Raw genomic sequence first — 126753 nt, forward strand, 5'->3', positions numbered from 1 at the left:
TCTGGTTACCTGGGGTGCAGGGACCGACCTCGCAGGAGGCCTAGCTGTGAACTAAGTCATGCCTGTTCTTCGTCATGCAGGGTCCCGAGTGTCTTTGGCTGGCCGTGACAGTGCTACATCTCCAGGTGTCATTCTAGCCATTGTGTTTGAGAAGGCAATCCAGGGGTACCTTTGCAACAGGATGAAATACAAATGTAACTATTGAGGGAGGGATGTCAGTTGGTGGAGGAGCATAGCAGGGTGGAGAATGTGGTCTGACCTTAGTTCCAGGGGCAGTTTTTGCATAGAACTGTTATGCCTTGGTCTGTTCTTGGCACTCCTGCTTCAGAGTAGAAGTCAATCTAGTGAACATCCAGAAAACAAAGATTAAAAAATGGCAGCTGCAGTTTTAAAGAGGGTTTTCCTTTTTTGTTCCTGAAAACTTTTATTTGAAAAGTTTCAGTGCTACCTTCAGTACTACTGAAAAGGTTCAGTACTACCTTCTAAGTAACCTACCTAGAATTAGGGATCTTTCTTGGGAGCAGGCATTGCTGTTTCCTTCCTCTGCCATTCTGAGCATTTATATTTACCAGGTTCTGTGCCTTGACATTCACACAGCTGCTAGCAATAGATTTTCACTTCTGTTTTAAAAGAACTTGAAACATATTTTTATGCAAATCACTCTTCGTTGAACAAGATTTTCATCTTTGGTGTTGGGAGTTGCTGGGGACTGCACTGCACAAAGTCTGTCTTGCATTACCCTTTGGTTTGAAGAATGCAGGGGTTTTGGTTAATCTAAATGCAGTGACAAAGCTGACAAAGGAAGAGTGGAGCAGAAAAATAACATGGTTTTTAAAATTGCCTACAATAACCTGAGTTAGGTTTAAGCAGAGTGTTTCAGTGAATAAAATTAGTAAATTGGGATTCACTGGGTATTTGCTTGCTATGTGTCACCACTAATGGATGACTTGGATTAATAGTGGTCTTAAATACTATATAATACTGTATTCTGGTTTTGTTTGCTTGTGAATTCTCTATTAGCATGCCTAAGAACATGCTAGCAGGAAATCTTTGAGCCAATATAATGTGAACAAATAAAGAACGATACTGTGATTAATGCATGTATCTGTATGGTTCTGTTGTTAGTGTGCCATAGGTAAGTAATAGATCTGACTACTTTATTCATTTTGTATTTTTAGTTCTAGCTGAATGCTACCAAGCTGCTCACTACTGAAATATGGTGGCAGGAGTCCCCTTTGTTAGTGTTTCATTGTAGCAAGAATGGACTTCAACAATAAAGTTAAATAAAGTCACCTGGAGAAGCCTCCAGAAGTTGGAAAAGCTCTGCACAGGTAAAGCATTTCGCTAGAATGTGGAGTATGTGTTCAATGGTGGTGAAAGTGATGGTGTGGCCTCCATAGGGCCAAAGTTCGTTAGAGGGTGGCAGCAGACACATCTGTGTTGCAAAATAATGCTAAGTGGTGTCTGCAAAATGAGGATGACGGAAGGGGCAGAGGGGGGAGGCAAGGAACTAACTCAAAATGAGGTGAAAAAGATGTAAAATTCCTAAGACAGTTGTTTAGCACCTGTGAATTCACAGAGCACATTCCTGCTGTGATATAGCTACTTCCATTTTGTGTCCCATTCACTGGCCAGCCTGTGTCCGGGGTGGACTGCCAGCAAGTCAAATGCAGCTCCTACTCTGGGGCCATACTGCAGCAGCGAGTCTGTTATGGGGTAGGGGTTACTGGCTCAGGCAGGGACAGGGGTGCCAGATTGCCCTAAGTCATGGTGATGTGTCCAAGCCTGCACCAGCTTGATGGAAAAGTGGGACCCTGAGGACCCGCTCACATCACCTGCTGGTAAACTAGTCCCATTTCACCCCTCTGCCCAGTTCCCAAAGGTAAGTGTCTGGTAGCCCTCTGTATGAGCACTGTATGGTTTGGAAGGTTGGCTTCCTCCTGGCTACTTCATAGCCCTCAGTTCCACCTGGATCTCACGCATATTCAAATAATTTTCTGTCTGGTTCACCCACTTTCTCACAGAAAGTTGATGGTTGGACTTCTTTCACAGGAGGCCTGACAGGTTTCAGAGCTGTTTCAGTGTATTGTTGGGTCCTGCAGGTTGTGCCCCTTTTCTTCAGCATGTTAATGTTCCAGGAGACTGCTAATAAGATAACTGTGGTGAATGGAACTTGTGTTGTTTTTATCTAGTGTTTTTATCATAGCTTGAAACAGAATGGTGATCATGAGACAATCTCTTTCCTCACAGCTAAGGGGTGGGAATTTTTCTTAAAGACTTAACACTAACATCACAAACCCAAGGGTAAACTGGCTCCTGAACCAGTAGTATAGTGCAAGTGAGCTCAGGGGTACGTTGTTCAGATACGGACAAAACTTAGTCACCTTCAGGTACACTGCCTTAGTTCTGCTTTTGAATGCCACGTTCACTACCCTGCAGGGGTTGTTCAAACTGTAACAAAGAGCATTTCTCAACACCTGGTTCAAAGCGAGCAGGGCAAGTGCTTACTTGGCACAGCAGCCCCGAGCTGCATGGATTCTTAGCAGTGCTTCGAGGCAGCAAGTTTTGCGTCACCAGGAGAATTACACACTGGGACCCGAGGTTCCTGGGGCATCAGCAGCAAACCAGCCTAGAGGTCCTGCCCCAGGGGAGGGGAGGAGAGGTGAAGGCTGGAGGTGAGAATAAGTCCAGGGCCCAGGTGTGTCTGCTGTAAAAGTCGGCACCTTGCATAAGCTCCATCTGTGGAGATACTCCTCACCTAAATCCTGAGACCTCTAGGGGTCATACAAGTGCTGTTCTAGTTGCTGGGGTGCTTGTAGGAAGTTTTTTTAATGAAAATCAAAAAAGCTGCTCTTAACCCTGTATGTTCTGTTTTCTCCAAGATACAAGTGATGTAGCCTTGGTGCCCTAACAGGACATGATTGCTCTTTTATTAAGGTCTAAGTAAATGAAGACTTGTATCACACAGGCAAGTGCAAAGGTTTCTGTTCTGAAAGGCCATTTCATAGCTTCCTCAGAAGCCGTGGTTTAATTTTTATAGTTTGATCTGGGGACTAATAGTCTTATGACAGAACTGATTTGAGGTAGTCTCTTAGTCCTCAGGGTTCTGCAGATTGAAGGCTTCATGAGCAGTGGAGACTGGTCAGGAGAGTTTAGCATATTGCTGAGACCAAGAGAAAATGCCTGCTGAAGGCACTGGGTGCTATGGCAGGAGGAACTTGGACCCTCAGCCAGGTCAGCAGAGATGTGGCTATTTAGGTTTTCTGACCAAATTAAAGTAGCTTGGAAAAAGAGAGGCTTTGTGCAAATGGCTTTCTTCCATTGATCTTGCTCTTCTGAGTTGCTTCTGAGTTCTTCAGTCCTTTTACCCCTCTAGTCCTTGTATTCTCTTCTGAGAACGGAAAGAATCCTTTTATGTCCTAGATCATGACTATACTTGCTATAAGAAACAACTTTAGCGTCATGGTATGGTTCCCTGTGCCCTGCAGACAGGAGCTCCCTGAGTTCAGTAGCCACAGACGTTGACTGGATAGGGCAATATCCCTGACATGGAGAAAAGACGATTTGTTTGCTCTCGTTATGACTTTACAACTAATCTTATGCCTTGCTCACTGTAAACACACAATGTTAGTGTGAAAGAGGGTCCTCTGTCTGTATAAGACTCTAAATAGGAGGAAGAAATCACTGAGGCAGTTCCATAGACTGCATTCACTTAAAAAGATGGACAATGCAACTTGTAAGACTTCTGAAGAAGGCAGAAAAAAGTGTTCTGGCTAGTTCATTGTTGTAATCCAAGCCTGCACTTGTTCCTGGAGATGATGATTCTTCTCAAAATGCCAGTTGTATGGGTTCTAGCTGAGATGGTGGTAATTTTCCCCACGGCAGCCCTCGCAGTGCTGTGCTCTGTATTGGCAGCTAGAAGGGTGCTGGTAACACACAGTGGTTTGGCTACCGCTGAGCCGTGCTCCACAGGTCCAAGGCTGGCTCTCCAGCATCCCCCCTCACCAGTGGGCTGGGGGCGGGCAAGATCTTGTGGGGGGACATAGCCAGGACAGCTGACCTGAAGTGACCAAATGGATATTCCGTGTCATATGACATCTGCTCAGCAACAAAAGCTAAGAGAATGGAGGAGGAGAAGGGTATTCGTTTTCCTTTCCTTTCACATGTAGCATTTGCTTTATTAAACTGCTTTTATCTTGACCCACGAGTTTGGGGTTTTTTTCCCATTTCCATCTTATTTTCCTCCCCCAATCCTGATGAGGAGGGGAGTGATAAAGCAGCTTGGTGGGCACCTGGTATCCAGACAGCCAAGGTCAACCCACCACAGTCCTTTTTTGTGCCCGGTGTGGGGGCCTGAGGCAATGCCAGTTTTGTATTAAGCGTTGTATAGCTGTAATAGTTATTAAGTGGCAACCTCCAGTCTGGGTCATGGAGTTTGTTGGCTGCACTTCTTATCTCTTTATTTTGCTGAGTTTGGGAACATGCTAGTACAAACAATGACTATGTGCTTTGCCCTTGCCCTGGCATTGATGGACTTGCTGTGCTGGGGGAGCTATCTTGTGGAGAGCATGAGGGAATACATCTTCCTCTTCCTACATGGGATTGATGTGGATGGTTTTATTATGCAGGTTCCTGAGGTACTTGGTCACCCTTACATGAACTGTTTAATGGTACTAATTAACACTTCTAGCATATTATGACATTTGTGGAATCTGGTGTTGTCCTGGTGTAAGAGAAGACAACTTTTGCGTGATACTGAAACGTGCCCTGAAGCAGCAGGTCTGTGGGTGGCAGGGTGTGAAGGAGCATTTGGGCAGGTTCCTAGGGCGCTTATCGCTTCCCATAACCTGGGACTTTACACCTGAACAGGCAAGCAACCCTGGCAAACTGACATGCCACCTGATAGAAGGGTGCCTTGCCCACCCCAATGAAATCCAGCAGCTTCTGGCACTGTACTGGGGCCTGGCCTGTGCCTATCGAGCCCCAGTTCAGTACCCTTAGAGGACTGTGCGTTGAGGCAGGGACCCAGACAGCAACAAACTATAGTAATCACCCCAGTAGTGAAAAAGAAACAGTGGACAAAGAAAACAACAGGTCCATGTCATTGCTTAGAAAGGGAGGAGGAATTAGAGGAAAGGTCTGATCATGAAGGTGGTCCTTTTGATAAAAAAATTGGAGGAAGGAGTGAGGGAATTCAGACTGGAAGTGGAAACCACCAGGTCCCTGACCTTATCAGGACTTTGAGACATGCAGAAAGTTGACAGCTGCCAACCAGGTGAGCAGATTGCTACCTGGCTGCTCCGATGCTGGGATAGTGGGGCCACCAGTCAGCAGCTGGAAGGCAAGGAAGCCCAACAGCTGGGATCCCTTGCTAGTAATGGGGAAACGAGGAAAGTAACTGGAGAAGAGGCAGCAATCTGCAGTCTCTGGAGGTGGCTCCTCTCAAGTGAGAGTGCAAGATATCCATTCAAGAAAGATTTTGTGAACTCCCTAGGAGTGCAGATGAAGGCATCCAGTATCTGAGAGAACTAGCAGTGCTGGGAGCCATCTACAATGATCTAGACAATGATGAGGTCTCCAAAGATCCAGAGGATGTCCTGTGCACATGAGCCATGTGGAGGAAGGTGATTCAAAGTGCCGCACTGTCATATTCTAACAGATTGGCAGTGATGCGTTGCCCAGGTATGGATACATCAACAGTGGAGAGCATGTCTTCTTGATTCCAAAACTTGGAAGGAAATCTCTGTACCTCCTCATCCCTACGGGCCAGTGCCTTGGCTGTCAGGGTTGCCCCAAGAAATCGGTCCTCTCCTGCTCACATCAGAAGGAAAAGGAGCCCCAGGTGCATTCTGCGTGGTACACTGGTTCTTCCTGCATGACTGGGGAGAGAACATGAGGAAGCAGGATGGTGAACCCACAATTAAGCTGGAAGCCTGTGTACGTGAACTGAGAAGGAAAACAGCTGTTAAGAAGGGGCCATCTGAGAGGGCTGTCAGTGCAGTTGCTGTAGGGACACAAGACAGCAATCAGCAATCTGCCAGACATAGAAGAACTGAGATCACCTCCCTTGATGCTGGTGAGAGCACTTTTGGTCTGGCACTGCAAGGGTCAGACAGTGAATACTCTGACCAGTAACAGGAATAGAAGATCTCTGCCTACAGCCAGGAGGAGGAAAGGGATGATGAGAAGGTGTACAGGACTCTATGGATTCGATGGCCTGGCACATCACACTCACAGAATTATAAGGGTTTGGTAAACACTGATGCCATCAGAGTACAGGGACACAGGACCTATCTGGATCTCTGCAGTGACAGGGGAATGCTAAGAATTGCCTGTATTGGAGGCTGATGTGAGCTTGACAGGGGACAAGTGGGAATAGCACTCTGTTGTGACCGGCCCAAAGGCCCCGTTGTATCTTTGGCATAGACTGTGCCAGGAGAGGGTGCTTCAAGGACCCAAAGGGGATGATGGGCTTTTAGTGTAGCCATTGTGAACAGAGAGATCAAACAGCTGTCTACCCTGCCTGGCCCCTCTGAAAATCCCTTCATTATGGGATTGCTGTGATTTGAACAGCAGGTGACAATTGCTACCAGGATGGTGCACTGGCAGCAATATTGCACAAACCAAGGCTCCCTGGCTCCCGTCCGTGAGCTGGTTCATCAACTGGAGAGCCAAGGAATCATCAGAAAGACTCATTCACCTGTTAATAGTCCCATATGTCTAGTGCAAAAGTCTGACAGAGGATGGAGGTTAACAGTAGACTATCATGGCCTGAAAGAAGTGATGACACCACTGTGTGCTGTACTAGACATGTTAGAGCTCCAATATGAACTGGAGTCAAAGCCAGCCAAAGTGGTACGCTGCAATTGACATTGCCAATGCATTTTGTTTAGTTGTTTTTTTCTTTCAGTTCCTTTGGCAGCAGAGTGCAGGAGACAGTTTGCTTTCACATGGAGGGTATTTGATACACCTGGAATCAGCTGCCCCAGGGATGGAAGCACAGCCCTACCATTTGTCATGGACTGATCCAAACTGCTCTGGAGAAGGGTGATACCCCTGAACATGTACAATACATTGATGATGACATCATGTGGGGCAACAAGGCAGAAGAAGTGTTTGGGAAAGGAAAAAGAGTAATTCAGATTCTTCTGAAAGTTGGTTTTTCCATTAAAAAAAAAAAAAAAAAGGTGAAGGGACCAGCACAGGAGATTCTGGTTTTGGCAATACAATGGCAGGACAGACACTGTCACCTACCTATGGGTTTGATTGACAAGGTAGACACTGTGTCTCCACCAGCTAACAAGAAGGAAACACCAGCTTTCCTAGGCCTTGTGGGATTCTGGAGAATGCATATTCCAGGTTATAGACAGCTTGTGAGTCCTCTTTATCCAGTAACCTGAAAGAAGTAGTATTTTGATGGAGCCTGGAGCAGCAACAGGCCTTTGAGCATATCAAACAGGAAACAGCTCATGCAGTAGCCCTTGGGCCTGTCTGGACAGGACCAGCTGTGCAAAATGTACTCTACACTGCAGCTGGGGAGCATGGTCTCACCTGGAGCCTGACAGAAAACATCAGGAGAAACCTGAGGTCAACCATTAGGGTTTGGAGCCAGGGGTACCAAGGATCAGAAGCCCACTACACTCTGAATAAAGAGATACTAGCAGCATATGAGGGGGTACAAGCTACCTCAGAAGCTGTTGTTACAGAGGCATATCTCCTCTTGGCACCACGATTGCCTGTGCTACACTGGATGTTAAAAGGAAACATCTCCTCTACACCTTGCGCAATGAGTACTACATGGAGTAAGTGGGTAGTGTTGATCACGCAATGAGCTTGACTATGGAAACCCAACCACCTAGGAATCTTGGAAGAGATCATGGACTGGCCAGAAGGTAGAGATTTTGGAGCATTGCCTGAGGAAGTGGCTTGTGCCCAAGAGGCATGAGTTATCAGAGGATGAAACGCGTTATGCTTTGTTTACTGATGGATTCTGTCATTTAGTAGGAAACCACTGGAAGTAGAAAGCTGCGATGCAGAGTCCCACACAAGAAGTCGTTGAAACCACTGAAGGAGGAGGTGAGTCAAGTCAGTTTGCAGAAGTGAAAGCCATCCAGCTAGCCTTAGAGATTGCTGAGTAAGGAAAGTGGCTAGTACTCTATACTGACTCCTGGTTGGTGGCTAATGCCCTGTGGGGGTGGCTACAGCAGTGGAAGAAGACCGATTGGCAGTGCAGGGGTAAACCTACCTGAGCTGCTGCATTGTGGCAGGACATCACTACCAAGGTAGAAAACAGTTCTAAAGGTATGCCATGCAGATGCTTACATGCCCAAAAGCCACACCACTGAAGAACATCGGAACAATAAACAGGTGGACAAGGCTGTCAAAATTGAAGTAGCACAGGTGGAGCTGGACTGGGAGTGTAAGGATGAGTTATTCACAGCTCAATGGGCCCACAAAACACTGGGACATCTAGAGAGAGATGCAACATACAGATGGGCTCATGATCCAGGGGTTGCACTTGACCACAGAGGCCAGCATACAGGTCATTCATGAATGTGAAACATGTGCTGCAATCAAGCGAGCCACATGAGTAAAATCTCCCTGGAACAGGGAGAGGGCAGTGGCTGGGTTTTCGGTATGGTGAGGCCTGGCAAGTGGACTATATTGGATCACTGCCATGAATACGCCAAGGCAAGTGCAACAGACTCACCGTGGTGGGACTACTGGTTGGCTAGAGACTCACCCTGTAAAAAATGCCACTGCCCAAAACACCATCTTAGGCCTTGAAAGGCAAATTTTGTGGCAACATGGTAAACGAGAAAGAATTGAATCAGACAATGGGACTAATTTCTGAAATAAGCTCATAAACTCCTGGGAAAAGACGTATGGCACTGGAGTGGGCGCATCACATCCTCTGTTACCCACAAGCCTCTGGAAAGACTGAGACATGTATGTAATAGGCTGCTAAAGACTACGTTGAGGGTGTTGGCCAATGGGGCATGGAAACATGGCTTATAAATTTAGCAGAAGCCATCTGCCTGGTTAACACCAGAGGATCTGCTAACTGTCCTGGTCCTGCTCAGACAAAACCTCTGCATACTGTGGGAGGATATAAGGTCTCTGTAGTGTGCATGGTGAAGTGGCTGGGGAAGGTGGTGTGGATTGCCCCTCCCATGGGACAAGGCAAACCCATTTGTGGGACTGTCTTCACTCAAGGACCTGTGTGTACTTGGTGGAAATGTGGAAGGGTGGGGAGACCCAGTGTATGCCTCAAGGAGATTTAGCCCTGGAGGAAAAATGATCTGTGATGTGAGTTGTCTGTTTTAGGAAGTAATGCAGCAGGAATGACCTGAACTGACAAAGAGTGAGTTTCACAAAGAACCACACAAGTGCAATGGTGACCCAAATCAAACCAGTATTGGTGCCCAACAGTCAAATATACTGCTTCTCCTGTCCTGAGCACCAATCTAGACAGATGGGGCCCAAGTCATAGCATGTCCTTATGAACCATCTGGAGGAGTGGAGGAAACCCATGGAATGGGAGAGTAATAGCTATTTGTTCAAGGCCAGGGGATAGTAGTTAATGAGAATGTATAAATCTATACGTTCGGTATAAAGATGGTCTAGGTATGTAGTTTAAGTTGTAAGTGTTGGCAAGAAGGGACTGCAGTAATGAGAACTAAATACAATGGGATGGTTAGAAGATATATGTATATGTATTAAATTATGTGGGATCTGAGCAGGATGCAAATGGTAGGGAATAAGGGGTGGAGATTTTATGGGTTCTAGCTGAGGTGTGTTTAATTTTCCCCACGACAGCCCTCGCAGTGTTGTGCTCTGTATTGGCAGCTAGAAGGTGCTGGTAACACACAGTGGTTTGGCTACCGCTGAGCCGTGCTCCACAGCACCAAGGCTGGCTCTCCAGCATCCCCCCTCACCAGTGGGCTGGGGGTGGGCAAGATCTTGTGGGGGGGCATAGCCAGGACAGCTGACCTGAAGTGACCAAAGGGATATTCTGTGTCATATGACATCTGCTCAGCAACAAAAGCGAAGAGAATGGAGGAGGAGGGGCATTTGTTATTACAATGTTTGTCTTCCAGAGCAACTGCTACATGTACTGAAGCCCTGCTTCCCAGGAAGTGGCTGGACATGGCCTGCTGATGGCAAGTAGAGAATAAATCTTTTGTTTTCCTTTGTTTCCGCTTTATTAAACTGCCTTTTTCTTCACCCACAAGTTGGGAGGTTTTTTCCATCTTATTCCCCACCCCCCTGCCCTTCCTGCTGAGGAGGGGAGAGCGATAGAGCAGCTTGGTGGGCACCAAACCACCACACCGACTTAAACTTCCACTGTTGCATCAGATTGCAGTCCTCTGGAGGATTCCTGGAGTGTGGAGACTGTGCAACTTATATATGAGGTAACATGTAATAAGGCTAAGCTGGAGGTAACTTGGTCCTGTTCAAGTGACCCACAGCATTTAAACAGCAGCCTGGTCCTTGCCTATGCTCTAACGTTCCCCCAGGATGGTTGTTTCCATTGCACCCGCTCCTGCTCTTGGAGGTGCTCCTCTTGAGCCCAGCTAGGCAAGTGACTCCTTCCTCTTCTCTCTCCATCCCAGAAGGACTCACACCTGAAGATTTCCTTGCATGTGGCAGAGCGGAGGAGGCAGAATGGCTGCAGACACTGCTAGAGACTGTCATCAGTCTAGGTGTATTTGCTTGACTAGTTATATATGGTCAGCTGGGGGAGCAGGATTTCAACTTTGTGCAGCAGCAAAAGATGATTTGTTCATTTCCATTGCACTGCAGCAGTTACTGTCACATTGCTGTTTTGCAGCATGTATTTCTTTAAAGAAACAACAAATGCAAAACCCAGCCAGAACAAGATGGTAATTATTAACCAGATCTGTATGAGTATTGGCTTAAATCCATGAACTACATCAAGCCTTGCCTGTAGTGAAGGGGGATGGGAAAATTACTGATTTCAGAAATTCCTGTCTATACAGGACATCTGAAAAGTTACAAGGGGATAACTCAGAAGGAAGAAGTCTTGCAAGCATGCAGTGGGACCTAAAATTGCAGGTTTTGGACATGGGTGCTGGGGCGTTATTGTGGACTGGAGAGAGCCAATGGGCAGATTTGCAGTGTTTTGGCATCCAGTCTTGATGTCGTGCAGATGTTAAATGTTAAAAATGAGGCACCAAAATATGTTTATAGCTCTGGGCCATGGTCCTGCTGCTGATGGTCTTGCTGGGACTGAGATCTACTGTTGTAGCTTGCCTAGCAGCAAGCACCCCATGGTTTTCTTGCAGTGTGAATAAATTGTTCTGGATGGGGGTGAATACAAGACAGAACACAGAATGATACTAGTTTTTTTCATTGTCTGATATGTTTAGAGGGGATGTTTAGTTAGGACAGTGTGTATTGTTAGTGATTTCTCTATTCCTTCTACTTAATGACTAGCTTATTTTTTATTTTGCTCCCAAATTAAGCATTTCTTCACAAGTTTAGAGATGGCACTTGTAGAAATAGAACATAGTGCTGGAATAGTTGCTTTGGCTAAACTCTTGATCCTGCCTAGGCTGCTGGCACCTGTGGGTGCTTGGTGCCCTGGGAGCAGGACCACAGGACCACCTCTTTGGAGGTGTTCCAAAGATGTGTTGGGCTTACCTGCAGCTTTGCAATTATCAGGTATTGACCCTTAAGATGCACCCAGGCGTTACTGCTGAATAAACAAACACAGCGAAATTGTATTGCAGAGATAATTAATTTCAAAAGAAATCTTTAAATCTGTGGGGAAAAGGAATGGAGAATTACTTTAATCCAGGAAGAGCTCTATGTGTGTGCCCAACAAAACACAGCTTTGTGAGAATTTTATTGCTCTTTAGCTGGTACGTGAGCCTCCCCTCTTTTTCACTCCATGCTGCCTCATTGTAAGTAATATTTCACCGAAGAACAACTTTATCTATACCAAGTAATTCACCTAATGACATGCTATTGAGGGAAAAGGATTTCACTCTGCTACCGAACTAGAAGTTCCAACGTTCACTGCAAAACTGGGTGAAAAAGTATCTTATCAGGGATCTATGCAGTCACTTGTAGTTTGCCCTTGCTCCCTTAAATACTGTCCAACAGTTCTAGATCCTGCATGAAGTGGGTTTACTTTTATGACCTTGATATATAACAACTATGTGATGTTTTGCAAACTTCCTCTGGTGAGAAGATCAATGCTAGTTCCTTTTGCGGCTGTAGCACAGCCCTAGCTTCTGTCTTGGCTTTTCTCCTTCAAACTCAATGAGTTAAATGCCAGAGGTTTATTACATGCTTTCTATCTGGGTTAATTTTTTCAGCCTCTGAATCTACTAATTGCTGTTTGTAAATTTTCCTGGTGGTAAAGGTCACAAAGATAACTTGGCCCCTGTAGCTCAACCTCTTGGTACATCTCAGGTTATGAAAAGCAGTGTTGAAGTCTGATGATTAATTTAATTACTCTTCTGAGGTTTCATCATGAAGAAAGACTATTTTTCCTTTGTAGTTAACTTTCATCCAATATTTGCATGACATCTCAGTGTTGGGTTAGGATTCTCTATTTTAGTGGGGTGCAGTCAGATGGTAGGAACAGTTTTGTCAGACATAAATGTGATCCTGAACTGTCACACAGGTGCCTTCCACTACTTCATGAGACTGGAAACCATGCTGTTGCTTTTGTTTTCCCTCTAAACTTTCCACCTTTTCTAGGAACCTGAAATTGGGGCAAAGCCTGAGAGTAAGACAATGGTGCTTTGGTGCCTAAAGCTGCACCAGCCAGCACTTGGTGTTTGCTCTAGCCCCTGCAGAAAACTTGTTCATGGAAGTGCTGTTTGGGAGGGTCAGATCTGCTTTCCAAAGCCACACCTGTGTACAAATAGGGGATCAGGTGTTCCAAAATAACCTGTTCCTGTTTGAGAAAATCGGGAGCAAGCTGGCATCAGGGTGTCTTCGTAGAAACCGGGGGTCACCCTGCTCCTTCCATTTGGCACTCCTGGTTAGCCTTTGCTCCCTCACACTGAAATGCCCAGGGCCACCTCTACTGCTCTTCCTGGAAGTCCACTGGCAGGGTCCAGCAGGGCAGGTAGAGATGAGTTCATCCCAAATCCTGCAGAACAGCCCTTTATGTGAGTCATTGGGAGCGCATGTGTGTGGGAGCATGTGCAGAAGCAGATGCCCCTGTCCTTTCTACATGCTGTCCCCTTCAGCTCATCTCTGCTGAGGTTGTCCTACTGTGTGTTATCACAGGAACAGTATCACAAAGGTGGCATTGCAGCTTTTCTGGAGTTCTTGACAGGATAGCTGGTCGTGGTGGTGCGCTAGAGACTTACCAAAGTTTAAAAAGCTCTCCTAGCACCTGTAGCAGAGAAGACCACTACCTGCAGAGGCAGTCAGCCCAGGGATGTGCATGTCTCAGCTATCTCCTCTTTATGCTCCAGGGTCCCTATGGACTAGCATTTGCAGCCTTGCCTTTCCTGTCAAGAGTGTCTGCAAGGCAGCTGCAGCAAAGCCACCGTTCTACCTGTGAAATGTAGCTTATGAGGTTAAAACTAGGCAGTAAAGTACACTTATAGCTGTATGAATCACGAGCCAAGATGCAATCCGTTACACTAAATGGGAGAGTCCTAAAATGCTTGTGAGAGTTCATTGAAAAGAAGTAACAAAATGAAAATTTTCACCCTTAGAACACTTTGTAGGTACTTAACGTACTTGCACTAGTGAATCAACTAGATGCTGATGTGTATCCCAGTGCCATACCCCAGCTCAGGCAGTGGGGCCAGGGCCTCCGGCTGCGCTAGGTGTGCTCAGCCAGGGTGCTGTGGCTGCAGCGCGGGGCTGGAGCACCCCAGCCACCCTGTCTCTGCAGGTCCAGCCTGTGGGGGTTATGTAGAGAATATGGAGGAGGAATGTACGCTGTAACATCTGTGTCCTGCTGTACTGGGGAAAAGCTGATTTCAGCTGTCTCCAGCTCCTTTGCTGTTTTATGTTTTAGCGCAGAATATGAATGCAGTGGTCAAATGTACTTTAAAGAGCTTTTTCAGGCAGCGTGTGGTAGAAGATAGGGCAGATTTAGAAAAAGAGGGTGTCCAAATAAGATCCAAACACAACATTCAAAATTATTCTTAAAAAAAAAATGCCTACCTTCCCTTTCCAGAACATCTAGTCCTCATGTCGTCTTTTTCTTCCTCACTCACTACAAGTCATTTTTCCAAAGCCCAGCTTCTCTGCTCCACCGTTTCCCAACTTGGAAATCATTTGTAGCATGTGCTCGATACTTGATCTTGGATAGATGGGATTCCCAGCTGAAACCAGCCTTTTTTTCACCTTGTGCACAGGACATACTGGACTCACGAGAAGTACTATGCCCAGTACGCTCCATTTCTGCCAGCTGTCAGGCTATAATCCTAACTAGTACAGTGTTCAGGCATGATCTGAGTAACCTGAACACCTATGGCAACCCCTGGCACTGAAGATGCCATCTACCTGCCAATACAAATCTCTTTCTGCAATATTGGGTATGTTGTGAGCTTTAATTGTTCCTGTGGGCAGATGTGGCTGCTATTTGTCTATATGCTGATCTTGAATTGCCTTGTGGAAAGTAGCTCTTTCATCCGTAATTCCTTCCTTAAAATCAATGACAACAAATACCAACATTTTCAAAAGTCATCAAGATGAGATTTTCAAGGGCACATCACTATAAACTGAGGTTAATGTCTCAAAAAAAATGTTTTTGCTTAACGGGATGAATAACAAGAATGAGGGCTAAATCTTCAGACTTGTGGAGCAGTCACTGCTTGATGAGTCAGTGTGTCACGGTGGAAAAGCGATGGCTTGCCACACTGTCCCCAAAGATGAATGCTCCTTCCCACCTTCTCCACAATGGGACATCATTCTCCTCCTACATTTCAGACCCAGGAAAGTCATGTATAGGTTAAATGGAAGCATCTGTGTGACAGAAAGTAAGGACAACATACAAAGTACCTATGCAAAATAAAAAGGAAGGATGGCTGATTGACCTTCCTTCAGTTTGATTTGAGAGAGAGTACTTGGTACAGATGTCTCTTGACAGTTACTAAATAAACAGAAAATGTGTTCACCTGCAGAAATCTGAGGTGGAAGTGCCTGGAGGCTGGAGGAGCGCTTGGGCACAGTAGATAACCTTCTCTTGTTTTTTTTCTTCCCTGACTATTGACTTCTGGCATGCTGGAGACTAAATCTTGGGCTAAATGGATCCTGCATCAGACTCAGCACAAGTGCCCTTAAGTTCTGACTGTGCAGCTGCTAAAGAGATGGAAATACCTTCCTGGGGGATTCATGAATTCTCTGTTAGGCTGTAAATGGTGTGGAAGCAAATAGATACGATCACTCTGCTGCTTCTACACCATTCATCTTGGGCTACTTTGAAACGCCATCTTCTCTCCTAGCATTCCTTGTACTGTAGCAAGCAAGTTAGGTAAATTCAAGCTACTTTGCAGTTTGGGCTGTGCCAGCATTGAAATGAAAGGTTTTAAAGCAGACACAGTTGTCTCTCTTCTGGCAAACTGGCAAACTGCATTGGACCAGAACAGCCATCGCATGAGGCTCCTTACAGTAGGAATGTCCCATAAAAAATCAAAATTTCACATAAGCAGTTGCTTTGGCAACAGACTGCCAGCAAGCTGTCAGCCAGCAAGCTGCCAGAGTTAGTCTTCCTACTAAGTGGAGGAATTTTGGCAGCTGGAACTTGAAAGACCCATCCTGCAGGAGCAGAAGTGAGGGGCCAGGGCTGCAGTATGGGGGCTGACGCTACAGGTGCCCGATGCTGTGCTACTTGCTCAACACATGTGTGTTCGTCCTGCTTGGGATGCAGGTCAAGCAGATGCTTCTGAACAGCTTTTTGGCAGAAATCTTATAATGGTTTGCCCAGCTTTATCATTTGCTAGTTCCTGTATCAGTTCACCCTCGACACTGATCCTTTTATGTCTGTTTAAACTTACCTATTTTTAGCTTTCATCAGTTTGAGCTTCACGTTTCTGAAAAAAATGTGCCTTCTTATACCAGTCACTAGTTGTCCAAAAGTTGCTTTCTTATTAGAAAATTATAATCTGTTTTATTTACCCTTCAATTAGACATATTAGCTCTCATTTTTGATCAGTAGATCCCATAACAGTCATCAAAAGCTTTTGTTCCATGTGATCAAAGCAGAAAAGTAAAATGTAGAGTAAAAGTAAAACCTGTTTTCCTTAGCAGTCTTTTGCTTTTTGAGGACAGCCCTGTTCCTTGTCTGTTCTCTCATCTCCATCCTCCCAAGCCTCATCTACTATTAAATCTTGTCTTTTAGGTTGCCGTTATCTTCTTGATACAAGCAAAGCCTTAATTACACTGAATTGCTGTATTAAAAACATCAGGCAGTAGTGCCTTAGCCAGCCCTGCCATTTCTGGAATGAAATAGCTGCTGGCATAAAGCTGCCCTTTGTTTCCCTAGTTGACCTCTTGCAGGTTTTTCCACTCTACCTTCACTTTTTTTCTTCCCCCTTCTGGTTTCATTAAAAAAGGAGCTTTCATCTTCTGCTTTGGGAGGTGTATGTTCCCATGCACACTCATGTGCTGGCCCTTTTGCACTGCTTTCACATCAGACTGAAGAGAAGTGGAAAACTTGCAGAGAACAAGACCTGTCCAACCCTGTGACATTGTCCTGCCCATCGCACTGGGGCTGTAAGTGTCAGTCTCCAAGGAAGAACATTCTGGAAGTGCACATAGGTACAGTTTTGTCAGACAATGAGTATATTCCCACCCCTTCTACTCAGTATGGGATTTAAACTTTTTGGGGTCTTGTGGATTGACCCAATTAATAAATAGACAGCTAACAACTAATAAAAAAAAAAAAAGGAAAAAAGCTGTTCTGAAGAAAAAGTAATCAATAGTAGGAAAATGCAGAGGGGCTCTAGGAAAGCTTGCCAAGCATAGTTTATAATAATGCTTTTAAGTTTTTAATGAACTATCAGAAGGCTATTGTGAAATATGTTTCTGGCAGGCATGTTTTCTTTTTTCCCCAGCAAGTGTGGTGTCAGGATGTTTTAGTAGTAGTGTCTTCTTAAAGACTTGTATTGAAATATCCAAAGTAATCTAGCTCTGAGTATCTCAGATTATTATACACCATCGATCATCTGATACAGGCCATTTCAGGGTGTTCCTAGGTTTTGTCAAAGTCAGATTTTAAAATGCTTCTTGGCAAGATTTTCTGTGGTCATGGTAAGGTAAGAAGAAAATACTTCAGCGGAGGTGCAGTCTGATTTACACCAGTCAAATCAGACACACAGAGGAGTGATGCCACAGGAAACTTGTTCACCTTTTAGTTTCATTAATTCATTTGTCCCTTCCTTATTCAAAGGCAATGTAGGCTCTGCAGATCACAATGCCCAGATCAGCTCTGTCCGCTACTTTTTCCTTCTTTGCAGGCGTGAAAATCCATTTCTCAAGTGAACTGAAGCCAGACCTCTTATAGGTGAGGGGGCAATTGTGGTGTCTGTGGGAGCACTGCCGTCGGCAGGATCCCCAGACAGCAGCAGGGGGAAGCTGGGGGGAGCAGCAGCAGGGACAGCATTGACATGTGAAAGAGCTACCAGCTAGTGCTTGATCTTCCTTTCACTGATGGCACTTGCTGCCAGCCCTGCAGCCCCTCCTAAGCCTTGAGAAGATGTGTGACACCATTACACAAGCAGCAGGAGAGCAGATGAGCAGAGGCTGGTGGAGCAGGCCCTAGGGGAAACACAGCTGGGCTGCTGGCAAGGGAGCATGGAGCCATGCTCCACCCAGGAATTACCTTTGGAAAAAAACTACTCATGAGAGTGGGAGCAGGACAGATGCCGGTTAATAACAATGGCTTGTAGCAGGAAATATTGGGGCTGAGCGTCAGCAGCCTCATGGGAAGAGCCACAGTGCAGTTATAAGAAGGTGCCTTGCCCAATGTCATCTACAAGATGTTTTCTGTGCTGCAGGTGAGGCTTTCACTTTGCTCGGCCATGCTCACCTGCCCAGAGCATCCCTGGGCTGCATGGGCTCTCCCCTCTGCCTCCTGCCTGTGCCAGTGTGCTGTGGTGCATGTGGGGACGTGGCAGACTGCATCAGGAAGCTGAGCCTGGTTAAACACAAGCCCTCGCTCCTCCCCTTCAGCCTGTCCTGGCCCTCGGGTGCCAGCACCAGGGCTGGCAGCAGTGGTTCTCCGAGGATGGTCGCGGGTGCTTGGGGTGCATGGCTTGCCTGCTCTTGCTCTGGTCTGGAAAACTGGATGGCATGCTGTCATAGGACCTGAGATGAAAAACCCTGCTAAGCCTGTGCAGATGCACTGCTGACATGTCCCAGGGAATAGCAGCAGTGCCTTTGCAAAGGTACTTTTCAACTTTAACTGTTATCTTGCTTAGCCCGGTGTTTCCATGGATTGAGCAGACTGTAGCAAAAAGCCTGTTTAAATAGTCAGACTTATGTTGCCCTAAGGAAGATACTGGTACACGTTAGCACGTGGGAGTGCAGCCAAACAGAAAAAAGCAAAAAGCCACAGTTCTCAGAAATCAGTGAGCATGCCACCCTCAGTGCTGGAGAAGACCATTTCCAGCTATTGCCACTCTGACAAGGGCTATCACACCCGTCAGTCGTTTGTGGGGTGGTTCTCTGTGCTAACAGGAAAATCTCTGTGTACCCTGGTGGGCAGGACAGACCACACCAGGGGTGACTCATGGGCAACGTCTGCAGAGTTTCTTGCACCTCTTCTCTTTCCGTTAACATTTTCCCGGCCTGTGTTGTCATCTCAGATGACAATGCTGATTAACCATTGCCTCAACAAGGATGCTCCCCTACTCATAACCTAGCTTAAAGTATCTCAGAGGCATGGGCTGATCTTGCCCACTGCGGGGGCTGCACGCTGGTCCCCAGGGATGCTCTGGCAGGAGGGAGGCACAGGATGCGATTCATGCTGCCTGTAAAATGGTAAGAGCATGTTCCTGGTCGGGGGTGGTGGCAGCCCTGTGCCGCCGGTTGGGTTGAACTGGCTTTCCCTGTCCTGGTACACTGGAGTGCATGGCTCACCGGGCACCCAGCTTTCATTTCAGAAATTGGTAGTATTCTGGAGGTGAAGCAAAAGTTGTAAAGCTTGCTGCTCTCGAGAGTGACATGGTGTTAAACAACTTCCTAATGACTTACAGGTGGGTAATTGCTGCCTATTTAGCTCAAAAAGCAGTTGGCTTTTGAAAAGTTGTTATTCATGCTCTGGTTATGAAAGCAAATGGTGGGCAATCCTCACCTACAATGAGTTCATGTGTCCCTAAATGCCACAGCCAGGGAGAAACAGAGAAGCTCACTGAGAGTTTTCAAGCTAGGGAAGGGTATTTGGTCACACACAGCTGCCCTGCCTGTCCCAGTCCTTCCCTATGTTAAATCACTCTTGTTTTATTTTTTTCTTTTGTGGGCAAATCATTTACTGTAATTTAATGATCACAACCACGTAAATTCACTTCCTTGTGGTAAAAAAAAAAAAAAAAAAGGATTAAATGTCTCAGTTTATCTTTCCACATAGGTCACATGGCCAGAGTTGGTTGTAAAATGTTGAAAAACTAGTTTGAGGTGTACCCTGTGCCAAGGGCTGTACGTTTCCTTATTCTCCTCTCCTATTGCTCACAAAGATGCCACAGAAAGACAACGAAGTTTGTTTTCTCAGGGAGTGGATTTTTTTTTTTTTAATTAAAGCAGCATTTATTATTATTAAATCTAATCCTTTAAGATCTTGGTGCTGTCCTAGTCCCAACACCAAAAGGAACAGGCTGAGAAGCCAAAAATGTGGAAAGCCAAAATGTGGAACAAAGTCATTTAAAGCAATTGGGGAGTGTCTCAAAACCCCATACATGCTGCAGGGTGGTGGCCCAAGTCTCAGTCACCCTGGTGGGATTAAGAAATGCTAGGTGAGTTTAGAAGGAGACCCTTGTGCAGCATGTAGCCTCTTGTGCAAATAGCAGTGCAGTTCCCTGCAGCTTTGGGGTATTTACACACACCTTTGAGCCGGGCTGGGGGCTCAGGCAAAGGTGAGGTGGCTGAACCTGGTGAAAACGTGCCTGCCAGGGTGGTGAGGAGGGAGGCTGGTAGGTTGGATCAGCATTTGGGTATTTGGCCTCTGAGCAAGGGGTGAGGGGTGTAAAGGAATCTGGGACTCAGCACAGTGCCAAACAGGATTTGACTTTTCTTACCAACTACAAATTATAGCAGATTTCCGTGACTTCTTTTTCTGCAAGCAGCAGGCTTGTGTCAGCTGTACTCGAAGTAGGTCCTGGGGTTTTGCTGCTTCAGAGCTCTGGCTGGAGCTAACCCTGGCAGCTGGTGGGTCCTCATCCACTGCAGCTGGGCAGTGGCAGTGCCTGTGAGTGCTGAAGGCATGCTGACTCCTTGCTCAGCTGAAGTCTTTGTTACTGGTAAAGCTTCAGCTGAAGCACTTATTCGTGGGTAAAACTTAATCCTGTTGTGGAACCCAGCCCAAGGTCTGTGCTGTGCTGAAACCCTCTTCTGCTTTGTGTAGAGAAAAAGAGTGTAACCACAGGGAAAAGACATTGCTAATTAGAGTGTAACTGCGATTGACAACATCTTTGTCAGACAGAGTATGGATGCTGTCTGGTTTTAGGGGAAAGCAAGTGACAGGTTCTCAATGAACTTCCAGGAGTGCCTATGGGGAAGAAGGAAACTTTCCTAAACTGAAATGCACTTATACGGCACTTTTGGTGCCTGCCCTAATGATGTTCGTAATCTTACTGGTGTTGATGATAGTGGTCACCTTGCTGGTACAGGACTGCTCAGCATCAGAGCCATTTAAAAACCATCCCTCTTACTTTAATATCGAATACAAAACCATAATTTGGTTTTCAGTCACTTTGCATATGTGTATTTGACTATTCCCGTCTCTTGGAGAAAATCAGTTTTTTCTTTGCTTGATGTCATTGTCATTATATTCCCTGGTAAAAGAGAAATAAGCTGCCAGACCCAAACAGGCTGACAGAATTATATCTTCCATTTAGTTCTGTTTTGCAGGACCATGAGAAAATAATCCTGATTGGGACGGAGTGGGAGGTCTCAGCCAGGTCAGCTCTGCTTACTGTCCTCACAGTCTTTATGAGCAGTCAAAGGGCTGGGGGGTCAGTTCTGGTTGTTCCTATTTCCAGCCCACTCTCTTGCCCTGTGTGTACTCTGGGGAGGGCTGGCTTGAAGCTGAATGCAGTATCTGTCAGCAGAAGCAAGACCAGCCTCTCCCTTCAGAGGAGCTAGGAGGAGAGAGGGGTACATGGTCAGTGAAATCATGTCACTGCCCTTCTTGGAGCACAAAAGAGAAAAGCAGATAAGACAGATATCAGTATTTTTCTGCTTTTTGTGGGTGTTGCCTAATTTACCCAGCTGATGCCTTCAGTTTGACAAGCCAATAGTGGGGAAAAACCCTGAACACAGCTGGATACATCAGTGAGGGAGACCTGCCCTGCACACCTCCACAGGTGGAATTCCGGTGGGGAGGGATGTGCGTCCAACTGAAGGACACAAAACAATTTCTTCCCTGCCACAGGCAGACACCTATCCTCTCTGACCAGCCTTCCCACAAGCCAGGGCCTCAGGATGCCACCCCATCATTGTAGTTTCCCAGTCTGTCTGGATGATGTCTGCAGTGCTTTCTCCAGGGTCAATCTGTCAGACAAATCACCGCATCTCCACCTGTACATCATCAAACACCTCATGACTCAGGCTGCCAGCCCGAGTCAGACATACTGCTCCTTCCCAGCTTTCATTTTTTACATGTATGCCAAGCCTGATGTGCTTCACCTCATGCTTCTTGGGGCTCACTTGCAACATGAGAGCCTTTGGGTGTGCTCCAGGGTCTGCTACAGCACTGTGGGGTCAGGGGATAGACAACAGCGTTGCCAGGACATCACAGGAGGACATCTGTCTGCATGGAGCGTGGGGCATGCTACAGCCCTTTCAGGCTGTCACACTCCACTGTGTGGGTACAGGGGTGGACAGTCTTCCTTTTGGAAGACTTTACCGCAACACTTTGGGTGGTAGTAAGAAATTGCCCAGCGGGTGGTAGGGGGGGATTAGTGGAGAGGAAGCCTGGACTGCTTATGTAGTGCTAAAGGGCAAGGGTATTGGGTGTTTTTATTGCTTGGAAATGTCCTTGGTGACCTGATCATTGATAAGATGCTGGTGGTCCCCCACATTTTACCTACCAGACCCCTCCTGAGTGCTCTGCCAAGCTCTTGGCAGCTGCAGCATTGCTGCTTGGAGGGACTGCAGGACAAGAAGTGCCTCCATGAAGCTGCTTGGGTGCCAGCATTGCAGCTGCTGACTAGGATTGTGTCCCTCTGCATCCTGCACAAAGGCTGGTGAGCCAAGGGATCTGAGAGAAGCTAAGCCTTGAGGGAATCCTTAGCTTATCCACATGGCCAGGAAGCCTCCTGCAAGGGCAGTAGCCAAAAAGCCAAAGACTAGAGAAACTAAGGATGCCCTGTGTTCAGCCAGTGCAGGCATAACAAGTTTAATAAGTAATCCCTTGTCATTGCATGCCCTATTGAGTCACTGCAAGACACCCTGGTCTGTATCCTACAGATTTGTTACAGGACCAAGAATTGCTCATTGTAGCTACTGCTTCAAAGCTTTGGAACAAAGGAACTGCTCTAAGTGTAGGCTGGTTTGCCTCTGACCGATTTAAATGCATCTCTCTCTGCTGGTTAGCTTGAGGTCATTCCTGTGACTTGTGTAGGCTGTTTGCGGGAGGGGGTGGCGGGGGTGGAGAGGTTCATGCTTCAGGAAGAGCTTCTGGCTTATCTGTGGCTTTGCACTTCATACCAGTGCATGGATCGCAGGCAGCGGTTGAGCTGAAGCCAAACTTCAGTGACATTGCAAAAAATGTGCAAGGACAGCTCAAAGTGCAGCCTGACTGGCAAAAATTACATGTGTGTGTTTGGAAAGTGGTAAAAAACCCCAACAAAACCCCCAACAATCCCCCCCCAACAATACCATATCTTGGTTCAAAGTAAAACTACAACTGTGGGCAACCAGACCACGAAGAGTGACACAGCTTCCTTCAGCACGGCGACCACCCTACAAACTAGCTGAAGCTGAAACCTACATGCAGAAATGCAGGAACAGTCAGCGTGGGCACAAACCCATAACCCAAGTTTGTGATCCTGCCTCTCCAAATGCCCTAGGGAAAGGCAGCTGTGGGGGAGCCCCAGCTGGGGCCCACGGTGGGGCAGAGCACCAACTGGTACAGCCTGTTTAGATGGAGATGTCTGTCACCATGTGTGGTGTGCTTGGGACAAACTTGAGCACATCTGAGCATTTTTCCCCATAGGGTCTTCTGGTCAAGACACAGCCCTTGAGTGCCCACCTCCCACATGCAGGATCTGCAGTTTTGCCTGAGTGAGGGCTGTGAGGCAGAGCTGCTGTCTTTTTTTATTAGGAAACTAGTGAACTCCAGTTCTGTTTTTCTGGCTGGAGGAAAAAATACCTGATCTAATTCATCAGCTTGTCAGGAAATACTTCATATGGAAGTACTTCTAAAGTACCAAATTCCTAAAAATTTCCATAGCCTCTTTGCTCTATGGCATCTTGAATGATCATAATTGCATGGCACAGCCTGCCTTTGCACCAGGAAGAAAGGACTTGCAACCACAGAACTGCCTTTTTATATTCCCTAACTTGCAGGTTCTCCCTGCAACACCCCTCCAACCATTTTGTCACCAGGCAGGACTTGGTCCTGAAACTCAGGCAAGTGTGATTCAGCATTGAATTGACACACCAGAGCATAAAACCTGACTTTGCTGGCTTTTAGATGCCCAGTAGAGGTAGTTTCTCTTGTTACGAGGTAGATCTGGGGTTTATTTGTTTTACAGGTCAGCATGCTGGGCCAGTTTTGTGGCTGATAGGCATACAGGGAGCAGAGAGCTCAGCAGGTGCTCAGGACCCAGCCAGACAAGAGACATTAGGGAAGTAACACTAGCTACAGAGAAGGAGATGGGGTACTGTATATACCTTTTCAGACGTATCAAAAATCTATTTTGCATGTACTTTGCACTCTAGTGCTTATATAAATAAGGTGTTGCAATACCAGAGTGGTGCTAATCCACTTGAATTTCTTGTTAGTCTGTATATATAGTAGCTGTGTCACAGTTGTGTTAACAGGTGGCATTTCCTGAAGAAAGTCAAAGCTGGTGTTTAGTGACTTAGGTGGATACCAGCCAGGGAAGTGCATGTCTGCTCTTCGAGATCATCAAGACAGACGTTTAGAAAGGGAATGGGATCAGCTTGGCAGTGTGCTGAGTTGTCACGGTGCCCAAGGCCTCAGCAGAGCTCCTGACATTCCCAAGGCAGCAAGGTCATCTTGAAAGCACAGTTGCATTTCTCTGGTGGTGTTTATGTTAATGTCCTGAGAATGACCTGCATATTTCAACCTTACGATGGGTTAATCATTAATTAAGACCTCACAAAAGTGAAGTCAGAAACTAGCAGTCTAGGAAAATAATAAAATTATCTTGTAAAGTGACTGTTTAGAGAAAGCTGCGTAGACTCATTTTAATCTTGGGAGGCTGGGATAAAGGGAAACAGCCAGAAACATTTTGGTATGGCACAGTTCTTCACCTCACTTGGAAAATGTTGCTTCTTGTGAAGGCCATGCCTCGCATCTGAACACCTGTAAAGGGCCATGGTTTGCTGGTGGTTTCTTTCTCATCCAAGTGAATGCGGGTGGACCTCTACTAAGTGGAAAGGTCAGCAACAAATTGTGAGGAAGACTTTGGTCTTCTTGTGTGACTTGGTGATTTGTCTGATAGGTGAAGTCCTTACATGGCAGTATCTCCTTGAAAGCTGTTTTTAGCATCATGTTGATGACCTATTACCCTGAGCAAAGTAGATTGACTTGGTAGTGGTAATGATTCCAGGGATGCACAGACTTCTGAACCAAACCTGCGATGTTTATACAGGGAAAAGAAACAAAATCAGGTGACTGTATTCCTACCTGCAAATCCTACAAAAAATGTTTTAAAAAGTATTTTCTTTCCAGTTTCTTGCACAAAAAAAGACTAGGGAAACCTCTCATGATTAGTATCCTTCAGGAAGCCCAAGGCATGTTGGCATGAAGTTCCTTGTCCTAATTGCATTAAGAAACCATGCTAGCGGTAGGAAGTTGCAGACACTCTTGCTTTCGTATGAGGACATAGAAGCTCATGCAGTATTTATTCTGGTCTCCTTCTCTTTTGAATTATTCACTAGCACTAGTCACTGACTTGGTGGCCAACACCTCTCCCATCTCTCTGCTCTGCCTCAGTTTACCTCTGCTCCCTCACACTGCTCTTCTCACCACTTTCAGGATTTGCAGTGAATTTTTGCTGGGTGGACTTACACCAAGGAGACAGCCAGGGATTTGGGAAGACTGTAAATACTGCTCAGAGATGCAGCTTAGCTTTCTGTGCATTTGAAAGGTGAACCATACCAAGATGAAAACAACGTTTCAGCCCAGGGTGCTTCTGCCCTGTGGTGAGGACGTGCAGCAGAGCTACAGGGGTTCTGTGTGCCAGGTGAGCGGAAACCACAGAGGGATGCCAGCTTCAGCTCCATCCACAACCAGGCACTGACTCTAAATGGAATGTGAAAAGAGATTCAGGCTGATCAGAGGCTCCTGGAAGAATGGGGAGATGCCCAGTCTGCCTTCTAGGAAGGTCACAGTCCTCTGCAGTGGGACAGGGGAGCCAGCCGGACAGTGTGCCTCCCCCCCTGCAGGAGCCTGTGGGGATGCTGGCTGTGGTGCCCTGCTCCCCCCTGCCCCGAACACTGTCTCCCCGGCTTGGAGGGGAGCACAGGCTCAGCAGAGTGGCTAAACCTGGCAGCAGGATGTTGCAATGAAAAAACAGTCTCCATTTTTAAAGAATGCTTTATTCACTACATCCTAGAAATGTACCGTAAATGGAGCAAGAACTAAATAAACTCAGAGGCTTCTGACAGTAGAGAATAGAGATACAATAAAACACCTAAAATATCAGCTCTTTTGAGAATAAGGCACACTAGGTTTGGGTTTTGGGGTTTTTTTTCTGGTTTTTTTTTTCTTTGAATAGTTTGTTCTTAACCTAAAGATGTTCACATTTCAAGTTATCAGACTTACCTCAGTAGTAGTGTATATGAAATGGTTTAGAAGCAAGTGTAAAAGGCAGGGGTGGGAGGCTCAGTATGACACGCCTGCCTGTGTCCCCATGTCCTGCCTGTGTCCCTGCGTCCTGCCTGCTCCTGGCCCAGCATAGGCAGCACTCATCATTGCCCTGGGGTGCCCTGGCATTCGCCCTCACTGGCTCCTTTCTCTCCCTGCCACCTCTACAAGTGGCATGACCCTCATCCTGCTGGTGGGGAGAGGATGAGTGGGAAGGGAGCCATCATCCTTCATGCCTACTGTGTGGGTCGGCCACCGCATGGGACTGGCAAGGGGTCGGCAGGGACCTAAACCACTAGACTTCCTTTTTCTGACGCTGGGGGTGTTTGTGCAGAGCCCATGGCCCCACGGTGGCACTTAGTGTTGAACTGTGCAAGGTCTTGGCCGGAGGAGATGGCACCATCCTTCCCTCTGGGGGCTTCTCCCTCGGGGCTGTGCCCCGATCCCCTCCTCACCGGGCAAGGGGCAGGCTCAGGGGGATCGTGCACTTTTGGAAGCACAGGAACAGACAATAAAAGTCTCCCAGGAAGGGCACAGAGGGGCAGAGTCCGACCTGATGGCTAACCTCACAGTGCTTTCGCTAGCGGGTTGACGGGGTTAAGGAGAGCTCAGCTTGGCTGAGCCAGAGCACCTAAAAACAACCACTCAATTTTGAGGCAAGGAAAAAAAGTGTATTAAAAGGCCATTAGCTGAGTGGGATGTGATCTGGAAGTGGTTCAGTTGTCAAAATATGCTCAATACGAAACTCTTTTGGTTGGTACTTTTACCACAAAAAGTAAAAGAACATTGTTTACTTGTTCTCTGCTTTGCACCTCGTGTCACCAGAGCTGTGTTTGCAGGGCTGAGGCACTTCATACAATGGGTAAGATATTTCTTTACCGTTTTACTACTTTTTACATTCACCACGCTACTAAATAAAAGCCTTTAAACAGGCCACAAAACACTGCAATAATATATTTACTTCTTAATAAAACAAACTTTTTTATAACATTGCAATAAAAGGTTTTTGGTTTGTGGCAAACCACATACCATGTAAATTTGCAACATAAAATGACTTTAAAAATGTATATTAAAAGATATTTACAAGCTCTATGTCTTAAAATCATCAGGTCTAATCACTCCCACCCCTGATGTGCATGTACAACTCCAGTTGCAGAGAAGGGGAGTTAAGCATGGAAGGGAGGCTGGGAGGGAGGCTAGCCCTGTTTCACTATTCCAGTATCACTACTGCCTCTAGTACCTCGGAAATTTCTCACAGAACATGATGGAGCGATGGGTAAGTAATGCTGTGCATCCTCTTGGCAAGAGCACGCCTACTCTTGCTGACAGCAGCATACATTCTCAGTCACTACAACATATACTTCAAAGGATAAAGACTGTTGAAAAAGAGCCTAGCCTTTATACTGGATTAAGATCTCAGTCAAGACACCTCGCGTGAAATATTGGCTGCTCATTTCTGCATATGCTTCAACTACGAATAGCTTCAATAAATAGAAAATCCAGTTGTTAAGGAAAACTCAGAACCCTTTCTTTACTTAACACAAGCCTGCAAATCACACTGTGAAGAGGTTTGTGTGAGGAGGATGGGCTTTTTTCTCTGTCTCCCAAACGGGCAATATTAGTTACTTCTGATTTCAAATAAGAACAGGCAGATCGTATTAATGCCAGCACAAAAATGCAGAGGTCTTGTACATTTTTCAAATTGCACTTTCCAGTATATTTTTTAAATAAGATACTTGTTGTTTTCTTCTTTAAAAAAAAAAATCTAAGGTATGTATTCTTTAAATATTGAATATATTCTTCAAAATATATTGTTAAAACTTTCCCTAGCTGCTCAGGTGTGCTTTTTAATATATAGCTGATATATTATTAAAGGCACTACAAAATAGACATCTCTGGAGTGCAGAAGTTACTAAAAAATAACCTTCATACCACAAATACATTGGAAATATAACTGCTAAAAAAAAAAAAAGACCCTATGCAACCCCACTATGATGCGTATAAATGCACGTCAGCGGTGGGCTGGATGCATCGAGTTCCTTTAGAAATGTATGAATACAGGCATGTTAAATTTTAAAAATAGCCTAAAAAAGTTAGTGAAAACTTCAAGCGTAGAAAATATTTCAAACACGTTTTTCTATGACATTCTTCACTTTCTGCATCAGTTTACTGAGCCCAAACATTTACTCTTTTGCAGCCAGTTCTTTCTTCATAAATAGTAAAGTGTTCCTTCAGTGTGTGTTTCTCCGCTGCCCTCCTCTGCCAACAGTCTCAGTACGTCTGGTAGACATCATGGATAGGGACCTGAATGGTCGTGGCTGGGAACGCCGGGGGGATGTAGCCAGCATATCCCCCATAGGCAGCAGCGGCAGCGGCAGCAGCCGCGTTCTTCTGTAGCGTGGCTATCGTTGCTGTTGCTGCAGCGGGTGCTGCGAATGGCACGTAACTTGTCCCATAAATCCCAGCGGCGGGGATCCGCTGCACATTGGGAGCCATGGTGTACACCGGCGTGATGGGGCGGCCCTGGAAGGAAAGCATCAGGTTCAGACCTCAAAAAACCTGCTCAAATTCCTGTAATATCCCGTTTCCAGCCCCTGAATTGCAACCCCCCTACAAGGGGAGGTGATAATAGGAGGGTAGGCAGTGCATACCCTGTTAAATGAGAGTTACGCCATCATGGGAGGCTATTCCCTCCCTCCCAGATCCGGGTCCCCCATAGCAGGGAGAGCAGCTGTCTGAAGTTCAGATGTCTAAGACAGATCAGGGTGAACTTCAGGGCTGTTGGGCACTGTAATATCCTTGACAGCACCTCCTGAACAGGAGCAGTAGGGCAAGACACCAGGCTTTCCCCTCACCCTTATGCTATGCGGAACAGGACAAACGGGAAGCAGGATGTTGGGAAGCAGGATGTATGGGAAGCGGGATGTATGTGCTGAACTCACCTGGAAGGGGGGAGGTGTTGAGACAGCCGGTATTACAGCTGCAGCTGCAGCTGCTGCGGCAGCTGCTGCGCTAGCTGGGTCCTGCTGAACAGCTATAGGGTTGATGATGTGCTCAACAGTGTGGATTTTGCCGTCTTCCATCATCTTGGCTGGTGGAGCGGTCTGAAACATGGAGTACTGGGCACTGATGGCAGGGATGGCCACTAGGAGAGACCAGACACATCAGGTGTGTTGGGAGAGGGTTTCCAGGACCTCATCTCAAAAAGCCCGCCCTCCCTTCTGGCTGCATCAGCTCTCCAACAGCAAACCTGCATTGCTTTTATCATGACAGGTAGGCCCGTGTGCTGACGGGGGACCTGGGGCACCTCTGTCCCCCTCGTGGGTGGGAGTACTTTGGCTGATGCACAGTGATGAGCTTGATGCTGCCTGCTCTGCCCAGCGTTTTCCCCTGTGCTCCCAGCACAGATATCCCAGGGCCAGAGTCCTTCTGGGGACTGGGAGCTGCAACCCAGATTCACACAGCCCCTTCTGGCCCCCACTGTCCTCCTCCCTGACGAAGAGTGTGGCCTGAATAGGGCCAGGTGGGAGTTCATACTGTCCCAGTGGGGTCCCTGCTTCTGCTGTTGAGATCAAGGGACCTGTAGCTGCCATAGGCAGAGCTGCTCTGGAAAAGTGGTTCGTGCTGCAGAAGTTGCAGGCAGCAACTGGTCCAGTCTATATGCTGTCCTTTAGCCAACTCTGTGAAGTATCAGCTTGCTCACTATTATGCGTTTCCCAGGACTAACTTGGCTAAATATGGTTTATCCCATCTGTCTGCTACAGGATCAAACTATTCAATGACACCAAAAAAAGAAAATGCTCTTTCGAGAATTATCCCTCTTGCCAAAATTGCACAACACAAAATAATTAGAGCTCTGGTGTTTCAGACAGAGGGAAAATGCTCCAGCCAGAATGACAGTGTTCAGAGATGGTGAGTTTGTACATGGCCCAAAATGGAGATTCGTGGCTCTGCTTAGGGAAGAAATGTACTTTGCTGAACATGCCAAATAATCACAATAATTGGACATGGGCAGCCAATGTGTGTTCACACCCCAGAAAGCCAACCGCATCCTGGGCTGCATCAAAAGAAGCGTGGCCAGCAGGTCGAGGGAGGTGATTCTGCCCCTCTGCTCTGCTCTGGTGAGACCCCACCAGGAGCACTGCATCCAGCTCTGGGGCACCCAGCACAGGAAAGACATGGACCTCTTGGAGCGGGTCCAGAGGAGGGCCACAAGGGTGATCAGAGGGCTGGAGCAGCTCTCCTATGAGGAGATGCTGAGAGAGTTGGAGCTGTTCAGCCTGGAGAAGAGAAGGCCCTGGAGAGACCTTACTGTGGCCTTTCAGTGCTTAAAGGGGACATGAGAAAGATGGGGACAGACTTTTTAGTAGGGCCTGTAGCGATAGGACAGGGGGCAACAGTTTTAAACTGAAAGAAGGTAGATTTGGATCGGACTTAAGGAAGGAATACTCTGTGATGAGGGTGATGAGACACTGGAACAGGTTGTCCAGAGCAGTTGTGGATGCTCCATCATTAGAAGGGTTCAGGTTCAGGTGGGATGTAGTCTGAGCAACCTGACCTAGTGAAAGATGTCCCTGCCCATGACGGAGGGTTGGACTAGGTGATCCTTAAAGGTGTCTTCCAGTGCAAACTGGTCTATGCTGCTATGATTTGCATCATTGCCTTCACCATTCAGCTTGTGAGACTTTCAGCAGTAAGGTTATTCACAAGGTAAACATCAATAAATGATGCGAGTAAGAGGTGATGTTGGCATCTGTGGGAGGTGCAGCCAATAAGTCAGAAATAAAGCTAAATATGTACATGGGTTTCTTTCACTGGGATGAAACTTTGCAATGTGGAAGTGTGCAATTCTGCCTGTAGAAAGGACAAGCACCGGCAAGAAGTACTCCCGTTTTGATCTTGGAGACTGCAACAAGGGATCTGATAGGATATCTTTCAGGCAGAGATGTTTCCACTGCCAGTGGACTACCACTGTTTCCTCAAGCAGAGACCCCTGCCCATGAGCTTTTCCAGTTCTCCTTCTACACCAAGTCCGCCTGGTCAGCTCAAACCAGTTTTATCATTGGTTTAGGTAACTGGGATAATTTCTCACCAAAGCAAAGGCAGAGAGCTCATGTGCTTCATTATGTAGTAACTTCTGGCAGCTGGGGTACTGGGGTGACCTCTCAGGAGTTTTATAACCATTTGCAAAGAAATGAACTTTAAGGTTGTTCTAAAGGATAGGAAACTGCAGTTAGTACATCTTTACTCCTCCATTCTGGTTAATGTGCTTTCAGAGTCATACCCTTTCAAGAACAAGTCAGTCTTGCACATGGTACATCTTACTAGATCATCTGATCTGGTTGGGGAAAACAGGCTGAGTCCTTCTGTGCTCAGAGGCTGTGCTGGTTGAGAGGGGAAGACCTGATAAAGAAGTCTGAATCCCAACATGCTTCATATGTAGAAACATTTAGACTTGAGCTTCAGGGGTTTTTTTTGGCAGTCAAATGAATTACAGATGCTACTAACAGGTGTGCGTTGCAAAGCCCACTTTTCAAGCATCATTTAGTAATACCTGGATTTCCTGAAGTACCTTTACAAACATGCATAGTGGTAATGTTTTCTGATTGTGAGTGGGTGGTTTTCTCAGGAAATACGATCTTCCTTTGGAAACAGGTCTAATTGTAACAGCCTTCCTTTGTCTCTAGACCTCTTCTCACATTGTCTTATCCAGCTGATAGAGCGAGCTCTTCACAGCCTTCATTAGATGCAAGCTGTAGTTTCTACTGACAGTATGGAGCATGTTTTGGTAAAACACTTCAACTCTATATATTAAACACTGCTAAGGTCCTGCAGTTACAATTTACTTGGAGAGATGAATGGAAGGAAGACCTGAGGACTTCCACAAGAGGACTTGCCCCCATCACCTGCAAGGACCTTCCTTCTTAGGCTACTTTTCCAAATAAAAGTCTTTCCAAACAGAATCTTGAGGAATTGCAGGGCTTCATCCTGTTTGCGTGGGAAGAGCCAGCACTGGATACTCGCCTGAGGATGTGGTAGAAGGGGGAAAACCCTGACCTGTCCCTTGGGCCGGCTCCCTGCAGCCCAGCAGAGCTGAGAGCTCTCCTGTAGGTGTTTCATTGCTGCAAGGTGGACCCTGATGGCTCGCTGCATGCCTCCTTCCCCATACCTCTGATGGTGATGGAGGAGCTTGTCTTAGCCAGGGACTTCCCTGCAGTGGGAAGGTCCCAGGTCCTTTTCCCAGCCTTGTAGCACTGAAGAAATAGAAACTAAGCAGCGGAGAGCTCTGGCCTGTCTGGAAATCTGGGGTGGGAGTCTCCCAGGGTGAAATTAGAATTGAAGAAATTAAGAGAGGAAGATTGCTCTTAGTCACCATGTCTGGTGTACATGACTAGATGGAAAGTCTGCTTCCTCCTGAGGAGGTGCAAAATGGGACAGGACGAATGGGCACAGCTTCAGCCCTTTTTTCTTTAGCCTGAAGAGCTCCCAGATGTTCACGTCCCCTGTCCTGCTGCATGCCTCTTGTTTGCACCCAGGGCCAGGAGGCATCTGGCACAAGGGGTGCTGAGCCCTGGCCCCAGGGCCGTCCCCACTGCCGTAACCGTGGGATGGCCCTGGAGGGGTCCCTGCATGCCTGACATGGGGCTCAGAGCAGGGGCTTGCGTGACACCTCTGCTTTCCTCCCCTCATTGCACATACTAACCTGCACCAGGCTTAATGGCCACTGTATTGACCGCAGGTAACTCCAAGTTGGGTACCAGCTCGTATCCTTTCTCTTGCTGCTTTCCTTTGCCTTCATGGTACCTGCTGTAGATGCCACGGCCAGCGGAGTATCCCCCCAGGTAGGAGCCCCTGGGGCCCGGGGCTCTGTTGCCAGCTGCACCTCGCCCTCTGCCTCGTATGCTGCCTGCTTATGATAACAACATAGAAGAGGATGGTGAATAATGGAGAGTGACAGCCTCGTGGGGAGCATGAACGGCCCCAGGCGGAGATCAGGAGGCATTTGCTTAGAAATGAGGCTGCCGAAGTTAGTTTGATCTGAGCCTTAGCGACTGCACTTGGGAAAACAGAAGAGTTTGGCCTTAGGTGCACCCAGTAAGCTTGCACAAGTTTTCCTCTTGATGTTTCTGATCATACATTAACTACTTATTTATACTGATATAACTCTCGTGACAGAGAGCATGGGTATAATGCACTCAGCAGAGAGAGAGGGGCTCCTCCAGCATGATTTCTGTGCAGTAGAATAGCTTCTGCTCTCAGCTGTCCTTCAGAGGAGACCCAGCGCCTCTCATTTGGCTGTGATGGGACCCTGCAGAGATAGCCTGAAGTACCTGGCCTTTAACCAACTTTGTCCCACCATAGCATATATTTTCACTAGTGTTGTTTGTTTTCTCTGCTATTTTATTAGTAATGTGAACATACCCCATCTCCAAAAATACTGCTTTTATTTATCTTTGCAATTCCATGCACGTTACGACAGCACTTTGGACACTGCAGTATTAATGCACTCTGTGATGGCCTAATTGAATATTTAGATGGTCAGTCTCTGTAGTTCAAATCTGGAAGCTGAAATTCTTGATCAACTGAGGTTAAACGTATTTCTTGGTTGACGTGGATGCTTTAAGATTATATTCATACTAAACTGCCTTTTACATGGAAATACACATTAAATTTCAGGAAACTATAATTCCTGTAAGTACAGGATAATTGCAATTATAACACCAGTTATAGCTGCTAGGGATTTTTATGAATAACTGATTTTTAGTTAATTTTTAATGACTGTAACCGACAACTAATTGAAGTATACATTATAAAAGAATTATTTTGCACTCACGTGATTCCTTCTGCTCTTAGTTCCCAAATGACTTTGTAAAGGACACAGCACTACTGTCATTTTAATGTGGAAGGCAAATGACACCTGGAGAGCTCCCAGCTGACTCTTTCACTGACATCCCTCCCTTTGGATGACCAGGCGACCATACCCACACCTCCAGGAGAAGGCAAAGGGAGCAGTATCACAATCTCTAATACTTAGGATCCAGCTCTTCCTTGGAAGGGGGCACCAGCAGCTGGAGTCCTTGGACTTGCTCAGATTTAGTACAGCACTCATGAAAACGAGATCCCTCTCCCTCATACCATGCTTGGTCTGTTAGCTCATTCTTAACCGTATTTTTTATGCCTCCCTCATACTAGACTGTACATTAACATTATTTCTAGATAAATACACTGTATAGTCATAAAATGAGACCAAACAGAAATATAGGAAAAAGACCTATAAAAAAGTGTTTAAGAAAAAAGTGCATAGTACCATCTGTCCTTTGCCTCAAGCAGACCCTGGGTAGCACCAGCCTGAGATCAAACTTGCCCATCGCATCTCCTAATTGTGCTTACTAACCTTTCACAAAGTAATCTCTGTTGGGCCCAATCAAGGCATTGTATGGATATCCATAATATGCTAGTGTGTACGGATCACAAGAGTAAACATAATTAGGTTGCTGAGTTACTTCAGGCGTCGCTGCGGCCCCTCCTTTTGCTGCTTTCTGGTAGCGAGTGTATTGCTCCTTGTCTACTGGCTTGGCCAAGGTAACCTCCAGGCATGAGCCTTCCAGTTCGACACCGTTAAGGTTGTTCATGGCATGAATGGCATCATCCCTGGTTGCAAAGTGCACAAAGGCGTAATCACGTATTTTTTTCACCCGCTCTACACAGCCAGGGTTAAACTGCCCAAAGACCTTTTTAATAGTGTCCTCTGTGGTCTCAATCATTAAATTCCTCACATAGAGGATTTTAACAGTCTCCATGACATCTTCATCAACATCTATCTCTGGTTCTGCCCAGTCAACAGCAATCTGGTGGCCCCACAACTGGATCCTTCCCGGCATGAGTTTCCTCCTGGCCATTGCTGCTGCTCTATGGCTCTCATACTCCACAAAGGCAAAACCTCTGTTCTTCATCTTGTCTGCAGCGCTGGCATACACAATGACATCCAGCACGCCTTCCGTCACCTTGGCAATCTCTTCCAGGATCTCCTCTCTCTTCTTCATCTTGGGAATGCCTCCGATGAAGAGCCGGCAGTTATCCACACTACAGCACACACCCAGCAGCCTGCCGGGACGGATTTCATAGTTGTTCAGCTCCCTGACGGCACGCTTCGCCTCGTGCTTCTGTGTGTACATCACAAAGGCGTAGCCACGGTTTTTCCCATCAAAGTCCATCATCAGGCGCATTTCGTAGATGCGGCCCACAGACTCGAACACAGGGACAAGCTCATCTTCATAGACGTCACGGGGGATTTTGCCCACAAAGACTTCACAGCCACGAGGAGGGTGCAGGCCTTCCCAGCCAGGAGGAGGACCACCATACTTGCGTTGCCCGTTCTCCTGGATCATGCTATATCCAGTGCGTGCCATGAGGGCCAGCAGAGCTGCCTCATTGGGTGCACCAGCAACACCTTCAGGGACTTTTGTGGTAGCCACATTGGAGGAATCGTTGCTCATCCTTGCAGTAGAGTCCTCAGCAGTCATGGTGTCAAACTCATTCACAGCCTGATAAAACCTGGACAAAGGTAGAAGGACACTTGTTAGAAACTGTTAGCCACCACCAGAATCCCACCCCTCTCTTTTGTCTTGTAGTTCTGCAAGTTCATTTTTTGAACTGGGACTAAGGCTGCAGAAAGGCAGATGAATGAGCCACACCAGCATGAACATTGACATTTCAGGGGGAGTGCGTCCTGGATGTAGGCACAATCCCTCTTTGAAGGGGGTGACTGAGGATCACCTGCCCGTACAATCCCAGTACCAAGAGCTGCTGCCACAGGAGGCTGAAGTCTCATGAATGGATGCCACCAGGCACCTCAAAACCTCAAGACCCTAGGAAGACTTGTCCTCTCTTTGAAGGGGTCGGAAGGAGCTGACACAGGATTGGGAAAGGGAAGATACTGCCATGAAGCTGGTGGTTCCCACCTCCAGAGCCCACTTCTCCCTCTCAGTCATTCCTCAGTTAATCCAGCTACTCCTGAACAGCACAAGTGCCAGGTGCCATACTCCAGGGTGAAAGATGGCAAATACATGATATGCATCAGGCACGGTTTTCATCTGATAACAACCCCTTGCTCCTCTAGGCCTTCACAGTAACTGTCAAGTAAGAAATAATAAATACACTTTAGCATCAGGAGGGACCAATCCTTGTTCCCTTGCACAAAGAGCGACCTGGCAAGCTTCTGCATTGTCTGCTGCTTGTGGTACAATGTCTGACATGTTTGTCTCTTCCATTGTTACAGGACTTCACACAAGCTCAAGAGACTCACTGCCTTATGACAGGCAATTTGCTTCAGAGCAAGCAGCTAGCATAGGCCTGCAAACCCGCAAGAGGAAGGCAAATCTCAGAAACCTCATGCTGCATTTGAACACAGGCAGAGAGTGGGAAATGCAGACATACAAAAGGAGATGACCATGCTAATGACCACAGCTGCAAGACAGTGGGCTTCCTCTCTGACCACAATTAAATAAGACACTTTGGGACTCTGAGAGTAGTTAATTCATTGACTTTTAAAGCTGCAAAGGTCTGCCAGACCATTTAATATAAGTGATTGTATATGACACGGACCATTACATTATGATTTTGTTTGCGTATTGAGTCCTGTAACATTTATTTGAGTAAATCATATCTTCCAGAAGGACCTTGGTAGACCCCACCACTTCATGGCTTGTTAGCAAGTCACTCCTTCAGAGAAGTAAGCGTACTGTTTCTCATGAAAATTTGTCTGGCTTTTGCTTCTAAATAGGATTATTAAACCTTTCTCTGATAGACTAAAGAGTCTTTCAAGACCTCTGCTTTTGCCTCATGGTAATATTTAAGTTGTGTAATCAAGCCACAACTCTGTCTTTTTTATAAAACTTGCAGGATGAACTCCTAAATTCCTAATTCCTTCACAATCAGTCATTTTTTTTACTTTTTTGGGTTTTTTTTTTTGTTTTTTTGTTTTTTGTTTATTTGAGTTTCTGCATTTTTCACCCTTGCTATACACAGGGATGAAGATTATCTCTCCTTCTTCTTCCCATGTCTTTGTCCACACCTTCTCAGCAGAAAACCACATAGGTTTTTTGTCAATTCTGACTCCAAATCCTTCGCTGAATCATCACTTGCTGGGGTTATGTCCCATACAGCAGGCATGCCTTGTGTTTGTTACTTCTAAATGCCACAACCTTGTGTTCAGTGCTATCCCAACTGCCTTTTGAGCAGATCCCACCTACCGAGTGCTACACCATTGGCTCCTCCTCATTGCTTTTTACAATTCCATCATCCTTTGCATTATCCACTGATTTATTTGCGATATTAACAAACAACCAGCTTGTTGATGGAACTGTCAAAAAACACTAGCCCCTGTAGGAAACTCTGCAAACCAACGTAACAAATGCTTCCAATCTGGGTTTGACAGGCTTACTTTCAAAAAAAAAAAAAAGGACAAAGCCTCAGTCAGATTTATTTATTCTATGTAGTCGTGTTATTTGGTGGGACACAGACTTCCCTCTGTCCCACAAGGACTCTGATACATACCCTTAGTTAGAATGGTTTGGCCATTTTCAGTGCATTGGTTACCATGCAGGCAGGTCTTTCACTAGTATAGCAGGCCCAAGTCCACAGAAATATGGGTGCAAAATTGAGGCACCTAAGTCTAATTTGTACGGTCCACAAAACCCATTTTAATCCTAGTAACATTAGCACCTCCAATTTTCTTCAGTAAAGCTCCTAAGCAGTCCAGAGCTGTGCTGGTCTGCATCCAGAGGTGCCCCTGCACCAGCCAGGGCAAACAGCACTGTGCCTGGTTTAGCTCCTAAACGAATTTGGGATTGGGAAACCAGACCTGTGAGCCTCCATCTGTGGTAGGGCCTGATCCTGCAGGTGTGTTTGGGCTGTGGGTGCTACATGCTGATGCTTCTGAGCCATTTTAATTTAAAAATAGGGAGAGCAGCAGGGGAGACAGAGAACCTGGAGGACAATAACAGCAATGTGATTCCCAAACAATACTTTAGAAAACAGAATTTCTTGTAAGCTGGGTCTTTCATGGAAGTGCATCAGTTTTGATAGCTTCTTGCTTTAAAATGTTGTTGATAAATATGTTTCTCTCACATTCAGATGTTCCCCTTTTTAATGTGTCACAGTCAGACATTCCTGGGAATTATTTGACATAATTAAAAAAATGAAGGCAGAGAAAAACATTTTCTTTTTTTCAGTTCACAATTTGTTCCTCCTAAAAATGTGTCCTCACCTTTCCCTGAATGAAAGCAAAACTTGTTAAACAAACACTTTACTGTGGAATAGTCATTACCTTTACATAGGCCACCCGTTGGCAAGTGAATTACTTATTGCCCCAGGTTTGAGTAAGTTTAGAAATGAGTCATTACCATCAATTTTGGGTCAGCTTACAAAATAAAAGTCTGCATTCTGTTATCTGCAGGGCTTAGTTCACTGGGGCTATCATCTAGAAAGCTACACATGGGCACCAGGGCTGTGGAGAAAGGAGAAATGGCGCAAAGCCTCCCCTGCCCACCAGAAACCAGCTGGTAATTTGGTGGCTATCCAGGAACTGGCATGTTCTCCAACACTTTGCATTGCACCAGCAGAACGATTTTCTAGTATTGGAAGTTGAACTTGAAGCTACTGTTAAGTGCTGACGGCCATCTTTGCTGCAAACACTACCATAGACTATTTGTGATAGTGAATAATGAAAAATTATTTGTGAACCTAAACCACATTTATCTCTATGTAATTTATTGAGAATGAAGATTCATTATCAAATGTGTTCATTTTTTTTTCCATGCAGCTGCACAGAGCTGAATTTCATAAGTATATGCTACCTAAGACAATTACAGAGCCCATGTAGTCCTACTTGATGTAGCTAAATACACATTTAACAACATTCATTGCCACATGACACAAGCAACAATTTCACAAAGTTCAGATATCATCTACCTTGATGAGAAAAAAAACGCAGGCATGTCTGGTCTGAGAGCTCTTTCCTCTTATTGTTACCGCCTTACAAAATGGGCTGCCAACACAACCTAACTTCCATGTCAAAAAGCAATCACTCTCAAGAAAATAGTTTCCAAAAATATGTATTTCCAAAGTGTTCAACCATACTTGTGCATTTCTTCAGTCCACAGTAAACTGCTCATGAAAACTTGCTACCACGTGTTGTGGGTGTACAGAAGGCATGAGCTAATACTGTGCGTTTAGTACCCTTAATAAACCAGACTCATTTCAGTACATCCACCAAGTGTGACTAATGCCAGAAGAGGAAAAAATTTAAGCTACATTGAAATGTAGTGTCTTGTGAAATATAAGCCTGCTTGATTGTTTAATGCCACATTAGATGGATGCTGACGTCTGACAGCCTACCAGGAGCCATGCTTGTGAGTCCTTCAGTTCGGCATCTCTGCTCCAAGGTCTCTCCCTCATGCAGGTGAGCTCTCACACGTAGATGTCTCACTGAAACCATTCAAATTTCACTTCCCCTTGCTTATGAAACTCCTTCCCTGCTGCCAGTCGGGCAGGTGTAAATAGCTCTTGCCCTACACACTAATTACCTTCTTTTTAACCTATCTTTTTTCACACCACCATTCAGAATATTAAATGGGAATCTTACAGGATTGGCAGTGATTGACCTAAAGCATACTGTGAGCAGGCTAATTAGCTAAGGCAGAACTTTTATTAACTAGAAATAACACACCTTGATTAACAACAACACAGGGCCAAACACCGATGTCCCTTGTGCCTGGGCAAAAGCAGCTCAGAACCCCAGTGAGAAAGCCATGGCCGCAGTCCGTATGGCATGTTATACCCTGGGCTTGCCCAGCACTGGGCAGTGTCCTGTGACGTTACACAGCCACCTGCTCCTCTGTTGATCCCAGTGTGGTAAAACAGGTTTTTACAAACACGGGGACACAGAAGGTGTCCTTGTGGCAGCAACCACGTGTCCACTGCACTCACGTGCTCCTATAAAATGGGGTTGTTTATGTTTGCGCTTAATTCATCCTTCCAGTTTTGTGTTACATAGATTTAGTGGCATCATGTGTCCTTCTGCGGGTGACACAGCAGTTACATAGCACGGAGACAAGTGCCAATGCCACAGAAGGAGCACAAGAGCCCAGGGAGACCTGCTGTCTCTGTGATAACTGGAGGGAGGGGGGGGCAGGGACAGCCGTGCCCCACCTGCAGACCCTGGACTGTACAAACTCCTGCTGAGCTGACACAGCGCGCCCTCACGGGCACCACTAACTTCAAGGATCTGCCGTGGTTTTGCACTTTAAGCCAGAGCTGCTGCAAAGGGAAGGCTGGTTGCTGAAATTTTAACTAAATACACCCTGTTGACAGAGGGAAATAGAGCTACTGGTTTAAAAGTGACCTTCCTAGTTTTTTAGTTGATATGGTAAGGGCAAGCGGTAATCCTGCTGCTCACGCCGAGCCGCAGCTCTGGAAGCATGGCTGCTGTTACAGCTTTTTATATTTAAAAGCTGTCTCTTTTCTCATGGCAACTTTAAATACATAAAATGTATATAACAACAGCTGACTAAGAACGACCATATAGCTTTATCACAAACATCAGACATCCACAGAAATGCTCTTCCTGAAAACCCAGTTTGCCTGTTTGCAGATTTATCAGCCAAACAGAAAAACACAGGGGCCACGTCAATTCGAAATGAAGTAGCAGCTCGAGCATTGCTTCAAGTGTGACACGCAAGTTATCTCCCTTTTTAAAGATCATTATGCGTCAGTTTTCTTGGCAATACTGTCACTCCTTTCCTACTAATTATTTGCATAAATGAGCTGAGCAAAGCTGGTGTCTCTGGGGCTGTTAGTGAAGCTGAGCTGTGGTATGCCTGACTGCAGGACCCGGGGCCAGCCTAGCAGCCATGGCAGGGAGCTGCTGTGCCAGGTGCCCCTTCCCAAACTAACAGCGAAATAGAAAGTCCCACCTCTTTTACAAACATGTCTAATGTAGCCACCAGCCCCACATGTGCTTGCTGCCATCCCATGTGCTTGCTGGCGGAAGGCTTTGCCCTCTGTTTGCAATCAGCTTTGGAGACATCCCACTGGAAGCAGTGTCTTGGCTCCTGTCCATGCACAGTGCAGACAGAGGTGAGGCAGGGAGCAGGTACACTGACAAAAGGGTCTGATCTTTGGTAAAAATTCCATGCAAAGACTTTGCCTGGCTCCAAATTAATTTATATTTCAAGTTTCAAAGGCTATTCCTTGATGTGGTTTTCAACAGGAGTTGGACAACAGCTTGGTTCCCTACCTGCTGTCACTAATGGTGAAGGGTCTGGAGCACAGGTCTTATGAGGAGCAGCTGAGGGAACTGGGGGTGTTTAGTCTGAAGAGGAGACTCGGGGGGGACCTTATTGCTCTCTACACCTACCTGAAAGGAGGCTGTAGGCAGGTGGGGGTAGATCTCTTCTCTCACATAACTAGCGACAGGACAAGAGAAAACACCCTCAAGTTACACCAGAGGAGTTTTAGATTGGATATTAGGAAAAAAATATTCATTAAAAGGGTGGTCAAGCATTGGAACAGGCTGCCCAAGAAGGTGGCAGAATCACCATCTCTGGAGATATTTAAGAAATACATAGATGCAGTGCTTAGGGATATATTTTAGCAATGGACTGGGAAGTCCTGGGTTAACATTTGGACCTGATGATTTCAAAGGTCTTTTACAACCTAAATGATTTTATGATTCTATGAATCTATTGAAATGCAGATGTCTAAAGCTGAATCTTGTGGTGGGGCAGTGCAGGAGAGAGTGCAGCATTTCAGCATGGCTTTTTTGCTAGGGATCTTTTCTGGAAATCTTTCATACAGGAAAGGGAAGGTTATTAGGGATGGTTGATGGTTTTTTTGAGGCTTTTAACAAAAACGCAGTACTCGAGGCCAAGAGGCCATGACAATGTCTGCAGCGTGTCAGACACATTGCTTTACCTGCAGCTGAACTGGGTGAAGAAGTTGTCCTAGGTTAGGTTAAACACTTGGAAAAGGTGGGTTTTCTTAATCTGGCTCATTTTGGCAAAACTCTGTGTGGAAAGTGGTGACCCGTGTCAGCAGACTTGAAGGGGCAGAACATTGGCTGGCAAGAGACTTGATGAGTAGGTTGTGATGAGCAGCTTGGGAGAGTAATCTCATCGATCAGATCAGCACTAGTTATTGACAACGACATGTCTGTCTGCTGTACAAGTTATCCTGCTGGCAGCACCGCTAAAGCACTGCATATTCTCATCATCATGCACATGCTTGAATTGAGGCCATCAAACTTGTCCATCTCCAGCTAGGTTCACCTGGGAGAAACCCTTTGGCTCAGGTGCTGCATGGGACCCAAGGAGACGCACACACAGCAACATTTGCTGCACCACATCAATTCCCACATATGTTCAGGCATGAACTTTCTGCCCACTAGAAGTACTGTACTTAAATGTAGAGAGAAACAGTCTAAAGTACCTAAGGGGTAGGATAAGGCTGGCCTACAAAATTCCCAGGCTAGCTGCTGAAATTCAAACTTCTGCTGATGGTGACACTTGGCATCCCAATCCAGGGCTTATCATCAGGGGTCTGGCCACTGATTTGAGTGAAAGAGTTCATATTTCAAGCTTAAGCTATAATTTTATTTCGGTCAGTTAGTCATGTTCCCCTTGTATGAGGCAAGTTAATGTTCTGGGCCTGAAAAGTGGTTTTCAGGGTGGAGCTACTGCAGAGGGAGTCAGTGCACAATTCTTCGTTGCTTAAATTCTTCCTAAGTGGCCTAAGCACATTAGAAATGGCTGGTTCCATTTGAAATGCACCAAAACCTGTTGGCTTCATCTTTTGATTGTGTTCTCTTCAAAGAATGACCATAAAGAAATAGAAAATAAAGGGTAACATTTCCAGCAGTACTCAGCATCTAGCACTACTCCCCCTGACGTAAGTTGTAAGACTAATAGCTTCTATAAGGATGTATTTAAGACAGTGGCGAGCACTACTAAAAATCCTGCCTGAAAAGTCTTGTAGGGACTGGTTATGTTCTCCAGACACCAATCAAAAGCAACATATTTGGCTTGAATAAAAAAAAAGTTAAAAAAAATTACTCTAAGTATGTTCTTTTACTTCTTGCTCCTTTTCAGGAGGAAAACACCTGAAATTATTCTGTAAATTAACATCCTGGAATTTCCCAGGTTAAAACTTCAATGTTAATCAGATAATTGAACAGCAAATTTGTACAGTCAACAATTGGCTATAACTTCAGACTAGGATTTGAATTTATATATATATATATATAACTTCTTATTTTCGTCACTATCATTAAGAGCAATAACAACCACAGCCTAATTCTCCTAGCTATACTATACCAGTTCCCTTAGCAATGTGAATCTTACCTCACAGCAATTTTATCTACAATTTCAAAAATGGAGCTGAGATTACAATTCCCCTACAAAATAAAGTCACTTTGCATTGTGCAAACTTCCTGCCTATTCTGTTATCAACCCTCTCTGCATCCTTCTAAGGCTTATTTAGTTTGGGATGTGATCCTGCAAAGGCTGTCAAAGGTACTGCTTGCATTATCCATAAGTGTCCATAAGGACCATCAGTGTCCAGCAGTGAATGTCCCTAGGATGGAGGTCCCTAAACGACCTCACCTTCTGGCCTAGAAGCTGCAAAAATAGTATTTGATGTGATATCAATGATGATATCTTAAACAATAAAAACATGAAAACTTTCCCGAGCCTGGCACTTTACTTCTTGCCATTGCTTTTTGATGATCACAAGTGAAAATTCTGTTCATGCACATATCGTTTTCCTATGGCGAGAATGAAGCAATGCTGATGAAGAAGTTATGGATGTTCCACCCAGAGCAACCCTACCAAGATGGTTGTTATTTTCCCTGCTGCAACATGAATTTTGTCAATGCAATGTGTGTTTCTTGAGTGCTTTTACGCTACTGAGTGCCAAACCAGCCATCTCAGCTTAAACCACTTCTAAAGGAAGTTTGTGTAAGCGAAACCCAGTCTCCTCCCTTATTTTATAATGCACTTTGCTGCAAGTCATTCAGAACTTTGTCCCAACAAGTTGTATAACCCGTGTGTGGTACCATTTGCACCAGCTCCATCTTTTACCTAGTCTAACTCAAAATAATTCTGTAACTCTCAACTCTTTCAATACAAACCAGTCGCTGGCTGAGGCTGAAGTTATTATCCTGCAAGCTATTAAAGCCACATGTTGAGGAAAGCCGAGAAGATGAGAGATGGGTTGTGTAATCATTCTTATCAGCTTTACAAATCAGGAAAAAACACAAGCCTTCCCTTTTCTCCAAATTCCCATATTTCAATCTAGTCAACAAAGTCTATGATTACCATGGCCTGACAGGAAAATGTGTGACATAAATAAAGTAAAATGTCACTTGGTATGTAACAAGTTTTTCCTATTCTGGATGAGCCAGACTTGATTGGAAACTTCTTGTGGCATTTGTTTACCATGAATGCAATTAAACAGTGTTCTCTGCAAAATTGCTAGTACAGATAACTGTGTCCTCCTCATTAACTGTCTGCTTTAAAAAGCATTATTTCTAGGAAAGAAAGAAGCACGAACTAGGACCTCACAAGGACCTGTCACAAGAAAGACAGGAAAAACAATCTTTTGCAACTGAAAAACAAAACCACAAATAGGCTCATCTGTTAATTATTACATGGGAAAGATAAGACATTCACCTATTTCACTTCTTGCTTTTTCAAAGAAAAATGTTATATATGAACAAGCTGATTTAATTGGGTCGTTGGAAATGTCTGTGAAAGTCTTTGCTGAACTCTGTGGAGTAGGGATATGCATGCACGCCTTTGTGATTTTTCTTTGTTATTATAATGCAGAACACTGTTTACATAAGTGTTATGGTAACATGTTCCACTGTACAGTGCAACCAAGAGTATCTAAAAAAGTTCATAAACTGGAGTTTGCTTTTCAGCCTTTCTGATCTCACTTTTTCAGCTAACTCTTCTGGGGATCCCAGAGCAAAACACAACACATCCTGCCTGTTCATACAAAGTCTACTGGATTAGTCAGTTTTATAACAATAAAAATAGCTTCAGACTTCTCAGTTTTTCAGTTCACCCTAATCTTAAGCACTATTTTTATTGCGACATTCTCAGTTTTGTGTTCACCACGTGAACACTGCAACAACGGGGGGCCCAACCTGCAGCCCTGCTTTCAGCAGAAGGCAGAGTTTTCAGGGAAAGCTGAAAGTGGCCCAACGTGTTCCCTACCCCTCGGGTCACAGAAATGAAAATCAGTGTAAACCAAACCACAGTTGGGATCTGAATGTTTGCTGCTGAAAGTACATTAAACTCAAAGCATTTGGCTTAGTCAGTGGATGGGCGGGTGGTTTGGTTTTTTTTTTTCCTTTGTGCACTGACATTTGACCCCTTTTATAATATGCACCTTGCACCACTGAAACCCAATTAGTTATTTATTAAACTCAGGTACCAATGGCTGACTTGTACATATCAAGCTTTTAACTGCCTGTGTGCGGAGGAGAGGGGGATGAAAGGCAGTCGTCTTTGCTGTGAAATTCTGTCATATCGGCAGAAAGGAGCTGCAAAGTGCAGCAATTTGTACCTGACCTCTAATCTAAGAAGTTTGTGCAAACCTTTGAACCTTGGATTGAAAATGAGAAACAAGGTTTACAAGTACAAGGAAGAGATTTCCAGTACTCGTTACCTGTGCCCAGGGTTAATATTATAAATTTTAAAAAAATGTTTAACCAAGGCAGAGACTCTCTCAGGAGGCACCATTCGTGTGCTGAGTTAATTCAAGACAATTTAAGTCTACTGAAATTACAGCTCGGTTGGAAATACCTAGGGTTTGGAAGTGAAATTTCTGTGTGCTTCAGAAAAGGAGTGGGATTTGAGACAGATGTCATGTGAAATTCACCTTTTGCTGACCTTAACTGGGATTATTTTTTTTTTTTTAATTAAAAGCTGACGAAAGAAGACAAGCAACATTTGATTCAATATAATTTCTTCAGCAAAGAATGGAGCTGAAATGCAGAACTGAATAGAAATTATTTGGAAGAGTAGCAAAATGGCTCCTCCGTTGTTAATTGGGCTTTCAAACATTTCTTTTTATCCAACACATTATCTAATCTTGATTATACAGTGCAGAGCTATATATGAAACTCATGGAAAAATAATCAAACCAACATTACAACAAGCTCTTGATAGACAGTCATCTAGCATTGTCTTGATGAGCAAAAAGGACATGTTTTGCAGTTCTGTTAGATTAACCATGTTAATTTTTTTTAAAAAGTTCTCTCAACCCTGTCAGATACTGGCAAGGTCTTTGGTGTAACATCATCAGCTAACACCAACATGCACCACCGTGGACTGTTTTGGGTGTGAAGACCTTCAGAGACCAGCTGTGATAATACAAAGGAAAAAGATGCCTTTCTGTACCCAGGCTGTTAGGCCATAGAGCATCACAAGGGATGGCAGTAACTTTTTGTAGCGACATCCCTCACATGCTCTGAGCACTGGCTGTCATCCATGGCAAGCTTGGGTGTGCAAAGTGTGAAGGAGCACTATACACACACGTTTTGAAACACAGCTTCAATCCTACCTAGCACAGGACAGGACACCATTATACACAACTGCTGCATCTGGTCCACATGTGAATGGACAATTTTGTCAATGCTTTTAATTGAACCCCACTTATAACAGCTATATTTCCTTTTTTTTATTATTTTGTTTTTTTAAACAGGTTTTAGATTCAACTGATTTTTTCCAGATTTAAGTTCAAACTTCACTATTGTCGTCAGCACTGACCCCAACAGAGCAGTAAATGAACAAATGTATAAATAAATAAATAAGGGTGAACAGATTAACATCATATATCCTATGTCATACACAAGCCTTAAACATTCACATTCTGCCTAAGTAGAATATGAATGGAATAATATCAGAACTTGATTTTCTTAAAATGCTATCAAATTTTCAGTACACAGAATGAGTTGTATAGATTCCTTTGTAACAATACTTGCATATATACCTGCTTGCTCAATCTTCCTATCCACCTTCAATCTACACCCCCAAATTCTGTACCTGAAGCTGATAACCCACTTTTAAAGCTTGATTTTTATGTTGATCTCTTGAAAAGGCAGAACAAAATACCAGGCAGCACAAAAAGACGACAGCAGAGAAAGACCGACTGAAAACACAATGTCAGGTGGTTGTAAACGTCTACCTTTCACTTCATTAATTTAAGACAGTAGAAAAAATATCTCTGAGACAGGATTTTATTTTATTTCCTCTGTCTAAAATATCGGGGTTAGTTTTCACTGTTCTGACATTCGCTTTGCTATTTGCTACACAAATTCTTTTAGATATTCACATGTCGAGCTCATAGTTCAAGCTTAGAAGTAGTTGCTTCCTTCTCAAAAATCACTTCAGGACCCTCTAAAGGCAGGCAAAACCCAGACCTGATACCTTGACAATGACATATGTTTGGTCTCAACTCCCTGATAAATGAAAACCAGATAAAAAGCCCTACAGAGCAAACAAGATTTCCCTTACCTCTCTGGTCCCACGATCGAAGTGCGAAGTGCGACAGGTTAAGGGGACTCGTGCCTTTGCCTGAGCAACCTTTCTTCCTAATGGCAAGAGCTGGGTAGCCTGGTTATACAGTTTATGCATCTCTTTATTGGCCAGCGAGCGTTAGCCATTTAAATTCCTTGGGAGTCATTTGTTAAGGGCTCTTAGGCTGAGGCTAAGTGGGTGGGACGAGAGGAGAGGGGATGTTAGTGCTGCCAGATGCAGAGAGCTCTCCAAAGCAGTTTGAAGATTAATAGAAAACCATCTGCAATGAAAGGGATCTTTGGCGGGAGGGTTGGGTCCAACCTTCAGGGAAGCACAGGAAAGAGAAACCATGACATTTTTGCAGGGAGGAGGAACTGGAAGAGAAAGATTTTGTTCAAAATTCAAAACTTGGAGAAAAGGGAGAGAAACATGTACAAACAACTCCTTCCTAGCACAAGGCGTTGTGCAAATAGCTTGAGTTACAACAGATAAGATAAGAAAAGGGCATATTTTGCTTGACGGTATGAGGGGTTTTTTTAGTTAAATATTTAATTTTTTTTATATGTGTCTGAAAAAATTATTTCAGGCTGCCCTGAATTAATTTGCCTTTGGTTGTAAGAAAAAAAAATGGTCTGCAGCTCCTGGAGTGAGAGGGAGGTTTGCTGATTTCGGCAGCAACAGGACGGTAGGAACAACTCAGTCTGTGCTGTGTACCCAGCGTGCACCGTCTCAGCAGCAAACACGGAAACTCAAACGTGTTTGCTCAAAAGAAAAAAAAAAAGAGCCTGGTGCAGAAGTAAAAGCATAGGGGTGGTAAAACATGATTCATGACAGCAGAAATAGTCTGTACATAACAACGGAGCATTAGGCCCTGGGAGCACTTAGGCAAAGCAAACAACACACCTTCTCAAGCAGCCAAGAGGAGGAACTGCACCGAAACACTCTCTGGATGATGGATTTGCCCGGTCGGCAAGCAGTATGCACAACCAGCTGGCGGGAAAACAGGGAGTCGGGCATGCCTTGGGAGACAACTTATTTCTGGGAAAGGACACTGCTCAGAGCAGTTGAAAAGCAAACAGCACATTGCAGAAGCCAAACAACTACAACTTTCAGTCCTTTCCCAGATTTTTTTACTAGCATAGCCATTTCTTTCTTTTTTCTCTTTTTTTTTTTTTTTTTTTCCCAAAAAGTAAAGCTTGGTCCAGATCTCCGGCCAAGCAGCACACAGGCAGCAACCTCAGGGCATCCCTATGTGGAAGAAGTGCCTCAACTTCTCAATGACAAATGCACAGTGGTGGATGCTGCAGAGGAAGTACTGTCAGTTTGTATCAGATGGTCCTACACAGTAATTTGTTCTTGCCCTCTGAGTGGTTCAACCTGGGCATGTAAAACTTAGAGACATCCTTGTACTGCAGAGTCAGAGGCTGGTCAATAGAGAAGAGGGGTAGGGGACTCAACAGGTGTAGATATAAGAACTCTAAAATTAGAAGGCTCCACGTTAGAGAGAGAAATGTGGGGTGTGGAGGATGGCAAAGACTGGCAAAAGAAGCTTCTTTGTGGCAGTTTCTAAGAGAGAACAGGAATGATGGCTGTTCTGCTTATGCCACGAACCCAAAGGGTGATTGCAATCACTCTGTTCTGGCTTCTTATACTTATTTATCCACAGTACTGTGACCATGGTGCATTAGGCCCTGTACAAAAACGCCTGCAGCCCAGATCCTGGTCCCAAAATGCCTGCAACCCAAGTCTACTGTACAAGTCTTCCATCTTCAGAATTCTCTGCAAATGTTAACTCCTTAGCTACAAGAGCTGCAGAGAAGCAGGTACTGCTCTGTAGACAGCGAGTCTGCAGCATGGAAATTCAGTAGTTTGCCCAAGACTATGGAAGGAATTAGTCTCAAACCTAGGGATAAAATCTAGGAGATTCTGCCAAAATCAGATCCGTACCTCAATCCCACTGATCTATACACGGAAACAAGTACGAAATATTTAGCTGGTTTAAGCTTGCAAAACTCCCCTCCACCAGATTGATTTTTTTAAAGTCAGTATTCTTCTCTTTGCATTTTTCTGTTGGAGAACAAACTAAACTTTTAACCGTAAGCATTGTAGAGCGAATCCTGTCAGCTACAATCATGCATGCATGTACTTGAATGCACAGGGAAGACTATTCTGGTGTAAGTGGAATGAAAAAGCACTGATGCTAGTGAGTTGATGGGCTCATTTTTAGAAGGCTTTTCAATATACCTTGTGAGTTCAGACCAAGTAGGGAGGCCCCCTCAAACCCTGGACTTTCATTTTAGCTCCATCTTGTTAGTTTCCAAGTTATGTTCCCATTATTGTTTAAAGCAATGAACATCAACAGATTAGGCTGATGCAGGGTATTCTGAGGTGTTAGCATCCCCAGTGGCAGAATTTGAAAATACATTATTTTGTCGTGCAGGTTGTGCTTTTATAGGGGACTTAACAAAGCTGGGCAGAATTCTGCAAGTGTCCCCCCTCAAGCTTTGCCTAGTGTTAGGCCCCTACTTCCCTTCAGCTTCAAGCACACTGTATTCATAATGATAACAGGACTTTATATGACTCTTCATGATGATTCTGGCATCATGAGAGGGATACACCTACAGCAGAGTGGGAAAGTGTTAAGGACAGAGTGGGAAAGTGTTAAGGGCAGAGCCATCTGATCAGCAGGGAGGATGGAATCTGTACACACACACACACGCGCGCGCGCACACACGCACACAGATGCACGCACACTCCTCTCCTCATACAGCACCCACTGCTCTGGTATAAGTATATAAACACATCTTCTCTCCTAATGTACAGCTTGACTACAATGATGAAGTGTCACCCTCTGTTACAATAATACCATAAACATTTAGTTGTTTCCTCCTTCTGATGATTGATGGCTAAGCAGGGGCCATATTCTAGGAGATGCGAAAGAGAACAGTGAAGAGTCCATCCAGACAAGTCCATACCTATGTTTCCCATAGACCTTTAATTTCCTTTTATTCTTTCCTGTCGTGGGATTACATGTGAAAGTTTCTTCCTAAATAATTCTTCTCATGAATGCAGTGATAGAAAAGGCTGGATATTTGAAGAACAAAGTGAGACTCCCTGGAATATGCTAATGCCTGTGAGATGGGGACCTTCTTCCTGACACAGAAAAGGCTTCCAAGGAGACAGTGTGCTTCCCCTCATCTGTCTCTCTTCTGCGAGCAGACACACAATCTGGCCTCCGCTGACTGGGTGCACTGGGGTCCTTGATGTGATGACAAGCAATAATAAAGCATTGGGTCTGCTTTCTGGAATTTTTAGAATGACCAAACCCAAATACTGGGAGATTCAGGGGCTGATCATACATGCTAATCATTTTATTGGGGTGGTGTCATTTTCTGGTTGAGAGTGAGTATTTTTGATGATCATGGTAGGAAATAGGCTTTCAGGAGATATTTCAGTATGGCAGCTTAGCATCATGTGACAGTGGAGAGACGTGAGCAAGTGAAAGGAGAAGGGGGAGTAAGGAGTGAGCAGGGGGTTGGGTTTTATGGTTATATTTGGTCTGCAAAAACTATTGAGAGACTGCAGTGGAATGGGAAAGGAATGTGCCAAGTAAAATATTTCACTGAAAGGATGGATGAATTTAAGAGTGACCTGCAAAGTCTCGGTCTCAGAAAATCTTTCCGGTTTATCAGTATATTCACACATAAGCCTGTCCTCAGCCACAATACAGCCACAAAAATTAGGCTTTCATAACAGACAGCCTTTTTCTTTTCCTTTTCATTCTCTTTTTAACAAAACCACTTTGTGTTTGGTGGAACAGGTTCTCACAAGTTTGTAGAACCATTTTATTGCCTATTTGAATGTTTAAAGGGACAACACCACTTTATTTAAATGAATAACATGTTATTTTACACCTGTTCTTACACAATGAGAGTTAATACAGCACAATTCGTCATTTCCTGACTTTCATAAGTTATTGCAGACCAAAATCTGGGGAGATCCTTCAAAGAACATACAGTCTGTAGCAGGTACCGCAACACTTTGGGTTTTTATCAGGTGGATAGTATACAACAAACACACGTATATGTCTCATAACAGCTTTACTAGATAGTCTCCAGGGATTTTGAGAGGTAGTCAGGCACCCAGGTAGACACGGAGACAACAGCTTTTTCTGTGCATAACCTACGTCAGTGCTTTCACCTTTATCTTGCTACATCACAGAGGATTCACAATAAACTCCCTTGCAAAGGTGGACTCCCCTTCTCTCTGCCAGCCCCAGCCACATCCCCCATCCCAGCATGGAAAGGACAAAGTCACAGCCCTGAAGGTGTGGCCCTACCAGGGGTAAATTTGTCCAGGGACACCCTGGGCTTTTCTCTTTTGTTTTTTAAGCTTGGGTTTTTCTGGTTCATGGGAGCGAGAGTTGCTCTGATAACCTTAACGGTCTCTAGACAAAGTTTTTGCTTTATTTTTAGCAAACACTTTAATTGTCATTCTGCAATGAAATTCAGCACAGAGGATCACCCTGGAGAGTAGGCTCAGTTTCCCCATGTGCAACTTTGTGCTTTCATTTAAACTTGAAAGCAGGTTTATGTTCCAAAATGTAAGAAGACAGATATTAAATAAACCCATGGAGTGCAAGAGATTTCAATTAGCACACAAAAGAAGAAGGAAACGAGCAAAACCCAAAGATTTTTTATACAGCCACAGGCATTACGTTTCTGTGGCATGTTTGCTTTCCATTAAAATAAATACAGAGTGGCATCTGGATAGACATATCTGGCAAGGGAGATTAATACGATGATCGTTTTCCAGTCCCTGGGTAAATAAAACACTCTGTGGGAAAAAAAGTTTAGCCCTCACTAGCCTGCTGTGGCTGCTCAAGACCAGTGTTTCACACCACACTTCTCACAAACATGTTAAACTGGCGCTGCCAGCGTGAGGTCCCACTCCATCCTTCCCACAGCCACCCTATGCAGCCCTCGCTTGTGCTGCCACAAGAATTTGTGTGGCTGCACTCTGCACACACGCTACCTGAGCACCTGTGCTGGCAGAGGGGAAGGAGAAGGTGGGACCAGTCCTTCTGCCAGTATTGCTGGCTTAAAGCATTTGTCAAATCACCAGTATTGAGCAAATCCATGGGAAAACAAGGGAAAGATTTCTTTTGAAGCCTGCTGAATCTCGTTTCACAGCATAGCGCCCGCTCTGGAGAAGCTGATGAGATTGCACAGTGGGGTAGATGAGAGCCTTTCTGTAACACCACCGAGCTCACTGAACTATCCAGAGAGATCAGAGGGTAGAACAGCAAACTGTTACTCTTTGTAAGTTTGAATGCAGCATGTGAATTTTAGTGCTGCACTTATCAAGAGGCTGAAGGTACGGGAGGAATCAAGGAGGGAGGCACAGCACAGCAGTGTGAGCTCTGTGAGTCACTGAAAGGCACCCGGTGGCCACCTCCTGTGGCTAGCAGGGATATCCAGCCAGCACAAACCAACCATGTACCAACCAATTTTGGTAATTTAAAAGTGCCCAGCAAACAACAGTCTCACTGGTTCCCTCTGGGGCCTTTTTGCAAAGCCGAGCATCGCAGGGTTTTGTGACACAGGTTCACAAGAGGGAGGACCAAGACGTCCAAACAGGAGGCTTCCAGAATCGGAGTATGAAAATGAGAGTGGCTAGCACACACAACCCTCATTTCTTCTCTTCCAGCAGTTGCTCTGTCCTTCTACAGGCCACAGAAGAATATAGAAGTATTAAGAGAAACAGCTTTTCCTCCAGCCAGCAGGCATCATCTCTGGTTAGGGCATGAGCTTTTCTATTCTAGTTCTTAATGTTGCATTGAAAATACGACAATAAGCATCACTCGGAAATTGTTCGTAAAAAGGAGTTATCAGATAAGGGAACCGACACAGTTTCCTTCAGGAAGACATATTTATTTTTCTGCCTCCCTGTAACACAAAGGAAAAAATTAGACTAGAGGAGACTGCAGGGGAGTTTGCTGCATCCATTAACTCTGGTGTCTCTTACATTATGTTTTATTACACATTCACAACTTCCATGTCTCAGAACACTGATTTATTGTCAGGATTAGAAAAAGCAGCTTTTGATGGTGTCAGCAGAGTCTGAACTGCCATGCACAGAAAAGGCATCGGGACCAAGTAAGTCTGTGTTAAACAGACTAAGCTATATACCTGTCCTATGCTGCCAGGATACCTGGGATGGGACTTTACACGGTAAAAAGCTGCTGTGACTGAGCCACCCATTGGCAGCGTGTGCCGCTGTGAGTCAGGAGCGGGGTCACACCTCCTGGCCCATCACCCTGCCTTGCATGGTGCACTTTGTCCCCACGGCCCAGGGTGGATTTGCCTGTGCCGTCCGTGCTCTTGCCTTACCTAACCTCACCCCAGCGCCCCGGCTCCTCCTCCACCACTGTCTGCACTCTGTCTGCTCCTCTCCACTGCTGACCTTTGCTACAGGCAGGCAGGATTTGGGTTGCAAACCTGCCTTTGGCTGAGGTTTCTTCTCAGCGGCCAGCGTTGTACCAGAAACCGGCTGCAGGCACGCTGTTCCCAAACCGCAGCAGCTTGCTCTGGTTTGGGGCTGTTTTAAGCTATGCTGCCAGTCTAAGGCGTGCTTCTACAGTGGAGGAAACAAGATGGATTTACCTGTTATCCCACCAAACATGCTATCTACAGCACAGGCAAGCCCTGGAGCTGCATCTATAGCAAGCCACTCACACGGTGCAGAAACACAAGGTAACATAAGCGGCTCTTGGTACGAACTTTGCAACCCTGTGGTAAAACCAGACTGTAACCAAACACACTGAAATAGTAAAACGGCACTTTCACCCCTGCAGCTGCACGTGGGCTGAGGCCCACCGCTGGTGCGGGGCTCTCGAGCATCATTCCCCTGGCTGCCAAAGCTACCCCAGGCCACCCTGTGGGGTGGAGCTGGCCTAATTAAACTTGGAGGTGCTCAAGGGCTCTGTTAATGGGCAGCTCTCAGTAATCACAGGAAGGTGATTTTTTACAGGACTACGCTTCTGCTGTAAAACGCTTCTCTCGCAAAGACAGACCTCAGAGTGCTGTTGACATAACTTACCTCTATAGATATTTGACAAGATAAAGCAGGCAAAATATCTGTGATTTCAAGGACGGTAATAGCTGAAATGGTTAGGAATTAGAAGAACGGACTGAATGGCTGTGGTTATTAAATCCATTAGTTAAATTGCTCTTTCCCTTCCTTGGTAAAGAAAATGTTTCTACAGTGACCTAGGATCTGTCGCGCTTGAGTCACTGACAACACCTAAGCAGGAGGTATATCTCATTCAGGATGCACCTAAGCCCCACACTTCCTATCTCTAGGGGAAGGTTTGTATATTCAAGAGAGCATTCCCCAACTAGCAATAACCAAACCCTTAGGTTCAGACTCAGAAGGTGCATAAAAAGGTCCTGAGACAGGAAGATCCTGTCACTTCGGCTAAAGGAGGGGCTGGAGACACTGAATGAGGTCTTCTGAGCAGCACCCACACTCTCAGCTCTGCCCAATCTATCTCTCATATTGCTTTTCTGCAGGGTTGATGCATGTAGACCCTGGGGTTGCCCAGGGTAGGGACTGTGGGTGAGTTCACTTGTTTTGCAGGGAAGGAGAAAACTTCAGCTAAAAGATTGTGCACTGTGCTGCCTTTGGGTCCAAGGAAGAGACCCCAGCATGTTTTATTTGTTAGCAGAAATGTAACCAATGGGAACTACTGTCCCTCAACTGTTGGGCACAAGTAATGCTCACCAGGCACCTGAGACATTTGCTGTTTGCATGGAGTCATCTGCAATTAAACAGGAAATTGCAGACTGTCAGCAGGTTAACCAGGTGACAAATAAGCATAATCCTGCACCTTATATACTCCCTTTTTTTGGAAAAACAGAACAAACAAAAGAAAAAAACAAACAAAAAAACCCAACAACACCACCTAGCAAAAAAAAAAAAACAAAAAACAAAAACCAAAAACCAAACCAGTTAAAATCTCAGGAACTTTAAAAGGTCAGTGACTTTACCCTTCTCAAAAACACGCAAGGTAAACTCCTAAAGGAAGCATATTTAATTGGTGGGAATACACATAGGTTGCATTTTGAAGGTAAGCATGTTACCAAATGCCCAGAGAAAGAGCTGCTACAGTCTCCGTGCAGCTGAAATGGTTGGAATCTGACCTTTCCAGGGTTGTGTGCTGTGTTCAGAGCACCACTGGAGGTAAGCAGAGACCTACATTTGAGGATATTGTCCTTCTGCTACATTGCTGGGGATTATTCCAAAAGAAAAAGGAACACATTTTTGTGCAGTCTGTCCCATTCTTGCCCCGTTTGATTCACCAGTACACAATTTAGCACATAATGTCTGAATATGAATATGTAATATGCTGCTGTCTAGTACACGGATTAATGTGGCAACAACCAGGTTGCTACCTGTCCTTCACCTGTCCAAATACTCAGACTTCCACACCACCCTTAAGGACTGAATTTTCTATCTGTATAAGGCATTGTTTGCTCTGTTTATATTTAGGGATGTATGTGAAGAGATGGCTGAAATTGTATTGCTGTATAAATTCATCTGAATGAATCCAGTTCACTCTTGCTGCCAGATGTTTGACATGCACCATGTTACATCAGGGATTTAATTTGATTTCTCATATGTTTCATGGTATGAAACTGGTGCTATATACAAGACAGTACGTGCCAGAAAATACAAATAAAGCCATCAGGTGGTGAGGTTTCCCTTGCTTGGCCTTTGTAAAAGGAAGCAAAACCTTTTTCTGAAGATGTACCACAAAATCAATGAAGAGTAGTGAGGTTATACTGAGGCTTGGAGTGCTTTTCTTTGGAAACCATTCTTTTGGGAACAATTATTGTTAAAAATGAAACCTAAGAGGATTAAAATTGCCTTGCATGTGATTTCCTAAGCATAGTGATGATGCCAACAAAAGAAATTTCCTTACACAGTCACTGAGCTACGTCACTTCAGAGAGGAAAAAACGTAATATTTTGAGTTTCTGCATTTACTCCTGAAAAGACCATTTTATACATGTGAAAAAGTTACTTTTGGCCTGCTATTGGTCATAATTTAAGGAAACATTAAAAGAGCAATTGCAGAGTGTAGCGTAATAGTTGCTGTGCATGCCATGTACACCTCCGCATTGCAGAAGGACGCTTGTGACCTGGAAGAACAGGACCCTCCACAATGACTGCCCATTTCTAACAGAAACACTCAGTTGTACTCAGAGCATAGCCAGCTTCACAAAATAAACAACCTTCCTGTCTAAAGCATGACAGCCTATTGTATTTAGTGATGAGGAAGAGAGATTTCCCTGAAACAAGGATTCTTCATAACCACCTCCTCAGTGAATGCTTACACCATGTTTTAGGGCATCTACTGCTGCCCAGGAGGCTGACACAGGTGACTCACTGACCAGGCTCCCTCTGACACAGCCTGCATGCCCCCTAAGTATCATAGGAAATATAACCATGACCATAATACCACCGCAGGGTACAGTTACTAACCTACAGGTTGCTCCTCAGCCAGCCAGCAGCAGGAAGCTTGTGCCCCACTAAGCCGTTGCGCGCCCAGTGCCACGTCACTGCCGCGTCCCCAGTGCCCAGCTGCCTGCTGCTTCAAGATCTCAGCCAGGGAGTTCTCAGGTCACGGAGAACCAACGAGACAAACCCTGTGCTTTCAGATGCTCTTTTACTGAAACTATCAAGGGAACCTAAATCATTACAACCCCTAACAACGACGGACCGACCCGGAGCTGATTAAAGGGCACTTTACAAAAGGTTCCTCCCTGAGTACACTGTGATCCTGTTTTGCCAAGAGCAACCAGCTTCCCTTCTGCCTCTGCTGGCCAAAGGTCAGCATGTCAAAGCGAACGAAGTCCACCAGTAGCTCGTGGTTAAACGGCTAAAACCACTCCAGCTTACTGCAGGTACTGCAGAAGTAAAGCTGCTGTGACACTCAAAGCTCACAGATATAAACTACTGCAAAATTTGGAAGGGGAAGGAGTGCAGTCTGGCATGGAATACAAACAGTATTCGCCACTGTAACTGAGCAAACAGGCAATAAATAGACTCGTTAGCTTTGCCTGGGAGTTAATTTTCCTGTTTGCACATCCTAGCACTTGCATACTCTTCCTGGTTTCACTGAATGTGTGGCGTTCCCACCCTGGTTTCCTAAAAACGGCCCCATGCCCCACCCCAGGCATATGAGCCCACACCGTGTCTGCCAGCACCTCTTGTGGGCCATCCACCGCTTGTGGACTTGCTGGCCAGTTGCAGCCAAGCAGCACACAGATGGAGGTCTCAGAGCTCACACAGCTTTAGGAAAGCCAGGGCTAACTCGGAGAGATCAAATTTTTATGTGACTGAGGAACAGGCAGTTTGAGCAGAGAGTTTCCCCCACCTTGAGAAGCCAGCAGGGCTGTATGACCCACAGGTGATGGCACCAGCAGCCGCCCAACCTGCAGGAAAGGGACGCAGAGAGGAGCAAGGGAGGAATGCAAAGGGTGGGAGGATGGGAGAAGCTGAGGACAGGGGATGGAGCTGGAATTGCTCTGCATTCCTGTGGTGATACTGTAGAAAACCAGACAATAAGTTCTGCGGTTCACAGATCCGCCACTTATAATGATGTTAAATCCTCCAGCCTTTGTCTGTCAAATTCACGCTGAGGTAAGTAGGAACTAAGCATGCTCCAGAACCATTGAAGACTGTATAAGTGCCTAGATATTGGCCTGGGGAGGTCTGACTTTAAATACCCATGTCTTAAAATGACAACATAAAAAAACAGTTCCATCTTTCAGACGCCAACTTTAATCATTATATTGCCCAACTCACAGAAACCTTATCAAGAGTACACAGAAAGTACACAGTTACATTCTAGTCTGGAGTAAAAATCAAATTGCTGAGACTATGCTACACTTCCATTTCATTAAGCATGTAACAGTTTAATTATCCTAGACCCTAAAAACCTCCTTCTGTCTTCAGAAACACTAAATTTAGGCTTCCTTAAGTATACTACAGATACAAATGTAAAGTTACTGGAAAGTCAGAGAAGGAGTAATGAAAATATCTAAAAGCCTGGCCTACAACAGAGACTCAAAAAAAACGGATTTTTGCGCTCGTGGAATGGGAGGTCATGTATGGAAAATCCTGGCTGCTGGTTTTGCTATTTTCAGTTCATTATTAGATGCATTGTTTTTAGAGAGCTGTCTTCCTTCCTTCCCTCCTTCTTTAGAAAGAGGACAATGCACAGAAGGAATGGTTTGAAAGAGAAATTGCTTTTCTCTTATCTTTTTCCATCTTTCAGTTGCTCTTTATAACAGTGTTTAATTTTAAGGCAACAGTAACACAGAAGACATTTTCAGGAAGAGCTGAGCTTCTAATAAAACAAGGGCAGGTAGAAATCTGAAGAGTGGACAATGCCCTTTAGTAAGAATGTATAAGGGAACAATCCCACTAGTTGTCTGCTTGGTGGCTTGGAAACCCCTGACAGCTCACGCACTGCACAGTACTGTGCATTTATTTCAGTGAAGGGAAAACCCAGTTAATTTATTATCCCATTACAAGGCTTTGTTTCTGATGTCCTTACTCTCAAAAGCAGCAAAGCACCAAACCAACGTATTGTTTAATATCAAACAATGCTCTTGCTTCTCATCAGAACAGGGAAGCCAACACTGCTCAACTGCACGGCCAGAATGAATGTAACTATAGATTTAGACTGGGCTTATCAAAGAAAATTAGGAACAACATGAAAGCAGGAAAAATTTATAATAGAAGCAAAGGGAACCCATCACTACCTGTCAGGAGTTTCTCTAAGTGCCTGTCAAGTTGGGAACACAATGTTTTACAAACCCCAATGTCAGTTCTTAGCTCAGAAAGAGGAACCAGCAGCTGGAGATGTGATCTGGGAAAAATGAGTATGTTGCAGTTAGGTGGCAGAGTGGCATGCAAGAACCCCACCTGATGTAGCCAAGGCACAGGTTGCTGCTGGGGGTCTCATCTTGAGTGGGTTCTCTGCCCTCCTGGCTGAGCAATTCTTTCTCTTGGTTTGGTCCCAAATTACATCCTGGGCATGAAAGTTTAATTGAAACTGTGAGTTCTTCTGCACACTTTTGGTTCTAATCATGTATGCTCTCCACCAAAACTGTGTTTTGTTTAAAAAAAACCCTCAACAAGCCATAACATAAGCACATAACCCCCTACTTGTCTCTTGTCTCTTGAGGAGGAGCTGCAGATACTCCCTTCTGAAGTAGGATCACAGTTATTCCCACAGGGGAAGGAGAAGGAGATTCCTGGTGGAGGAAGGGCTGGACCACTGATTCACCTCCATTGAGCGGGGGCGGGGGGGGGGGAGGCGGGGTACATGTGTCCTTTGCATTGCCCCAGTCGGTGAAACCCTCTGCCTGCTTCGACCCCTGGAGCAGCTCAGGGCAGTCCCACGCACTCCGCACATCTGTACCATGTGATAGCTCGGTTCTCCTGGTTATCCTCTGTCTTGATCCACTGACCATCCACACTGCATCAGTGCTTGCTTTTGGGTCCTCTTGTAGACAGAACTGGCCTGTTCTTCCTGAACAAAGTCTGTGTGTGGCTCCAGGGACAGACAAAACAGACAAGCCCGCGCCAGGTGTGGTTGCCTGGGCTGATGCAGCAGTCTTCCAAGAGGATCCCTGCACGCACAAGTGTCCCTGTGCGACTCCATGCTGTGGCCAAACACACCCCCTGAGTTTCATGACACCCTTCTGCTATGCTTCAGGAGCTGACAGCTAACAAAAAGCATCTGAGAAATTACATTTATGCCTTTAGGACTAGGAAGGTCATCACAAGCGCTGGAGAAGACCTGAGACACGTGCTGTGTGGATGAGCCAGCCTGCTCCAGAGGGGTTAGCAGAGCACCACAGCTTCTGATGTGGATAATAAATGTATATTAATTTAAACTGATAAATTGTCTGCTACCTACTTTTTGTTTTTCCCTAAACAACTCAGCATAGTTCGTAAATGTACGTGAAAACTGCTAGTTTGCTGGTTACAAAAGTTATTCTAAATAAAAATAACATCCAGTAGGCTAAATAAATTTGGAAATCTGTGGTGCAAGTTGCAAATGTTTAGTGTCAAAATCTGAAAGACTTGGTGTGGTTCTACTGAAGCCTACCAGGAAAAACCTACCCTGGGCTCAGGTGAGGCAAAACTTGCCTTCCTTCTGGTTCCTTGGAAGTGGAGTAGTTATGTGAAATGTAGGCCTACAACAAAAAGGTTATTTCATTTGTAAATGTGAAGAAACTTGCAACCAGCATCAGAGCATTTTGAGGGAGGTATAAATGTTAATATACACATCCCCATGCCTGCCCCCTCTCATGGGCATTTGCAGTGCAAGTGGTGAAAAAAACCCTACACAAATGAAATATGGAGCCTTCCCCTGGAAAGAGACAGGCAAACAATGGAGACGGAGACACCTCATGGCACAGCCCACCGCCCAGAGCCTCACATCACCAAACAACACAAACGAAATACCGTGCTATGGCATGCAGCTTGTACCAAAAGTGCCCTGCTGCTAGTGGGTGAATGGGAAAATCATATTTCACAAACAGATTTCAGCAAGGGGCTCATGCTTTGGAGAGGAGAGAGAGGCTGTGCAAAAGCAACGGGCTATTTTTAAAAGTCAAGCCAAATGCTTGAAGAAAAACTTCTAAAAAGTAGCCGCCAGCACAGCTGTGTTTATGGGTCCATTCAACCAGAGAGTAGCTGGCTCATAGACTTTGAGTGCAAGTAATGATTTAACATCGTGACCCAAGCATGAAGCTGGAACACACCGTGAAACGATTTTGGCAAGTGTATATTTAATGAGTCAGTGCCCTGTTATCTGATGGCGCGTTTTTACATGGTGGGAGCTATTTTAATTGCCACATTATAATCTGAGAAGCTGCAAAGGGTTGAATGCTTCCCTCTTCAGTACCAGCCCAGTCAACACCAGTCATGTTTTTGCATTGTGTCCCCCTCAGCAAGGCAAAATTGCTGCATCTCCACTAGACCTATCTGTGATAGAGCTGGGTATGGAGCCACCGCGCACACACCCTCCGGACAGCTGGGACTATGAGATGGTCTGCAGTTCTGCCCTTTGCTATGTATTTTCCTTGCTTTTAGGCTTGGGGAAGGAGTCCCATCTTCCTGGTATTTGTGTCTGTTCTTTTTCACATGAGCAGCCAGAGGAATAAATGAGAAATAGAGCATGCTTGTGAATCAGAAATAAATTCTGTTTGAAAGCTGACTTGAACAGATTAGCCAGACGGGTGCGTTTGTTCTAGTGATGGTTTTCTTAAAAAAAAAACCACCTCCCAGCCTCTTTACTCAACCACACGTTTATTTTCTAAAAAAAATCCCCAAAATATTTGACCCTATCCATCTCTTACTGACAGAGCTGACAGGAGACTTACACACACTATAAATTAGCTATACAACTAAAACCTGCTACTCCCAAATATTTTTATAAATAAACAGGAAAATTTATTGCACATAAAAATGTAATATGCTTATCGAGGTCTCAAAAACCTGCCCTCACAGCTAAAAACATTTAACATTTATAAAGCTGCTTAATTAAAAAAGCAATGGGTTTGGTTTGTGTTTTTTTTTTAAATCAGATGAAAGTTATATCTGGAATGGTCAAATGCCAGTTGCCGAGAGCTATGTGGAATGGCTCCTCTGTCTGGAACTGCCATCAGTTCTAATATCAAAACTCCACCTGCAGTTATTGTAGTATTGAGCATTAACTGTATTCCAGAGTCAAGGTGATCACCAGGATTAAAGAGGAGAAGCAGAGGGAGGTTGCACTCATTGACTTGCTTGCAAATCTGTTTGTCAGGTCCTTGCAGGTGACCCCCCCTTACACAAACTTGCAGATCTCACATGCTAACAGTCTGAAGGACACGAAACAGATATTTTCAGTATTTCACTTCCCTTAAGAAAGATGTGCCTGCTGTCTTAACACAGAAACTAGTCTATAAGTTAGAATAGTGCTTTTTTAAATTACTTGGACTTCACTCACAAAAAAATAACGTTAACTATAAGTAATTTACATAATTACAACTCTGGAAAACCTGAGTTTAAACAAAAGAGCAAAATCCCTAGAACTGGATTGGACAAGCAGAAAAACAAAAGAGAAGCCACAGATCCTATCTCCCATAGCCTGGCATGTTAGCACAACTCTATTCCCAAAACACTGTCAAAATCTGACTTCCTAAAACACCGTCAAAATTTGGCTTCTCCAAAACAATCTTGTTTGTTTGTTTGTTTGTTTGTTTGTTTTTTCCTGGTGACATGCATCTCCAGGATACTCAAAAACAAAACCATCAGGCCTCAAAGTTCAGCACCATGATAAATTTAAGTGCCAGTTAATAACCTGCCAAGCAAGAGCAAGCATGGACTCTGGACACAAAGTCTAGTGAGGTTACTGGGGAGAGCGCTACGTGCCCAGGGCTAATGGAGCTTTGCACCATGAAGTGTGCTATGGGGTGCTAACGCAGAGCACCTTCCCTTCATCAGGTGGGAGTTTAAAAAGGCGACTCACCTCTGAAAGGGAAGAACTCATGAAACTATGAGTTTGCCAGTTTTGCTAGTGTCCATCAGAAATTCTAAGGTTTGACTAATAATGGTTATTATGGAAGTTTTGAGACAATTCCTTCTTGACTTCTTTTTAACCTCATTCTTCAGTTTTCCATAAACCAAACCTCTAATTAGACTCATAATGCAGCAAAGTACCTAAGCAAGTGAAAACAGTTTAAATCTCTTCTACATCAACACAATTACAATGTGTTTAAAATGGCACGTGCTGGGTGGGGTGGACCCTACTTGCCTCTCCCAAAATGCAGCCAGAGGTCTCAGTAACCTCCCTATCACTGCAGTTAATGCACAGAAGAGTTTTCACGTGGCCTTGAAGACACTCCCAAGTAATTCAACAATTTCTTTACTGAAACTTCCTTGTTTAAATGCAAATGAAGAGCAGACCTGAACCTACAGTGTTGAATGAACATAAATTGAAATGCTTTAACTAGATTTCATTTCCATGCCTTCCCTCTTTTCTTCCGTGGGGGAGATGTGTCATCATGAAGTTTAAAAGAATGCTCTCTATGTATCATGCTTCTGTTTACAAAAGGCTGCTCACCTTTCTGCCTGTCATTTCAAAAACTAACTGAAAAGAAGCACGTTCTTCACTGAAAAAAAGTCCTTTACCTCTGTGCAGAAAGCAGTTGCCGTGAAAAATGCCCAGCTGCAGACAAGTACATTAATCCAATTAGTGAGAGTCATAGTGTTCGTATGTAACATCAGCATTAACTCACCGGCCATTTACATCAAAATATTCTGCAGAAAAAAGATTACTACCTAGAGTAAAAAAACTTAGCATATAGAACAGCACCGTATTAAACAGCTGTGCATGGCTCTAGTTTTAATGTGTGCTATCTGCAATCATGGAAGTAGTACAGAATCACAGTGGTGGTTTTCACCATGGCTGATCAGAAAGAAATTCTTCTCTTCAGCTCGTTGGAGCAACTGCACAGCACAAAATGGACCAGATGGGTCTTGGTTGACTTCAGTGCAGGGTAAAACCCCGCTAGGGCTTTGCAAAAAAGGACTGTACCCTATTGAGCCAGTCACAATATGTTTCTGCTGGAATTACTGACCATTCCCCTTATCCCCAGCTTGTGAAGAGGGGGGAGTGTATTGCCTGTAAGCCTCTGGAAATCCTTCGCCCTCGGGTGTGGTACATCTGGTATTTTGGTGTACAGAGGATATCACAGCATGCTGAAGCATAAGGTCCTTCAGAACTGGAAAGATGAAGAAAAGGGAGAAATCCAGAAGACAGGCTTGTTTAGCACCTTTTTATTGTTCTTCAGCACGGTCGTCCTCGATTTCCACTTGGATGACCCCTCTCTGCTATGGGGTGTGATAAGCCTCCAAGACAGGCAGCTCCTCGGGTGTCCAGACAGCTGGGCATCAGCCATTCTTGCTACTCTCCCACTCCCTTCCCCCACCACTCTCCCTGCTTATTTCTGTGATATTGTTCTTCTCCACAGGATCTTTTCACAGGGCTGTCTTGAGACTCCAGGTACCCAGAGCTCCTCCACTGCCTTCCACCCTTCCCCTCAGCAGAGGGCATCAGGGGTCCCCCATGTGCACCCCCATTTCATGCCCTCTCCACAGAGAGCTCTGGGGTCAATTGTGCTCGTTTGGGAAGATGTGCTCAGCTTCTTAAGCTTCTCCTTGGTACTGGAGTATTGAGCGTTAACTGTCTTCCAGAGTCAAGGTGGTCACACGGATTAAAGAGGAGAAGCAGAAGGAGGTTGCACTCATTGACTTGCTCAAGCTTCTACCTACAATACTGGTTTTTTTCAGCCACTGCGATTACGCCTGTACTTACAGCATTGCACAGTTTTAAACAATGTCCCCCTTGCTAGGAGATTCCCACCTGACTGCTGACATAGAGCTAAGCTTTGTGCTTCAATATTGATTGCCAAGAAGTTTTAAGTAAAGATGGAGTTGCAGTAACACCTCCAATACTCTCTGTTGTACCTGCTCCCTGCCACCCGTACAGATGGTACACACCACCAAGCCAAACAAGCTGTCCACCCAGTAATCCCAGGCACTCTTCCCACATCTTAGTTCAGATGTATTGCCTGAAGAGACCTGTAGAGGTCCATAGGCACATCCTATACATTTTTAGTACTACAGCCTGAGTTTTCCCCTGCAACTCCATTCAGAGCCAGCCTTGCCATTATGTCTATTTAATGGCCCAGGCAGGCATAGCCTTATCAGATACAGCATTTACTCATAAGCTTAGCCTGATGAAGCCCCTTCAGTATGCAGTACATAAAGGCAATGTAGTTCCCAAGGATAACATTGGCAGGAATAAACATGATACCAGGCAGAGAAGGCTTTGCAGAAGCAAGATTTTAGCTATCAATCCCATCGATTAACACCAACGGACTGATTAGGCCCATTAAATTCAACATAAAGCTGCCTATCCATGAATTTTCTATTGCCAAGTCCTTAGTTTCGGCTTTATTTATTAAGCTGTCTGCCCACACAGAGCTAACTACAGGTGTGGTTTGAATGTCTCTGGGAGCCGTTCAAGTGGAAGAGCTTCATGATAGAGTGGCTACCCTGAGTATTGGTTGGAGAAGCATTTTAACAAAAGTGCCATAAACCAGGTTAGAAAAAGCTGTTTCTAAGAATTACAGAATTTTTACATAGCAATCTTCCCCTTAAAGCGTCCCTAATTTTCAGGTGAAAGTATTCCGTTCAGTAAAGCTTAAAAGTATCCCAGCTGACAGTCTGTCTAAGGGCTGCTTTCAGCTGCAATTACAGAAACTGCCCAGAGGAAGGAAGATCCAATGAAGATGTGGTTTTTTTCTGGAGACCATTAGAAAAATACATCACTGCTATAGTGGCACAGCATTTGTCTGATAATATCTGTGCAGGAGTTAGGAAGGACTGGAATAATGATGTTTTCTGCAGCTTTTCAGAAAGAATGAAAAGTCAGCAGAGGCTTCACATCTATAACACATGATTTCCTTCACTCAGCACCCAAAAGGTTTTGGTTTGAACAATGGATTTTCGTTTTTAAGCCACATACTCATTAGATACAATCTGATGACCTTTCCAACTTGATTCCCCCCAAATACAAAGGTTAAATGGCACATCAGCTTTTGCTCAGTGTCTTCTGTTTTTCACTCTCATAGTCTGGGAGATGCAGGGGAGAAGACCAGTAAATCCACATTAGTCAGGGTACTGTAGCATGAGAAGTAAGCCTTTGTTTAGTCAACCATTATAAAAATTACTTCTGCTAAAATTATTGTCTATTATTTCTACTTTTTCCTTCCAGCGTGAAAGAAAATACTGTTGGATATTGACAGCTGTTGTTAAATATTGGAAGTAAAGGGAAACATTGTGACCCAGCATTGGGGAGGGGAGGGCTGCCATTCATTTGGATAGATATGTTTAATCATCAACTATATACTGCACTCTGACCTGTGCAACATCTGACTTCGGATGAGATAAAAGTTCTGGGAGTTATTACTGAAAGCAACAAATTGCATAAAGAAATATTCTCACCAAAAGAACACACTGCAAAGAAGAAAAAACACTAAATCAAGATCCAAGCATTCGTTTCTCATTGACATCACTGGGAACTGCATATACATGCATCCAGCACAAAATAATTTTGCTAATTAAAATAATTAAAGTTACTTCATTTTGCAGAAATTATATTTCAGCTGCAATTCATGTGTTAATGTTCTGCATTATTTTAGCAAAATTGAAAAGCTGGGGTTTCAGTGCATTGCTAGCACTTATGCTTAGCTGGAAGTGTGCAAGTATAAGTTTGCTTGTCTCTAATCACTGTCCTTTGAGGTTTGCATTTTACCTGATCATTTCATTCACTGCAATAGAAAGAGGAAAACCAGCTTATTGCCACAAAAATTTGCTTCTAAAACAGCTCTGAGAAGCTTATTTATTTCCCTCAGAAAACACTCCTATAAAAGGCAAAAATCCCCCAGTAAAATTCACACTTCTGCCTTAAAGAAATAAACTACTTAAATGCTATTTTAAATTGCTCCCAAAGTAACACAAAGGAGGTATTCTGGTCATGTGGGTGTTGTGCAACCAGACAGCTATAGAAAAGATTTTCCAGTATTCAGAGAGAAAAGCAAGGAGCTGCATCTTCATAGAAGGCATGAGATTCCTGCCAGAGACCGCAGAGCTGCTTGCTTTTCTGTCTCAGGCCCAAAAGCACCTGCAATGGTCTTATCCAGGTGCCATGTGGCTGCTGTGTCATGGGAAAGAAAAATAATGACTATGAAGGTTTCCACTCAGGGTATCTTCTTAAACAAAGAGGTCCAGAGCAGCAAACCGCAAGTAACCCGCCTGATCCAGGTGATTTGTTGTTTGAAGTCTTTGTAACGGGGAATCAAGGAAAGCGCTTGCAACATCTGACCAGTGGTGTGATGGCTGCTACACAAACAAGTACAATAAACAAATGAAGGCTGCTGGAACAAGCGCTCAAGTGCAGGACATCACTGAGCACACAGCCTGGATGCTCCTCGTGGCACCCTCCCAGTGACAGCCCTGTCACCCACCTGTGGAGAGCAGGGGCTGAGGCTACCCTTGTCTCTGCAAGGGCACTGCTCGGTATGCAGGGTCCTGGTGCATGCAAACAAGCTGAGAAACCCTGACACTTTCCAGGGAGAAGACAGCAGAGTTTTGCCATGCCCCTGTTACTCTTCTCTAGTCTTGGTTGCATGGGGTGTTCTGTTTGGCAGGGTTTCTTTTTTTGCCATCCCAATATTTGGCACCTCTGTTGAAAGTATCACTCCCAAAGTATCTGAAGAGATTATTCCCATTTTAATATATCACTTTAATATGGTAATTTCTGGTTCAAATATAAATAGGCAATTCGGAAAAGCGTCACTGTGAGATCTTTGTGGGATCCATGATATTTTATTTTGCATAGGTCTAGCAATAACTCCTGCATCACAGGGACTGCCTTTAAGGGTGACAAGAGACTTCTTTTTAACTAGCAACTCTGTAACCAGCCCAGGCTAAGCATTATTCTTGGTCTTTTCCACCTCATATACCCAGAAGAAGATTCCACAGACCAGGCTATCCTTGTGATCCCTGTGCAGCCTGCTCCTTTCAGTGTACATACACAGGTTTAACCAACTGAAACTTGGTAAACAGCTGTGCTGAAAATCAAACACATGGAATGAAACATGCTCACTTCATTTTAGTGTGTAATAATATATTATTATTATTTACTGAAACAATTTAAGTTGCTCATAATTTACAGATACTTATGACCCTCTTGCCCTGAAACCTATCTCATGATGTTTTTACCTGACTCCTTGATTCAGAGATGGAAAGGAGTTGTTGTTGCTCTGAAAGAAGTCCTCTGTAGTGCAAACAGGACTCAAAGACGGAACAGATTTTGTCAACAGTCCTATTTCTTCCAGTTAAGCCACATAATCTCCCTTATAGTCACCAGCTAGAACCCTATCTTTGTATGAACACAGACAAGATAACATTGTCATTGCTGTCTTTTATTTTACATATTTATTTTTTCAAAATTCAGTCTCTGTGAGTTCAGAGGTAAGATTTGACCTCTTTCTTTAGTTACTGCAAAAGAAACTTCTACATCAGTCCAGTTTACTGCCAAATATTGGAACCACTACAGGGAGGAGAGGGCAAGAATCACACATGAGCTATGACACACAATGAAAATCACAGGCTTTAAACATAGTCATGCTTTACATCTACAAATTCACCAACAGACTGAAATTACACTGCAGCCTTTACCAAAATTTTTCTTGAATTGTATTTCAATTCTTTAAAGCAGATGCTTGTGGAAATCCAGTGGCTTTGTTTACCAGTAATTTTCCCCTGCGCTTAGCTCTAGGAGTTTTAGTACTGTTAAGAACTGAAGCCACCCTTAGACTGCTTTTAATAAAGTAAATGTGTTACCATACTTCACTACCACCTCACACCGTTGAGCATTTACTAAGTGTAAATAACATGTCATGCGCAAGGCCAGGTAGCAAAGACATCAAGAAAATCTGTCGCATCAGGGAGGACTGAAACAAGTAGCAAGCACAACTTGGGCCCGACCCTGATAAACTGAAAGCAACAAATAGAAAAAGATGTATGTCTTTCTTGCATTTTGTTTTGCACAGGAAACATACTGTAAACAAATTGTGAATACTAACTACATGTCAGTCACTTCACACTTAGCCATGTCCAGGATTACTTGACAGTTACCTGGGATGTAAAAGATAATTTCTGGGGAGTCAGCATATGTACTTATATAAAGGCACATCCAGAACAGCAAAGCACACACAGAAGATGGTTCCTGCATGACCAAGTCAGCTTCCACCTTGTGGCAGAAACTTTCAGTCACTGAACAAACTTAATATAATTATTTGAATCTATTCAGCTTCATGTCTCTCAGTGGCATATGCATACTAGGAACTTAAAGGCTGGTATTTTTTCTGTGTCTGCTGTCTTGGAACATGGAAAAAAATCTTGAAAAAATTAGTCACATTGCCTATTTTTGCAAAGTTCATTCAAAAATCAGCAAGTATTTTTCAGTATGAGTCACTACCCACATCCCAGTTGCAATAATTAGGTTACACATTTTCATTAGAAACTCTGACTCCTGTTCCTACTCCTCAGAAGATGAGCAGAAGCCAGCTGTTGCGAGATTTATTAGAAACCCATGAAGTTTTCAAAGGCAACAGTGCATTGATTTTTGTTTGTTTGTTTGAAGACGCAATAAAATCCAAACAACTCACTAATCAAGCATGGGTTAATCAACCCAAGCTTTAGGTGACACCATGCAGTCAACTACAGCTGATGCGAGCAAACTGCAAAATAACAATGCTAACTCCTCTTCTGACTTCTAGGGAGCAAACTTTTGGCAAACCTTATAACTGAGTGCCGTTGCCCTTTTGCCTCTCAAAGCTAGGAAAATCAAAGTGGAAAATGGTACCTGGGGAGAAGCTGGTGTGCTCCCGTGGGTGCTGGCTGCCACTGGGCTCCCGCTGCCTGCCTGCCTGGGCAGCCCAGCACCTCCTTGGCCACGGCTGCCTGTGTTGGTCAATGTTTTACCAGGCTGTGAGCAGCCCGCTGTCCCACCCTCCCTGCAAACACCCCGTGGGGGAAGGCAGCACCGGGGCCTCGGAGCAGAGCCACTGCTGAAGATGTTGCCCCTCTTCTACTGCCCCGTCCTCCACCAGGAAAACAAAGCACACAAAAAAAAGGAAACCTGTTAAGAGGGGGACATAGGGAAAGCATGCCACGAAGGGAAAGAAGAAAAGGTACATAAATGTTGTTATTAATAGATAATTTGTGGCAGGTAAGTCATGATAACCTTTCCCCGTATTGTTCTAAGGTTGTGTGCAAGCCTAGGCGTGCCTGGCTGAAAGCTGAGAGGGAACAACGCTTAATTTATGGGAGTACAGAAATTTCCAAATAAATCTTCAGCATAAGAGAGCAGTCATTCAAGTGACAGCTAAAACTTCAAAATGACAACAAAAGGACCTGAAACCACATAATAAAATAGTGCAAAGGGAGCCTGAACACGAAGGCAGGGGAAAGAAACAGCCGAGGCAATCTGCAACATTTTACCTTGAAGGTAGAGGCTCGGCTCCTCTGTCTCAGCTTCTCGGGAGTGCCTCGGAATTGAAGCTCTACCCGCACTAACTGGAGTGTTCCTATTCCCAGCAAGTTAACAATTACAAGCAGAGTGCAGCCAAAATGGGCTGGCAACCAAGCATGGTGCTGAGAAGGTGCAGCTGCCACTCCCCGGGGGGAAGGGGACAGCTGCCGGATTGGGAAGCACCCAGAGGCTGGGACTCAGTGGCTGCACCCAGCCTGTGAGACCCTTCCCAGACCTGGTACACAGATGTGTGCTCATGGGGGAGCAACAGGAAAATCTAGGCTATGTTGTGTGCCCTGGTTTTGTGGTACTGACTTGTTTGTCACGGCCTTTTGGTCCTGGTTTGAGGAAGAGTGATTCATTTTGTCTAACCTAGGAAGCCTGACTTGAGCAGTATGTATTTTAATGCACGTGTTTAAGGAGAAAATCTGCATCACCAGCTGCTCTAGACAGTCAGATTAGCTACTAAAACCTGCCACATAGTGCAACAAGGAGCATGTCTGTATCACTCAGTGATGCTGGGCTGAGGGACACCAGTTGGTTGTAGGTTGAAGAGGCTTCCTCAGTCCGCTGGGCACACCGCATTGTACTCATGGGTAGCCAGCGGTACAGCTGTGTCCCGCTCACCAGCTGGCATGCACGTGTGACACTGTTTGTTGGTGCAGCAACGGGCTGTGGCTGGACTTGAGCAGATGCATCACCAAAAGCAGGAGTGCTTTCCCTGTGCCAGGACTCCTGAAGGACCTTCCTCAGAGCCCAGGGCCCAGGAGAAGCACGCAGGGGCTGATGCAAGGCCAGCCACTGCGGCAATGTGAGCCCTGTGGCTACAGACCACGGTGCATGCCCAGTGTGCCCAATGCATACGAGCCTGCTCAGATCTCCAAGGTGCCACCATTTGCTGCGGATGCTTTCATGTGTGGTGTTCCCTCCTGCTAGTCTGCACTCACCTTCCGTTCCCTTTTGCCTGGAAAAGGAGAGGCAGAAGGGGAATTTCTCACAGATTCACTATTTAAGGCCACCACAGCAGCAGCCTGTGACTCCCTGGTAGGACAGGCTGTTGGCCTGAGCAGAGAAGGCATATGGACTTCCCTACAGCTGCTAGACACAATCCTGCTGCTGTAGAACAACCTGCAAGACCTGACAATGTCTTTTGCGTAAGCCTTAGTAATTCCCAACCATCCACTGGTACTTCCTCTAGATAAAATGCTCTCACAGCTGCTCTACAGCATCTGCTGCCTAGCCTGTGAGGAAGAGCACTGTGATGAACACACAGGGAAAGGAGAGACCCATCTTCTTCTGCCAGACTCTCAGGCTTGCAGCAGGACATTTGCCACATGACATTAGTTCCTTGGTGCCTCACCAATCCCCCAGGTGTAAGTGGAACAATAACAACCTGCTGTTCCACAGAGCTGCTTGAAGTCTCAGCTGTGGCTGTCACCTCTAAGACCCCCAGGCAGAAAGACTGGTGTTATCTGAAAGAGCTTATCTGCACTTGAGACCCTGCTTAACCAGCTCCAGGGAGCAGGATCTGCTTGTAGCAGTCTTGTTCCACCTGATATGAAGAGCTGCTCCTAGAGAGGTGCAAGCAGGTGGGTGAGGGGGCGGTCCAGCCATGTTTCTCTCTCCTGCTTGGATGAGGACTCCACTTAAGACATCTCAGATCTTTCCAACAAAACCTGAGTGGAAGAGACCATGCTTCTGTGATAAGGTCTGCTTTTGGCTGCTTGGTGTTTCCTGGTTGCAGAAGCATTTCAGCAGAAGACTCTGGAGGAGTGCTGACCACTCATCTGAATCAGATCTAGATGCTTCATGTCATGACACTGCTGGTCTGGTCTTTGGCAAGGTTGGAAACTGAGGCTGCAGTGGTGAGATTTGGAAGTGGAAAAGCAGCACACTGGTGCTGGGGTTATGGAACCAGCTCAAATTTAGTTTGCCTGGCAGCATAGACGAGGTCACTGCCTGTTATGGGAAGGTTGTACAAATACTCACTTTTCCACAGTGCTAATACTTCTGCAAAGCATGTTAGCCCAATACAGGCCTAAAGAATCAAATTTTGTGTAGTATTGACCCACTGAGGCCAAAAGACCTCAGAGAAACTCAATTATCAGTCATAGCCGCCAGGTGTAGCTACCACAGAAAAATGATGGCTCTACTATGGTACATCTGGAGTTGTATCCTGTCACCCTAGACAAATAGAACAGTGGAAAATTTGATGGGTCCTCCCACTAAATCTGCCCTTGTAGATAAACTGATATAATGCAACAGAAACCAAACATTTTTTCACTGTTGCACAAGCAGTAAGAAGAAGAAAAAAAACCTTTCCCTACATACCTCTGTATAGCTACCATCTTGTGAAAACTCAGTCTTTCATTCACAGAAGCTTGCGCAACCTGTTCCCTAGTTTTCAGAGATTAACCTCTGAATGAAAATGACCCAGAACCAATGAGTTTTACCTTTCTTTGTAAGAAAGTGATAGAAGTAGCAACTTTTCTAGGGTGTTACATCCAAAACCAATTTGCAAACATGAACAACTGGATTAAGTACCGTTGTGAGGCATTTCCCTGAAGTGCTGACACCTTCAGCCTTTCAGCGGGCTGGGTAGGCTGAGACAAAGCAATTTCCCAAAGGTCACGCAGCAAGACAATGCTATGTCTGCAGTCAGCTCTGCAGGTATCATTGCCTCTGTTCCTGAAACGAGTGTGGTCAGCTTCTGGCCTACCCAAATTTTACACGCTTCTCCTTATTTTCTGGTCTCAGACATGAGGTTTTCACAGACGAGGGCTCAGAGAGAGGCAGATGCTTCTCAGGAGGCCAAGTCTCCCCCTGTGTCACCCAGTCCAAAGTTCCATGTACCACGCTTTCGCAGATAACCAGGGTGGGTTTCTGATTAACACACGGCTGACAGGAGGGACTCTGACCCAGGGAAACTTGGCATTTCAGTCTCTTCTCAGCGCGCAACCTTGGTCACAGAGCACAGGTTTCAAGGGCAACACAACACTTGGGTATTTACTCACTGCGAATGGAGGAGGTGCTGGGCTGTACAGCACACAGACCATGAAGTCAAACATTAATTTAGTACAGACAACGTGTAACTTCAGACTGGCTTGGGAGCAAGTAAGTAAAAGATATGGATATTAAAAGTAAAAAAGCACCTAAAATTCACAGGCTTTTGGGCAAAGCACTTTCAGAGAAACGCTGATTTACTTACAAAGTGTTAACAGCTTTAATGACAAAACTAAAATGTGGAGATCAGGTAACAGAAGGGGAAACTTCTGTGAATCTTAAGTGGGGTTTAGTTCTGTTCCAGTTCTCTTTCAACAGATATATTTGTATTTCATCCTGCAGGGCAACATTCGTTTTGGAAAACAGTACAGGCAGATCCAGAGGGGCTACTGCAGAGGCTTTGAAATCTTCATGTTCTTTGCTGGGAACACACAGCACCTGACATGGTGCTGTCAGGAATATGTTCAGACCCATCCCTAAGCAGTGTGTCGAAACCACCTCCCCAGGAAACACTGGTACAGCACCAGTTGCTTCTGATGGGAGCTATGTCCCTTCCTCTGGAGCAGAAGGACTAGCAACTGCATGCTGCCAAAGAAACAGATAGGAGGGGAAAAATAATCGCTGTGAGCTGTAGAAGGTCTTTATTGCACAGGAAAATAGTGAAGTGTGGATTGAGGGGACTCTTCAGCAGTGGCCTGATGGTGGCACACATGAGGACACGTCTCCAGCTGTGGTTTGGCTGGGTGTCTGAGCTCTCAGAAATCATGGTTGGCCAGGCCAGCAAGGCAAGAGCTCCAGCCTTGCCATACCTACTCAGCCCTTCGGTCAATAATTTGGCATCTTGTGCTGAGCTTTCAGAGCAAAATGCCCTGTAGATCTTCACTTATCGCAGAATGAGTCCTCACCACTGGACAGACAGCGTACTCCTCCAGAGGGTAAGATGAGATAGCGAGGGTACTATTTACAAAATGCCTCTGCCAGCTGATCCCAGAGCTGTTTGGCTAGTGGTTTCACTGGGTAGAGTTTCAGTTATCATTATTCCCTTGGAGGGAACAGACTTTGCAAAATACACAAAATACATAAGCAAACTTGCTCATGAGTCACAGAGAAACTGAATGTTGATAAGAAAGTATTTGCAAGCAGTTTCTGTAGAGCTTTTTTGTTGAACACCTGACTAGCAAAGAATGGGCAACACCGATACAAAATCATCTAATGCCAGGCTTGAAAACTTCCTTTAAAAAAGTATTTATTCCAAAAACAGAAGAGCAGGGCAATTTTATAAACCAGACCCTTTCCTAGGGAAGCTGACCTGGCAGCCGCTACCCCTCAGGCCATGCTCAAGCACTGCAAACACCAGCCCAGGGCACTGGGCTTCCCAGGCACCAAGCAACCTGCAGCAGCCAAGCAGGGTCCCCCAGGGGTCCCTTGCAGCAGGTGCTGTTTGTCACACAAATGTGCTGCCAGGTGCAAAGGACAGGTAAAAAACATACTGGAATGAAGTATTTATAGGTTTCTGTGACTGTTGCTTACAAAATGTAGAACTTTGAAAAATTAAACTCTAGTATCAGTATGGTGGTTTTACCAATTTCCTCCTTTAAAGGGTACTACTACGAAGAGGAACTTATTCCACCTACATTTCAGTCAAGACATTTTTAATTAATTGGTTACATACACTTATTATGCATATGAATTAATTATAAGCCACAGCTTGGTACGTTTATTTTTTTTCCCCGCTGTTCCTTTAAGGTAAGAATAACATTGTTTATTTTAGATTGGAGAGTACTTGAATCAACATCTACGGGGCCGTCTGCCTGTATCTATTTCTCTGTCTATTATCTACCTTTCTATGAAGACAACATTAGGCATTAAAATGCTTTGGGAGATCTGGCTGGGTATGTGGAGCTGTAAAATGTAGGAATTTCTAATTAAAGAGAACAGATGCATTGCTAAAAATGCCTTAATTCTACTTTCTTGGGCTTTAACATTGGAATTTAAATGAATTTATAGCCATTTTAGCAATGAGAAGCCTTCTTAGCACTGTCCTTAGCGCCTTATGTTAAATTGGGGCAAATATTTGCCATCAAATTCAGTGCCTAACATTTGATGACACAAAATAACTTCATCAGACTCTGCAAGCACAGCTAGTTTCTCTGAATGAACCCCAGGAGGTAAGTAATGTTTCTATTTTAAAAGAATGCTTAAGAAGATAATACATAGATTTTATAGCTAAATGGAAAAGCTGGGACTGAATCAGCTTTTCCAGCAGATACTGCCAAGCAGATGAATGAAATATTTTTTGTTCTTGTTTGCTGTGCTCTGAATCTCAGAAGAGATATTGATACAGATCTCTGTGAGGCCAGATCCTGAGGAGTGCACTTAAATATTTGTAAGCTGTTATTTACAGCTTAAATACCTCCATGCAACCAAAAACATCCCTCAGCTTCAGTACTTTTACATGCCTTTTACAGCTCGTCCACCTGATCACCACATTCAAGGCACAAGAAACGGCATGTGTAGGTGAGTGGGATGAAGGGCTGACCCACACAGTGGACCTATTGCTTTGTGGTTTTCCTATCATGTACCCATAAGAGCAATCTGGTTGCCTCTCACTCCTCTCTTCTGGGGGAACCTCAAGGTGGAAGGAGGCTTCCTGAAACAGAAACAGCTTGAAGGGAAGATGGTACCTAGAAGCAGCAGTGTGGCTAAGACATAGCTGGAGCTAGATGGGCAACCACAAAAGTGCGAGGGAGATTGAAGATGCCTAGGATGAAGTCAGGAACTTGAAAATTGTCTGGAAGGAAGTTAATAGAGAATCACAGAGATTAACAGGTGTGGTTCAGGAGGAACAGGAGTAATGAACTACTTCCATGGCAGGTAATAGCTGGAGAGAAAGGAAGGTGGGGTAGAGCTGAAAGGCATCTTGTGTGTAGAAGAGATGAGAGGAAATCCCTAATTTCTCAAGGAAAAGAAAAAATAAGCTGAGACAACCCAGCTGGGGTGAGGTAAGGTGTTTTGGAGGGACAGCTGATGAGACACTGTAATGGCTGTGAGAAGGGAGAAAATGAGGATTGAACTGGAAAGAGGAAGCAGTAAACACAGAATTTGCAAATGATGGCTCTAAAGAAATGAGTATGAGTCAGGTAAAATAATAGTGTACTGGAAGAACATAACCAAAAGGACAGCTAGTCCCTGGGTGAAGGAAGAATTGGTGGGTCATCTGCTTTAAACCCAGGAATTTGGCACCACTGTACTGGGTGCTGGAAGCCATACTGGCACAAAGTGGAAGAGATGGAGTCCGCCTAGAGAGAGAAGAGGGAAAGAGCCAAAGCTGACAATAGAACAGAGCCTGTCCACAGAAAAACAGGGAGTTTAGGGCCAAAATCACTTGTGTGGTGGAGCTGTTCCTGGGGCAGCTGGCAAGATGCAAACCATCCAAGAGGAACTGATGGGAAAACCAAAGTGGTCAGAGCTCAAAGGTTTAAAGGTCAGAAAAGAAACTGCCTATGGGGCAGCTGTGAGGCATCCTGTGACCAGGATAACTCATGAAGTGAGGCAGAGCAGCGAGGCTGAGAAGGCAGAAAGCTAACAGGTATGTGGGACATCGAACGGCAGCTGCTCTGCTGAAAAACAAGAGATGCCCAGGACAGCTGGAGAAGACCCTGAAGTGCAAAATCTGGGGAGGAAGACAATGGGGAGCAGCGTATCTGCAGATGGTTGACCAGGCGGATGACAGAGAGGCAGTGCTGGGCACAAGCTGAAGGGACCTGAGGACACAGCAGTCAGAGGCAGGTGCTGCCAAGGGGGACAGGCAGCTGCCGAGGTAGCAGGGAGGGCTGGGGGTGACAGGGCCAGCTACTACCAGGGACAAAGAAGGAGCAGGAACTGGAGGGGTTGCGGTTCAGAAAGAAAAATGAAACAACGGACCTTTTTCCTGTTTATGATACAAATACCCCCAAGCAGATTTTTGTACTTATTAAAAATCTTCACATAAAAGGAGCCTAGGAGAACCAGCAATACCCTCTCTACAGTAGCTACATCACATGTGCAAATAAAGTATGTTGCTAAACTTGTTCTTTTCCCTATGTAAGGACTAAACCCAGATATCTTTTACTCCTATGCACACACAACTAGTAACACTTCATGCTTGTAGAGTTCCCGTCTATTGTGTGAAAGCTGGAGAACTGAGTAATGCAATGTTCTGTACCAGAAAACTGAACATTTAGCCGGTGTATCCATTTCCCAGAGTATTTTATGGTATTTCTATTTTTTAGGTCTTCTGTTAATGCTCAAAGTGGATCTGTTTTTCCATGCAAAGGCATGATTTAAGAGAAAATCCGCAATGCTTACTCTGGCAAGCTCTTGATGCGTTTTCTGAGATCAGTGGCAAACTGATCTGCAATTTGCCTGTCCAGAGGCTTGCAGCATGGCTAGTGGGAAAATCCTGATGCAAACTTTGAAGTAATAAAATCCATCTGGCTCCTACACAGTTTTTAGAATTCAAAAACCTTTCACCATGTTCTGCAAAGTTCACATTGTAACCTTTCAGCTTAGGCAGACACTATTTTGAGAACTGACTGCCAGAACCCTGCTCTGCTCACTACTATGAAAGAAGGAGCTGCTGGATACATGTATTTCAGTGGAAAATAAAAGGCTGTCTATTAATAAGCACAGGCACAACTACTTGTGGTCAGCCAGGTCTCAGTCCGGCTTAGCTGTAGGCTACAATTCAGATTTGAGGCTTGGACTTGGTTTATGTTAAAACTGGAATTACACAGTCTGCTCTGACAAACCTTTGCACAAGATGGAGGAATTCTCAGGACCAGGTTGTTCTTGCAGGAATTCTGCTTAGAGCAAAACCTCTCTGAGGACAACAGTTTGCATTTGAGTTGAGCTGCATCTGTACTAGAGGAACAATCATGGAATGGTTTGGGTTGGAAGGGACATTTAAAGGTCATATAGTCCAAGCCCACTGCAATAAGAAGGGACATCTCCAAATAGGTCAGGTTGCTCAGAGCTCCATCCAAACTGAACCTGAACCCTTCTAATGATGGAGCATCCACAACTGCTCTGGACAACCTGTTCCAGTGTCTCATCACCCTCATCACAGAGTATTCCTCCCTTATGTCCAATCTAAATCTACCTTCTTTCAGTTTAAAACTGTTGCCCCCTGTCCTATCGCTACAGGCCCTGCTAAAAAGTCTGTCTCCATCTTTCTCATGAGTCCCCTTTAAGCACTGAAAGGCCACAGTAAGGTCTCTCCAGGGCCTTCTCTTCTCCAGGCTGAACAGCTCCAACTCTCTCAGCGTCTCCTCATAGGAGAGCTGCTCCAGCCCTCTGATCACCCTTGTGGCCCTCCTCTGGACCCGCTCCAAGAGGTCCATGTCTTTCCTGTGCTGGGTGCCCCAGAGCTGGATGCAGTGCTCCTGGTGGGGTCTCACCAGAGCAGAGCAGAGGGGCAGAATCACCTCCCTCGACCTGCTGGCCACACTTCTTTTGATGCAGCCCAGGATGCTTTCTGGGCTGTGAGCACACATTGCTGGCTCATCCAGCAATCATCATGGTCTAGATTTTCATCCACCAGCACCCCAAGTCCCTCTCCACAGGGCTGCCGTCAATCCCTTCACACCCCAGCCTGTATTGATACTAGGGGTTGTCCCAGCCAGGTGTAGAATGTTGCACTTGGCCTTGTTGAAACTCATGGGCTTCATATGGGCCCACTTCTCAAGCTTGTCAGAGTCCCCGTGAATGGAACCCTGTCCCTCAGCCATGTGTACCACACAACTCAGCTTGGAGTCATCTGCCGATTTGCTGAGGATGCACTCTGGCTTTGTGGATTCAAAATGGTCCCCCTAACCAGTGAGGATTTAAACACCTGAAATTACTTCATTCGATTCAACACAGCTCCATTTATTCCATTAGATATTGAAGAGCACTGAAGTTCTGCCTGTGTTGTGCACTCCTAGTTGAGTCGTTTTTGTGGTGCTCCGCATCAGTCATGGCCAGCTACATTTTTCAGTTACATTCTGAACCCAAACAAACCATTAGCACCCTGGCAATGTCACCAAGTGTGACAACGGTGTTGCAAACCTGAAAACAAGGTTTTTTTCATGATTGATTGTACTTTCCTTTCTCTTTTGCAACTTACCACCTGAATCTAAACCCAAACTTGACTGGTATTTTGAAATCACCCTGAAGTACTGTGCAGTGGTAGTATTTCATATTACAGTTAGGTACTTCTGGGCTTTTAAATGCTTTTAATGGTTTACACTTGCTTAGCCTTTTCCTTGAAGGAACCCCAGCTCACTTCTATTTTCACATAGTGTTTTCACTTCCTTCAATATACAGTCAACTCTGAAGGAGAACATTGAAATGATTTAAGTATAGAAATTTTTAAAAATACTTGGTTTCACTCAGGTTACTGTGACCATTTTGAGAGATAGAACACATTTATCTGATCTCAAGCATTAGCCAGCTACTTGTTAAAAATGTAGGGATGGCTACACTTGGGAAACTGAGCATCTTGGCCATTTCTAAGATTTTCTTCTTACTAAAGTACAGCACTGTCTCCAGCTGCAAGCACCATTCATCTTAGGAAAAATCAGAAAGCTCTCATCTATGTCATTATTAAAATAAAAAATGGATCTAGATCATGAATAGTGTTTCCATACCCTCACCCATTTCTTGGGTAGGCAGTAGGGACACATGACTGCTCAAAAGTGAAGCACTGTGAAGGATAAGAACAGGTCCAACACAACAAAGAACAATGTCTCTGCTGCAATTTGTCTGCAAATTGCCTGTTTGCCACTTATGTTTTCTTCACTAAAAATAATAAATTATCTCCTGCTAGTCTTGAGGTCTGTCTGAGCCAAGGAGAGAAGTGCTATTGCAGTGTCTTTTGTGGACCTACAGCACACAGCTGGTGAGAGCCTGCCCTGCCAGCCGGCACCACCTCTGGCCAGCCTTGCTCCTCTTGGCAAACTCATTTCTGGGTTGAGGCACTCTGCTGGGACTCTGCTGTCCTACCCCCACACCAGTGTTCACTTCCAGCGTGGGCAGGAGGATGCCAGGAGAGCAGCCGGAGGTGGGGAGCACCCCACCACCCCGGCCGGGCTGAGCTGTTACCCCAGCACATGTAGGGGAAAGGTGAGGTGTTTCTTCACGCCAGGCTTCTCCCAGGAACGAAGGCAGTGGCATGTTGGAACAACGTCACTCCTGGATACAAACAAGTGAGGGCAACTCAGCCAATCTAAACAAGCAAATAGAAGTGCAGGGGGAGGAAAAAATGCACCTTTTGGATTTGCTGCTATTCTTCACGTACACATAGGACACTTAGATGCTATTACAGTGGATGCAATGGTTCAGTTACCTATTGAATCCCAGTTACTGAGCCCGTTTCTAGTTCTTGGTTGATGCCACTTTATTGACACATCAAATACAATTTCATTTGCTTGTGGTTAAGTAAATCACCAGTGTCAGTCAACATATTCTTGTAGTGCTATGGTGCTAGGCCTACAAAACACATGCACCAGGCAGAACAGCGGTGACTATAAGCCTGTGGGATCACACTGTGTATGCGCCTGAAACCCCCAGCTATGAACTGGTCTATGGACTGGGTGGCAGAGCCTGTAGTGGTCTTTTGCAAAAAATGGCACATGGATCAACACTTGCTGAGACTTCACTAGCAGGTAAGCCTACATTTTGGAAGTTAGCACCTTGCAGATTACATTCTTTGTTAAGGGACAGAAAAGGAAGTGGTAGCTTGCAGCTCCTTGACACACAGATCTTCCACCCATAACACTGTATGGCTGAGGGGGAGAAAATGAACAAAAGCTGGATTTAAACCCCCGGAGTTGTACCAAGGAATTACCACTGTCTAAACGAAGCTCCCTCCACCCCTGTGCTATTCACAATGTGGCTGGTTGTAAGGAGCGCTGCAAGCTTCTGGGCTTCTGCAGCCACCAGAGCTGCTGGTGGGTATTCTGAGGGAATTTATTTCTAGTGAGCAGTCTAACATGTCCTATGCCCTGGGTTAGCATCCCTTGAGTGCCAGATGGGATGTGCCAACACAGGGAACCCAGGTCTCTGTAGTCCTAGAGGCTCTGTTCCTTCCATACCATATGGAGGCGAGGGGGTTGTACTGCCCTAATTCTGCTAAAATCCCTCCCTTGCCATCTCCAGGCCATATGTGCAAGGAAGTAAAAAAAATAAATTATGTTCCAGAGAAGGTGAAAGGAATTATGCATGGCCTTGTTAAAAACTTACATCCCTGGGAAACAGATTTCTAGAAATTAAATTGTCTACTGATTTGATTCCAGTTGAATGAAGAAGGAAAATGGTGGGACTACAGCAGCTGCTCAAAAAGAGGTTTCAGCCCTTTCATACTATTGGTGACTTTGCCTTGTGACTAAGATGCTGAAGTCAAATGCCTGCATTTCTAACCTAAAGACAAATGATACAGTGCTCAGTCATGCAAATTAATGTATCAGTCAGAATTCACCGAGTTGTCTGGGATCTCAGATTACAATTTGAGACAACTTCTTTTAACCTAATGAGTCTGCACTCTTTGTTAAAGCAAATGAGCATAATTCTACTACAGTCAAGGTAACTGTACTATTCCTTATACTGTAATGTGTGTGTGTGTTCTTATAGCGTGCTTATCATGTGAGGGCTTCACAGCAGAGCTTTAGACAATGTGACTAACCTCAAGAACAAGTTGCCTCATCCCCTCTGAGACAAAACCTAAAAATGTTCTAGCAGTTAATACAACTTTAAAAATGCAGATACTCTTTCTAAAGCTTCTTGTAAAAACCTGTGTCCCAGACAGTACAGATATGTACAGAGCTCAAAAAAAAGTCCATATGAAAACATGCCCTAACTCCCTACAGCCACAGAAAGAAAACTCACAGCTTACGACAACATGTGTTTGTGCACAAATTTGACACAATTCTGATTATTTTGTGCATGTATGTGTGCAGAAAATCTTCAGTACTGCTTCTGTTGCTTTTTGAAAATTATTGTAAAAGTTTTTAAATTATTTATTATTTTTAAATATTTTAAAATGTTTATTTAAATAATTTAAAAATTATTTCCTAAGCAACAGGAATATCAGAGTGATTTTTCTCTTCTGTTTTCATAATATATATCGCTTGTACTGTGCCACATTGGCACTCAGATTATAAGCAGACAAAGCACAGTGGGCCAGAATCAGCTGGTCAGAGAGTCCCCTCCTCACAGCTTCAGATTTTCAGGCATGGAATTGAACTGATGTAATATGCTGTAACAAAGTGCTCATTATTGCCACACTATAAAAGAGGGGGATAAACAATTTTTTTTTTTTTTTGGGTGGTCTGAAGATAAGCAAGTTAAACTACTGAGTATAATGTTTCCTGATATATGTTCTCAAGCACAAGAGCAATACAAGTTTCACTGTATTGCTGTGATGGGTGTTTTACTTATTTAGAAAATAAAGGAAGAACTTGGTGTCACTTGTTAATCCAGAAACTTTGCAAAAAATATTTTAGTTTCATAAAAGAAACCACAGAGCTCAATTCTGAGTCTTCCTGTGCACAGAAAGAGGGACAAGAGGGGATAGAGGACACAGAGAAGAAGGTGCTCTCTGTTAAGTCAACCTTGTTGGGCTGGTTTAACAGGGTTAAAAATTCTTCCTAGCATCAATAACTGGAAGCGCTAAAGCACATGTGGGCAGCATGGCTTCAAAGAGCTTAGCCTGCGTCTTAGTGGACCCCCAGCCAACCTACACCTCCATGCAATGTTCCTGCCACTGAGCCCTACTGTCTTGCTCTGCGTCCAGTACCTATAGCCACAGTATAGCTGAGGGAGGGAGGAACCTACTGCCCCACAGGTACTGTGGTACCACTGCTCCCTGCAGCGCTCTTTCCTCCAGCTCAGGCACAGATGGGAAGCCAGAGCACCTTGAACTCATCTACACATCAGAAAACCAGCACAAAATTTGTTCACCATCCAAACAAAAATATAAGAACAGTGTTATTACTTCAGATGTTTGGGACTCATGTAACCAGTAACCTGTCTGCAGCAGTGGCCACTGCTTGACCTCTACAGAACAGCAAGAGCAGGACGAACGCACGTGATCTTTCCTGCAAGTCTTCCAGCCTCCAACCACTTTCAGCTCAGGGGACTCCTTGAGCCTGGTATAGTTTGCCCAGTGGTGTACCTCTCTTCCAAGTACTTGCTCAGTCTTCCCTTCAACACCTGCAGAAACTGCTGCAATTATCACACCCTTTGGCAAAGAGTTTCACAGATCTAGTATTTGCTGCATGAAAAAGCATCTCCTTTTGCTCTGAAAAAGGCTCCTTCAACTTTGTCTAACAGTCATTACTTCTTGCATTGCAAGAGTCAGCGAGCAGCTCACCCCCACCCACCCTCTCCACACTACCCAGGATTTTATAGACCTGAATCAAAGAGACCCCCATGGTGTTCTCTGTTTGAGCCTGAGCCTACTCAGCCAGCTGCTGGGTATCACACGTATGTTTTGGCTGCTTGTTTCCAAGGGATTAGGGAATTTACTAAAATGTTCTTGTTGCCCAGGCTCCCTTGCACATCCTCACCACAAAACTTCACCCCACACTCACTGGCTGGACATTGAACATACTGAGTGTAAGTCATGCAAAGCTCAGTGTGGGCCAGTGGTCCCAAATACATAATCAGCAGCCTGTGAGCACTGAATTCCCACAATTGCTCTCATCTTGGTACTCAGTGAAGTAGCAAACATTTGGCTTTACTTGGTATACTGAACTTTGGCTGTTAAAGCTAAGATCCCCTTGTTATTTAGATGCACTTACTAGCTTTTAATTATACTACCAGACATCATGTCTCCCTTCCATCACATCATTCTGCCACATTCTCAATTGGCTTATGTCTTGCTTTCAGTTAGGTCTAAGTCAGTCAGAAAGTGGACTTTTTAATGATATGAACATCACCAACATTGTGAGCGCTCATATGCTTACTGTTGTCTGCAAAAGTCTGCATGTGATGCTACTGAGATAAATAACCTAGCCGACAGGACTCATTGAGCTTTTCAGTTGCCCTCTGAAAGCCAAAAATTCAGGATGAGCTCACAGCAGACTTTATCAAAAGCTGGCTTCCTAAGGAACAACTTCTAATACTTCATGGTTTTGCTATTTTAACTCCTCTCAGTAAGTGGTCTTAATGGAAGTTCTGCCTGATCATGCAAGTCTTGTTCAGGCAACATATTTTCAATTGATTTTACATCCATTCATCAGAATAATTTGTTTTAAAAACTAATTTTATGTCTAGCCAGAACATGACCAAGTATGTTTAAACCAGGCACCCTGCATTAGCACGTGCACCATATGGCTACCTGATTTTCCTCCCATACTGGGACAGGAGGGCATTTTTAATCATTTACAGCAGGGGCAGCTCATCATAACCACATCTGTAAAAAGCAGCTTGGATAGCTGTGCTCCTCACAGGTCTTTGTGTGCTAAGGCATCACAAGAGCTTGTAGTCCCCTGCTCACTAAAAAGACCTTCCAGGAATCTGCTCCTCTGCTGAAGCAGGGCCACCCAGCTCTCAGTCAGCGCTGGCAGCCTAAAGAGGAGCGGCTAGAGATGGAACGAATATGTAGAGACTGTGGGGACAAATGTATCAAATACCTCAGTTAACTGGCAATCAATTAAAGCTGATGCCTAGGCAAGCTCCCGCTATGTTGCAAAGTCGTAGTAGTAGTAGGGCTGAAAGTAGTAGATGCTGAGCGCACCTCCCTGCAACTTTAAAGTTAAATAGAAAATTCTGATATTATTTCTCACTCACTTACTTACTTATTTATGTCTACTATGTTTTTAAATGATCCAAAGTAAGGTTATGATGAGAATACAAGCCAAAAATAACTCCATGGCAGCACACTCAATGGGGTGACTTGGTGAGCATCACCCCTACTGGCACAGCTGTTTCAAAAACTCCCACAGTGGCAGACACAGCAGAGGATGATATTACTGCTAGAAAAGTGCAAAGAAGCAATACCCCTGCTAGTCACCATGCATAGTTTTTCCCTTTGGCCTCAGCTGATCACAATATTGCTTGTTTCCCACAGAGACTTCTCGAGGGGCAGTGCAAAATGTTCCACATAGCCCCTGAGGATCCCTGCTGAGAGGCAGCCTGCACCCAAGAAGCACTTATGTACAGCCATGTGTGGGCTTTGCACAGCCATGGCCCTGGCTCTGCAGCAGGACTGGTTCCAAGTTAATAATTACATGTTTAGCACATTACACAGGCATTCACTCCGGCTTTTTCACGGCTGTCCATTCTTCCGCTTTGTGATAGCTGCTCCTTTTCTCATTTGATTTCACACGCCACAGGAACACAGGTCCCATAGGCATCAGCGTTCCCTCCCCAGCCTCGCCTGCCCCGCAGCAGTGACCCTGTGCTTCCTGGGTTAGGACACGTATGCCGCTCGAGCAGCCTTTCTTCTGGATTCAAATTACCAAGACCAAAAATTCAGCAGGTTCAATCCTCACTCAGTCTGCTGATGTATTTGTTTGTTCCACTGACCTGCCAGGTCTTCAGCAGTCCTACCAAACCTGAGAGAAGATCCTCGGCACTCTTCAGAGCTGCCCTGACTTGTGCAAGCACAAACCAAGGGGCTGCTTTGGAGGGAGAGAGGACATGGGGGCCTAGCAAAGGATCATGAAACACTGGAGCTGGCAAGTTACCATTAAAGAATGCTGCCCACTTATGTAGAAAAACTGGGTGCCAGCCACTCACCAACCCTGTTATTCAAGTTCTGCAGCCCTGCAGCAAAGGGCTCCTAGAATTAGCTCTCCCAATCTGGTGGTGAGACACTCCAATGTCTGAAACGTGTTTGCCTTAGGGTTGTTCAATACCTGCTCCATGTGATTGAGCTAATTAAAAGTTTTTAGCAAAACAAATCCCTGTTTGTGAAGGTATAAAAGCTAAGAGGATTAGATGTTAGTTAAACTAGAAATAACGGAGAAACAAAGTTGTTGCTGTTAATTCTTAAAAATGCTACCCTAGTGCATGTGGGTGAAAGGAGTGCATAACAAATCTAATCTATGAAACAAAAGTCCCAGATGACAGTTAAATTAGGTATACTCTGTAGAAAAAAGCATCTCCCTTGCATTCATTATTGCCACATAACAGGAGAAGACTTTGTTCTACACACAGAATGCGAAACCAGCTTTAAAATTGTTTCATCTCCAGTATTATTCTTGTAAAGGAAATGTAGGTATTTTCTACTTTTCAATAGGTTTACTACCATAGCCCATGTGCTATACAGGTGCATACAAATAGTGCCAAAATCTGGCTATGGACAACAGAACTCCAAACTTTCGTCAGAAGGATTGTCTGCTTCTAAACTGACAAAGTGGCCGAGTCTGATTCCTGTCTTACTGGCCAGCTGGGAAGTCAGTGCTTTCAGTGACTTCCCACCCAGTCCTTCCAGGAGGGTCTCAGCAATAAGGAATCAGCTTCTTTTGCATTTCCATGGGAATCAGAAGTCAACTGTTTTCTTCCCCTGATAAGGAACTGCTCTCAATAGTATCCCCAGTAAGGACAGATTAGGGAAAATGGAATTTAGATCCACAGCACATTTGTGCTGGACAAATGTTTCCTCCCTATCAAAAAACCCACTAAAAATAGGCCATTAGAGACTTCAGACTCCTGCCCCCCTGAAAACACGCTCCTGTCATGCCTGCTCAGGGATTCTTTATTCCCAGTGAAACTGTTAGGTTTGGCAGCAGCCAGCAGCCCTCGCTGTCAGCATCTGCTGCTACCTGTCATTTCACCTTGTTTCACTGCTCCTTCCCGGGCAGACATCCCGCAGATCCCCAGGTTTTATCTTGATGGCTCCATTCTCTCCTACCAGCCTCATTCTAGAACACTTGCTAATGCTGGTAGCACTAATTATACTTTTATTTGAACATAAATACTTTGCTTGGGGACATAATAAGTATATACCTGATTCTGGAGTCTCTGGAAGGAGGCTGTGGTACTGATTAGTGCCAATAAGGAAGGGGGAGACGTAAGAACGAGCTCTATAGAAGCAAATACAGTTGAATCACATCAGCGAGTGTTCTTGGGTGCTGGAAACCAATTGCACCCTTTAAGCCTGGGTGCAGCCGTTTGGTTTTGGCAGGTGAGACAGCATCCTTCTCTGGAGGCAATCTGGTCTCCGTGCCAGGGAGCGATTCCGGGCATGCCTAATTTACTAGCAGAGATGTAGCTAATGGGGAACAGAGATAGAAAACTAAACCCCTTCCTAAACAACCAAAATAAAGAAACCTTTTACATCTGCAAATATTGAGGTAGATGATCAAATAATTAGCACTGCAACAAGTTTGTACTGCCTGCAGCTAGAAGAACTGCTCTCTGTGGAAGCAGGAATGTGGTTCAGCCTGCAAAACCATGATAAGGGATCTATACCTAATATTTTCGGATGGTCTGCATATGTCACAGGTAAGTTTCCACAGACCTGAAAGAGCATTCAGGATTAAACTCCCTGGTAAAAAACTCTCTATTCAAAGCAGCTGAGGAAGACTTGGCCATCAAGTGCCAGTGCCACATCTTTACTCCTTCTGGGAAGGTGTAAGTATGAAAGTAGAGGTGTGTAAACAACCTTCTTTTTTCTATCAAAAGTTGAGTCCGGAAACAACAATAACAAAGATTCTTTTCCCTTGCTTTTCTAAACAAAATTAAAAAATCAATTTCAGTTTGATTTTTTTTCTGTAGCACTTCTTTACAATTTCCTACAATTTCCACTGAAGGTGCTCCAAACTGAAAAATATTTTCCTTGGAATATCTATTTTTACACAGATCAGGTTGTTTTGCAAACTTGACCCATACTTACAAATAGTTTTATTTTTCAAAATCTTCACTTTTTGGAAAGTGTGCTGTTCACACAATTTTTTTTCCCCAGCTGGAATCCTGATGAGCTTGCATATTGTAAGGGAAAAAAGCACAGGTATGGATTTATACCCTGATGTTTCATCACGTGTGGGCTGATGCAGGCTGTAGGTATGAAATACGAATTTAGTATATACAGACCTTGCTGATCTAGTAGAAGGATTAAATAACACATCTCCTAGCCCTTTTACAGAAGGATGATTCAAGCAGTCCGTAGGTTCCTAGGCTGCTGCACAAGATCACAGCCTGATCACACGTGTATGATGGCATAAATAGATGAATAATAGCAACTGCATTTTCAGTCCCACCCACATTTAATCTTATTTTTTTTAATCACATAACACCTACACACAATGCTTGGCTAAGACTGACAGAGTACAAGAAAACCAATATACTGTTTTCTCTCTGTGTGTATCTCAGGAGGAAATAACAGCTGGGGTTTCTTTTTCCTTCCCCCCCCCCCCCCTTTCCTTTAAGAAACTAAACCTGAGCAAACAGCGGGCAAGTGGTGAAAGCCATTAGTTGCCATGGGATTTCAAAAGGTAAGTCCTTGCGCAAGTGCACATGAGGTTGGACTAGAGCGGGAGAGAGCTGACCTACACTAAAATAATGCTGCCTGTCTTCCCAGCCAGGCTGCGGCTGGCTCCAGCACGCGCCGTGACCTTGCCTTTTTTTGAGAACGGGAAGAGTATTGCCCTTCACTTGAATGGAGGATCAAGCCCTACCCAGAAAGTTTCATACTCTATATGTCATACGTGCATGCCAGCATTACGCAACGGGGTGAAAAATGAAAACCTGTCAGGCACAGAACTGGTGCACTCAAGGACATACTGTTACTTGTTTTGCACCTTTGCCACCCTAACAGGGATTAACAATGTGCCATTGATAGCTGCCATGATAAAGACAACCAAAACGCCTCGTTTTTTAACTTTCAGAACATGATCTAAACTTCTGAGGCAAATGGCTTGCTTGGCTCCAAGGTTTTTGTTTGTTTGTTTGTTTTTAAATTAAACTGAGAAAGCATTTACTTTTCCCAGCCTTCTCTCCCTGCTTTTCCCCTCCGTTGTCCCCCAGCTAACACAGCAACAGATTGAATTCACTTCCCAATTCCTTTATTATTTATTTTTTCAACCAAGTTGGTAGGTATTGTAAGTCGCCAACCTTTGCTTTCTGGAAATTCTTTGGTGTATTACTGCATAGCAGAGTGGTGTGACAAGGATAAAGAGATTAGAAGTAATTTCATATAACTCCTTCTGTCAAAATCTGCAGAGGGCTTTTGCTGGTAACTCTGAGGGCTGCTGAAATTCTTCATTAAAAACTTTCAATATATGGGCAGGAAATCTCTAAGCGCTAAGACACAGAGTAGCCAAAACAGAAGGAGAGAAGGAATATTAAATCAAAGTCTGAACAGAGAGAGAATACAATGGGGAAAAAACCTGCTGAAGTACAACAATAATAATGCATGTTATCTCTAAGGGGGTTAACAACAATTCAGCTTTGAAAGCCAGAAAACCACATGCTGATTTTCACCAGTTTCAAGTAATTAGGCACAACCAGTGCAGACACAGGCTCTCTTTGTCACCATTAGACAGCCAAGGTGGCTGTGAGCTGCTGCTGGATGGGTGCTGCTGAAAGCTGCTGTGGTTCACACAAAATTCAGGCTGTGTCTTCCCTGTACGTTGTACCAGCACATTGTACATACAGCCTATACAGGTAAAATCTGGCCAGCAGGTGAGGAGCTTTCCCTGATGAGGTGGTTGGGTATTACCCCTAGTTTTGTTGGTGTGGAAAAGCAGGGGTGAAGCACAGGGAGAAGGAATTAAGTATGATCTGGCCAACACAGTTGGGCCAGCCAACGCTTGCACTGCAGCCCTGACCAAATGGAGACGAAAAGAGGGCAGCTTGCCTTCTCTGTGATGGTCCCATTAAATGAACAGAAGAATAGACAGACAAGAAATGATAATGATAGTCCTGCCCTTTTTGAGAAGTTACCATCATGTGTTAAAAAGCTATCATCACGCATTGCAGGACCTCCTCAAAGCCAGTGACCTTGCAGAAGAACAGAGAAAATGAGGATGAGCATGGGGGCAGGTGCATGAAAGGGAACATGTCGCTACCATGCCGGGTTAGGAGAAGAGTTTAAGTGCTGTGTCCCATATCAGAGGAGCGCAAACTCTTCTGCTTTTTTGGGGGTCCTTTGCTCTATGAATCATCCACCCACTAGTCTTCATAAGCATGCTCACAACCTGGGCTTGCTCAGTGAAGGCTGCAGCGTGATCTGCCACATTTCAGCCCACTCAGGACAGGAGGTTTCATCCTTATCTTCAGCCATTTGCTGTGCATGAGGGAGGCTGCTCTGTCTGCTTCGTTTCTCACTCTGGATTTCAAGCTATTTGACCAGGGGCTGCCTTGCCTTCCGGCATCTCCGATAGTGCAATGGACATCTTTCATTTGTCCACTTCTGCTTTAGAACAATATGTTAAAAGAACCAAACCTTTGCTAGTTCATGCTGGCTGGGACATTTAATGCATTCAGGCTCTGATCTTGCACCTTTCAAGTCATACAGGCTGGTGGGATGGCTCCTGGGGAGGAGAAGCAGCCCTCTGCACAGCTGTGCATCAGCCCCAGCCTGTCTGAAGGCAAAGTACAAAGCAGAGAAACAGCACTGTGTGGTGGGCACCTCCGAGTCCACAGTCCCACCACCTCAGCCTCCTACCAATCTTCTGTTCCTCACCTGAAATGGTGTTACCTTCAGGTAACCATTACTTGCAATTACCATCCACCAGGAAAAGGAGAGCCAACCCCGATAGCAGCACAGCGTGGATGGCTACATTTGACTCTGGCTTTTACAAATCACTTTTATTAAACAGATCTCTAGAAGAGGTGTAATTGGTGGTCAGAGTCATGCTGGACATGTTCCCTAAGTGAGGAAATGTCTAAGGCTCGGAAACCTAGAAAGGGTAATATCCCAGTCCTCAGCATTCTCCTCACTATTTGTCTTCCTTAATGTCTTCCTTCTTTATCCTCCAGTCTTATCATGCTAAGGACACCAGCCTCATTTATCTTCTACACAGGCTGTTTTTCGAGGTGCAACAGTGCCAGTGAAAGATGCTACCCTGCAAGATACTGGTCACTTGCCCTGCTAAGCCAGGCTCACCAGGTCTCCAGCCTGCCAGCAGGGATATGTGTGTGACCACTGCACCCAGAAGCATCCTGAAACTAGCCCCTAAGCCAGCGCAATTCCGAGCATGGGTGACTTCCACCCATGAGAAGCCAGTGTTTGCCCCTACAGCTTTTACCCCACAGACATGCAGGGATGTGGATAAAACACAGAAATGGGCCACGGTGCAGAAACAACATTCTGGGACTCTCTTCCCAGCCCAAAACCTAATCAGCCACTGATGATAAGGGTGAGGGGGCTGGCATCTCCCCACCTCAGCCATTTGCCTTTGGGCACACACCCCAACACAGGCTTTCTAGTGCAGAAGGAACTGTAGCATCGTAGTGCTTTCTCTGGGTACCCTCCAACCTGACAGGCAGCACCTCTGCCCTCACCTTCATGTTTCACTAGGTGAAAGTGCCAGCCTGGGTCTGGATGGGTGACTGCAATGAGCTGCTCCCCCTGAGAAGTGCCAGAGATCCTATGAAGCCCTGATATTTGGAAGGTGGGTGCTATACATTGGATCCTGCACTGCTTTGGACCCTCACAGGAGATGATGGCCTCCTCCACTTGCCGTGCAGTGCAGAAGGTAGCCCTGCTCCAGCAAAGAAGCTGGGCTCAGGCACTGATGGTGGCTGCTGTCCCCACCACTCTCCCAGAGACATCGGAGGAGATGCATTGGCGCCTGATGCACTGTGAGAAAGGGGAACTCATAGCTAAGGCAGATAAACAGGCTTTTGGTTACTACTTTCTGTTCTAGCTCTGCACATGGATCCTGTGTATTGCTGGCCAAGTCATTTAAACCAAGCTTTGTACAGATGGTTACTGACTGCATGTTCCTTATTTTCGAGTGGGAACATTTTCTGGTCTGCAATTTGCTTGCAGAAGCAAAGAGAACTTATTGCTGCAAGTGAACTCACTGGGAAATGCACTCTGAAAATGCGGGTCTTAATCAAAACTAAGTTTTCTGGAAAACAGAGTCATAAGGCAAGCAGTGCAACTGACTCATACTGCTAGCTGAAGTGGGGGTAAAAATAAAAGGTAATTCATTCTGCCCAAAGGCAAACAAACATTTCATTTCTGGATTCTCTACCCCATTTTTATTGTTAAATTTGATCAAATTTTTAAATGAAATGTCATTCTAAAGCAAAAAAAAATGTGGCTGCATTATTTTGAAAACATGGAAATAACGAAATAACACTTCAACGTATTTGCATATGTTTATTTCTGACCACTTAAAATACCCTCCTAGCTTGACATAGATCTGTAGCTAGAGCTTGTTTACCCTAAATACATTTTTCAATGAAGAAATAAAGTTCATATGTGCCTTGCCCTAAACTGTATAGTCAAAACTGTATGGTAAACTTCTTAATTTATATTCTGTGTCTCTATTTTCTTAGTAAATAAATACCAAATGCTTGTTGTGCAGATTATCTTATTACTGTTTGTAAGTATATAAATGCTATAGAGATGGACACCATCAAAATACCAAAGAGTAATACATTCCTCTTCAGAGAAAGGCAATGCAAGACCATGAACCATTTACATCCTGAACAGCAGGAGAAAAAACCACAACCTTTTAAAATTGCTTACTGACCACCCTGCTTTTCACATATTTATATGGCAAGTATCCTACAAAAAGACTCAACAGGTCTGAGTACCTTCAAAAAACAGGATCATATGTACCAGAAGGCAAATTAGGATTGTGCAGGCTATAAACCTGGCACTCTCTGAATTGCACACTTCATATTTTTTTCTGAGTAGGATGTATCTCCACACTGTTTCCTAAGCTTGTGCATTTGGGTTTTTTTGATGCAAACTGAAACTCAACCCCAAATTCCATCATGTGGCATCCTACTGACACATGTCACTTGGAGGAGTAGCACATGAGATTTACTGCATGGACTTCTGCTTCACAAAGTAAATGAGTAAATCACAGAGGCAGGGCAGCAGCCCAGCCCAGCATTTGCTGGCAGCAGCAGTAGAAGAGGGAAGGGGCAGAAATAGGGGGCTACTTCCAGTTTCTCCTGGGAAAGGGGGTGCTGGGAAAGCACCTAGATTCACACCTAGAAGTGCCTGGGCTCTGTCCAGGCTCCTTGGGTGACCTGTCCCATCTCACCCTCCTGTCCTTGTCTGATACCAGTGCCCCAGGCTCACATCACTACCTCCCTCTGGTTACCTCTCACTCCAAGTTCCCCTGCCTGCCTAGCTCTGTTTGCAGCCCCCCATGTCAGACCCTGCTCCCAAATGTGCTGTCTCCCTGCCCAGCCCCCAGTTCTCAGTCCCTTCCATTTGAGTTACCTCCTCAAATCCCTCTTTCCATCAGCCTTCTGACTCCCCATCAGCTTTTCCAAGAAAACAGTCATCTTCCCTCTACCTCCTTGTCACTCCTCTGTCTCTTCTTTTCCTTTGTTCCTAGATTCAACTTGCTCTTCACAGCCCCAAGCCCCAGTACCTGTTTCTTTGCTTCCTTTGCCTTTAGATGCCCTATACACTGCTCTTGAACTCGGGGGCAGAGAGCCTAGCAGCATCATACCAGATGTGCAACTAAAGTCTTGCTCAGACTGGAGCACAGCAGTGTGAACAGTGGCTTCTGGGACCTGGATGTTAAAAGCCGTTTCCACAAAACACATGGAAATTGTGATTTTCAAAGGCTTATATCCTGCTTAAACCTGAGTACCCCTGCGCAGGAGCCACTTTCCTGCTAAAGGTCAAGCCACTGCCCTAGGAAGAGGTTGCAAAAATTTGAAAAAAAGCTAATTGTTTAACTTTGATTTTCAGAAATGGTAGAATGTTTTAGGTTAAGCAACTCATGGGCCTCTCTCCAGGCAAATGCAGGACAAATCACATGCCTCAGGCAGTTTGCCATGCAATGTTTCAATCCAGGGACTTTGTGGTTAAAAAAGGAGGAGGGCTTGCTGACAGAGTGGCAAAGCCCCACCACCTTCCCCCAGACACACTGTCAAATATTAACCCAGCAGTTCAGAGGCTGCACTTAGAAGCAGTGTGTCACAGAATGGAAGAAGCTTCAGGTACCAAAAAACGATTAACTGAAGAGAAAGAATTAAGTGATGAAAGATACTGAGGAAGTGGCTAACAGGAAGGAAAAAACAGATGCCTAAAGGCCAGAGAAACAGCGACACAGAGCCTGGAAGGACAGCAACCAGCTAAAATCACAAATGGTCAAGGACAAGCCAGTGAACAGTGTCACTGGAAAAGAGAGGAGTGACACAGATAAGCTGCAAAACAAGTAGGGGTATTCAGCTCCAGTAGCTCTGAAGTAGCATGGCTTGGGGATAATGAAATCCTCAGTCAAGGGAAAGGGTGGTCAGCATGTGAAGGGGAAATGGATTCTCAACAGTACAGTAAGATTGCCAAATATTAGCTGGTTTTGTTTTATATTTGGTTTGGTTTTCTCTCTGTGTATTTAAGTAACACATTTTATTAATGTTTTATTTTTGGACTCTAAGCACGGGCATAACAAATCCTAAGTCTGCTGATTAAAAAAGGATGCCTATAACCTCCAATATTACTCATTCTTTAAAGATTGAACTTGCAAGACTGCTAATCTGTTTGCTGGGGGCTTGCTTTGTCCAGCCATCCTAGATGAAGATCCTCAGTCTAGTCATCAATTACAGATGTTAATCGTATGTTTCTTCAGTATGTGGAAGAAGCACCTAGAAGCCTTTTTATTATTGCTCAACACAATTAGCTTCTATGAAAAAAAGAATTCCCTTTGTGGTTCCCACCCTGCCCTGGTAGCCATGTGAGGGACATCACAAAAGTTCTGCTACCTGCTTTCTGTGGTGAGAAAAGTAACTGCTTGCTTTGGCACTCGTACGGAGCCAAAATGCGCTATGAAACCACCCATGCACAGCTCCACCAGAGAAGGTGCCAGGAAGGAATCCTCTTGGTGGTTCTCACCCTACCCTGGTAGCCACGTGAGTGACATCACCAAAGTTCTGCTTACTTCCTTCTGTGTTTAGAAATTTAGGTGCTAATTTTTTCACTTGTACAGACTCAAATGCTCCATGGAACCCTCCAGCCCCAGCTCCACCAGAGAAGGTGCCACGAAGGCATTCTCTTGCAGATACTCACCCTGCCCTGGTAGCCATGTGAAGGACATCACAAAAGTTGGGCAATCAGTTTTCTGAACCAATACAAGGGTAAATATGTTTTCTTATGGTTCTCAGCTTTTCGCAACAATTCAGAGGCCAAAGTTTTACAAAATTATGAGCAAATGAAAATAGTCCCCTAGAAAATGCCGGACATCCTTATTGACAACAGCTGCCCTGTCTTCTTCCTTTTACAGCTGCTTGTACAATGGGAATATTTGGATGTAAGGTCTCATGCACTTGGAGCAGGTACAGTCCCAGATCTCTGCAGGTTATATTGCATGCACAGTTTTTTCTGAAGTGGGCTACAACAGTTATATCTGTTTATTGATACCAAAGCTACAGGCCCTTTAGCAGTGCATTTCGAACTCCTTTTCCAAAAGCAGTGATTTGAGGCAGAAACCTGGGACTCATCACAACCAGCACCCTGGGGACTCTCCTGGCCTTACAGGGTTTCACAGCAAGCACCACTCACCCGCTCTGGCAGTGGGTGCCCACAGGGGCAAAAGTGCAGCACAAAACACAACCTGCTGGGCAGTTCCCCACCCTCCCTTGGTGATTACAAAGACCTACGTAGCACCAGCAGCACTTCCCAAAGGCCCCCGCACAGGGCTGTGGTGGTGCTGAGGACAGTGTAGAAAGGGGAGCGGGGACAGGGAGCCCAGAGGCTGCTAGAGGTTTGGGTTAGGTGTCCAGTTGATCAGCATCTTCCCTCATCCCTCCTCAGGGCTCTCACAGCACAACTTCCCATGCACAGCTGCCCAACCCTGCCAAAACGAAGGTGTAAGCCAAATACACAGAAAACACCCTGCGACTTGCTATAGCTCCCCAAAGATCATCCACATCAGATCCTGCCGCAAGACCTTACAACCCAGTGAGATGTTCAGCTGCTCTGGCAGACAGTAACAACAAAACAGATATCCACAGCAACCAGAACAACCCACTTGACCATACTGTTGTTAATTCATCCGTGCCATTTTCTGTGGCAAGGCAGGGATGTGAACCCAGGCTTCCTAAGTTTTATACTGGTGCTCTACCTGCAAAACCAGTCATTCATACACTTTTTGCTTCTTGCCTGGCTTGTTCTACACCCTATTGCACATATACATGCAATAGTATGTGTGAACTCAGAAAAAAAACTTTATTTAATAGTGATTGACATTTGCAAGAGCTTTAAGAATGCAATGATTTTGGCATCTGTTACTTTCCAGGTAAGGATTAGCAAACCGATGAGTTAACAACCAACTGATGTTCTTTGTTTAAAATGGGCTGCATTTCAAAATGGAGGCAGCTTTCAGATTTTTTGCAGAAAGATTGTGCTTTGATTTGGAAATAGGGAAGCACAGCAAGGATTGCAACATGAGACAGATAAGATTAGACAAAGAGGAAATGTGATAGAAATGGTTTGGATCTATAGGAGGAGCAATAAAATGCTGTTCATAACACATCATTCATGTTACAGCGCTTGTTTTAGAAGACACAGAGGCAGTGCCCCCTTGTCAGAGGTGAGGCAGAAGTCAAGCTCTTCCTGCATTTTGGCAGCGTGGCTGGAATCCAGGTTTGAACAATGTAGAAATGGAGTGAAAATGAAAGCCTGGCTCCTTCACTTTGCATGTCATTCAGAGCTCCTGATGTTAGGGGGGAAGGGGGTCATCCTTTCTGCTTTTCCATGGTACCAGCATCTCTGCATCCAGCTATATAGCACTCTGAACCAGACTGAGTATGCCCTGGCGCTCCACAGACCCCTTGCTCAGCAACCCCTTGCTTTGCATCCTTGCAGACATGCATCCTGCTCCAGGATCCCCGGCCACGGACCTAAACTCACTGATGGACACAGGCAGAGCAAGTGGAGAGTACAGAGGCCCCAGAAACTGGTGCCTGTGTCAGAAGGCAAAGGCGGACCGTGTAGGATGGGGAAGCAGTGAGTCAGCATTAGGCGCTGCGTGCTGACTGCTGTATTGCACCGCATGGATGGAGTCTGGCTACTGAGGAGTTTCGATCCTGTGGTTTTGGCTGAGTTTTGCTTTGAACCCAGAACTCAGAAACAAACTTGCACAACAACAACTAGCAAGCTTATCTAATCCTCTTTGCACCAGCCTCAGCTCTGGAAAGAGTTTGTTCAACCCATTTGTGGGTATTTCTAAGGCAAGACTACACACGTGGGGACAGATAGCCTTGTATCTGCCCTGTGGTAGCATGATTACAGCTCCCAAAATGCAGCAGGATCCTTTCTGATTACTTTGGAGTACAAGAAAAAAGAACATACAGTTGCCTACACATTAAAAACTAAAAGATGTGTCCAAAGATACTATAAACTTACACCCCAGCTTAAAACTCCCTTGTACAGCCTGTGTACCCACAGCATTCACGGACAACCATGGTCTTTAACTGATTTTCACTATTACCAGTATGAAGCTTTATTGCAAATCTAACCTGCTAGTCTTATGGATACATGGTATTTTTCATAAAACTAAGTTTATTACAACCGCCCATAGGTAAGTAGATCGCACTGCAGCAGTTTTGCTTTCATTTTCTTTGGAGACCCTGTATTTTTCACGCAACTTACTTATTTAGAAAAAACAGTTGTGCTTATTGGAAAACACAGAGAGGGAGAGATGTTTCATGCTAGAAGCAGGTGCATCCCTATCACCTCTTGTACATACACAGTATATTCTTTAACACCCTGTCTCCTATGGCCCTCCTCAAGAGTCAATTTCTAGTGTTTTGCAAGAGGAGAAGAAAAAAAATATGTATTTCTTATTTATTGGCAGGGAAATTATAGCACAGTAAGGGAAAATCATCCCATTGAGATCATCCCCCTAAACCAGAGACAAAGATGGTAACTAATCACTGACAGCTGACTGACAGTGCTTTGGGAATTAAAAATCCAGCATTGAGACTGATTTGTGTACCTGCTGTGCATATACAGAGAGGCCTACATCTGTTTATAAGAAGCAAAGTATTTCCCAGACAGCTGCAAAGTTAAATTTACCAAAGCCTTGATCTCTGCACCTATAGAGGTACAGAGCACTTTTACTAACTTCACTGAAGCCAGTGATCCGTGACACCAGTGTAGAAGAAAGGCTACTATTTGCACAGAGCGCAATAACATAAATACAAATAACGTACTTTTTCTTTTTCTGTTTTTTTGAGTTTTTTTTCAAAGCTCAGCAATCTACAGGTGGAAATGCCAGGATCTGGCTCAGATTTCAGCCTCCTCCACCAAGCTACAAGCTGAGGCTGGTCGAACAGGCTCAGCCCTCTGCTGTGTTGCTTTACCAGTGGGATGGACACCACAACGGTGCCAGCAGCCCGCTGGCAGCAGCCCCACAGCCCAGGGGCTTGCAGGATCACGGCTAACACACCTCTCAAATCCCTGTTCGCGGTGCCTCTCTCTTCCGGCTAGCATAGCACCATAAAGCTGTCTCTGGGAGATGGCAGGAATCAAAACCCCACAGTTAAAGGTCCAGATAATGCTGTAGATAAAGGGAGGAAAAAAAGCCCTGGAACTGCTCTGTGAGCAAAACACGCAAGGCCACCAGTGCCTCCAGTTTAGCCATACCTAACTGTACTTAGGCCTTCTGGCAGTTCATTCCACATCCCTCAGAGCTGTAGGCTTTACATGGTGCCCCATATATCAACCAGGCAGAGAGCTGATAAACTTGCCAGAAGCAGGTAGCCATGGAATAGCCAGGAATTTGCATAGGAATTTTGACAAGAATTTTCTTACTTAGACTCCTAAGGTCAGCAAAAAGTTAAACAAAAATTGTTTGTCAGTCCGTCTTGCTGCTTACCAGGAATGTAAGCTTGCAGACTAATACCTGCAGAAAGCCAGAATTTTCAGAAGAAATAAAAATTGAACAGGGGAAGACATGGTCTCTGATCTTCTCAGCACCTCAGATAAGGACTTGAGAACACCCGTGGTAAAACACAGGTCAGAGAAAAGACTTTCCAATATTAGGAAGGGCTCCAGAGGCTGCAGGCTGGCACATGACAAGGCAGACAGGAGCAGAGCAGCCACAGATGTGCTCCGGAGTCGCTGCCAATCTCGGGCTGCGCTCCCACTGATCACGCCACAGGAGGCAGAGCACCCTCCCAGCATACCAGACACCCCTTGCCACCCCTATGGCACTTGGGAAGATTTATTCTGCACACGTACAGTCTGACCTGTGACTCACACAGGTAAGATGAGACTTGGGACTTCAGTATGTAGAAGAAACACGTAGAAGCCTTTCTATTACTGCTCAACACAATTCGCTTCTATGAAAATCACGGGGGTTTTCTTCCTTGCAGGGCAGCTGTGGCCTGTTTGGACCGTGCCCAGGTCAAAGCTTGCTCCTGGACCCTGGTGTTGTGCAGCACCACTGGGTACATCTGCAGCTACCCTGGGCCTTGGTGCTCAGGGTGAGCAGACAACCTTGTCAGCAGCATTTCGTCACCCTGTTTACTTCATAAATACTGAGTAAGACACCACACATAGCAGCAGCAATAAGCATGTTCAGATCTCCTTGATCCAACCTGAGGCACCTCCACCTTCCCATCCCTTGAAGGTGAGCACTCAGCACTGTATCAGTCAGATACAGTGGGTCTTTTCTTGCTTGCTTCATGAGGCCGAAAAGGCAAGGACAGAGTCAGCCTTCAAGAGCCACACACTGTACTGCAATCCTGAAAGTCTGAATACACCCACCCATGAAACCTATCTCTGCTTGCAGCTTTACCTGCAACGATGCTCCTGTGAGCTTCAAGCATCTTACTAGTGCTATCTTTAATATGAATACTAATGACAATGAAATATCCCTGTGAGGTCTAGCACTCACATTAGGATGTGGGCACCAGTGCACGAACTCTCTGAAATTGAAGCACCCACAGCCAACAGAAATTTTACTGCCAGAAGCATGTACATGATGTGGACATGGCCTAAAAGCATGTCATTAATGTAAGTATTTTATTAATGTGAGCTGAATGTGCTCTTTTGTTTTAAAAACTTCTTGAGGACATGTCCCTGCATGCACCTTCATGTTTTGACTCTATATTCCCTCCTTGTCTTTGGTGCCTTTTTCCCCAGCTCTGGCTCTTCCTCTCTCCCCATCCTTGAAAGCTCCTGCAATCGCACCCTGCAAGCCACCTGCCTAGCCCTAATGACCTCAGTTTCCCACTCCAGCACACACTCCAGCTTTAAAGACCTCAGTCAGCCACAGTGTCTTCATACTTCCATTCCTCCAGGTCCTAAAACCTTGTTGCTTCAGCAGGAAAGCTTTCAAACCCTAATGAAGCATCTTTGTCTCAGATTTTCCCTAACTGGAATCAGACTACTCAGTGAGTTGATCTTTTCCCCCCTTTCTTCCTCCTCCTCTTTACAAGCATCCCTCATTTATCATTTCCTCCCTTCCCTTCCCAGCCCTGCAGACACCTCCCCTCCACCCAAGGCTACTACCTTCCTCCTTCAGTTTTGATTCTCCATTTTTCTCTTCTCACTGCTGCTGATTTACGCTGGTGACTCATACTGCCCTCTCATTGTGCTGTGTCCATCCCACCTATTCCCTTCCTCTGCTGCCCTGATCCTTCCCTTTACTCCTAAAAAAGACCATCTCTTTTGCATGCACTGCTCATACTCCAGGCTCTCTACTGCTGATTTTTCCCTGCACTAACCTTCAAGTAGTCCCATTCAGCACCATCCATTAGCCTTCCCCATTATGTCTCACCATTCAGACTTTCTGTGATTTCCACTCCATCAACCCTGATGACCTCTTTTCACCATCATCTTTCTACCAAGTTCAATTGCACATTCCCCCTATACTTCAATTTCTTTTAATTTGCTTTCCCATAATATTCAGCCCAGCTGATGTCCCTCATCCATGTACCTTCTGAAAGACTGCTGAAAGCCTAGCATTCGTTCCAGCCTAGCATGGAGAAAACAGAGTCCCTGATACCCCCACTCTCAGGGGATACCCAAAATCTCTTTTCTCTCTGCAGTGATAATTGCCACTCTGTTTGCAGGCAGGGCACAGTTTTTATTTGGGCAGCCTTTCATTCAAGCTATAGCTAAGATCTGATGATGCTTTCTTATTACATGTGAAAGGCATTGCCTATTCTATCCACCCTCATAGCTAAAACACTTCTCCAGAGTCTCACCCTTCCATTAGCTCAGCATTGTTTTCTCTGCTGTCGTAACTGCAGCCTTGATTCGTTGTTTCATCCTCCAAATACTATTGCAAGGGTCATTTTCTTAGTCGGATGAGTGTGCCACTCATTTTTATGCTGCTGTTGACCAGCTCCCCATTCTCTAACAAATAAAATAAAAGTGTCCTTACACAGTGCTTGCACAGGCAGGCAGAGCCAAATGGCAAATGGGTACTTTTTGCAGCTTTTGAACACCTGCTTTATGCTTTCCATCAAGTACCTTTCTGTTTTCCCTTATAATTCCTCCCTGGGTCTACCTCCGTGGTCACAACTGCAGAGGAGCTTTGCTCATCTCTCCTAAATTCCTTCTAAAATCTCTCCCTTGCTGCTGAAATAGTGCAACAATGGCCAGGCTGCCAGCGTGCTTGCTCTGTACCCAGCTGACCCCCCATCATTTCCTTGTGCTCCACCCCACGTTTAACTCACCTCTTGCCTTTCGCTGGGTATTTCATGCATAAACCCCACAGAGGCGTGACAGTCCTTCCACTCCGCCTGTGGAGCAGAGTACACACACAGCAGCAACACCCAGGTCAGGAATCCCGGGTCTATGACAGTGCAATAATTAACAACCTTTTTAATGTTACTGAGCACTCAACTTGCTGAGGCTGAACCTACACCCTGACTTGTGGTGGAGCTTATTAAGTTTCTCTGATAAAAGACTGAAATGCAGAGGCAGTATTTCAGTTGATTTCAAAGGCAGAACTCACGCACATCCACTGGGTACTCAAAAGGCCAAAATACGAATGCAGCCCTGAACTACATCACTTGGGGTGGTGCTTCTCCAGAGTAAATCTCCCAACAGCCTTCATGCTGGCGAATAGGACGGAGAGCACTACAGTTGTCAGTGGCTGGTTAAGCCATGCCCACTTTGGAAACAGCTGAAAGTCACTGTTGTCTTAGGATTCTTGGTTGAGGATTTTTGTGCATTCGTAGTTTCCTTCCATCTCATGCCAAACAAGCCCGTCTGTGCTGATTTAGTCTCAGCTTTATGACCTAGCTAGGTAAAAGATAACATCCAGACTATAAGTACATTTTGTGAAACACACTCTTAGAAAATATCAAAAAACTCTCTCTTCTTTTCAAATGAAATCTTGGTGGTGATCATAGCAAATGAAAGAATGGAAAGGACAAAATTTCCCTCAAATATAAGGTAGTCAGCTCTGCAGTTACTAAGAAGTTGTTTTGCTCTGTTGAGTTCACTGTGTCACCAAAATCCTACCAGCCATAGCTATACAAAGATTGCATTGTCTCAGCAAGGCTACTGAGATGTTCCTGATCTTGGCAAGAGCTAGGTGTACGCAGAAGCATTTTAATGGGGAAAAAAATTACAACAGCAGAAAGAAATATTATTTTAGGCCTCTTAGTGGAAAGATAAAGGTTGGAGTCCTTCCTTCTGCTAAAACAGCACACAAAAATATCCTGTTCACAGGATCCATTTTACAACCTTGAAGATTGCACCTAAAATTCCCCATATGAAACAAATTTCAAAGTAACTCGACTACAATAAAAGGAAGGATTTGTGGGTTTAGGTCATTGGTAATTTGGATCTCAACTTCCTGACGAAAGAAGCAGCTACATACACCCATACACAGGCATGGAGACAGTGCCTTCACAGTTAGCCCAGCAGATCTGCTTCCTCGCTACAAAGCAAGCCTGATCTTTACGTTCATCCACTGATTTCTTATTTTCAACAGGAACAGGATCTGGCAACATATCTTCAAAAAGAGCACATATTATCCCCTATTAAATTACTCAATAAATCAGAGCAGTATTGATTTGGGAAACCATGCATGGATGATCACAGCCAGCAGTTTGAATGAAAGACAAGATTATTGTTTCACCTGTAAGTGTCATACAACATTTGCTGGAGGTTGTCACTCTAATGGTGCTGTGGGCTCCTACGGCAAATCAACAGGTGCTTGCATACCCACCCCAGATTAACCCCTGGATTTTCTTCTCTAACTGTAGGATATTAATACATTTTGAATATGTCATTGCCAACCCAATTAATGGGACTTCAGTATACACTTAAAACCATAAAAATCTATTTCACTGGTTGTCAGAGCCAATCATAAGTCTATGATGGCAGAAGTAAGAATTGTCATCTATGTTGCTCAGATTAAATATTTTTAATCAGCTACCAAAAAAGCATAATTTCCAGCTTTTTACACAAGCAGTCTTAATTTTCACAGGGGAAACCAGCTGACGGTGGAAAAAACGTATCCTAACAAGCAAAAGCAAACACTTCTGCCTTCTGTCAGATGCTCTCACAGCTTTTGCAGAAGAGGCTGTAGCATTTCACATAGTAGCAAAGGAGTGAGGTGGCTCTGGTGTGGGGAGAAAGCCAAGACCCCAAAACATGGGCAGCCCCAGCAGTAGACCCTGCTGCTGGGGAGAGCCCTGCTGAAGGCAGCCAGGCGCAGGCTGTGCAAGGTCAAAGTTTCAGACCAAACTGCCATTGAACTAAGTATTCCTTGAAGGCTCTGCCACCTCCACTGCTTATATTAAATACTTCTATTCCAAAGTTTTCAACGGGTTTTTTGGGGTTTTTTTTTTAATCTGGTGTATTGAAGGCAGCACATTCCTTTACTTTCTGAAACTTCAAACAAAAATTTTGCTTCACAGGCCGCTACAGGAACACACAGAAATGATTAGCAACTGTATTTACACACCAGACAACCTTTAAATGTTTCCCTAACAACACCCAGAGCCCAGAGCCTGAGTCCCAGAGCAGGTCAGCACCCGAAAGCAGGAGGGGAGCTGGGGTCTGCCTGGGCAGGGAGGTGAGGTGGGAGCACCTGCCCCCAGCTCCCGGCGGGATGCACGCCATTAAAACAAGCCAGGAGAAGAACCTTTCCCAGGGTGGGAATATGCCGGGGGAGGCGTGGGGAGAGAGCAAACGTGCGAGAAAAGCGTCTGCCTCCCCGTTTATCTCCCAGATAGCAGTTCGTTAGCCTTCAGCACTCGTGCTACGAGTCTGCCGGACACCAGTCAGCGGCGCATCCCCGGCATTATCTCTGCTTCCCCTCCGGAGCCAACGCCGCCTTCCCGTTTTCCAGCTGGATACCAGGCTCCGCTTGACGCCGCGGGCGCGCTCCCGCCCCCCGCCCGGCACCTGCGGCGCGGCCCCGCTGGCAGCCGGCCCGGCCCCGCTTGCGACACCGCCCCGCTCCCTCCCGCATCGGGTGAACCCGGCTCGGCGGGCAAAGAGTAATTGCAGGCTTGTCCAAATTATCATTTGCAAAGTTTAGGAGGCGCGGAAAGGCACCCGTGCTCAGTTTGTGCTAGCCTCGGGCGGCTCATTTCAGCCCGGTGTTACACTCCTGCCCTTCGCCAGCTCGGCCCGGTTGAGCTGATAAAATTTAGGAGGGATTTTGAGATCTGTTAGGTCCCAGCCCATCTTTAACTAGTATAATACTTTGGCTTTAGCTCAAAGTCTTATTTTAAATTCCTAAGAAGAAATGAACTGTGCAGCTTTCCCTCTTAAAAAAAAAAAAAAAAAAAAAGGTCAGCTATGTGTTTTAAAATTAATACGCGGTCCCTGGTATTTCTCATCCAATCACACATACCTGAGTGAAGGAGATGCTTGACCTCCCGATCGATACGTCTTTTAAAGGCCGTCAGAAACTTTTCCCAGATAAGATCCCAGCCTTATGCTAATGTCTATAACAGACTGGCAGACAGGAGCCATTGTCAGAGCCCTCTTGTCACCTCCCTGTCACCGGTGCCACCCCTCCGCGTTCTGCGCGAACTACACTATTTAAAACGTTGAAAAAGAAGAAACAGCCACACAAACGAAATGCTCTTCCAGTGTACTCCAAAGACATTAGGCACGTCACGCTGTAGTTCTTCTTTGACATGGAGAAACACAGGTCTTTTACCTTAAAACTCTACGCTCTACAGATTGCTTCTCGCTCTGTCCTTATTTAATACCTGCTTCTACCTCTCATCTGTCACCTTTCCTCAGAACCACCAGAAATCTGTCACTTGGAAAGAGTCACCAAAACTTCTCTGAGAATCTCTGCAGTCCTCTCCATTCGCCTTTTCCCCCCAGCAATATTTTTAAATGTATTTGCTGAGTGAACATCTGTCCCTTTACATGGCCACCCCGAGCCCAGCAGTGTAAACCCTCAGGCACGAACAGAGGAAGAGCAGAGCAGACCGAAGAGCAGCGGGACCTACCTGGAGCCCACCTCAGCGCCCAGCACCATTCACAGCACCAGCAGCGTTTCGGGGCAGGAACCTAATGCATTTTCCTTTCTACCACGCTGCTCAATGAGAGTTGAGCAACTCCTCACACCGCTGCTTGGAGCAACAGCTCTCCCAACCTTAACCCCCTCTCTTGGCTCTTTGCTTTTTTTTTTTGCTTTTTTTTTTTTTTTTTTAAACAGAGTTTTTGAGCACTAAAACTTGCAATTAGTACCAGCTAAGCCAAAGCCCCTGCTCGCCCCTGCCCTAAGCCGCACATTCCAGGGCGCTGAGCAGGGCGCTGAGCTCCTCGCCGGCACCGCTCAGCTCTTCCACTCCCAGCCCCGACTTCTGCCTACAGACCCGATAAGGCTGCAGGCGCTCAGGAGCACGCACTGAAACTCGGACAGGGGAAAAATCGGTCTCTCATCCCCAGCCTGGGTGGTTTTTTTTAACACACACCCCCTCCTCCTCCTCCTCCCTTTCTCTCCGCACGCACAGTAGCAAGGTTGTCTCTTGACTACTCCCTGCCTTAAACTCACCAAACCAGATTTTTACTCCCAATACCTTCCCGTAAATCTGAACTGAAATTTTACCCTGCTCGCTAAGCTTGCCTGGCTGAGGGCCAGTACAGCATTCCTGTTGTTTTAAGAGGGCAGATTAAGAGAGAGAGAGAGAGAAAGAGGAAGAAAAGAGAGAGGGAAACCTGGAGAGATACAAGGGCTGCAAGGAAGTAAACTTTTAGGGCAGCTTTACTTAAAACGCTGTGGGAAGGGGTGATTCCCTTTTATCTTTAAAGAGCTAAACCGGTGATTCTTTTTGGCTGTGTCAGTCATGAGAAAACACCCTCCTTGGCCACGGCATCCTTCAGGTGGATGGAGATTTGAAAAGAAAATCAGCCTTTGGTACTCACCTGACGGACAGCATCGGCGGCGTCAGCGCAGCGGGGAGAGGAGCCCGCACTTCTGCCTGACCCGCTCACCCCGCCGCAGCGGTACCGCGGGTTAAAGAAGTGCCACATTTTACCCTTTTCTGACCTAAAGTTACATGTGGTTTCTAGAAAAGGAACAAAAGAGAAACCAGTTTATATTAAAAATAAAAAAACACAACCAAAACCAAAAAGCAAAACCAAACACAACCACACAACAACAAAACAGCCAAGCCTTCTTTTAACCTCCGGGTGATCCCTCTGACCGTTGTCTGGAAGGCTTAAAGAAACAATGAAGCAACATTGTAAACTTTCTCACTCCCTTTTACATTACCTGTCTGTGCCTGGCTATGGGCTTTGATGTATTGAAACAAAGCACAAGACCTGTTTATAGTAAATGAAACCAACCAACAGAGAGATCTAATTCAGACTTGTGACTAAACAAACTGGAACAGGAAGCACACACCAGCAGATATTTTTTTTAAAGTAGTAATTCCTGCTTGCATTGTCATGCAACAGAGAGGAAAAAAAACCCAAAAACACACCAACCAGAAACAACAAAAAAAGGGGGAAAAAAAAGCTTTCAGCTTCTCCCTTCAGTCACTTTTGTTCAAATGCAGGTGTTTTTTTGTTCGTTTTTTTTTTTTTTTTTTTTTTTTTTTCTGTAAAGCTTAATGCAGGCAATGTTTCACTGCATATATGCAAATACTCAACAGAACACTTACCACCAGTAGTGATCTAAAGATCTTATTCATCATTTTGTTTCCCTGTGCAGGACGTTTCTGCAACTGCTTAGTTCACCCCTTCAATTAACATCTGTAATTGATGACTACACTGAGGATCTTCATCTAGGATGGCTGGACCATCAACAAACCACCAACAAACAGTAGATTAGCAGTCCTGCAAGTTCAATCTTTAAAGAATGAGTAATATTGGAGGTTAAAGCTAGTGACAGCAATTCATTCTTCATAATTCTTCCTAATTTGTAAAATATTTTTCTTTTTAAATTCTTTATTAATTCTTAGGAATTCTTAATTAAGAATTCTTCTTAATTCTTATTTTTTAAAAGAAATGTTCAGAGTTGAGTACATACTATGCTGCTTTGTTACTGTTAAATTAGCTATGCCTTTTGAAAGCAGTTTGTCTTTCTAAACATGTATTTGTCTAATTGTACTCATTTTCCAGTAGAGAGAAATCCCGCAGGTTTTACCTAAGCAAATCTACCTTGACTCCCTAAAAGAGTTTTGCTTCAGGCAGAAACCAATGAATCAAACTGCTATTGGGATAACATGCAAAGCCACACAGACAAATGTTGCAAAGTTCAAGTTAGCAGTGTGTTTTCTTCAAACTATCGCAATTCAAAAGTTGATAAAAGGATATGAGTCCAGTTTTAGCAAATGCATCAAACATAAAAAATCTTTCAGAACTTAGCAGTATCAATGAGCAAATAATCATGGGGAAAATTGTCATCCAATACTTGAATTAAAATGAGAATTCAGCACTAGCTGTGAACATTTTATGCAGTTAAAGTCTTTAAGGAAAAATAGTCCAGGAAAGCAAATAATGAGGGTCTTAGTGGTACAAAAACCTCTGAAGTATTCTAGCATCATCTTCCTTAAAATCATGGCCCATTTGTTCAAAGTGAGGTTTTTCCATAGTGTCTTCATCCAGTAAGTTTGCCAATAAAGTCCCCAGGAAATCCATCTCACATAGAGAGAGCTTATGCTCCATTTGCTCTGTTTAGAGGAGCAAAGTCGGCATTACTGGCAGAAGTACTTCCTCGCCAGCATGTACCAATTACTTCTAAATGTGAGTCCCTGTAATACAACGAATAGTATAGAAAATGGAAAGGCATATGAATGTACTGGCCTGCATGCCCAGGACACAGCTATATTACCAAAAGCTGTGGTTGCACCAGTGTGGTAAAGCCAATTATTTTAAGATACGCTGCTGAAAGTGTAGCTCTGCCTGTTTTACTGACTCTTCACGTGTACGTGTGGGTCTCCCCTCTGACCCTGAAAAACAAAAAATTCCTCATACTGTAACAGCTGCATCAGTTATCCTACCACAAGACATCCTTGTCAGTGCAGGTCAGGCAGGATTCTACATCCTCTCTGAAAGCCAGTTCATGTCTTTCTGGTGGAGGATTCAAATAGGTTTGCTTGGAAGATACCAGAGATAGGAAAGAGTTTGACATTTTTCTTTGGACGGTTCAGCTGCAGGCAAAGAGCATTACAGCACATGGGGAGTCTAGCTAGTGCTAATGCCAGGCAATAGCTCATCCAGCAACTAAAATATCCGTTACTGCTCACTGTCTGTGTGTGACAAGACACTTTCCATGGGGCCAGGTGAGACTGCAAGGACATCTGTCTGCACATCCCTACAAGTATAGGGATGAACGTGACACATCTGCTCACAGCTTTTCAATGGGTTTCCAAACTTTAGCGAGGACAGTGATTTCTACCCTGCACAGCTGCCAGTAAAATGTTAGTGCAAAACCTTCACTATTTATTGCTTGTGGCACTAAACTGAGCATTTCATTCTGTACCCTGATTCACAGGTTCCAGTTCAAATAACAGGTAAGTGTTGTCAGGTTGTTCCTGAAGTGCAGTTTCCCGTCTCAGCGTACAGCAGCCATTCAGAAGACAGTAATCATTCAGGAAAGTCTCCTCTTAACCACCAAATGCTGGATCTATTGCAAGCTGAGATGGGATGAAAGCATCCTCAAACATTTAGGATCAGCCATAGGGATTGTTACCATTGGGGGTTCAGGTAATCTAAAATTAAACATTGGATCTAATTGATGGCAGTCTGAGCCACTTTTGACATCAGAATAATTTTTCTCCCTCTGTAAGTCCCAATTATTCAGCTGACAAAGTGTTTCAGGGGGGTGTGAGATAGGAAGGAAAGGGTGACCCAGCCATAATTGCTGCAGCACCCTCCAGTCTATGGGTTAAAATGAAAGCACAGACACAACCCCGTAGCACAGAGCAGAGATTTCCTGTTCCTCTGCCAAGCCATGGTAGGGTTTCTGACCAAAAGAAAAGGATTTAATGAGTCCATAGCAAAGCAAATTAAGCTAAGTGCAGCATGATTAGGCTGTGAACACTAAGCTTTAAAGGCAACAGTATTTGATTAAGGAAGGCGTCCTCCAAAATCGATCTTAAAATTGCAATAAAAAGTCTCTGGCTATGAAGATTCAGTGTTGGAAGGCTTGAATTTTCTTTTGGCGGGGAGATGTCTCCTAGTTTGTAATGCTTCCTTCTGAATATGGCTTATTGTAGTGTCAATTGCGTAACACCTATTGTACAGTTTATCACTACAGCCAAGAGCTGACTTTACTGCAGCAAGAAACTGCATGTTGAAAGTTTGGCAACTGCATTTCATTCAGGAGATTATGAAAATCTTTTCTTTTTTTTTTCCCTCTCCTAATTGGGAAACTTTGAAAAACACAAGTGATAAAGTGTGTTACTCAGGAATGAAAAGTTTCTAAATACCAGAAAACTAATTGGAGAAGTAGAATATTTGTTACTTCTGTAAAAAGAAAAAGTTTTAAAGCCTCTATTTCACCTCTGAATTTCTGTTTAAGCTTCCTAATGCAGCATGTTTCCCAGTACGGGTTAAATATTTAGATATAATTCAGTAAGCAAAGGCAGTCTGTAATTAAGTCAGTCATCTTAGTGTTTGACTTTTTCCCAGTTAAAAGTTGAAGCTTGGAGAATGAACGTTTCTGATAGTGGTCTGTGAAATGCTGTCTCTTCCTACATGAAAGATCTCAGCATGCTTAGTCTGTGACACAGCACCTTTTTCTCCAGAGAGGTCTTCTGGGGAGCAGATCTGGGACCCCATTTCTTGGGAAAAGGTGATGAGATGGACAGGGGCAGCTAATGAGGAGCATAGCTGAAGGAGAGAGATCAACAAAACCCCTGCAGATCTTCAGTCACCCCGGGGCCACTCTGTCTTCTGTCCCATCCACTCTCCTGGGAGCTGGTTGAGACCAGTGTACACATCAGGGCAGAAAAATCATCCCTTTGCCAACACAGTCGGAAATATGAGAGCTGGTTCTGACTATAGGTTTAAATGCCTTTTATCAACAAAGCTCCCCATATTGTACACACTCAGCTTCTCCTAAAAGTGTATTTACAGATATTTTGCTGCTGGTACCATTCCAGAACTATTAAACTGATTCCTATCACGTGGGATGCTTACAGAGATTCTATGGCTTGGATACAATGCCCTTCACTAACAAAACTGGTTTTGAGATCAGTTTTCACCAAGACCAAAAGAGGGTAAAATAAGAGAATTAATTTCCTCTCCAAGATCAGTTCCAGACAGATAACTTAATAAAAGGCATCACAGACTTGTACAGAAGAACTTGCTCAGAAATATTCTATGAGTAGAGGAAAAATATTGTCTCTTTTTCTCATGTGGTCGTGAAAACACTTCATCACATTGAATGAAGAAGTTTAATGAAATAGCTCAAACTATTCTTGATAATCTCAATTATAAGGATTATAATTTGAATTAAGAAGTTATAGCAGCTGACATGATTTCCCCCATCCTCTTGTCCTTTCATATTTTCTTACCTGTGCTGTTTTCTCTCTGACACTTCCATGCAGGCTGATTGCAACCTCTGTCTCCATGGCTTCCCTCCCTCCCCATCGTCTCCTCCCAGTCTGCTTTTCTACTTGGTGGTTTGACCATCCCTGTCCTACCCCTCTCAAGAGCCTCATCTTCTATCTACATGCTTTTTCAGATTCAGGCTTTCATTTAAACCCTTCATATTTTAGCTCTTCTCATTCTTGTCTCCATCTCAGCACTTTGCCTCTGCCTTGCCATGACTCCAGCAGTACCAGCCCAGGCCAGACTAATATTTGCTTTTCTACAAGTAACCTCATGTATTCTTCCATGCTGCCTTCACACCAAATACAACCCCCAAACAAAAAGAAGCACATAAAGCCACTGGTGTATTTTCCTTCAGTCTCTCATTAAGACTGTCTGTTGTGACAGCAGTTAGAGATTCCCAGTGTTACCTTTTGGGATGGAGGCAACATGCCAGGAGGTGTGCCCTCACCTGGCCCTGGCAGAAGCTATGCAGCTTGCCTGGCTGCACTGCCCTCTTTTTGCCCTCTTTTTGCCCTTTATCTCAGCTGCGATAACTCTCCTCCATCTCTAAGTCACGGCTGTCGGTCGCTGTGCACCCTGTGCAGCCATTTATGTCTGTGGGGGACAGGTATGAAGCAGTCTTTTGATTATGAGGTTTGCATTTGCTGTGCGTGGGACCCCCCAGCCACAGACTTGCAGCCACAGCAGCTCCACGGACTACTTACTCCCTTCTGCCCACGCTGCCAGGGGCTCTGCCCCCAGCAAGCCCCAGTGCCTGGATGTCACAGCAAAGCCTGTCTTTGATAGCAGCGGCTCTATTTTATCTTTGGTGTAAGCCCTTTACTCAGGGGAGCAGACATGCTTGGTATGCTGTGTGCTTCTGCTGCATTTGGACAGCAAACACTCTTTGGGAGCTCCTGGAGCCAGAGAAGTCCACTGGTGTGCTTTAATTCAGGGGTGTCTGCACAATGCACCTTGGCTGCATGGAAACACGCCCTTAGATAACCCTTGCTGCATCCGCAACCAAACCTGCAACTCGCAGGGTGCTGCAACAAGCTGCTGCTCTTCTTCCCTCTTCATTTTGTTAAAGCTCTGGAGGGAAGAGAGCTCTGCACTTTCACATAGCCATGGGCAGCACATCCTCCAGCAAAGAAATAATAATAGTATATGTCATTTCTGTTATTATTATGCTGAGCTCTCTCACATAGGTGGTTTTCCAGTCCTTGTAATAAAATGAGGACCTGAAAATACTAGATTAAAACCCTCTGAATCTTCTATCACTCTTCTCTCAATTTCTCAGCTCAGAGGAGTGGATCGTTTGCACAGGGGATCTCGGAGACATCTTTTGCCTTGTGGATGGTTGAGAATTCACAGGTGAAAACTTGGGTGCGCTCTTCCTAGCAAACAAACATTTCTCTAGCTCAAAACTGGAAGCTGTCACTGGTGGAATCAGAAGCTGGGTAAAATCACAAGGCTATGTGGTCAGATTTAATCCTGGCTAGGGGGCACACTGAGTGCTGGTCTGATATTTACTCTGAAGTCACTTCTCTTGGAAGGGAAGTGAAACAGGCAAAGTGCAGCAGAAACAGTTCAGCAGGAAATTACCGTTATGTACTGAAGCAAGCTCTAAGAACAGAACAAACAGCAAGCCTAGTAGAATTCAGCCATTTATTAATCCTTGTGAAAGGGGAAAAGAAAAGAAGTTGCCTAAATTCACAATTTCTGTCTCCCAGCATACAGAAGAAGCAAGGGCTGAGAGGCTCCCGAGAACATCAGTTATCACCCTAGGGCACGTAGACACTTGTGTGCTGGGCTGGGTGTGAGCTTGTGAAAGAGGTCAGGGGAACAACTAGGAAGGTTTGTGCCTGTGGGAGGGAGGGGGTGTTCACACACATCCCGTAATAGTCATGGGTGGTTAGCAGAAAAGAAAATGTACTGAAATGACTCAGTCACTTGAAAATAATGGTGACAGCTGAACTCCCTCTGCTCTCCGATGGACACAAGTATTCCAGCAGGACATGGGACACAGACTGTGGGACTATAATGCAGAGAAAGGAACCCATCAACAGGAAGGTCACCCAAATATATGAGATCTCTGTCCCACATAAGCCTTATGTTAATAAACACTGATGTTCCTTTTGACTTATATAGCTAGGTAAAATTAAAAGACTATTTTTTTTTAATTAACAATTTGCAACAAAATCAGAACATGTATTGCAATTCAGATTACTTGCAAAAATATTAAAGTGTGTGATTTCTTGGACACAGGATAAATCAAATAATCGTTAAACAGTTTATTTGCAGCAGTAGATGACACTAAACCAGAAGGCCTCTCTGTGGCTTCTGGTAGGACTGTCCACCTGCGCTGCTGTACTGTCCAGTTTCTCTCTTCTGTGCATTAGCTTGCAGCTTCTGAGCCCTCAGTTGTCTCCAGTCTACTCACCCACCCAAGAGTAATGTTCTTGACTTTATAATCCTAGAAGGACATATGCCCAAAGATGTGATTTCAGCAGGAAATTATAGTTATCTTTGCATTTGCTTTGGCTTTCAGCAAACCTCTGTGTCACTAAGCAAATCTGGAACCTGTTCCCATTTCTAATACCCACTCTGGTACAGGAGCTTGAAAGCCTCTGACAACCACCTTCAATAGCAGGTGGTAGGTGTCCCAAACCAACTTCCATGAGATCTAACTAATTTTTGAAGTAATACCTTAAAATAATCCCATGGGGCCATGATATGGCAAAGAGAAAAGTAAGGCTGGGCCTTTGACAACCTTTGATCAAACATTAGTCATGCTTCCTCATCCCAGGCTTTGGGCAGCTGCTGCCTGCCCCCAGTGATGAGGAAATCCCAAACTCAGAGGCTGGGAAAGCACCAGTGTCCAGCTGCGTGTCCCTCACCTTCCAAAAAGGTACAGAAATCAGTAACTGGCGATGCACAAGGGAAAAAGAGGGTATAGACTACTAAGAGATCCAAGCATCAGCAATAAGGATAGAAGAAGTAATTAAACATTAAAAGATATTCACACAGCTTGCTGGTAAATAGGGACAAAGGCTATGTGACAGGGAAATTTTCGAAGTCACAATATTTTCGCTATACTCGTTTGTAAAAAAACCCAACCAACCAACCAAGAACCACAAAAAGGATACACATCACATTGAAGAACAAAATGCACTGCAAGCCATTATGAGAGTTGGATTTGCACAGAATAAGTGTGCAGTCTCAAATCAGGTACAGAAAAGTTAAAAACACTCTGCTTGCCTGTCAGGCGAGCATGAAACCTAGAGAGAGTGACTAGCCCAGGTAGGAGTACTCTGAGGAGCATTGAAATCCAGTTTTGATAAATTCTATTATAGTTTTTTTATGACTGAGCAGGTGTGACAGTGCTGGTGATAATTATATCACAGCAGCACAGTGTGTCTTGTTCCAGTATTTGAAGAGGACCCCGACCCCTACCACATCCTGTATATTCATGGCAGCAAGATGAGCAGTACAACACAGATTTGTGATGGTATAGAAAAAATATATTTAATCAGTTCAGTTCACTGAATATTTGTATGTTCCTGTTTCTTCCTCTTTTTTTAATATTTCACAGCATCTTTTCAGCTTAATCTAGGGTTCAAACAAGACAGTTCTAAAGAAGAATGAAATCCTCCCTAGCTGAAAATCTATTAAAAATGTGTAGTATAAAAGTGAAATTCACCCAGCCTACATCAAAACTTCAGACTGTATATACATGAATAACAGACACGGTGCATTCATGTGTTATTTTAGACTTAGTTACAATATTTTAAGCAATTCATTGTTCTTTAAGAAATTGACCTAGAAGCAATGTTTAGCATTGCATATATCAGTTCGTACAGCATAAGAACAAGATCAAAATAAAAATATGACTTTTGATTACACATACATTATACATACATGGTAAGTGGAAGCATTTGTGACATAGTCATGAACAGGGTCATGGATACAGTTGGTGTGACTTTTGAATAGGTATAAATAATAAATAAAAATGGTAGTTATTGTTGTATATATATATATATATATATATATATATATATATGTATATATATATATTGTTGTATAATGTTTCCAGGTGTACTCTATCTGAGGAAGATCTGTTGACTAAGTCTATTCAGGTGCTAAGTTCTGTGGGGAAAAACATGGGATGTGATCCACACTTCTCAGCACTTAACATAACAAGGTCCTGATCCATGACCAAGTCCCTCCAGCCCTACAGTAAGACAAGCTATACTGGTGATCACAATAACCATTATTAAATACAGGTTTTCCCATCAGGAACCTTGATGAAATATTTGGCAGGGTGATTAATGGGAATCACTAGAAGAAAAACTAATGGCTTAGTCTGGTCTTAGTAAAAGAAGACAAAAAAAGCACACAAATAAATCTGAGTGCCCTAGAATAGTTTCTTACCAACAAATGCAGTGTCACTTTGACAGAAGTGTTGTTTCATACACTACTCTCCACGTCCTGGTCATACTAGAGGGGCATCACAGGTAGTGGTGGTTGGAAGCCATGGGGGATGATGTTAGCAGTGTCTCAGTGATGCCTCCACCAAGGTTAGGTCTCCAGTGAAACTAAAGCTTTAAACAAGAAGGTAAAAAATAATGAAGCAAGGAACATTTGGTGCCAATGGATGGTGGAGATGCCGCCTGCCCAGCTGAGAAGGCAAAGTTAATCTGGAGCAGAGCGGAGTGAAGAGAGGTGGCAGGAAGCAGACATGGAGAAGATGATGAGGCCAAGGGGTTTACATTTAACCTAGAAGTTCAAAGATAAATCAGTACTAACTCATCTGTTCATTCACTAGATTAGCATTTCTCTTTGCTAATTAAATTAACCAGAAAGAAACCTAGGTCAGAAGAAATTGCTTCAGCTTGATTATTGCACAGCTATTACTAATCAAAACAATCAATAGCTGGACATTACTTCACCTAGGAAATACAACACAAATTCAAAACTAGCGTTTATTATCTTGCAATAAGCAATTTTCCAGATTCCCTCACACCTCTGCTGAAAAGTACGAGTTGCTGCAGACCCGATGACTTACACTGCCTGCAAGCCAGCCGTGACTTACTTTCAGCGCCACGGACTCTGTCATCCCTGCCAGAGAGCTCCTACAAAAGCAGAGAGTTTATACGAATTTTATAGGACTTAATTGCTGGGGTTTTTTAATACTATTAACTTAGTAATTAGTGGTTTTTTAATAATAACCTTGACAAAGCCAAAATATCTACTGGCATTATAGACAGGATTGTTTTAAGCAGGAGAATCGGAGAGGAACACAGTGCACTGAGTCAGAAGCACCTTCCCTCTAGCCAACACTGACATGACTGTGTTATTAGCAGCACTTTCTACTGCAATGGCCAAGGTACATTTAAGGGTTTGCTTTTTTTCTTTTTTTCTCCTGAGTAATAATCTAGTTTCTTTTATTCTTTTTTTTCTTCTGATTCCATAATCTTTACTACATTTCACTTCTTTCTTTTTTCTCTTTTTCCCAGACATAACCATCCACCCCAAATTTATCTCAGAACTCACCAGTTTAACTTGCAGGTAGTGAAAACTCATAGACCCTACAGAGTGAGATGAGTAACAAGCAGTGTGCAGGAGCAAGTGGAGAAAACTAGAACTAGGCTTTGAGCACCTGTGGAAAGGTTGGAGGCAGACACCACGCAAAAACCTAGAGGACTCTGAAAAATACCTATTACCTCCCATCTGCTGCCACTCTTTCAGTACAAGCTGAAGTTAAGCTGACCGCAAAAAACCATGTAAACACTCCCAAATGTAGTTCAGGTCAAATCATCTAGCTCAGCAAAAATAGCCCCTGAGCTATCAATGCTGTGCTACTGGGGGCAGCAGGGAAGGTAACGCCTAGCTATCGAGGAACAGCCACCACCTGGAAACAGACCTGATCACGGACAGGAGATACTGCAGTAGACCAACTTCAGGTCATCACGCTTCTGTTTACATCATCATCAAGAAAAGTTTCACCACGTGAAATATTTTTCCCCTTTCAAAGTGAGGATCTTTATCAAACAATGAAACTTTCATTGAAGTGTTCTCTTGTTCTTAGTTTTCTTGTGGAAGATGGAAAGATGAGCAATGCCGACAATAGCTTTACAAAAAACTAAATCTCTGAGATATGGTGTTTTCATTCTTCTCTAAGATAAATCTGTTTCCATTAAAGCAGATAAGAAAATAAGAGTTTTACTAGACATTGCTGAGTTGAATTCTTAGAAAGATTATTGGGTTGATTTCTCTAAACTAACGAGCCAGCAGAACACCTACTGCACTCCAGGCTTCATTTCCAGGCCCATACATTACAGATATCACAATAAAGCATCATTTTTAACAGGAATCCTGCCATTAGTAGGTAGTATCATAGTACAAGTAAAGTGTGGTAAAACTTGGAAGAAAACAGTCAAATACTCCTGAAAATTTTACACAGCAGGAGAACTTTGGAGCCCTACCAGTAAGCTCTCCTTGCAGACAGCAGGATGCTTTTTTTTCCTAGCTGGTAGCTGCAGCTCTGCAAACAGCTGACTATTTGAAAATCAAGCTGGGATCCTTGTGTTATCACAGAGCCACAGTGCTGGAAGAGACTTTGAGAGGTCATTCTGTGCATCCCCCTGCCTAAATGATGATCAGTTATTCCCACACTGTTTCTGACAGATACTTGTCCATTAATCATCACTGTTAATAATGATCCTGGAGACCTTGTTGTGCCCACAGTGCTTGCCAAGTGGAGCTGTATAGGTCAATGACTTATTAAGCTCCTCCTGATGTATGGTATTATAGGAAAAGATTCCAACTCTCTGTTCCTTAACTGTGTTGGCTTAGAAGAACAAAGAAAACCAGAGGAGAGGGGAAGGAAATATTCATTCACGCTAGCAAAGAGCCAGGATTCCCGAACACAAAGGTACTTTTTGTGTTTTGGTTTTTTTTTTTAATTAGGATCATAGTTTGTAATAGTGATCATGGGAGCAATGCATGACACTTCCTAGCAGAAATCATTCAAATTCCTGCAAGAATTTTTGCAGTGTGCAGTGCTTTCAAACATAATGGGCTTACATCCACAAATTTACTGCTTGTAAACTATCAAACTATAGTGGAGAGATTCAGAATCCCAGAAAGAAAATTCACTTGCTATCATTTCAGCTTTTGTTTCTGTGGCACTGCAAAAACCTGTGACCACCGTGTGTGTTTGATGGATCCAAGCAGAAGGTTTGGCCAAGCCGATTGGTGCAAGGACGGAGCCAAACCAAGAGGTGTCACCGTTTTGAATAGTCTCAGGAGCTGACCATGTAACAGAATAAATATGGTCACAAATAAATATGCGAGCTGGGATGTGAGACTGGCTGAAGAAATGTTCTTTGCAGAGGCAGAAGGCCTAGAGAGGGAGGACAGGAAAGGAAGGAAGGTGAAGTGGCTTATTCAGCTTCTTCTGCCGTTTTGGATAAGAAAAATATTTTCTTTGCACCAAGTCAGCAAAAGCATTTCCTGACATCTTGGATCTCTTCACTGCTGGTTGGTTTTTTTGGGGGTTTTTTTGGTTGTTTTTGTTTTTTGTGTTGTTTTTTTTTTAGCCAAAGCAGCTTTATAAAAGGCATTGAAAAATGTGGATGCTGGTCAAGGAATGTATTTAACTCTCCGTCTCCAGCCTTCATGCCGAGTCTGGTACCTGAGCACCCAGGCACTTACTATCAGGGATGCTCCTGTGCTGCGGGTGAGCTTCACTTAGGCAAGGCACCATTGTGCAGAGCAGGCGGAGAGCGCAGGGCACAGAGCAGCTAAGCAAAGCCCAGGAGGGCTGACAGCAGGAGCACCAGCGTGCAGAAAGTTGTGTGGGTGCCTAACTGAAATCAAACCCTGAAACAGCTTTCCTTCAAGCATTCAAGTCTGCAAGGTACTTTCTGGTTGTCCTCCTCTGCTCTGGGCAAGACTGCAGCCCGGTGCAGCTCAGGACTGCGCTCTCACCACTGCTCAGCTGCTGTGGAGTGACTGGGCTTTAAACTCATTAGTGCTGGGTGAAACAGCAGTGAAAATCTTTCTCTGAGTAGACGAAGCAGCAAGGGGGACCTGGGGAAGGATTTGCCTCTGCTGTTTCTGAAATGTAAAAAGTAAATGACAACTCCACTCTGCACAGAAAATCTTACTCAGGTAGAGCTGATTTTGCTTTTATGGGACTAGTTGTTAATCATATCAGGTCTTTCCTATTTGTGCCTTTTATTATGTTTTTAGTGGGAACAGGTGAAGTTTTGCAGTGCAGTTGCCCAAACTGCAAAAATCCATTTGCAGGATTTGTAGAACTCTAGGAAAACAAGCTTAAGAAAAAACTGTAAATATTTTTAATTAATGTAAACTACTCCACTTACTAGTAAGATTCAGGCCCATGTTTTCTCCTTGCCCCCAAGCCTGAAGTGAGGAATGAGGAGAGCGTGGGGAGGCGAAGGAGCAGTTGGTTCCCCAGGGAGGGGAGTGCTGCAGGGCAGGAAAGCCATGCTGCCAGGGGAGGGGGACAGGGTGGCCATGCTGGGGGCAGTTGCTGCATGGCCACCTCATGCCACCCTCCTCAGCATGTTGTTTGGAAACAGCTAGTGGTGCTGTGGATTGCAGACTGCACCTTCTGAATCTGTGGTGAAGCCATTCTCCCTGCACGCCCCCAGACAGAGCGGAATTTCTTGTCCAGATTGCTAAGTGGTGAACGTCCTCTTTACCTCCCCCACACAACGATTTATGCAATTATGTCCTATTAGGACACTCCAAACAGACAAATTATTACAAGTACACCCAGTGCTCTGGTTGACCTGAGTGAAATCATCACAACAGACTTGTATTTTGTTTCTCAGGGGTGTAGAGCAGTCCTTCCAAGACTGGAGAGCAAATGGCAGCTGCAGCAGTTTTTACCCTGCTGCTGAAGTACGGTGTTGTTAACGCATGTCTTGCCAGACAAACTGTACCAGGCTGATTCTGAACTTGAAGTGAACCTGGGTCAACTGCATCTTCAGGTTTGTGTTACAAACAAATGCTGGGCAGCAGTGCCCCATGACCTGGTATTTTAGGGCGATGGCCACCAATGAAAAACTCTAATGAAGAAAACAGCTTCCGCCAAATCTCTCCATTATGTGCTGATTCTTTTTTATGTTCCTACACTAGCCTTTTTTCCTTCTTCCCCTCTCCCCACCCCCGTTGCTAATGAGCACTTGAGAATTTGATTTAGCTCCTTGGAATGACTGCCACTTACTGCTAGAATGTTAATCTGTCTAAACCCATTCAGCTCCTCTTACTTGGAAGTCAATCACCTGCAGCCTGCATTTCAAAGAGATGCTGGCTAAGGCAGTCACAACAGCAGAGATGTTTTGGGACAACTCCCACAGTTGGGAGCAATCTTGGGAAACTCAAAGCTACTAGACAGCAAACAGATTTGTGTTGATTCCCTGAGATAAACAGGACTGGAGTCATCCCTGACAGAGACCAAGAGCACAAGTGGATGGGAGGCAGGAGGCTGTTGAGCTGCAGCTCACACAAGGGGTGATGCACTGGCATCTTGCATCAGCTCCTCTGAGGGACAATCTTTAGTTAATGGTGAAAATATACCCATGGAGGACGCAGGCAAACAAGCACAGAGGAGATACGCCAGGGCACAGCCAGAGCTAAAGCTCTAAAGTGTTAGAGGAGGAGTCTGGCTTTCCAGAAGTAATTAGAGAGCTGATTTATTTTGTCTTGTACTGGCCATTTTTTTAACCCCTGTTTGGAGACGGAGGAAATGCATAAAACCCCATACTAAATATAGGAGCCATGGGTGTCACCTGAGACTGATGACGTACTGGAACTCTGTATCTGTGAATCATGCCACCATGTTCTTCTGGAAATGTTTCTCCTTTAGTTTCCTTAGCATGCTCAGAAATCCCCACTATCAGATCATGCTGCCCAGCTCAAAGGGGCAGCCACAGCTGGGGATGAATGGGAAGGGCCAGAATCTGGGGGATGCTCTGGGCCCTGTCTGGGAGCGGGAGGGACCACAAAATCCCTATCTACCAGAATTGCTCCTGGGCATTGCTTTGAAGTTGTTACAGGGGAAGAAGGGTGTTTCACTCAAGGTACACCCCATCTCACTGTCCTTTCACTCCCTCTGCAGTTCTCTGATGGCAAACTTTGTACAAACTACACCCTTGCAGATAAAAGATGCAACAAATTAATAGGAAAATGGTTGCTTTGGTGCTGCTGCTGTAGAGGAGCAGACCAGTCCTGTGATCCCATGTGAAAAAACACATTTTGGGAATAAGCAAATATTCGGAGCAGTAGTTATTTGATTATTAAATAAAACCTTTAGTTCTTTCTAAATAAGAAATGTATCTTTAGAGTTCATCTCTAAAAACCTTATAAATAAGAAATGCACAAGGAAGGTCATAGCAAGTATTTTGTCAACCTGTATGAACAAAGCCCGAGATGGAGCTGGGCTTCATTCAGATACTTGTATATTTTTCTGCTGTCATAGTTCTAAAATGGGAGAACATAGAAAATTGAAAGTAAACCCCACCATTATTATTACTGCTTTATAAGCAAAACAGAAGATTATGTCCATAAGGCTTAGGAGTAGCACCTATGCTGAGACCTAATGTTAGAATTTCTTCAGAAGGAACTTTGAAAAGAAACATGATCAGCCTTATACACTCACTACAGAGTATTTACATCAAGAGTCTATTTTAGCTGTAGCATATAAGCCTGGAGCATGCAGGCACTGTAATAACCTAGTACCCAAGTTTTGAAGTAAGCTTTCTTAAAATTACTTCTTAGATAGAAAAAGCAGTCTGAAAGATGAAATGCAGCAGTAACAAGAGGATTTCAAGTCCCACTCCAAAAGGGTCCTTGTTGTTCTCTATGTAAGAGCTACATTGGTAAACTTACTTCTAATTTTCCACAGGCTTCAAGAGGAAAAACTGGGAGAAGAGCAGTATTTTTCCCTTCTGAAAATTTCAGAAGAAAATAATGGATTCAAACCTCTGCACTTACCAACAACACACACACTGCCAAGTCCCTTGTGGGAAGGCCTGATACACAGTAGCGCTAGCAACCTGCTAAGCCTAAAACCATCAGAGAAAAGCAGCCAGAAAATGGCCCTTTTTGTCTCTTTGACTGCCAGGATTATTCCAAGAACAAGATGTTTCCAGGAATGAAACTTTGCTGGAAAACAGAAAGACTACAAAGTACAGCCAGGACACTGAGCTAATCTGGATGGCTGGCTTTGTTTTGTGAAGCCAGAAAAATCTGCCCCTGCTCATGTTGCAACCATGCAGCAAAGTGAGTAATCTTTGTGCATGAAGAAATGAATGCCTTCTCCATTTGTTTACATCAGTGCTTGGTGAAGAGATGTCAAGATTGTGGGTACCTGTAAAAACACACAAGCTTTCTAAACTTCTGTCAACTGGAAAGGCCTTTTTTAAAAATGAATAAATCTTCATCTTATCTTCAGGTCACATGTTTTAATCTGGCTTGTTGTTCTGGGTTTTTTTTAATGGTAACGATTTCTGTTCGATTTTAATTATCTGAGGTCTAAATCAAAGCTGTTTTTTGACACAGGAGAACATTTAGAGTTTGGCAGTGGTGGGAAGATGATAAAGCAAAGCTTTCTAATGTCTGGATGAAATAACCAGACTTGCCAGAAGATTCTTTTGGGAGGTGGAGGACGGTGGGGGGAGAGCAATCTTTAGCCTTTCTGAACCTGTCATTGCAGCTGAGTAACAGCTGAGCATCTTACACCAGTGAACCGGTGCCTGTGTGACAGCCACCTCACATCCCCCTGCATGGCGGCAGCCACCCTGGGCTCTGAAGCATAGATGGGATGCAGGTCTCCCTGGCCAGGCCAAGCCACTGCTAGTCCAGCCCTGTCATTCCAGAAGGATTAAAAGACCTTTTATAACTGGGTTACCCAAAACATGGCCATCCTACAGTCTGCTTCAGCCAAGCCATTTGCTTTCATGAGAAAATGAGGCCCATGCAACTACATTTTGCTTGCAAATGTTTGGAACAAAGACTGACTTTGAGGGTAGGCACACTGGCGAAAGGCATGGGGAGTGCTATTAGATATTTTGAATAGTACCTGCATTGCTTTATTTTGCTTTTTTTTTTTTTTTCAGATTCTCATAATTTTCTGATGCTTCTACTTTATTTGTTAAGTAAGCCAGGCACAGATGGTGCTTAAAGCTCTTGCCAGCTTAGCTATGTTGTAAGAAGTGCAAAATTAATGACTTGGCCTGTGCAAGAAGAAGCCAGTGGCTTAGCAATTAGACTGGCAAAATGATTCTTTCTCTCTGTTAGACCATATACTATCAATAGACTATTTTCCTTAGGTACTACTGTTAGAAATTCTGTTGGTAAAGAAATACTTCAACTACTACAAACCTTGATAAGAGGCTCTGCCACTCAGCAAAAGGCACCTTCTTAATGCAAGCAAGGAGCTGTTAACTATCACTCTGCAAGGATATTTGAGGTACCTAATTTTTAAGATCTTTTAAAAGTGTGTCAGCCACTGCCTTGATCTTTCAATATTTTGCATGAGTCCCATTCCCTGAAAAGTAGAGTTTTGTTGTTAAAGATGGTTGTCAATGACTGGGGTTAAGCTGTAAGCTGATCTGGAATTTTTTTAATAAAGTGCCTATTATTTGCAGAAAACTGCTGAGTAAAGCTGTTCATTTGAATAATGCAACCCTATATTTAAAAATGTCATAATGCTGTAGAGTTAGGCATACATTTAACTGTGAGGTCTTGCAAAAGACATGCACCAGTTAAACTCCAGCACACAGCAAGGTACAAATTATACTCCACTTGTATGCATGGCTGTTACAAGAACTGGAATCCCCATGCAGTCAAAAGTGACTGTCTGCAATTTGCAGGTATGTTCCCCGATTTGCAGGTATGTTCCCCAACCCCAAGGAGTTACAGATCTCCTGAAGAGCAGCAAGGTTCAGCAGTACTGTCTGCAGCTAAGAGTCTCAAAGGCTTCGTACTGGGAAATTGTCTTCCTAAGTTTCAGCTGATGAAAATGTCCAGATAGAAACCCCTTCCAGCTGAACATCTCCAGCACAAACTCTTCAGCTGGGCTGGCTGACTTCTGCTTACACAAAACTCAAGTCTGGAAGCTGACCTCACTTGATTGCCTAAAGAGAAGGCATCCTGGAAAAAAAATTGCAGTGATGATTTTCTTCCATGTGTTCCAACCTGAAGTTTTGAAACCACAGGCCAAATCCCAGCCATTACCACTGTCAGGAAAACCCAGAAAGCCATTCTCTATGTGAAAATTCCTATATTCTTTCCCACACAGCTCACCAAATGGTTACTAGCAGACACAAACTGCACATATTGGGAATTAAAACTTCTGACAGACAGAACTATTGAATTTCAAAAAAGCAATACAAACAGAAACTGGTAAAATCAAGAGAAAGGGAAAAGCGTGGCTGCAGGAGGAAATAAAAAGCCTGGGAATCCCCTTATTCTAAACATCCCCTTGCTGGTGGCACACCGAATGAGGTGTGGGCTCAAACCCACCCTGGTGAAGGGGGCATGGCAGGCACAGCTGACATTTTCTTTCCTCTTGGCCAAAGCAAGCAGAGCTCCCACCCCTCCAGCCTGACAGGAAAATCAAGCTTTTTACCATACCCTGGTCTCTTGCCACTCCTGGGAGCCTAGCACCTTATCTCTGGGAAGGTTAAACCTCCTGGGTCACAGCCAAGCTCCCAAGTTCTTTAAGTAACCTCTATCTGTACCCAGGACAGCAACTCACCCTCTCTGCTCCTGGCTCTAACAAAACCTTCAAGCCCTTCCCAAAAGTGAAAGGCCTTATAAAAAAAGAAAAAAAAAAAACTGAGAAGAAAACCAACTTATTCCAGGGGACAACAAATAAAAAAGAAAAGGGGGGGGGGGGGGCGGGGGAAGGATGCAAAAGTTACAAGCTTGAAAATGGATCATAGAGGATGGAGGGAGACACCAAGCAGAATACCCCCGAGAGCACCCACCACCCCTTGAAGCTGTCCAGAGAGGCAGTGGCCACAACTCAGGGGTGCTCTGCACAGGGATGTGAGAGGACAAGGTGTGGACACCGAGGTGCCCCATGCAGCTTCTTCCTCCTGGTGGCACATGTGTCTAGCCTGACCAGGGCTAGGAGGAGGCTGAGGAGGAGTTCCTGCGATGCTACTGCTGCCAGACACTGACTTCTTCTATCCCTTACATGAGGACAAGGAAGCCATTTTGTTATTAAGGGCCTAAATACCCCTGCAAACCTTTCGTCAGGCCACACAGTGGCCCTTCTGCCCCAGCATCACCCCAGGTGAACTCCCGTGGTGTCATCCCATAAACTTTATGGTGTAGCTGTATGAAATGGTGGGACAAACATCTTGTTTTCCTCCTCTGAGTTGGAAAAAGTTGCCTGGGAAGAACTACAAGAGCCAGGTATAAAGTTAAATGCTCTCTTTTCCTACCCCCTGCCCCATCTGATTTTGAAAGTGAGTACCAGCACTGGTTTATTACCTCGATGGCAATGCAGAGCTGCTCAGAAGCAGCAGCAGCTGCCTTTGAATATGAACTGTTCAGCAGAATAT

At 44.6% G+C, this 126753-nt stretch overlaps 1 protein-coding gene across 10 annotated transcripts; it reads right to left on the bottom strand.

The window, feature by feature from the left end:
• Window positions 1-25933: 25933 nt before the first annotated feature.
• Window positions 25934-107985, bottom strand: RBM47 (RNA binding motif protein 47). 10 transcript variants are annotated; one of them, XM_055794952.1, is made up of 6 exons: window positions 107871-107985; window positions 107522-107664; window positions 34617-35776; window positions 32925-33131; window positions 29164-29366; window positions 25934-28744 (listed from the first exon to the last, which is right to left on the bottom strand). In XM_055794952.1, exons 2-6 carry the CDS (start codon window positions 107533-107535, stop codon window positions 28493-28495), a joined length of 1836 nt encoding a protein of 611 aa, XP_055650927.1. In that variant the 5' UTR covers window positions 107536-107664; window positions 107871-107985; the 3' UTR covers window positions 25934-28492. The 10 variants fall into 10 exon arrangements, with proteins under 10 accessions (XP_055650927.1, XP_055650925.1, XP_055650924.1 ...); XM_055794950.1 differs by lacking the exons at window positions 107522-107664; window positions 107871-107985 and adding an exon at window positions 106603-107488 and having other exon boundaries at window positions 32925-33128; XM_055794949.1 differs by lacking the exons at window positions 107522-107664; window positions 107871-107985 and adding an exon at window positions 106603-107488.
• Between the last annotated feature and the right edge of the window lie 18768 nt (window positions 107986-126753).

Source organism: Falco peregrinus, chromosome 2, assembly GCF_023634155.1.
Source record: "Falco peregrinus isolate bFalPer1 chromosome 2, bFalPer1.pri, whole genome shotgun sequence".
Taxonomy (NCBI): Eukaryota; Metazoa; Chordata; class Aves; order Falconiformes; family Falconidae; genus Falco; species Falco peregrinus.

Bases quoted from the DNA above. Each gene is read 5' to 3' on its own strand.
- RBM47 (XM_055794949.1), bottom strand. From the start codon at position 106,631: ATGGTGCTGGGCGCTGAGGTGGGCTCCAG. The intron at 35,777-106,602 runs GTAGGTCCCGCT...ACCTTTGTCCAG, and splicing joins GGCGCTGAGGTGGGCTCCAG to GTTTTATCAGGCTGTGAATG. The intron at 28,745-29,163 runs GTGAGTTCAGCA...CTTTCCTTCCAG, and splicing joins CAACACCTCCCCCCTTCCAG to GGCCGCCCCATCACGCCGGT.